This window comes from Aulonocara sp. 'chitande type north' Nkhata Bay, linkage group LG3 (genome assembly GCF_057382095.1).
Source record: "Aulonocara sp. 'chitande type north' Nkhata Bay isolate Kocher_YH1m ecotype deep benthic linkage group LG3, A_spYH_male_GT1.1, whole genome shotgun sequence".
In the NCBI taxonomy this organism is placed as follows: Eukaryota; Metazoa; Chordata; class Actinopteri; order Cichliformes; family Cichlidae; genus Aulonocara; species Aulonocara sp. 'chitande type north' Nkhata Bay.
In genome coordinates, this window is record NC_141346.1 from 22,064,927 (window position 1) to 22,209,105 (window position 144,179).

Sequence of the window (144,179 nt, forward strand, 5' to 3'; positions counted from 1 at the left end):
GTTTCTGATCCTAACTCCACGAGCATTTCTTAGTCCTCGGTAGACGATGGGGTGAACAACAGCCAAGTATCTCTCCACACAGGTCAGGATATGGAAAAAAGAACTTCCGTAGAAAGGGGTGAAAGACACAAGTGATCCTATTTGTTGCACTTGATAGCAATTAGTGGATGAGCCATAAATAAATGCAATGAAGCCCAAGACCCCAGTCAGCTCCATAACAGCCATGTGGTAGGTGAAGATGTCAGAGTGGCTTGCTGTCTTAAAGGAGCACTGCTGCTTCCATCGTTGGTGACCCAGGTAGAGGACAAGGATGGAGAGAGGGATGAGAAGTGTGAACCTCAATGTAACACTGGCAATGTACATGTAAGGGGTTACTGTAGTGCACAGGTTGTTCAAAAGACCACTGGAGTTGGACGAGGAGTTAGTTGACATCTCTCGTGTATATAATGTTACCTTTAGAGCAAAAAACAAACAAACAAACATAAATAATGATTATAATGATAAAGAAGAAAATAAGTAAAAGGAAAGAGTGGATGGCTTATCTAACATAGAGTATGACCTTCAAAAGGTTACGCCTTTTTACCTTTTTGAATTATTCTTAATCAATAAATGTAAAAATGGAATAAAAACATACTGGAAACTAATGCTTGCTTCTTTGTCTGAATGTAACAAATTTCAAACTGGTGCAGTTTTATTTTACATATATATTTTTTTATAAAAAGAAAAGAAATGTTCTAAATAAAAACAATGTTCTGGCTTTAGGATTAAATTAGTGTTTAAGTCAGATAATATTTGGCTTCATTTAGTTCACATTTCAACTGAGTGTGAAGGTAAAATTATAAAATTTCTGTTAGATTTTACACTGAATGTCCCAGCTGCACCAAGTTCCACAAATTTAAACTTGTTTTGTATTTTTGCATTTCAAACCAAACCACCTAAGGTGACAACATATCACAACTATGACAATTAAAAACATACATACTTTTCATCAGTGGAAAAGCATACGCAGAATATGTCCTTTGTCATTCAAGGCACTAGTTAATTTTTCATTGTCATATGTAATCCTAACTTTAATTACCAAAAAAAGTGCTAACATTTATAGCCAAAATTTAAATAACAAATACAAATTCTAACATTCATAAACCATACGCACCTGGTTGATGGATTTGTTTTTAATTCGACGTCTCAAAACTCTTGTCTGTTGTTCACTGATGCTTCTGCTTGGATTGATACCCGTCATGTATCACACAGCAGGAGCGTGTGAGGATTTTGCATAATGTAAGAGGATTTTGTAGAACTCTATTACTGTACACTACAGCAGGCAAATTATCCTTCATTATCTGTGTGAGAGTGCAGCATTGCTACGGGAGACATCTGCAGTTTCTAACTACATATTTTTATGTAGCAAAAACATTTACCCAAAAATGCAGTATAACAACACAAACATAGTTTTTGTACTTAGTAAATAAAAGCACCCAGGTAATGAGATAAGCAAACAAGCACAGTTTCAGGAAGTACAAAAACTGAAAAATAACTGAGAATTGGTAATAAAGTATAATTACATATCCTAAGTCAACCAATTTGTATTTTGAAAATTGAGCACCATTTCCAAATTTCACTATCAGTGGGCATCCCTCACTGAACCATCCATTACATTTGTCACAATTCAAATAACCTTCAATTTAAGCACTGCCACTATGACTCTTTGTATTGTGTGTGTGTTTGTGTGTGTGTGTAAAGCCAGTAAACACAATCAAGGACATTTGTATAATTATAATAAACATGAAAGTCAATAATTGAAATGACCACCTTCAGTCTTTAAAAGATCCTAAACTCACTTATAATAATAATGGATTGGATTTATATAGCGCTTTTCAAGGCACCCAAAGCGCTTTACAATTCCACTATTCATTCACTCTCACATTCACACACTGGTGGAGGCAGCTACGGTTGTAGCCACAGCTGCCCTGGGACAGACTGACAGAAGCGAGGCTGCCATATCGCGCCATCGGCCCCTCTGGCCAACACCAGTAGGCAAGTAGGGTAAAGTGTCTTGCCCAAGGACACAACGACCAGGACAGAGAGCCCAGGGATCGAACCGGCGACCTTCCGGTTACAGATGCGATTCCCAACCCCCTGAGCCACGGTCGCCTCATTGTATACAAGTTTTCTAATAAATTCTTTAAGGAAAAACTCTCCAGGCTTCCTGAAAGACGTTCAAAGTTCTTCTTTGGATGCTGGCTGCCTTTTATTCTGTTCTGTGTAACGATCATCCCAGCCTGCTTCAATAATGTTGAGGTTTATGCTCAGGGTAGGCCAATCCATGACTGATAGTGTTCCATTGTGTGTTTTTTGTGATTCACTGGGAGCCAAACAGTACTATCTTATATAGCATCTTACACCTCACAATGTTGTGATTGCATTCTTCTCTTCAACGCTCGGCAAATATTACTCATGAAGAATGATTAGTGGTTACTGTAGTTCGAATTTTAATGATCATGAGTCATTGTCAGGCTAATGGCTCATTAGGCTATGATACCAGTTTTGGTCATTTTGCAACTGTGCTGTTTATAAGGCTAAGGGAACCTGCAGTCTTAAAATGGGATATCTTCTTAGTTCGCATTTGGTTTGTTTTCTATGTTCTATTCTGAAAAAAAATATGGGTTTACGAGATTTGAAAATCATTTCATTGTTTTTTCTTTTGTTTTTTTTTTACAATTTACACAGTGCCCCAGATTATAGTTGGAAAAAACATGTTATCCAGAGATATTTGCAGAAATAAAGCCTGTTTATAATGCTGTTATTGTCATGATTCTGGGTTTTGACCCTGCACTTTGACTTTTGAATCATGACAATAACAGCATTATAATGTTTTGAACATTCATTTAATTTATTTGATTTAATGTTACTGTTTGATACAAAGAAATTCTCTTTATTCTGCATTGTGCTGAAAATAAAGGATGACATCTTGTGTTTTGGTGCTTTTATTATCTGGTTGACAACAGAATATACACTGGTCAGGCAGATCAGCTCATTACAGGCAGCTTATACACAATATACTACAAAAGAACAGCCATATATAAGATAGGAGTGCTAAAAAGTACTCTGACATGTGTTTCTTGAACTTTTAAAACAGACAGGGGCATTTATGTACTGTAAATATTTGTCTGAACATAAAACTCATTTATAAATAAATGGATGTTGTTGTACATCTTTTTATTACAGCTGTGGTTGTTTCTGAGCCTCTTAAAAACAATATATTTGTAGATACTAAAAAGTAAGTCTGAGTTCCCCTGGAAGGTCATTCTGCTTGTGAATGCCTAAATATGACCTTAATCATCCTCATTCAGTGGTCTTTTTGCAAAAGGTTAGTATCCCTGCTCTGTGTAGAAACAGTAGTGGTAATACCAGACTGCAGGGCACAGTAAGCCAGACTGCAGACACAACCACAGCACATGCAGTGAGGTTCTGGACTGATTCATTAAGTTGGCTACTGACCAGGATTCCCACAAATCTCAACCACAGCGCTCCCATTATGGCAGTGATTGTGTGGAAAGCCCTCTTCTTTGTTTGGTCCATGCGCTCTCTCTCCTGATCCCCTTTCCCTGGGCCTGGACGAATTAAAATGCAGAGAACCGAGAGACTGCAATAAGTGGCAACACATACGTAGAAAACCAAGAGGCAGCAATGTGTCGTGAAAGCCAGAAATTTGTTGAACAATTTACTAAAACTGAGTGATACAAAACAAAACAGCCAGACACACCCAGTGCTGATGTTTCTGACCCTCACCCCACCCTCCTGTCTCAGACCCAAGTAAGTAATGGGGTGAACAACAGCCAGGTAGCGCTCTATGCAGGTGAGGACGTGAAATAGATTCTGCCCAGGTGAAGAGAAAGCAAATATGTCCTGTCCTACCTGTTTTATCTGTGAATCATTTATCAAAGCACCAACACAATAAAAGAAAGTCCCCAGAATAGCTATCAGCTCTAGTGCAATCACATTATAGGTGAAGACATCAGAGTGGCTCATCATCACTGCTGTGGAACCAGAAAGTTGTTTTCTCCATCGCTGGTAGCCCACGTAGAGAACAAAGATGAAGAGAGGGAGAAGTGAGATGTTGGACACAGAGAAAGCTGTGAAGATCAGATGACTAGTTCTGGATTCTGAGCAGTAAGTCAGTAAATCAGCAAATAAATTGGAGATGTTGAAGGAGGTGTTGGTGGACATACTGCCTGAAAGTAAAAAAAAAACAAACAAGACAGGATAAATGGAGGGGCTGAGCTCAAGAACATCAAACAATGGAAATAAGTCAGTTTAAGTTACAGAAGTATGTATGTCTATATGTGACCAAAGGGCAAGACCAATACTTCTTCATCCCCAAATCTTTAAGGAAGTCAATTAATTGAGGGTTTCTTATCATCACTCTGGAATGATGATAAGAAAAAAATAGTTGAATTGTTTCAAGTAATTCACAAAGTCTAAAGCAGCTGATTTTGTTTGTTTTTAAACCCAATTCTAAATATAATCAGCAACTGCTGGAAATACCAAAGTCTAACAAGGTCTAACATATACATGTACCACAGAAGTCATTAAACAGCACTCACCATGCAAATAGTCTTCAGTGAATGTTTGTTTGATTCTTCAACCTAACTAGCTGCTGTTCGTAGACATTTGGGCAATACTTTAATGGTTGCGTGCTGAGGCTGAATGCATTTTTTAACATGTTCAAGTGACAGATGGCAGAAATGAAAGGCTTTTGCATATTGCACTTGTCCTGATTTTGTATGTTGTATTCAGTAGGCAAATTTTCTTTTTGCACCTTTCAGTTTAACATGGGGCCTGGCATAGGTAATTAAAGCGTCAATGAAGTTAAAATGTGTTTCTAGATAAGAATCATGACACTTACAGCGAAAATGTGGACAAGTCATAAAACCTTTTTATTTTAATACATTTGAATGTTGATTACATGGATGCTATTTCAATGCCCAATTGAACACTGGGATTAAAATAAATTTAGATCAATCTTCCAATAACCTTTGCTACATAGCTACAGTATTTATCCTGCATTTTAAAAGATGTTTGCATTCACAAAGCAACGAGAAACACCAAAGGGATGTGTGACCATGACGATGAGCTTTTCTGATCAGTGAGAAAAAAAAACATGTTTTAAATGAAAAATCTTGGTGCCACACAAAGGGGAGTTGTCCGAGATTTTTAGTAGCATGTGAACTTTGAAAACATTGCAGCATATTTGTTTAATAACATGAAAGAGAATGAAAAATTTGTATCCACAGGAAGCTTCTTGAAAGCAAGAAATACAACATTTGTGAAGTTGTACGATGGGATTTTCATATTGCTTTGTATGTGTGAGTGGAAAAAGTTACTCACAAAGATCTTTGTGCACATATAGTAAATCACACGATTTACTATACATAGTAAAACTTAATCTAGGTTTATCATATCAGTGACATTTGTAGATTTTTTTAGATTAATTTCAGTCCATGGCTCAGATTTTCTGTCTTGTTGCAGGTAGTAATGCAGGTTATTTTGCAATGGCTGCAGAGAAAAAGCAATATGAAGGTAAACTTTGACAACAATACAATACATGCTTTAACTCCATACCTTTATGACAAGATGAATGTTTTACACAATAAATAAACTTAGAGTAAATGTAACTATTTTTCAGTGGAAACTTATTGGTACTGATTGTGGTGAAGAAAAGTAAGAAATCAAATGCTTCTGTAAATTCAAATAGCATAAGAGACCTACATGCAGATCTGCATCTACAAACCAGTTGCTACTATTTATAAGCAGACATCCGATATTGGTGATGACATGACATAGCTGCTCACATCAAGCAGAATGTGATTCCAAAGCTAAGTTCATCAAATGCTTACTCAAAGATCCTTTTTTGAAGATTATATTTGATCAGTGATTCTAAGCCTTCTAAATGACCTCATTCACCTATACACAGTCTGACTGAGGACACACACAGGTGTTCGGATTTGAATAAGCAGCAGGTTTAGTTTGTTGAATTTGAATCCTGTCAGATAATGACACAAAACATAAAGAGATTTTTATCAGATCTGTTTATAAAAATATCTTCTTTAAGAATTTAGACTGTCTATAAATCTGTAGAAATAAGCCACGTCAGTTTATGTCAGTATCATTAAGTCTGGAATGGTGCCTGTTGCATTAGTTTAATATTTAATATAATGTCACACCAACAGGGGAAAATGCCATGTGTGAAATTTATAGTTAGGTCTAAATATTTCTAAACACTGACATAATTTCCCACAGCTCAGAAACAAGCATTTCACTACATGTTGTGCTCTGTATAATTGTGTATGTGACAAGTAAAGGTTGTTTGTTTCTTTGTTGTTTGTTTGCTTGTAATTCTTGCTTTACTACTTATAGTTGTACTTCAAGTATTTAAACACACATACAGGTGGATTGCTTGCATTGCTTCGCCATTAACAAGAAATTTAATGGTATTTTGAAGTTCTGGCCTGTGCCAATAAATTAAGATCAGCATGTTCCACACAGATGATTAATCTTTACTAATGGATCTATAACTCTGTAGTTGATTTTTCCCACCTGGAGAAACACTTATGTGCCCAATAGTACATTACATATACAAACACTGGGTGCATTGCATATGTACAATCACATGCAGATGCAATATTTGGACTACATGCCCACCCAACTCATTGACTTTAAAGGCACAGAAGAGGACATATCAAGAAGCAACATTTCATTAGTTTATCATTGCTAAAATGTACATGTTCGTGTGGAAGACAGCTAAATTTACAATCCTAACTGGACTATGTGCACAAGATGAAATATATGATGTGAATGTCAATACCATCGTTCCCTCGAAGCTGGACAGGAAACTGCAGGATCTAGGATTGAGCAGCTCTCTCTGCAGCTGGATCCTTAACTTCCTGTCTGACAAACACCAAGTGGTCAGACTGGGCAGCATCACCTCATCCGCCGTCATAATGAACACTGGTGCTCCACAGGGGTGTGTACTGAGCACTCTCCTGTACTCACGCTACATCTACGACTGCACGGCCACTAGCAACTCCAACATCGTTGTGAAGTATGCGGACGACACTACAGTGGTGGGTCTTATCACCAATGGTGATGAGACGGCCTACAGGGAGGAGGTCAGCACCCTGACCCACTGGTGCCGAGACAACCAACCTACCCTCAACGTCGCAAGGACAAAGGAGTTGATAGTGGACTTCCGGAGGTGCAGAGAAGTACACACCCCCATCACCATCGACGGAGCTGCTGTGGAGAGAGTGAGCAGCTTCCGGTTCCTTGGTGTACATCTGTCGGAGGATCTTACATGGCCAGGACACATAAACAAAACAGTGAAGAAGGCGCAGCAGCGCCTCTTCTTGCTCAGGAGACTGATAAGATTTGGCATGAGCCCCCGCATCCTCAGGACCTTCTATCACTGTGTCATTGAGAGCATCCTCACTGGATGCATCACCACCTGGTATGGCAACAGCACCGCCTACAACTGCAAAGCTCTCCAGAGAGTGGTGAGGTGAGCTTCCCTCCCTCCAAGACATCTACAGGTAGCAGTGCCTGAGGAAAGCGGGAAGGATCATCAAGGACTCCAGTCACCCCAGCCATAAACTGTTCAAACTACTTCCATCAGGAAGGAGGTTCTGCAGCATCCGGTCCTGTACCAGCAGACTGAGAGACAGCTTTTTCCATCAGGCCATCAGACTGTTGAACACTACATAGACCCATGTGATGTGACAATAAAAGTGATTTGATTTTGATCAGTGGCCATCACACTTATATCTGGAGCCTGAAAAATGTACATTCATACATGGCATGACATATTGCATTTCATGGAAGTGACAAATTTTGTTTATAAGTTGCCTTTTTAATGTGTGTTTTTATAGATTTTAATTTTTTAAAGATGTTTCTGTGATGTACTAAATGTATTTATTTGTTTGGCATTGTGCTGCAATGAAAAACTTACAATAATTCAATAATATAGATTAACTTGGACAATGTCGATGAAACATTTTGCACCCAAAAGGCAGAGGATGATGCTTATGATCGCACAAAAAGTTGGACTTCTGGACATGCTACAGGGAGGTAGAAGTTACCGTATTTTCCAGATTATAGGGCGCACTAAGCGAAACAAAACAGTCAGATGAGTCGAACTTTACTCAGCTCATTCTTCTTGCTTCCTCTACTTCCATTGATTCATTAATGTTGAATTGTCTGGCAGCTGCTCTATTCCCATGTTCTTTATGTCTGTCTCCACGTCGGTTGAGTGTGAAGTGCATATGAGAGCATGAGGGTGGGAATGGATGTTTGTGTCTGTGTGTGCCTGTATGTCTGTGTCTATATGTCAGGTTGGGTATCAGTCGCCACCTCTCTGGGGACATCTCGGGCCCTCCAAGGTTTGGAGGCCTATCTCCCCCACCCACCATCACTACCCCTGCCGGTGGCGGACTCCCTCAGGTGTCGGTGCGTTGGTGGTTCTTTGTATCTGGGGGTGGGCGTCCAGGTACACACCGGCTCACTCCTTGGCGGCCGCTTATTTGGGGCTCGCTCGGGCCACTTCGGAGGTGGGGTGCCCCCGGCCTCTCGGCCTGGGGCTCGGTCACTCAGGCACAGCTGGCTGCCGGCGGAGCTCACGGGCGCGTCACTGCAACTCCCCCTGGCTTCTGCTCCGCGGCTGCTGAGTGAGCCCTCATCTGGGATTCTCCTTAGCTCTTACTGGGACAGTGGCGCGGCTGCCCCTCTGTTGGTCTTCCTTGGTCTCTTGTGTTCTGGGGGCCTCTGGATGTCTGGAGTTTTGATCTCCTCCATACCTGCTTCATGCCCTGGAGGACGGGGCTGTGGCTCCCCACACCCTCTAGCAGATCGTTACATGGAGAAACCTTTGGAATGCAAGCATGCTGATCCACACAGGTGTGCACAGAGGTGTACACACGGGTATTCACAGACGCGGACTACAGCTTTCTTGGCTGCTGCCTCAAAGCACATTGTGCGCTGTCTATCTTGCGTGCTGCACAATATCGTTTATTATTTAGTAACTATTGATATCTACTGCTAGCTAGTTTATTGTGATGGTGCTTTTTTTTTCTCTTATTATGTTGCTCTTTGTTGTTTGCTTTCTCCTCTGCTTTTTTTTTCTCCATACAGGTGACCCAGGAGTTTTTTTTTTTTTTGTTTGTTTGTTTTTTTTCCTCTCTTCCCCCCCTTCTCACTGTCTCTTCTCCCCTTTGGTTTTCTTTTTCTCTCTCCCTCTCTTTCTTTCATTCTTTCCCCCTGTCCTATCCCACAGTCATATCTGTCCCGTTTGTAGCAACTGAAAATAAAATAAATTCATAATTATAATAAAGGTCAATATGGCAAGGCCATGATGATCCACTTGGTAAAATAAATCCGCTTGGCATCTTTCTTGGCCTCAAGACAACAATTCTGATGGCTAAAGATCCAAACGGGACAAAAAAAAAAAAAAAAAAAAAAAATGAATACCACCTTTTTAAACGGTAACTGTAACGGAATACAGTTACTCATATTTTGTATTTTAAATACGTAACGGCGGTACATGTATTCCGTTACTCCCCAACACTGCTCCTACTGCACAGCTCACCACTGTCACTGCCATTTTCATATGTCCAGCCCCAGGCTCAGCTGGTTCCCTTTCATGCCTGCTTTGCTCATGCAATAACAGAGTTCTTGTCTTGGGACACTATCATATGATTTCTTCAGACACACAAAGATTGCAACACCTTCTGACCTTCTCTATACTTCTCCATCAACACTCTCAAGGAAATCATTGTATTGATAATGTTTTTCTTAGCATGGAGAGATGGTGATTGTCACCTCTGTTCTCAACCTCTTAACGTAGTATTTAGATTATGATGATTGTAGATTTGTCAGATTACAACCATATTGAAATCAAATAGTGACTGATATTGAAGAATGTGGATTTTCATGTGAGAATGACCTGATGAGAAATCTAATTCAAGTGAAGGTAGACTCTCAGAAATAGAGGTACGAGAGAATAACATTTTTGTACCTATAGGTACATTTTTTTAAAATGTTCCCTTAAAAGTACAATACTGGTCTTTAAAAGTCCAGAAATGCCCCTTTAAAGGTTCAATTTGAAATAAAGTACAAATCTGTACCATTTTGACCTGTACTGCAGTGGCAGAATGTGGTAATGGGTCAGCATGGGAAAATCTGGATGGGCCTGGTTAATTGTAAAATTCATATGAGATGTGAGTGTGCTCATAAAAGCTACATGTTATAATCAAATCTGTTGGTCCTCTCCTCTGTACGTAAATTATCCTATGATGCAAAGAATATCTGTAACCTACCTTTGTGTAAGTTATGTTAAATTATATTTTAAAAAAAACCACACACACAATGACATGCAGGCACAACCAAATGATGTTAAAAAAAACTGGTCCATTTCCATTTTATTAAGTTCCAGTTATAATTTTTTAATGTTTTAAATCTTTCAAAAACGTGAAATCATTTTACTGTTATGTTTGGACTTTACTTTTTTGCTTTAACTACATCCTAGAATTGTTCATTAATTGTGAGGTTTTTATGGAATTTGCAACATCAAGTTAAACCGAGGTTCTTTGGAAGTTAAAATGTCAAGCAGATTTTTATGTTACGGTGACTACATTTTGTAAGTTACAAATATAGTTCGCCAAGACAGCATAACGGTTTCTAAACAACTGCGCATTAATACCACAATGTTGTATTTTCATGTGTCAAGTTTGCAACGCGCATTAATCCCAAAGGCCGAAAAGGCAGCAGTGATGAGTGCTCCGCCTCCGCGCTGACTAGCGTTGACACAGAAAATGACTCTCAGGGGGTTATCCACGGAGGAGCTCCTTAAAAGGTTGATGGAAGAAGGCATTGATATGTCAGACGACGAGGCGCAAAGATTTAGAGGTAAGTCGGGTGTGATTTTGTGTTTTTATAAAAATTACAACGTGTAATTTTACAGTAGAGTTAGCAAAAGTCCGAAGAGCTAGATTTAACATGGGCGAAAGCTAGCAGTTAGCTAAGTTTTAAACAAAGAAAGGTACAAATGTGGACTATTTAGACTGTTGGTGGAATGTTCAACGTCTGTCTGCCCGCCGTATTCGAGTGTTTTATCAATAAATAGTGTCGAACCGTGTACAAAAATGTAAAAAAAATCAATAATTTCTCAAAACATGCTAGTATGTAAATATAGCTATTAACAAAATCGTTTTCTAAGCAAAATTTATCCCATCTAACTTGTTTCCCGCTCAAAGGGATTTTAAACAATGGAAGGTACACATTTGTACCATTCCACCTACTTAGTGGGATTTTCGAATATGAGAGCTGTAAGCTCTGTGCAGGGACACGTACACTTACTTACATTTTTATATTACCAGTTAATTTATATTAACAATTAATCAAGAGAATTAATTGTAACTTCCTTTTGGGGAATATAGACAGATTCACAATGATAGCTTATTGTTATTATTATGTTATTAAGTTTGGGAGAGATGTGGCTGTTCACGCCCATTTTAAAAAAATTAAAATCAACTTTAGCTACATTGATTTGACATTGGTCTACAACATACTATTTACGGTAATAACAATATGATTAGAAGAATTGAAGAACAGAAAAGCCCCCAGGAAAGGATAAGAGTAATCAGTGCACTGTGGGTTGTCTTTCTTATGTTTGAAACAGGTACCCAACCCACTCAGACTACATCCAGGTCATCAAAGCCCTGATTGTGAAGTACCCTTTAAGAGATGTACACGGAAATGGTTATGTGAGTACCTCTCCTTTTTTGTTTCTTTTATAGATTATATTAATATAAAGTAAGCATAATTAACTACTTATATACATTTGAAACAACTAGGACACCTGGCACAGCCAACTCAAGAGAAAGTTCAAAGCAGAACGGGCTCCCCTAATCAGCAACGAAGAAGTGAACCGGGTTAAAGAAAAGTTTGGACGCACGCAGAAACATCGGACCACAGAGGAATCCAGCAGCTCCTGTCTGAAGAGACTGAAGCCCTCTCTCGTAAGTCCTCACACCCTCAGCCTTTAAGAGCTAAGGTAACATATGTAGTCTTATTATGTTCACTGTAAAGCTAAAAGTAAACATTAATTGAAAGAAACATGTTAACAGATAACATTAACATAGAAAAAGGAACTTCACAGTTGATTTAACAAAAGTCAGCTCAACTTGCAATTCCTATTCAACATTTTTGCATTTTTTTCAAAGCATTTGGTGTACAAATTACCGCATTTCGAGTAACATTAACTTATCAGATTTTACTTATGATAATACTGATATCTGTTTTGACAAAGGATTCGTGCTTTGTGGGGGAAGATGCAGCCTCCGTTGATGCTCATATCAAGGTGCTAAATGATCAGCACAAGAAGCTACATCCTGACACAGCACTGGTGAAAGACCGCATGACAAAAACCTTTGCATGGAGACGTCGAGAGGTAGCTGAAGGAATGTGTACTGTGGACCTATTAAAGAGATATCCATTCCTGGGGACATCTGCAGGGGTAAGAATTGTTAAGATGATTGGGGAAACAGCTAATGATTTTTTGTCTCTAAATCTGATTATTATTTTCTGTACTAACTGATTAATCAATCTGTTCATTATCTTTAGAATTTTTGTTCACGGGTTAAAGCACTTTACATTTATCTCCAGTCTGTGTCTTTAAACATGTCAAAAATTTAAATCCTCAATGTAAAATGTCATTCTTTTGTCTATTCTGCTCTTTTCATTTCCAGTTGTGTTATGAGGTTGATTTAATGCATCCCTGCCAAGACAACATCTGTCGCTGCTTTAGCGAAAACTTCACTGCTGTTCTTCAAAATGTTCTTCAAATGACCAAGGATTTGCCACTGAAGAAGGTCTCGCTGGATGAGGCCTACATCTCAGCATTCTCCACCTTCTTCATGTTCAACATGACCTACCCCCTGCATACTTCAAGAAAACACTTGTCTTTCTTCAGAACTGCATTGTCAACATAGGAGACCAGGGAGACAAACCCCTGCCAGTAAGTGTCACCAGGGTACTTAACCAACTCTATTAAATATGCCCCCACTCCACAAATGTTCAAAATGTTCAAAAAGGGCATTTACTCTGAGGAAGTTGATTATACATGTTGGGTTAGTACACGCACATGAGCCTCATTTCAGCATCACTTGTGGAATAAATGACTGCCAGGCAGCTTTTTCCAAGTATCACTCTTTTCGACGCCATGTGTATCGCAAACACAAACCCTCTGTTTTGAATAGCCTTGAGGTAGTTGAAGATGGATTTGAAAACCATGCACACAAAGAGGTTGAAGACCCACACACACACAGTTCAGACGAGACGCACACAGTTCAGCAGCCCACACCACCTAGTATGGACAGTTTGCTTGATAATTTAGGAGATCATTTATTTAGCTTTATTCTCAAATGTACTGAAAAAAATAACCTTCCACACTCTGTTCAGCAAGACATCGTTGATGATCTTAGTTTTCTTTTGTGTTTTTTTAAAGAAAACTACGACTCGTTTATTCGTTATCATTTGGATAAACATGGTTTCCGCCTCAGTGATTGTCCAGAACTTGAGCAGGTTTTGTCTACTTCAGATTTTTTCCAGAAAGCATGTGATTCAATTCGTTCACCATTTATGATAAAAGAACACTGCAAATCAAAAATGAACATGACAGAACCTATCAGTTACACAGTAAGAGACCATTCTGGTGTGAAAATTGGTAGTTATTCGTATGTTCCAATCCTACAGGTATTAAACAAATACTGTCAGGTGGAGGATGTGTGGGAACAAATTGTTCTGGATAACCACAGAAATCAAGATGATGATGTTTTGACTGATTACAAAGATGGCATGTATTTTAAAGACCACTCATTTTTCAAAGACCATCCTCAAGCTCTAAGACTTCATTTTTATGAAGATGAATTTGAAATTGTGAACCCACTTGGTGCAAAACGAATTAAATACAAAATCTGTGCATTTTATTATACTATAGGAAACATAAGTGGAAAACATCGCTCAAAGTTGAGTCACATTCATTTAGCCTTACTGGTTCGCCATTCACATTTAAAAGAGTGTGGGCTTGAAACTATACTTCAGCCCTTGATAACTGACTTGAAGATGCTGTCCACAGAGGGTTTCACTATCTGTGTCGATGAAGTAGAGCACACAGTTCATGCTGCTCTTGCTACCATTTCATGCGACAACCTTTCTGCTCATATGATTGGGCGTTTCTCAATGTCTTTCAATACAGGCAGAATATGCCGATTTTGTATGGCATCGCACTCGGAGATACAACAGCACTTTTGTGAGGACCATTTTGTTATTAGAACAACCAAAGTACATGAGTACCACATAAACTGTGTGGAAAACAACCCAGAGAGTGCTGCTTTGTACGGTGTGTATGGTAACTGTACATTTGATGCACTGCCTTATTTTGATGTGACCCAGTCTCTTCCCCCAGATGTAATGCACGACTTGCTGGAGGGGGTTATTCCTTTGGTAATGAACTTGGTTATTTGTAAAGCTCACAGGGAAAAGCACATCACCATATATGAAATCAATGATGAGCTGAAAAATGTGAAGTTTGGGAGGAATGACAAGCCGAACAGACCAGTGCCACTGACGGAAAAGATGCTTCGAAATTCTAACATAGTTGGATCAGCCAGTCAAAAATGGTGCCTTTTCAGGCTCTTGCCTTTTTTAATGGCTCCCCATGTTCCACCTGGCACTCCATATTGGCATGTGTTCTTATTATGTTCAGAAATCGTAGATCGTGTAATGGCTACAAATGTGAGAAAAGATGAGCTTGCTCATTTAAACCTGCTTATTCAAGAATTTCTTGAAATGACTACAAAAGTCTTTGGAAATGTTTTAACACCCAAGTGTCACTACCTTATTCACTACCCAAGGCTGATTTTGATGTATGGTCCTCTTCGCCCTTTATGGTGTATGAGATATGAAAGCAAGCATCAATATTTCAAAAATATAGCGAGTAAATGCAAAAACTTTGTAAACATCACTGCAACTCTTAGCAATCGTCATCAAATGAAACAGTGCTGGGAGTTTTCTTCAGGTAGGTTGCTTGTTGACTTTGAACATTCACTCAGCACAAGTGTCAGTGTGCCATTTTCATCTCTGCCAGGTGACTTACAGAATGCTCTGGAAATGAACAAAAGTTTTACAGATGTGCATTTTCAGGATAAAGTGCTTCAGCATGTGTCTGCTATATCTGTCAGCAGTGTCAAATATGAACTTGAGGATGTTTTTGTAGTTGGCCATGTACACACTGAAGCCATACCTATATTCTTTAAAATCAAGTATATTTTGAATGTTGATACTTGTTGGGTATTGTGTGGGAAAATGTTACTTCCTCGCACTTATGAATGTCATTTCCATGCTTACCAAGTGGCAGTTGACAATGACTGGATCCTGTTCAATCCAGGAAATGAATTAGATTTTCAAGCTCTAGACACCTATTTAGTTGATGATAGACTGTTTGTGTCCTTGAGGTATTCTGTGTGACGTGATTGCAAGAACATTTTCCACTTTGTCTATATATATGACATATATATATTCTGGCTTGATGAAGTAGAGCAAAACATTTGTGTGGACAGTTTTTTAAATACATGACATCTCTGTGATCCGTCAAAACATTGTGTTCAGGTGTTTAATGTCTTTATGTGATTGTTTACTTTTTTTAAATGAATGTATTTTTCTTAACATGTCCTATGGCAATGTATGAATGTAATCAAGGATGTATTCCTGTGGTTGTTTAAATGCTTTGATGTGATTCTATTATCGAAAATAAATGGTTAAATAACCAAATATTTTGGACTATTGGGGGTACATTTTTGTCTCTTTAGGTACGAAATAGGTTGTCGCTGGGGGGGTACCCTCATAGGTACCCTATTGTACCCTTTTCAAGGGAACATTTCTGTACTATAGTTTGAAGGTACATTTATGTCTTAGGAAAGTACATGATTGTACTTCAGATGGTACAACTTTATAAGGTACAAAAATGTACCAAGCCTAAAGGGTACAGAAATGTCCTTCAAAAAGGAACACCCCCAGCGACAAGCATTTGTACCCTTTTTGGTACACTTTGGTACCCCTATTTCTGAGAGTGTATATAATATGAGTGAACCATGAAATGGTTCGTGTTAGTTTTATTATTTATTACCACCACCAAGTAAACTCCTTAGTTTTATGTAAAACTTAAAACGAAGTCTGCTTTTGTTCAGTGAAACACTAGGAATGAACCATTACTTCATCTAAAGATTATAGACAACTATCACCACTTGGGGTCACAACTGTTCTAAAAATGTGTTGACACTGACCTGGTGCTGAGTTATGAATAGGTGAATAGGACATTGTTTTTCATAAAAAATGGAAAAACCTTGCTGTGAATCTCACGGTAATACTACAGACAAGGAAAAAAGAAGGGCCAGGAATATTTTTTTTTTCAGGGAGATCAAAAGCCCCATAAACAGGCGACTGTGTCTTCACTTCATGTATGTGACATAAAATTAATGATTCCTGGCGAGTAATTGGCCTAATTTGAATGGGCCAATAGGTGGACGTTATACCTGAAAGACAAGAGAAACAGAAGAGCAACATTGCCACTTATTGTGACATACAACACATAACATATTTAATCTGTTACATGTACAAGGTGTCCTGCATAGCTATCAGCCCAGCCAAAAGCCCAGCAGCTAATTATAGTCTATGTTCTCCAGACAATCAGTCACACGAGCGTCTGTTATGTGACTGTGAAATAGTAAGCAGCAACATGGCTGCAGCACCTGGATGCAATGGAAGGTAAAATATGCATTTCTGCCTTTGTTTCTTTGGAAAGAATAGTTTAAGAAGCAAATCTAACAAAATTGCAAAGTCATACAGAGTGTTATAAGGTCAAAGTCTAGTTGAGCAACTAGTTGTTTTTGTCACTTCCACAGACATTATCTCACTTGTGTGACTAGGCAAGATAAATCACTTATTCCCCAAAACCATGGGTCAGAGTCAGGTTCTTCCTGAGACAGTTCCTTAACACAGCAATGTGTTTAAGGAACTTTTGAAAGGGAGTATGCACTTGGAGCAAATCGACTACTGAACTTTCAAACATGATTTTACTTTTGTTAGACAGTCGTGAGACCACATTCACAACTGCCTGACAAAACTCATTTCCTGCTCTCTGCGTGTGCATCTAGAGTCTCACTCATCATAGTGAAACCATTGAAATGATTTGAGAAACAAAACAAAAACACTGTGAGGTTAATTAATAATAACCTAATATCTCAGTCAGTTTTGCTGTGCTCTTACACTGTTTGTAAAGACAGAAGAGGAAGGACAATCTATCTATCTGTATGTATAACTATTATAAGAGCATAAATGTCAGATCACTTGAAATCAACAAGCCTCTTATGTGCTTTTATTCATGTAGAAACATTTACTCATTTGACTGACATAACAAAACAGCCAAGCATGAATCACTTGACAGTGACAAATTGGCTAGGTGTCATTTTCATCAATAAAGTGAAACTTGGCATCAGGTCAGCAATCATCCATCAGGTCAACAGTCCCTGAATCCCCACCTGTTCATAGTCAGTAAGAAACACACACTGTAGAACCACGTGTAAATTTTCCAAATGGTTACCTTGATTTGAATTGACCACATACCAGTCTTTGTTTCCAGGGAATTTGAATCCTGTCAAACAACAACATGAGTCACTCTCAATAATGACCTACCTAACCACTGCATCATGATCTGATTGAACATAATATGAATACATTTTTAATGGCACAATGGAAACCTGGGGCGTGCAAAGTTCCTGTCCTGCAAACGGTAGGATGTGTCTTTGTTTGCCAACAAAAAGATTAGACATTGTGTAATGAAGTTTAATAAATCCTATATTGCTGTTTGGATGGTTGTTTTTGCCTGCATCTTGACCTGTCCTTAATAAACAAAATACTAAAAACACTGTTGCTCTGATGCATCCAGTTGTGTCTGTGAATAGTTCATTAAAAGTTATTTGACAAAAAAAAAAGTAACTTTACAGACTAGGTGAATGGACTGATTCTTTATATTGATTTTTCCTCTCCTGGAACACACAAATCAATTAATACAACATCCGTGATTCACATGCGCAGATAAGTGCTTTCCATCTAACATTCACAGTTGGGGTTAGTATCTTGTGCAAGACAGACAGATCAACTGGGAGTTGAACAACCAACCTTGCTATCAGTTGATGCACTGCTGTTCCTCCTGAGCTACAGCCACTCCAACGTCTGAAAGAGGGTGAATGAGGCTTGTAGTAAAGAAGTGCTTTGAGTTTTTAATTTGTGAAGAAAAGTGCTCTATAAACAATAGTCAGTTTATCCTTTTACATAATTTCATTTTTGGAAGTGCAATCAGACCTATTGTGATTCACTTGACAAATAGCACAGTAGCCATAGTTACACTTGGCTGAAAACACTAAAAATGCAAAATAACAATTTGCTTATTATTTTATTCTTAACAGCCAGTATAATAAACACACTATGTAAACATTCCAGTGAAAGCTAGTACTTGCTTCCAGGTTATTTGAATCCTGTTAAACAACAACAATACGTTCCACTAGCAGTGAGACTCATTAGCAGCTGACCCTGTGCTCCAACCTACCAATTGACGCATAGTGTGAAACTACAATTTGCATTCCACACTTAAGACCATAGGTTAATGCAAACTCAATCATTTGTTTGACTGCAAACAACAAGGCACCGTTGTGCAGGAGTCCACCTTTTCACCACACTTAGACATAAAAACATTTATGTCGATTTTTATGTTAATGAAGACAAATTGGTGATTTTGGATTTCCAGGAGATTTAAATCAAACACCACAAAAGACAAGGTGGGGGTCATTTAGCTTCATAAAGTATTTCAGTTAATATTTGTACTTTTCCATTATGGTAACTGAACTATGTGCTAATTTTCCACAGACTATTATCTGAAGCTGGCGATACTAAAATGTTTAGCATTGGCCTACAGAGCATTTCAGACAATATTTTCTTTGAACTGTCTTCATTTCTTTTGTGAACTACGAAGGTGGACATAAAATGTTCTTCTGTTCATTACTGTCACAACTGCAGGAGTTGTTTAGCATTTTTTTCTTTGAACTGACATTAAATGGGAATGTCAATGTCAAACAAACAAAAGAAGTGCTAAAAAACAGTTCATTACTGTCACAGCAGCAGGAGTGAACTGTAACATCTATATCTAAACACAAAGAAAGACATAAATGGGATTTTTGTTGAAGTATTGTGGCCTCACTTCTTGTTTATTTCTCAGGGCAGAAGAAGCTGAGCTCAAAGCTACAAGAAGCATGTCAGACAACACTTCTTCGTTTACCTTTGACTGCTATAGCTCAAGTGCATCGTATATTGTCACCACCTTCTTTGTCACCAAGACGTTTATCATTCTCCCAATCTCCATCATCGTCTTGTACCTGGGGTACCAACGATGGCAGCGGCAGCAGCGTTCCTTTGCAGCAACAAGTCACTCTGACATATTTACCTATAATGTCACCATAGTTGAGCTAATATTTGTATTGGGGGCCACACTTGTCATATTTGGCTGGTGGTCTAATAACTTTGTGGCGGTTTTCATGGGTATGTCTGCAATCACTATCAGCTACCCTGGAGAGATGTTCTTTAACACTGTGACATGTGTGGAGCGTTACTTGGCTGTAGTTCACCCCATCACCTATCTGGGGCTGAAACAATCAGGTGGTGTCAGGATCAGAAATATCTGCATTGGGTTTGTCTGGTTGTTGTGCTTTGGGTGCGTTGGTCTAGCAGTTTCCTACTACCCTAATGTCCCATATATTCCATATTTCTGTATGATTCTGGTCTCCTTAGTTATAGCGTCTTTCTGTAGCTTCTCTGTTCTCTGTGTTCTCGTTCGTCCAGGGCCAGGGGAAATGGGAGGAGACAGGCAGCAGATGAATCGGTCAAAACAGAAAGCTTTCCGTACCATCACAGCCATAATGGCAGCTCTCCTTATGTCTTGCCTAGGAACACTTTTTACAGTTGCTCTGGGTACCACAAATCTGCTGAGTGATATAGACAGGTGTGCGATTCTAATGTTTTCATCCTGGGTTTCTCTGCCCGTCAGCCTGATTTTGCCTCTGCTGTTTTTACACAGAGCAGGAAAACTCTCACTTTGCCTTTTCAGCAATAAGTAAATGCGGCTATCCATGTAAATATTATTTTCTACTTGTACATTTATTTTCGGTGCAATTTTCATCACCTGTTATGTCATCAAATCTTTATTGTATTTGTATTGTAATTTTTGCATTGCTGTGAATACACACAATTAGACTCGACACCTCACCACTGTCGTGCCATTTTCATATGTCAGCCCCAGGCTCAGCTAGTTCCCTTTCACGCCTGACTTGCTCATGCAATAACAGAGTTCTTGTCTTGGGACACTATCATATGATTTCTTTAGACACACAAAGGAAGATTGCAACACCTTCTGACCTTCTCTATACTTCTCCATCAACACTCTCAAGGAAATCATTGTATTGATAATGTTTTTCTTAGCATGGAGAGATGGTGATTGTCACCTCTGTTCTCAACCTCTTAACGTAGTATTTAGATTATGATGATTGTAGTCTTGTCAGATTACAACTATATTTAAATCAAATAGTGGTTGATGTTGAAGAATGTGGATTTTCATGTGAGAATGACCTGCTGAGAAATCTGCTTCAAGTGAAAGTAAAATGAGTGAACCATGAAGTGAAGTATAGAATTAAAAACATGTTATTTTAAAGTACAACATAGAAAAGAAGAACATGTATCAATGTGGTTTTAAAGTTTAGAGTTAAAATTTTGTTTTCAATCATATATGCAAAAAACATCAGTGTATGTGTGGCTGGACATCGAGTAATTGTAAGTTCACGATATGAATTGGATGTCCAGACAGGGGGAGGCAAAGGGAAAATGAGTATAAAAGAGGGTGCCAAGGAACATTCAGGGTTACTTGCTCTAGTTCTTGCAAGTTGCAGAAAAAAAATATGAACATGATACCCAGGGAGTCTATAGTTAGACATTATAGCAAGTAACGCCAGAGGAGCAGCCTTTGCCCCAAACCTTTCTGTTAGCTCATTTTTGACATGTTAGAAAATTAATTCAGAAAAATTTGGATATTCATGTTTTCCTGCTGCATCGGTGGGAAGTCATGCACATTTCTCTTCTGCAAACTCTCTCCTCCCAGATATTCGAACAAAATCAGCATTAAGTCAGAATCGGGTAATTAGATAAGAATAATTAGAGTGATCTGATCACATTTGGACACAAAAAAAGTAACCAGAACTGAACAATACTATGATTTCTCTGTACCTTCAGGGAAAACTGCTGTCTAGATGGTAAACACAGAGGCACATTAAAATGAGAACAGGTGGATACTTCATTTAACAAACTGCAGAGAATTATAAAAAGAGAGAGAGAGAAGAGAGACTTATTGGAAAATTTTTAAAATGCTAATTCATGTTAATGCTCAGTTGATCTTTAAATTGTTAATTGATAAGCCTGAAATAATAACCCTGTTATAGGGCAGGGATAGCTCAGTAGGTAGAGTGGTGGCCCCATGATTGGAAGGTCGGGGGTTCGATTCCCCTTAACAGCTACCCTGAGGTACCCCTGAGCAAGGTACTGTCCCTACACACTGCTCCCTGGGCGCCCAATGGCTGCCCACTGCTTCACTGAGTGAATAGGTTAAAAGCAGAGAGGAATTTTCCCAACAGGGATCAATAAAGTATACTTTCTTTCTTATTTATAAAAACATTTATAAATAACAGTTTAACAGTTTAACATATTAAAAAATATTTCAAGGTTTTGTTTTTGTTTTTCTTTGTTGTACTACAAATCACTGATATTAGTATCACACCCACAATGGCGATCCAAGAAACAGATAACCTCACATGTGCACGTTACAAGTCAGAATTGCTGCTGTTTCAAACAAACATTTTCAGTGCTATAAATCAGCGGTCCCCAACCTTTTTTGCGCCACGGACTGGTTTATGCCCCACAATATTTTCACGGACCGTCCTATAAGGTGTCGTGGATAAATACAACAAAATAAAACTAGTACCGGTACTGAAAAAAAGAAGATTTATTCATAACACATGTGAAAAGACCCAGGAAAACCGAGTTAACAATAAAAAACAATAACAAAACAACGCTAAAAAACGATAAAAACCCTGAAAACCATACATTTCACACCCCAGCCTCAACTCTCGCCACCCTGAACCAAACGACTCATGGACCGGTACTGGTCCATGGCCCGGGGATTGGGGACCTCTGCTATAAATCACACACTTTAACAGCTTGGTTCCAATGATTTAAAAAAACAAAACACACACACTTCTTAATTGCCCCGTGGGTTTAAATAAAGTATTGTGCATTTAAATTGAAAGTATTAAATAGTGTTAGCTCTGCCTTGAAATGTCAATATAAACTTATGTAACTGCAAAGAAAACACTATAGAGTAGTGCTACTAGTACTACAGGTTGCACAGTTGGGACTTTTTCTTTAAAAGAAGGGATTCAATGAGCCCCTTCTCAAGATTTCTGGACAGAATTGGACAGACATGGACTAAAATTATCATAAAACATAACTTTAAATAGGATAATTTTATTAAGAATTGTAAAAAATGTCTGACGTGATTTCAGACAACCGATAACAAAAATGCAACATAACCCAGTATTTACTGTTCTGGAAACAGGGTGAATACTATTTAACAACATTTAGAACTGTAAGTAAAAACCTTTTAGAAACAGCTTCTTCTTTTTGACATTTGACATACCTTATCCCAAAATGGTTATATATAACTTCAGTAAAACTGTTTGGCCTAGAGTACATATTTGACATTTCAGAGCTCATTTCGATCTTGATTTCTAGCCAACTCCTCGTGTGCAGCGTTGTTGATGTTTTTAGCTGCTCTAATAGCTGATTTCATAGATGTCTCAATCCAAGCATGAGGGAAAGCTGTGTGCTCCCCAGCAAAGTGGACCCTGCCTTCACTTCTGAAGAGCTCCTTTGCGTACTCTATGTGTTGGTATGGCGCGAAGAAAGCAAAGCCACCCAAGCTGTATGGATCAATGCCCCACCTTTTCACCACCACCCCAATGCAGAGGTCCCACACCTGCTCACCATGAATCTTCGCTAAATCTCTCAATGCTAGCTCTTTAAGGTCTTCATCGGTCGCACCTTGTAAAAACTGGGCGTCATCAGCCCAGGTGTAGGAAGCCAAGAGGACACCAATTGTTTGATTTCTTGGGAAACTGTGGCTGGGGTAGTAGATGTAACGAGAGGGCCGGTCTGTGATACTCTTTCCTCCATGGATGCCATCGTCCACCCAGAACTTCCTCTTGAAGGTGAGGATGATTTTAGTGGAGCATTCATAGTGGACAGCCCTCAATGCCTCCATTTTCTGGGTGGAGAGAGGTGGGTTGAAATCCAGGAAGAGGGCAGCTTTGGCTGTGGTTGTTACTAAGACGGCATCGCCAGTAATGTATGTCAAAGCTGACTCGCCCTTTCTTCTATATGACACAGTTACACCCTCATTTGACTGGCTGATGAATTTGACTTTGGAGTTGAAGAGGATGGGGCCATTAATGAAAGAGAGAAAAGCTTTGGGGAGGAGATCTGTCCCACCAGTTATTTCATCATACCTTAAAAAACAAACAAACACAAAAACACGAATGTCAGCCTGAGCTTTTGTACAGAATCAGTGCAAAGACCTTAGGACCATGCAGTGGTGACATAAACAGTTGAATTTAAGAGGAAATTAGTTAGTAGTCAGCATTTAGGAATAGGGGAACATTTCACTGCCTAGACGTGTAAGTAAATTATATTTACCATCACATTTCTTCGTTATTTACTTACTTTGATGTTACCCTATTCATGTTCAATTTTACAGCTGTAGTATTTTGTGGTGGGTGTATGACAGAGACATGGTTATAACCTCATATTTGTTTCCAGCTTGTTTGTTTTTAGTCTCAAATGTTACATATACAGCAAACTGGTTGCTTCCTTTGTGATTAAATGTTACAACATTAAACTAAGCGAGTAGGTGATATGATATATATATATATATATATAATTTTCAACAGGAATTATGAGAGATTCCCTAAGAATTTGCTTATAAGTAAATCCAATCAAGGAAATCCAACTACAACGTTGTACTGGGTCAGGATTGTGAACAAAACAAAAACAAAAATAAGATTTGATTATTCTTTCTTTGCATTGTTCATGACTACCATCACTTCCTTTTTAATAATAATCTTACGTTGTGCTATCGCTGACATCATTCTCGACGTAGAGCATCTCAGTCAGAGCCAGATGCATCATGCTCTGTTCATTCAGTAACTCTGCAATCATAACCACTGCCTCTGGACTTAAACCACCTTCCTCTTTCAGGTACTCCTAGAAAAAAAGAAGGTTGTACATGGTCTTTTAGTAAATTTATTTTGTTTACATTGTCCAATGAAGATCTAATATCATAACAGGCACTATTTCAGGAATATGATTCTGCACTTTACCTTTACTGAATAATGGTCATATTTCTTAAATGCAGCTTTGCATCCATGGGCTTTAATTTCGTCTCTCACCTTGAAAGAAAAGATACATACACAAGTTATTTCCAGTGGTTCTGTATGCAAAGTCATTTAGTATTGCAATATTAATAACACGTCATCCAATAGAGTCGTTACAGGAATGGAGTCTGTTCCAGTTGAGTCTTGGTAAAACACTGGTACACCATTAGGAGCCTACAACACCTATAATTTTATTAAATATTTAATACCTACAAACATGAAGACAAAGCATTGCCCATTTGAATCTTAAAAAACTCAACAGCTCACATGCTAAGATTTGCATTTAATTGGTCCTTGAAAAGTGTCAATATGGTACATTTTCTTTGGCTTCTTGTGCATTTTAAACTTTAAGTAACTTAAAAAAAATCTTATGAGCTTTTTTGCCTTTATTTGAGAGTGTGAAGTGACAAGAAATTGTTAACTTTAATTTTCAGTAACAGTGGGATAACCATGTGGAGTATGTGTCTGCATGAATAAGTCAACACTTGCATTTAAGGCTTAGAGTCCATGGAGTGCATAAATGCATTAAATTAATATTTTATAGGACAACTGCTGAATCTGTTGTATTTTTAATAGACAGCTCTGCTATGGTATCACTCTGTATAAAAAGTGCCATGAATTCCTCCTACATCTTTACCTACCTTCTGCAAAGCCTGCCACAACAGGTCGTCAGCTGATTTCCCCCTCTCCCTCTCTGGCAGTTTATAATTCAGGATGTCGGGGTTTGCTGTCACTGCGTATGTCCTCGTCCTGTTCCGTTCATTAACCAAGTAAAAAGTGTTGGAGTCATACATGATGAATGGATTCAGCTTGAGCCCCATTTCTTTGATGTACCAGCGGATGATCCTGTTAAAGCATGAGGTCATTCGCTTGTTAATGTTTATAATGCAGTACAAAAACTGGTCCTTTGAGAGCAAAACTTGACAATGTTTGACATTCTTTTACTCACTGGTGGTTACTCGGTATCCTCATTGCACCCAAATCAGCATACCAGCCATTTTCTTCATCCCTGTAGGTCTCCACCCTTCCTCCCACACGAGGACTAGCTTCTATGATGGTTACCTTAATCAAACAGTTCAAGAGAAAAAGCAATAAACAAAAATATTGTGGAAAATATATACTTTTGCTGTTCTATCTTGGAACATCTAGAAACATACCATATTGTTATAAATCCAGAGAATTAGACACTTGTAATGATCCAGGAGTGTTGTACATAAGCCATTAGGACTTTATTTATAATGAGTTTAAATGAAAGCTAAAAAAATATGAGAAAGGTTGATAGGTAATTGTGTTTGTTCTTGTCTGCAATCACTCTCAAATCACATTGTGATCTCAGAAGAATCTTAAAAATGCCTCATCCATGCCATTTCACTACTGTGCACCTTTTGTTTTTTACAGAAACATGAAGTCCAAAGACGTTTGTGTCAAATTCAGACATGAAATTACTTCTACTAGGGCCCAAAACACAACTTATGTGATTGATAAAGTGTGTATGATTGTTAGCAGGCTCTTAAAAAATATATTTAAAGAGAATATTTACAATAACTTTTTACCAGAGCCTTTCGGACCACTGCAAGACCGGACAAAATTGAAAATATTTGAAATAGGAGATATAAGAATTCATTGTCTCAAGAAAATATCACAAACTAACTCCTTATCCTTCTGGATCCAGAATCTCATAGTGTGAAGTGGACCATTCTTGGGATTTTAGAAATCATCTATGTTTTGGGGTTGGAAATGATTTTCATATAAAAGAAAATTGCACTGACTGGATACAATAATTAGGCATGAATAAAAAATGTGTTAAATGTTTTGTCCTTTTAAAAGTAAGGAAAGATTTTATATTTTAAACACTTTTAAATATAAAATGATATCATTGGAACAGATGTATTCTACTTACTTACTTGCAACATTTTTTTTAACCTGCAGATGGCAGTGTTTGCATTCACTGGATGGAAAACAAACAACATAACTAGCATACACATATTTAAATCTTGCATGTACCTTGTGTCCTGCACCTTCCAATAGCTTGGCAGCCGTCAGCCCAGCGATCCCAGCCCCAACAATAATAACGTGATGAGACTTCTTGATCTGAGGAAGGCCAGTCTGCACTGTGTCCATGAGCCGATAATTATCGTCATCCTCCAGACATTTAGCCAGCTCTTCATTCATGCTGGCAACAGTAGCAGTGGGATACAAAGCCAACAGCAGCACACTGATGGCAAATGAATGGACTGAAGATAAAAAGAGATTTTAAAACATTTATGTTATGAATAACATATAACATACATATTATATTACATTACATATTACATAATCCATATAAGTTAATTTAAGTTTGTGGAGTTATAATTTCAGTTACTAATAACTTTGAGCCATAATAAATGATGAATGTGCAAAAAACTTATTAAAATTAAAAACTTAAAGTATTTCTATTTCCCAATTCTCAAATTGCATAGAACAATATTCTTGTATGAATCGGTGTGACTAGGTGAATGAGGTAAATCCAGTAAAAAGCTTTAAGTACTCAGGTAGAGTAAAAAAGCACTATATAAGAACCACTCCATTTACCATTTTGATAGTCATATTGACTTCCTGGGATTATAGAATGTCAACACCAAGTGTTTCAGGACAGCACGTGGTACGCACATTTTAATGATGATCACAAACTCAACAAAGAACAGCAAACTATGCAAGAAGAGCTCTGGAGCTCGGAATCATTACACATAAAAAAAAAACAAACAAACATTACAAGAGTTTTTACATTTTCAAGACCAAAATTAAAGATTGCACCAGAATTACTCACAAAATTTCCACTTGGCAAATTGTGGCTTCATCTCACTTTGCTCAATGGTTTTCCTTATGCCTTTGGCAGCAAGTAAAGAACAAGACGAAAAACAGAATTAGAATGAGAAATAGAAACTGGGATCTCGATACAGTACCTTTCATCTTCATATTTGTGAATTTCAAAAAGAGGAAGCATTTATATCCCAAAATTTTACCACAGCAGCTGTAGTTTTACTTTCACTTCTGCCAGTGCTTTGTAATACCGCTGATTTTTTTATTCTATTATCAGAGAAAATTCATTAACACTATTTACAAAGAAATGTTGTGTTCTCTTTTCTTTCTAAGGACAGGAGAACACAACTATTCATATCCTATATGATATCCATCAACATAAACCCACATACATGCTCAAATCCTGAAAGAACAGACGGGAGTGCAGCAGATAACTCTAACCCTTGGAAAAATTCCTCAAATACTTTTACTTTTCTAACTGCTTTATTGTTTTTTTTATCTATCTATACAAACTGATACATTTGGTGCTGCATTTATCTAATCCCTATAAACATTTTGTTTTACTTTGTAATAAAAAAGTCTAGAAAGTCATTTGTAGTCATCTTTTAAAAAGCATAAAAAATATGAAAAACCTGCACACATATAATACAAGTATTATTTTTACCAAACAGAAATAAAACTATATTACCGTTTAAAAGAACTTGCTAATCCGATGTAACTCGTGTCTCCTCCTTGTCGTTCACTTCAGTTCACTCCTGTTTATACTACTCACCTGACTGCCCCATCCTAAAGGACAGGCTTGCCCCGCCTCTTTTGAAAATGAGGCTTCAGTTTTGGTTTCAGTTTTTCCCTGTCTCGTGCGGTCAGATGATATACATCCACTGTTTGGGTCCTATGATGAGAAAAATGTAACTTCCTTTAAATCTTTTATCATTCTGTCATTTGCTAAACAAACGTCTTTCCAGAAGTCACGTGTTTTCAGTGGCACCACATGCAGGACGTATATCTTTGAGCAGGTTTGATTATTACAAAGAAAAAAATGAGACTATAGACATTAACTTTGTATAACATTGCCACTTTATTGTGTGAAAATGCTACATCACAAAAAGTCTTTGATACAGATGCAGTTTTTAATAATATATCTCTATCACCACTAATTTACCAAGGCCTTTTATATGAAAAGTGAGTAGTACAGCACAAAAAAGAGATCAATTAACAAAAGGATAAAAAGCTGTAAACTCTGAAACAAAAATATTTAGTATTGTTACTTAGCTAATTCATGGAAAAGATTGGTTTGTAATAAGTAGATAAGTGGTTTAAGGATCCTTCTTTTGAAGATTGTTGAAGACTAAATATGTCAGACCCTAGAGTTCATCTCTTTTTCGACATTTAGCTGACTCTGAATTCAGCAGCACAGCTCTGTTAATGTTTTTAGCTGCCCTTACTGCAGATTTCATGGACGTCTCAATCCAAGCATGAGGGAAGGCTGTGTGTTCACCAGCAAAGTGGACACTGCCTTCACTTTTAAAGAGCTCCTTAGCATACTCTAAGTGTTGGTAGGGTGTGAACAGAGCGAAGGCACCAAGGCTGTAAGGATCCATGCTCCACTTTTTCACCACCACCCCAGTGCAGAAATCCCAGACCTGCTCACCATGAATCTTTGCCAAATCGCTCAGAGCCAGCTCTTTGAGGGCTTCATCACTTGCACCTAGGAAGAGTAGTGAATCATCACCCCAGGTGTAGGAAGCCAGGAGGACACCGATGGTCTTATTTTTTTGGAAACTGTGGCCTGGATAGTAGATAAAACGAGTAGGCCCGTCTGTGATGCTCTTTCCTCCTCGGATACCGTCGTTCTCCCAGAACTTGTTGTTAAAGGTGAGGAGGATTTTAGTGGAGCTGTCATAATGGACAGCCCTCAGTGCCTCCATCTTTTTGGGGGACAGAGGTGGGATGAAATCCATAAATAGAGCTGCTTTTGTTGTGGTTGTTACTAGGACAACATCAGCCTGAAGATCAGTAAGAGAGGACTGTTGTCTGGTTTGGTATGATACAATGACTCCTTTGTGTGAGTGACTGATACGCTTGACTCTAGAGTTCAGGAGAATAGGGATATCAAGGACAGTAAGGAAAGCTTTGGGGAGAAGATCAGACCCACCAACAACTTCAAAGTACCTATAAAAAAAGAGCCATAAAAATAACATTTTATTATTATTGCAGTTAATATCTGTAGAAAATTATTTACATGTACAGTTTCTACAATTCCATTTTTAGGTTCTAATGAACTGCTCAGAGCAGGCAGAAGCAAACTGTATTGCGTGTGTGTGGCTGTTGGATCACATTAAATGTTTGCATCTCTTCTGCTGCATGTTCGAACAAGTTCAGTCATCACAATGTTATGGTATCGTGCTTCGTGATGATAAGTGCTCCATACCTTGCGGCAAAGGTAAGGCCCTCATGATAAACATAGTGAAGCGCTTACGTAAAAAAAGCAGGATATATCAAAACAAGTCGTGCCAAATGACTGTTTAACTGCTCCGTGTTTTCTGGATGTTACCATTGTTTATTGATATGCTTGCATGCACTGAAAACTCATAGATACTTTTTTATATTCTACATAAAGACATGAAAAATTGCAGTTGCTGTTTGCAAACACATAACATATATTTTATATTTGAAGCCTTTGCTGCTATATTAAATGGCTCAAATGATTAAAAAGCACATTTAAGCTATTATATATTATTACATTAGTTTTTTCTTGGATTAATCATGTGTGTGACGGTCTCTTTTTGTGACCAAATGGTAGAGAAGCACTCTTAATTTTGTTTAAGCTCTACTTGGGTGATAATAAAGACATTTTAATTATGTTTTTGCACATAAATGTAAACATGAAGAAGGTTTGAGGAGTTGTCAGGCCCTACTTGGTGCTGTCACTGATGTCAGTTTGGTCATAGATCATCTCACTAAGTGCAGTGTACATAAGACTCTGTTCGTTGAGCAGCTCTCCAATCATTCTCAACGCTTCGGGGCTCAGATCTCCTTCTTCTTTCAGGTACTCCTATTTGCAACAAACATTTACATTTTGTGAACTAAGGATGTACATTAATATCATCTGATTAAATGTTTTTGCTAGTTTTACTTGCACTGACACACATTTGTGCTGTAACAATTACAACCACCTCTTTCATGGTGAAAAAGTAAAATGACGTAAGTAATTTTTTATTAAAATAAATATTTACTAATGTGTTTTTACTAGTTTATGTTATCCATATACCCTTATTTGTAATAAAATGTGGTAATCATTTAAATGTTTAACATTTAGAAATGCCAATGCAAGTACTCTGATTCTTCAGAATGTATCCTCATGATTCACTTAGTCAACAAGGACTGTTCTCATTTTACCATTCATTATCTCATTATGATTTATACCTTCACGGAATAATGGTCATATTTTTTCAGTGCAGCCCAGCAGCCATGAGCCTCCACCTCATCCTTTACCTACCAAAAAAGGAGAAAGAACAGTTGTTTATATGGAAAAAGTCCAGAACCTTACTTATTGCATTGATTCTTTTTGCAATGAGCAGTCAGAAATGTCCATATTAGTCTACAATATACTTTCATGACTGAAGGAGCAGATGCAGTTGGTGAAATCAATTTTAATTTCTTGCTTTGACTTTTCAGAATATCTTCAGTCAAAGCATTTGTCATGTTACATAGTGTTGAGTAGACAATGTTTAAATGCATTTGAGTGTGCTTAATTTAGTTTAACTGCTTTAATGATTTGAACAGTTTAAAATTCAAGGAAACATACATGTTGCAGTCATCACAAAAAACTCTAAGATTCGCTTTTTTGTGCTAGTGGTCAGAGTTATATGGTCAATAATGATCTTTGAGAAAATGGAACAAAAGGGTTCCATTTTTGCAAAAGTTGTAAATTGAATAACTGGAGGAATTAGCTACTGTATGTTTCTCCATCCAACTCTTTTATGCCAGAGACATTTGACTCGCTTCCTTTTTTCTCACCTTCTGTAAAGCTTGCTGAAGGAGTTCATCTGCTGACTTCCCTTTCTCACTTGGCCACACATTGTACCCAAGAACATCAGGATTTGCTTGTGCTGCAAATGTTCTTTTCCGCTTTCCATTAACATGGTAAAAGGTATTAGGGTTATCCATGATGAAGTCATTCAATTTGACCCCTAGGTCATCAGCAAACCATTGCACAATTCTGTAGAAAGACAAAGTCAGTGGTAGCAGAGTTAGATATATATGATCCCAGATGTTAAAGATAAGGAAAACACATGTTTGCGAGGTTTTCCTTTTGATTTAATGCACGCCTTCAGTGGATTTAATCTGTATAGTTAAAACTTACCGGTGAAAACTTGGGATCCTCATGGCCCCCAGTTCAGCATACCACCCATCTTTTTCATTTCTGTAGGTTTCAACCCGTCCACCAACGCGACCACTTGCTTCTACAATAGTTACCTTGACAACCACATGATTTAGAATTAGAAACACAATAGTACCACTAGAATAATGAGTGCAATGCAAATGTTTATCCATCATAACAGATGGACTTTAAGATGAATTGTTATGGTTGTTATGCATATGTTTTATCGGTTAAGTATATGTTTACACATTTGTGTAACAGATGAAATTCCTGGTTAGTTTTCAGAAGGAGTAACAAACCCTTTGGAAAATAACAAGCAAATGAATGATAAAAACAGCCAAACACTTGTGGAGAAAAAAGGATGGTGTTGTGGTGTTTAGGAAATATCAGTATTAATGGTATTTAGGAAATATTAATAACAATATTGTTACTGCTTCTGCTGGTACAGCTATTGTTAATGTCTTGATGCATGCTCACACATGTATGTAAATCTCAAAAGGTTGATTCTGTTTATAAGATTGGGCAAACCTGAAGTCAGCTGAGACTGAAGAAGTCACTTGGATGAGTGATGAAATGTTTCTTCCACTGAAAATGCTACGTCCAGATGAACAGAATCAACCTTTTGGGAACTATTGTTAATGTTTTTGCTGCTTGTTATGTGTCATTGCTTTCATTATATTAATCATACTGATAATGCAGTCATCTTTGTAGCCTCTATTCTAAATACACTTGCTAATGTTTGTTTTATTATTTACCATTTATTTACCATTAAATATTTACCATTACCATTTACCATACCACAAGTTTTTTCAAAAAGGTCTCAAAGACTTCAGAGTCAGACCTGTTACAGATCGTCAACTTTTCTTTAATGTCAGGTGTGTTTCCAGAATCACTAAAAACTGCTGTAATAAAACCCATACTGAAAAAGGACAATCTTGACAAGACACAAATGAACAACTACAGGCCGATCTCAAATCTCCCATTTTTAAGTAAGATCATTAAAAAAGCAGTTTCTCAACAGCTCAATTAGTTCTTAAAACAGAATAACTGCTACGATGCCTTCCAGTCAGGTTTTAGACAGAACCACAGCACTGAAACCGCTCTGACCAAAGTGTTTAATGACATATGTCTGAATACAGACAGTGGAAAAATGTCAGTCTTAGTTTTACTGGATCTCAGTGCAGCATTTGATACAGTTGACCACAACATATTACTCAAACAACTGGAGAACTGGACAGGTCTTTCAGGAACTGTACTAAACTGGTTCAAAACATACTTAGAAAACAGGAAATACTTTGTATCAATACGTAACTTCATATCTGAGCAGACAAGTATCACATGTGGAGTTCCCCAAGATTCCATCTTGGGACCCCCTCTGTTTAACATTTACATGCTCCCACTGGCACAGATTATAAAGAACAACAAAATAAACTATCACAGATATGCAGATGACACACAAATATATATCACACTGTCACCAGGAGACCTAGACCTAAACTTAGAAAAACACATTAAGACAATAACAAAATCAGTTTACTATCACCTCAAGAATATTTCAAGGAAAAAAGATCTGACGTCTCAACAGGACCTGGAAAAACTAGTCCATGCATTCATCTTTAGTAGGCTTGATTACTGTAACAGCATCTTTACAGGTCTACCTAAAAAATCAGTCAGACAACTACAGCTCATTCAGAACTCTGCTGCTCGAGTCCTCACTAAGACCAAAAAAGTGGACCACATTAGTCCAGCTCTAAGGTCTTTACGCTGGCTGCCTGTCCGTCAGAGGATAGTGTTGGGTCTAAACTCAGACCCCGCTGTATCCAGGACTTATTTCCGTGAAAGAAAAACAAGGCAACAGCGATCGATCGATTTACTTGCAAGGGAGGCCTCGTCGGTATCTCAGCTCATTACGAATGACCCCGACGATGGCCTCCTCTCGGTGCCTTTTTTTGAAAAAGCTCCCACAATAAACAACAGTTTACAACAGGTACCTCCCCTCGTAACTAGGGATGGGTACCGGTATCCAGTGACATTATGGCACCGGTTCTGACATAAACGGTAGTAACCATACCGAAAAGCAGCGCACATTTTGGTGCTTTTTTTTCCTTAAATGTCATACACTTTGGATTCTAGCCAATCATATTACCTTTGTGAGCGTAGTAGGCAGGCCCAGGTACATATGTTCTTTTAGAGCAGAGCTACAGATTAAAAATGCCCAAGGCGAAGTGGTCAAAAGTCTGGCTGTACTTCACAGCAAAAGATGCAAACTGAGCAGCCTGCAACAAGGCACACACTTTGCAAACCTGTAGCTACAATCCACTGCACAGCACTCATTTTGCAGAACTGTAAACAAAACTCACTGCTTTACACTCAATTTCCAAATGATCAACGCACTGCTAGGAGAGGAGGACGAGGAGGGGGGAGAGGAGGACGAGGAGGGGGAGAGGAAGGGTAAGAAGAGTAAGAAATAGAATTGCTGATTACATCAGAGCTACAATAGTGGACCATGTAATCAACCGTGGAATGACCCTGAGGGAAGCTGGCCAACGGGTCCAGCCTAACTCGAGCCGCTACACTGTAGCAAGCATCATAAGAACATTTTGAATTGAGAATCAGTTAGTACAGTCACTTTGCACTTTGCCAATATGGCGATTGCAAATAATTAATAAATAAATAAATAAATAATAAATAATAATAATAATAAAATAAATAATACTTGTAAATAAACACTTGTGTTTGTTTTGATGTGTGTGAATAAACACAAGTACTTGAAGTTTGGATCCCTCTGTGCTTACGGATCTATGACAAAAGTTTGAGCTCAAACTGACATGGCCTACCTTGTGCACAGTGTTGTGATATTTTGATACCATGGTAGCATTTACAGGATATTGTTTTGTAGTGATATTATACAGGAGAACTGTTACTCAATAAGGCCCATTTACTAGTTGTTTTTCTCTTTCTCTGTGACCCAAGAATTAATGTGTAAGACTCACAGGCTGGTACCTCAAGGTCGAAAACACCACAGAGATCACTTCCTTACTCCCATCCTCCCTTCTTTATCTCCTAGAAAAGAGCTTGTTAAAGGCCACGTGGTTTGTTTCAGAATTCACTAATGAAAGAACTCTGTATTCTATGTCTAGGAGTGTATTTTGCTGGGATGATCATAAATTGTAACTGAAGAGATAAACTACACAAAGGATACTTCTTTGCTCACAAGGCAGGAAGACGTTTCCTTATTTGGTCTGTACCGGTTTGAACTGAGAACCTGCTGACACACGAACCTTTTTTTCCTCTATATAAGCTGTTTTGTACTAAATAAACCTTTGAGTTGGTTTGGGAAGGCAACCTGAAGCAGTCTGTGTTTCCTTGTTCTCCCAAGCTACTCCCGGCGCTGTAACTAACCCGCTGAACGGCATACCTGAGTGTTACTTTGAATAATTAGGAATCTTATAAGGAAAGGACAAAACTCTGCTTATCGGTGCTCACGCCTTGGAGGGAAACCGGGACGGAGATTTTCTCTTCAATTTGGTGTCAAGAAGTGGGATCGCTGACGAAGGTAAATATGCGTCTTTCATATTTATATAAAGACCGTATTATACCTCTCTCAGTGATCACCCATAAAAACGGGATATGCTGATGCAAGTTTCACTTAGTGATCCAGAGAGATACACTGACGACTTCTTTAGTCCCCGAATAAGGTAAATTAAAAGCAGAAAGACACAGGAAGTTGCCTGTTGTATTGCGAGAAGTTGCTCGTTAAGTGAGAAGTTGCTCACCCAAACAAAAATTGCTAGCAATAAATTTAAAGTAACCTCAGCTGTGCCACAGCAAAATACTAACATAAATCCTTCAAAGCTTGTAAACCCCTCTGGAAATCACTGAACATGGGTCAGAATAATTCAAAGACCACAGACAGGTCCGAGAAAAAATCGAAATCAACTGTAAAACCAAAAAAAAATAAAATAAAATATAAAGTTTCAAATAACGGCTCAGTACGCCTCCCACTTCCGGTCACGTGCAACTCACGTCCGCGAATCGGTGAAGACTTCCATGATTACGTAACCAGAACATGCGGAAGTACTTACGTGACTGACTTTGTTTACAACTTAAAAACTGTAAGTTCAATGCATTCTAATTTATTTCCGGAGCCCTATCCCGAACGATTATCGCCAGAAAACAGGTCAGTAAAACCGAAGGCCAGTGCAGATACTACCACGAAAGCTAAAAGTGTTAAGATAATGTTGAATTTTGATGTTGAAGGCTCAGAGGAAAGTGAAAAAAATGATGTATGCAGGATCACCTGCTCCAGCGCAGCAGGGAGATTTCAGAAGGAAAGATAAGAGTAGAGATGTGTGTTTTTATTGTGGAAAAATAGGACACTGGTTTCGTGAGTATCGATTTGCAGTCTCCGGCAAAGCACGCACGCCTCGACCACAGAACGCAGTACAAGTTCCGGCCACTAGGTGTCAGCGGAGCTCTTCCAGTCAAGGTAACTGGCAACAACGGGAAGCACGCAATACTGGCTCCACATCTAAGCAGCCTTACAATCCACAAGGTAGACAAGCTAGAGGTGCAAATTTAGCTCAGTTTTCCAGCAGCCGCAGACACCCAGAGCAAAAATGAATTTGTGTATTTAATTTAACACAAAGTGTGAAATGTTTGCTGACACTGATAACAGCTTATGTTTTCTCTGCCCTTTGCATCGACATGATGGAGAAGGAACAGACTCTGTGTCAGCTGGACGCCTCAGCAGAGAATGAACTCAACACCTTTTTGTCTGGTATTCCACGACACACAATGTGCCAAAGACGTGTTCAAAAACCACTGCCAGGTAATCCCATATCTGGGAGCCACACTTTTGTTTCTCTCACACTGTTCAACAACATGATAACTGCTCACACAAGTGAAGGTCAAACAGTGGTTTTGTCACATAACTCAGACATAGGTTACGATAACTAAACCATGTCGACACATAGATCTACCTTATACCTTATATTGGCTTTATACCTAATCACGCACAGCTCATGAAAAACAACAAGCCAGTATATGTCAAGCAATGTCCCATTTCCACCGAAAAAGCCACAGCTCTAGATGTCATCATAGGAGATTTATTGACTACAGGAGTAACAAAGCCCACACTCCTGTCAATTCTGTGCCAAAGCCTAACAAACCTGGCGTATGGCGTTTCACACAAAATTTAAGGCAAATTAATGCAGTCATTATGCCTTCCTGTCGTTCCAGACTTCGCAGGATATTGACATACATTTCCATCCACATTTTACTGTGGTGGATTTGTGTTCCGCCTTTTTCTCAGTACCTGTGCATGAAGACACAGCCGTTATTTGCATTTACACATAGAAATAAGCAGTACACTTGGACTCGTTTGCCCTAAGGCATGATGGACAGCTCTGCTGCTTTCTCAATGGTGGTCCGTGCTACCCTGGACAGCTTTACTCCTCCTGAGGGCTGCACCCTGATCCAGTATGTGGATGACCTCCTCCTCTGTGCTCCGAGTGAGGAACTATGTCAAACTGCTACACACATGCTTCTCCAGCACCTCCAACAGACTGGCCACAAAGCATCGGCAAAGAAAATGCAGTACTGTCAGACTTCTGTTCAATATTTGGGATTCACATTGTCTCACGGAAAACGTTCCATGACTGCAGACAGGGTCAAAGCTGTGACCTCCGTCCCTCGGCCCACTACACAGAAGGAAATGCTGTCCTTCTTAGGCATGGTGAACTATTGCAGACAGTGGATACCAGACTGTTCTTTTCATGACCACATTCTGCGTGACTGTTGTGAACCTGCACAGATGTACTGGCCCAAGAGCATGGCAGTGGCTACCGTCCAGTAGCCTTCTATTCAAGGTGCTGTCCGTGGTTGTTCAGGAATGCCGGCCTGCCTGAGGGCAGTAGCAGCTTACTCTATCATGATAAGGGACTGCGAGAAGCTCACACTCTCACATGACACTATTCTACACACCAATCACCAGGTCACGACCATTCTAGCAAACATAACTACACAACATATGCAAATCTCACTATAAAAGCAAGCAGCACACCTGATTCGCCAGCACATTTATTGATCCTATGCTGTGTTCTTCTGACCGACAGGATGGCTCAGACAGGCTTGATGTTCATGACTGCATGACGCGTATACAGGAATCCACAGCACCACATCCAGATTTAGAGCAAACACTTATTTCAGACTCAGCCACGGTTTATGTGGACGGGTCCTGTTCAAGGCCAAATGACAACTCATTTCTTTGTGGCTATTCAGTGGTGACATTGCCTGACATCATACTAGAGGCTCACTCATTACCATTTCACTCAGCACAAAAAGCAGAGCTCATGGCTTTAATACGTGCCTGTGAGCTACATTTGGATAAGCATGTGACAATTTACACAGACAGCCGCTATGCGTTTGGCGTTGTACATGACTTTGGCACATTGTGGAGACAAAGAGGATCTGGATCTGCTGATGGAAAACCGATTGCTAATTCTGATCTTGTGCAAAGACTTTTGCAGGCTATACAGCTGCCATCGGCCATTGCAGTTGTGAAAACGAAAGGACACAGTACAGCTGACACAGACGAAGCAACAGGTAATGCCCTAGCAGACGTGACAGCCAAGGCTGCAGCTGCATCACAGCTCCCACCTCCACAGGAAGTATTATCTGTGCCCGTACAGCTGCCACTTGTTACACTCCCAGACTATTTAGACACAAATGTTGATTTAAAATTCATACAAGAACAGGCCTCTGCATGTGATTACACCTATTGGGAGAATAATGACTGTACCTTAGATGACAAGGATGGCCTATACAAAATCTTGAGGGTTTGATTGCCCTCCCATCTTCCCTGCTGCCAGTCCTTGTCCGACATTTTCACGGTGAGTCATGTCGGACAAAGAGGGGTAATAGGGGCAATAAAATCAAGATCAAGATTTGTAAAATCAAGATTTATTTGTAAAATCAAGATTTGTAATTGAGAAAACATTGCATGCAGTAAAAAGCATATTAGCAACTTGTTTAACATGTGCACGAACTAATGTAGGAAAACCAAAAGCAGAACATCAGCATTTACCACAACCAGATTTTCCATTTCATACATTACAAATTGATTTTACACACATGCCAGCGCAAGGAAGCATCAAGTACTTACTGGTAATAGTGGATCAATTTAGTAAATGAGTAGAAGCTTATCCAACCTCAAAAGAAACTGCAGAAGTAGTCTATCAAAAGTTGAGCAATGAAATAATACCCAGATTTGGAATACCTCACCAAATTAACAGTGATAGAGGACCTTCATTCACATCAGAAGTAATTCAAAAGTGTGCTAAAACTTTAATGACCTGGATCAAATTACTTCCTCAAGTCCTCTGTCAGATTAGAATGACTCCATCTGCAGTAACCAAATTATCTCCATTTGAAATAAGACTATTTCCAACACCATGGTCAGCTTCCAGAGGGGCACCGCTATTAGAAGGTGATGTAAATATTGCATTGTCCGACTATGTCCACAATCTGGTAGAAACACTGAATAATAACTATCAGAAAGTTTGTCTCTCCCAGCCTCTCCCCTCCACAGTTCCACCAGTGGAGACCAGGAGATGCGGTGTTGGAGAAGTCACTAAAACCAAGGACACTCTGGGAGGCCGCGCGTTTTCCAGCCCCCAGGCTGTACTGGCAGTGACGAAGAACCAGCATCCTCACAGACGGACAACCTCAGTGGATTCATGCCAGCAGGGTTAAGACCAGCCCAATCGGACCATCTCAGGCGTCGGATCAAGTAGACGACATCTCCGGCGGGCCAGCGCCCGGATCCAATGTACATACACACACGCAATTACTGATTAACACACAACGCCTGAAAGAGCCAAGACTCAGAGCTCTTTGATCCTTCACGTGAACAAGAACAAGGTACTCAACATCCAGCAGGAACAGAAAGCCGAGAGTACCACATGATGTCTAATCTGATAAAGCTAGACTCATTCCATCCTGATAATGGAGAAAATGAAATGCCCATTGTCATCATACGACGCTTATACAATGTCTCTCGAACCTGGGACCAGGCCAGGAGACGACTGAAGAACTGTGTTTTTTCTTATATATTTTCTTATATATTTAGGTTATTTATCATATCTATCGCATTAACTTTAGGATTTTTCTTTGCTATTTTGTTACGTTCCCTAAAATTAGTAAATGGCAACATAGACGCCACTAATAAACCATTTTATGCACCCCCGAGAGCAGGAGCTAACGCCTGGTATGAAAATGCCAGAATAGCCGCTCGTGACTTAGGAAACAGTAACTGTTATGTCTGTTCAAAAGGTAACCCAGAACAGGTTATAGTAGGATACCCCATATCCGGTTTCCCCCTCACTGAGGGACTAGAGAAAATCGGCGGAGATAATGCTCTCCTTAAAGACACTTTACAGTTGACTCTGAGCCCTCTCGACTGCCTACTTAGACACACACACACACCAACTAACCCTGAGACTCCATTAGGCGAATTATTGAAGTTATCTAATGACACCGCAGGGACCTGCGCCCCAATGAAACGCCCTAAGAATAGGTTAAAACCCTCACTGCCCTTAGGACAGATCCCTCTCCATTTTAACACTAGTATGATATGTCTGCGCAGACTAAAGTTAACTGGCCCAGACACCCATATAGATTATACAAAGGATAACTATACATTTTTCTCTGACTCCCCAGGTGCACGCTGTAATGAGACATGGCTAGCTGTCTCTGTGGCTGAAGTTTTATCATATCTGGAGGAACATACACACAGTTCAAGTTCGAGCGGAGAATCGATCATTGTTCCCCCAGAAGGTGTCTTAAATGATACTGACTGGGGGGAGTTAGTTAAATCACACATGGTCACGCGCCTAACTAGAGCAATCCCTAACGGTTATTGGTTGTGCAACAATACTCTTAGATTAGCTCTACCTGTTAATTGGACCGGTACCTGTGGTCTAGTAACCGTTGATGTATGCTGTACATTCATTCCCAATAATACCGCCCCTAATGGTTCATTCACACAAGCTATGAATAGACTTGAAGCATTGCAGATAGAACTAATTGCCAATACAGGCCACGGTCAGTGGCTAGATAAGTGGCTACAGGACATGTTTGGAAAATGGAAGGAACTAATTGTAGCCTTTGTAACCTTGCAGCATGTTTTCGATGATTATTGTCTGTTGTGTGATACCATGTATACGCTCTCAGGATTTTTTGATATTAAGCTTGCTCGAAGGACCAGTTACATTTATGACTTGTTTTATGTTTATGATTTGTCTTTATATTATGTTATTACGTTCTGTCTTTATACTATGTTATCATTTCATGATAAAAGGGGGGAACTGTTGTGATATTTTGATACCATGGTAGCATTTACAGGATATTGTTTTGTAGTGATATTATACAGGAGAACTGTTACTCAATAAGGCCCATTTACTAGTTGTTTTTCTCTTTCTCTGTGACCCAAGAATTAATGTGTAAGACTCACAGGCTGGTACCTCAAGGTCGAAAACACCACAGAGACGAGACCACTTCCTTACTCCCATCCTCCCTTCTTTATCTCCTAGAAAAGAGCTTGTTAAAGGCCAGGTGGTTTGTTTCAGAATTCACTAATGAAAGAACTCTGTATTCTATGTCTAGGAGTGTATTTTGCTGGGATGATCATAAATTGTAACTGAAGAGATAAACTACACAAAGGATACTTCTTTGCTCACAAGGCAGGAAGACGTTTCCTTATTTGGTCTGTACCGGTTTGAACTGAGAACCTGCTGACACACGAACCTTTTTTTCCTCTATATAAGCTGTTTTGTACTAAATAAACCTTTGAGTTGGTTTGGGAAGGCAACCTGAAGCAGTCTGTGTTTCCTTGTTCTCCCAAGCTACTCCCGGCGCTGTAACTAACCCGCTGAACGGCATACCTGAGTGTTACTTTGAATAATTAGGAATCTTATAAGGAAAGGACAAAACTCTGCTTATCGGTGCTCACGCCTTGGAGGGAAACCGGGACGGAGATTTTCTCTTCACACAGAGAAAGCAAAAGCCAGATATGGAGATGACTTTTACACACATTTCTACACTCCTCTCTGTGTGCGTGACTTCCTAATCACAACGGTTTCTAACAACATCCTGGTAGTCTCCCCCACACCCAATGTATGGTTTACCATAGATAACAAAGTGAAGCCATACAAAGGGCGGGAAGCTTACCAAACATCAAACAGACCTTCACAAGGATGTGCTTGTGATAAAACACTACAGCCCCCACTCAGAACCTCGAGAATCTGGGGAGGGGGACAAAATAATTCCTTTCATCACAGAGTTAAAACAATGTAGAGATGGTAAGCATAAAAATGACAAACATTTAACAATTCACTTTAACAGATAGACTTTAAAGTTCTGATGCTGGTCTATAAAGCTCTGAATGGTTTAGGACCAAAATATACCAGTGACCTCCTGACCCAGTATGAACCATCCAGATCCCTCAGGTCATCTGGATCCGGTTTTTTATCAGTTCCCAGATTCAGAACCATAAAGCTGCATTCAGCCTTTATGCTCCATATATCTGGAACAAACTCCCAGAAAGCCTCATATCAGCTGAAACACTCAGTTTATTCAAATCCAGGTTGAAGACTCACCTATTCTCAGCTGCATTTGAATAAAACATCAAATCCACTCTTTTAAGCTTAAATTTCAAAACTTACATTTTAACTACTGATTTTATCTACTGTTTTTTAATCAATTCTAATCATGCTTTTTATTTGTTTTAGTTTTTAATGTCTCTGTAAAGCACTTTGAATCACCTTGTTGTTGAATTGTGCTATATAAGTAAACTTGCCTTGCCTTACCATTTATCTTTTATTGATCTACTTTATTTGTACTACAACTACCAAGTTTTGTGCAAAGCTTAAAAACATGGGCTGCTTTTTTTGCTCCTCCTGAGTGGAACATTAGCAACTAATGAACTATTACTTTATCCAAAAAAATAGAAAAAGAGATTTGGAGAATTGAAGTGCCCAATGTTATATTAAGGCTTTGACACTGATGGTGGTCGTCAGCCATGGATGGTTATTGTGAATATGGTTTTTGATGAAAACCTTTGCTGTGAATCTCATGGAAATAGTACAGAAAAAAGAAAATGGGGAAGTAAAGAATCATGATACCAATTCATGATACCAAAATCCCCATAAAGGTGATGAAGGTGTTTTTTTTAAAATGTCATAATTTTACACTGTTAGAAAAACGTAACTTATGTGGGATTTGCACTTTTTTTTGTTTTCTTACAGGTTGTAAATCTTCAGAAATCTCTTTGATTTGACAGCTAACATTGCATTTAGATTGTCATTATATTATATTATTCTTATTATCAGGATATATGTGTGATACATGTACCTTGTGTCCTGCATCTTGCAGTAACTTGGCAGCTGTCAACCCAGCCATTCCAGCTCCAACAATAACAACATGATGAGATGTATTTATGTGTGGAAGACCAGCCTTTGCTGTCAGCAGCAGTTCATTATAGTCTTTGTCCTCTAGACAATCAGCCAGATGTTCCTTCAGCCTGGCAGCTGCTGTGTGACTGTGGTACACAGTGAACAGTAACACAGTGACAGCACCTGGAAACACAGTGAAAGGTCAAATATTTCTTTCCTTCTTTTAAAACAAGAGGAAAGACATTTTTTAAGCAACAGACAAAATTGCTAAATACTATTGAATCAAAGTCTAGTTGAGTAACTATTTGATTGCATCACAGACATTGTCTCATTATGTCAGTAGGCTAGAATAACCATTTTTTAACCCCAAAAGAATGGGTAAGGTTCCTCCTGTCACAGTGTCACATGTGTTTTATGGAAAGTCCAGAAAATGACTTCTGCTGAAGTAATAATGGAGTGATTAATGTGAATGAAACCCAGAAAAAAACAGAAGTAGAATACTTTTCAATCATTGCCGCAGACAGGAATGTGTTTGAGGAACTGAAGAAGGGAATGTGCACGTTCAGCAGATTGAGTATTGTACTTTCCAACATATACTTTACAAGACAGATACCGGGATTCACAACTGCCTAACAGAACAGGTTTCTTGCTGTTGAGCAGCCACAGCCTCAGTCAGGTAAGCGATCACAATGAATTCAAATGAAATGAAGCAATAAAGGAAAAAAAATGTGAGGTTAATTTAGTACTCACCTAAGTTCCATTGGACTTTATCCATCTTAGTTATTGTTGCTATGTTCTTACGCTATTTGAAAAGACAGAAGAGGAAGAGAAAAACACAATGAAAGCTTGTAGCACTACTTTCAGTCTTGGAAAGTACTGAGTTCTCTTTCAAATGAAATAAATCATTCCCCCACCTAATCCCCTGCTTTCCCCTGAAACAATGCATAATAGCTTCAATATCTGAATTTGATTTAAACAAATGTCATTTATCTATTTATCTGTCACAGTCCTCAAGTGTGTCGCGACAATTTTCCTCCCGCCACTTTGTTTTCTCTCGCTCTTCCTTTTCATCAGTGTGCTTGCTGCTGTGTGTGGGTGTGTCTACATACCTTACAGGGGCAGGATCCTGCTGGGATATCAGCCCTATCCTGGATGCACCTGGTTCAGTCAAGCACTTGTGCTCTAACTGCGGAGTGTGCGTCACTTGGTGGAGATGAGAGATTCTTTTCAGGAGAAGCAGAGGACTCTGATTCATGGGACCTCCCTTCTGTTGAATTTCTAAATAATGGACTTTTTAACTGACAACCTCAGAAAGATTTTGTAAATAGCACATCACACTTACACTGTAAATAAACTCACTAAACTAAACTTGCATCTTTGAGTCATGAATTTGAGTCAGATGATTCAGATGACTCTATGTATCAAGTAAGTATACTAAATTCTTACCTGTTAGGAGCATAAACATTACATGCACAGCTGGAGTCACTTGAGGTGAACAAGCATCTTATGCAGTGTTGGTCAAGTTACTTGATAAAAGTAATCAGTAACTAATTACTGATTACTTCCCCAAAAAAGTAATCCCGTTACTTTACTGATTACTTATTTTCAAAATTAATTAATTACTTAGTTACTTAGTTACTTAGTTACTTTTTAAAAACACGATTTACAACATGAACAGGTGATAAAGTGATAGATCTCTCAGCCCAATTCTACTTTTTCTACATAACCCATCATACAAAATGTAATCAAATGGAAAAGTCTCTTTTTTTAACTTGTTTTATTAGTTTTAATCTTTTAACTTTATGCATCAAGCAAAAATTTAATTATATGCAACATTCTCTGACTTGAATAAATTAGTTTAACATTTAAACCTATTTTCTGCACATTCCAGCACAAAAATTTAAATATTTTTTGTGTTTACACTCACTCTTTCAAATAGATGCAAGTAAAACACAGCAAAAAATAAATAAAGTCAAAGACTAGCGGTCCTTTTGCTCTATTTTCACCTGTAAAGCAGGACTAGGGTAGGCGGAGGTTTACCCTGGTGCAGGTGTGCCGCGGTCAGTTGAAGAATCCACGAGTGTCTCTGTGAGTTTCCCATTACATCGTTGCACACTCGGTGCTTGCTTGGAAGTTTAGGGTTTTTTTTCGCTGTAAAAAGAAGTTTTCTTCCCACGCACGATGGACGCTAATGTTTTTGTCACTTTTTATGGAATCAAACTCAAAGTAAGGTCAGTACTTCCACGCTTTAAACGCTGCACGCTCATACTCTCTCCCGCACTCGATATATGATCCATTGTTGATCTGCACACAGCTGTTGTCGCTAATGGCGCACTCGCTTACGTCATTGTCGTGAGACATTCTCGCAAAAAATCACGGTTTTAGTAATGGCGTAACGCAGCGTTCCTACGGGAAAGTAACGGTAATCTAATTACCGTTTTTGCAATAGTAATCCCTTATTTTACTCATTATTTGAAAAAAGTAATCAGATTACAGTAACGCATTACAAGTAACCCGTTACTGCCCATCTCTGCTCTTATGTGCTTTCATTCATCTGGAAACGTTTACCTATTTGATTGCACAACTGACACAAATCAGTTGGGCTTGACAAACTGGTTAGATCAAGTCATCGAGTAAACAATCATCCATCAGATCAACGGTCATTTAAAGTCAAAAGAACTGTGCCACAAATGGAGTGAAAGTAAAACAAACCTATATTTCTTTGATTGTTTAATCCAGGATTTTATGTACTATATGGTTGTCATTCACTGTGACACATGTGCTGTGGTTTCCAGATGAAGGCATGACAAGTATATTTTTATATATCTTTATTTCTGCGCCATTTTGTAATTTCCAGTGGAATTTTCAAATTTTCTTTCATGGTGAGATTTGAAGGCAAACTTACAAAATAAAATTTTTTAAAAATATATCACCCAAATAAAATTAAAAAAAAAATAGAAACTGCTCCACAAAAAAGGGCATCAGGTTGCAATAAAAAGTAGAGGATGCATAAAACAGAGGACTAAACTTTATTACCATATGAAAAAGGCATTTGGTTAATGCAGGACACATTACCTACTCACTATACTTATAAACAAGACTAAATAGTGGGCGTGTTTCACCTGAACTTTGATATAAAGCTTATAAGGTTCAAGGTTCTTTATTTGTCACATGCATAGTTAAACAAGTATAACACACAGTGAAATGTAACCTGAAAAATTAGCCAAAACTAATTGGCCAAAACTGGTTGCAATCCACAGTTGTTTCATTCGGGCAGTGTGCTTATTGAAATTTATGGCCTGAACTCCACTCCATTCCTAAATCATGCACCAACACCAAAATGTATTTTAGCTGATGGAGGACATGTTTTTTTAAATATCAAACAAAAGTTAGCCTCTACAGTGTGGTGGTGTAAGCACTTTTATGTTCTTACATCGTACATGTACCAAATACATACCAGATGATCTTACTTTCCGAACCTACTAACTGTGACAACAGTGCTTTCTGAGCTGTGTTAGCTCTCGAACACACACGGTATGGGTGAAAATAAAAATGGGTTCTTTACCTCTGAATCAGTCCTGGCCCTCTAAAAGCTCAATCAGGAGAAATATTAGCAGTCACACTTTGCAGGTATTGCACAGGGAACAAAGATTAGAAGTGTCACATCTCATTATTAACTCCTCAAGTGAGTACATAATGCAGATGAACTGTTATGATCAGTAGGAGAGTGATTTAATGGAAAAACAACTAGGCAAAAGTCACTAATAATAAATTTTGATAACATATACTGTGCTAACCTGGGATGGTGACGTGCCACTTAGATGCAATTTCCTATACCAGGGTGCAATTTTGTTCTGCTTATTCAATTCAGGGTCAACTTATCCAGTTGTCATAGGGCAAAAAGCAGAGGGTAGTCCATACAGGCTGTCATCTTGCCATATAGAGCAAACACTCAATGAAGAATTGTTAATTAACATAACTTTATGTGTGGAGAAAGACTGCAGAGGGAGGTCATCCAGACATGGGAAAAAACATGTAAAAGCCATACAAACAGACTCAGCCAGGATTTGAACCCAGGACCCAAGTGCTACACACCATGAGAATTCTTGGGGTTTCGAGGGTTTCGATATCTTACGCATGTGAAAACGAAAAACTCTGAAACTATCATTTTAGGTTGTGTGTGGTTGGTGTGGATGGTTAAGGATCACAGGATCTTCCATAAAACCATTTTTTCACTTCCATTTTCAATATCACTAAAATAGTTATGCACTGATGTAAATTTTTCTTCTGACAGGTTTCATTGGTGATCAAGCTAGGATTTTTATTTTTAACTCTGCCAAAAGCAAAAACTACAATATGCAAGTTTTTGATACAATTAACAAAGACACACCTTTATACACAGGTAACACAGGTAATCATGAAGCCATTGTTGTACACTACACAACTATATAAATGACAGATCAATCAAAATCACTGATTTGCAGTGACTTAATACATTAATTCTTATAATATATATTAATATATTTTCTTTAGCTGTTGAGTAGTCCTTTATATTTAGGCATGTCATGTGCAGATGCCTTATGAGAAGCTGCTTCTGTCTTTGCTGAAACCCACAGAACAAAACCCACTGTGAGACCAGCCATTTTCATGTCTTACGTCTGAGAAACAGGATATAAAACACTCACATGCTGACACGACACCTTCATCTGTAAGGGCACATCTGAAAAAAAAAATCATGATCTAAGCAGTTGGTGCAAGTAGGATTTTTTTTTGCCATCTACCCTTTTTGTACAGACCAAATGACCCACAGTGCTTTCATTAAAATGTCAATCTGTTGAATCAAGTTTTACTTTCTCTTTCCCAGCTGCTAAACCTCAACTATATCTTGTTCACACTATCTTTTGCTTCTTTTATATGCCACTACACCCCATTAATCTACAACACTGAAACCACAGACAAGTTCAGTGAGTTACTTAGATACCTGGAATAACATCATAACGTTATATAACGGGATTCATGTGGATGGTACTTTGACACCTACCAATTATGTTAACACTGCAGACTATGCACAAGGCATTGCTAATAGGGAAACAGCCAAGCATACAAGAGGTTTCTGCCTTACTAGAGCGCAAAACAGGTTGATGAAACACAAAGAGCCCAAGGTGTTCACCCACCCTCCAAGCTCTGCAGAAAACCACTGTGGAAAATACTTAATTCATTGAAGCATCAATCTCCAATGTACACAATCTAAAGGATCCTCTGCTGACATGTGGCAGCCACCACACCATAGAAGTTCCTTGTTCAGGCCCCAGTGGGTGTGACCTGATCATCTTAGTTATAGTTAGATCATGTGACCCTGAATCATCCCTTAGTTATGTTGCAATAGGTGTAGGCTGCAGGGGAACTCCCATGATGCCTTGTGTTTCTTCATCAGTGAACATTTTCACTCACTATGTATTAATAGACCTCTCTGCATTCAATCATGTCTGTTATTAATCTCTGTCTCTCTTCCACAGCATGTCTTTATTCTGTTTTCCTTCTCTCACCTCAACCGGTCACAGCAGATGGCCGCCCCTCCCTGAGCCTGGTTCTGCCGGAGGTTTCTTCCTGTTAAAAGGGTGTTTTTCCTTCCCACTGTCACCAAAGTTCCTGCTCATAGGGCGTCATATGATTGATGTTTTTTTTTCTGTATGTATTATTGTCTACCTTCCAATATAAAGTGCCACGTCTTAATACCTCTACTCATTATCAAGAACAGCACACTAGCAGACACTGTAACGTCCTGGAGAAGCCACAAAAAGACACAATTTAACTTACATTTGGAACTCAAGGTTTGGCATCTATTCTCTGTTTTCTTCCTGTAGGTTGAGGCATATCCATCCATCTTCATCCGCTTTATCCAAGGCCGGGTCGCGGGGGCAGCAGCCTAAGCAGAGAGGCCCAGACAGGGAGGAAGAAACGCTCCTTCTTGCATCTAGGATGCAGCAGTCTGTCACTGAAGAAGCTCTGCAGTCCAGCAACAAACTATTCAAACAGCTGTGTAAGTATCTACAAACTTGGTCAGCCAGACACCCACAGATGCAGGAGTTTTAAAGAGAAGTCTGCAGATGATGTGGCATTTTCCTCTTGCGCTGAAGAATTTCAGTAATTCTTCTCATCATCTGCAGCAATGTCAGTGGTAAACACTAGATGGCAGCATAGGAGAAGCTTCTTCACTCTGTGACGATCTGTGGTCATCAACTGAACAGCATGATGTTGATGTTTTATTTCTTCCTCAAACACATATTTTGAGTTAAAGTTTATGAATGGATAATAAAATTCTTCTAGCACAAACTGGCTTTATTTTGTTATAGGTGCAAATCCAGAAGAAAGCAGAGTTGTACTCATGTTCATAAAACATTATAATCAAACATTAAGTTTGAAGTACTGTACTTCTACTGTACAATATAAAGCATCCTGAGGCAACTTTTGTTGTCATTTGGTGCTATATAAATAAGATTGAATTGAAGTAAGTACAACCTGTTGACATACAACATGCTCTAAAATTTTAAAATTTCCTGTTTCAGAACAGTAAACCGATTATTTTATGCTCACGGAAATCATTCACGGCAGCATGGTGACACGGTCATTAGCACTGTTGCTGCACAACAACAAGGTCCTGAGTTCAGTTCCAACATCAGGCCGGGGTCTCCTCCCGCCATCCAAAGACATGGAGCTTGTGGGGATAGGTTAATTGGAAAATCCAAATTGCCACTCTGTCAGTCTGCCTCAGGGCAGCTGTGGCTACAACTGTAGCTGCCTTCACCAGTGTGTGAATGTGAGAGTGAATGAATAATGGTATTGTAAAGCTTTGAGGGCCCTGAAAAGTGCTACATAAATGCAATCCATTATTATTATTATTATTATTATTATTACTAGGTGTGAATGTGAGTGCGAATGGTTGTCTGTCCCTGTGTGTTGGCCCTGGCGACCCGCCTCTCGCCCTATGACAGCTTGGATAGGCTCCAGCTCCCCCCGCGACCCTGAAAAGGAGAAGTGGAAGCGAATGGATGGATGAAATCATTCACACATCCTGACTTCTTCACTTTTCTTGTTAAGCATGTGCACACAAATGTTTCTGTCCCATCATGCTTTGCAGGAATGTCATTTTTTCAGTATAAGCAGTCTAAAAAAAGTACCCTGTGGGTTTTACTTTAGTGGAACCAGGTACAGTCACAGTACATCAAAGTAGTGCATGACTTCAGAGACTGTCGTGGTCCTGAGTCTGGTGACTCAGGGTTTTGTGTTTCTTTAATATGATCTTGTTTATTCTGATTATGTTCTCCATTAAGATTTAACATCTGTTAGGTTTCTGTTCTGTGCCTGTCCTGGTCTCTCTTCTCTGTGTTCCCTCTGTCTGTCTATGATGTCATTATGTCTGCTCGTGAGTCTGTGTCTGTTTACTTCTGTGTCACGTCTGGGTCTCTGTGTCTGTCGTGTACTTCCTGTTTTACTTTGTAGGTCTGTGCCTTATGTTAGTGCATTCAGCTATGTGCTCTCCCTGTCTCGTCAGTGTGATCAGCGTCAGCCGTGTCTTCCAGCTGTTTCCTCGTTGCTCTGTTCACCTCTTGTATTATTTAGTGTCTGCATCTTCCCCTGCTGGTTGTTCCATCATACCCTCACTTTCACTGTGTGTTCTGTTTGCCAGCCTGTTTAGTTTGTTCTGTGTTCCCAGTTTAGTTAGTTGTTTTTTTTTGTTTTGTTCAGTTTCTTTCCAGCAGTAAAGCTGAGCATTTTGAGTTACTTCTGCCTCCGTGAGTCCTGCGTTTTAGGTCCTATCTTCCTGCCTGCCTGCACACATTCATGACATTAACCTTGGAAAACAAAACTCTTAATAATAATAATTATAATTTCCACATTTTTAGACTGTGCATCACTGTTTCAGTGATGCATTTTCTTTTTCTTACTTCCAACAACTAAGTTACATATGGTCTGTATGTCTTTCAGTTTCATATTGTTTTGTGATATTTGGCTGACAAAATGAAGTTTAAAAATTTTTTCTCTGACATAAAATGCACTTTTGGACATCCTGTATTTTACACACACATTTCAATTATCTACTACTTCTTTAAATGCACACATTATAAATGTAATTGAATTTATTTAATTACTTCCCTCTTTGTATATTGAGATTCATATCACTAAACATGATAGAAACATATTATTTTTAGATTTAGATAAGACACAGGAGGACAGACGCTTTTTATCACCTTTAAAAATCACCTTTAAACCTTATTTTTAGGAAGTAGTTTGGTGGTATTTAGGCTTGTTTCCTGTTCATCTTTCACATCGACTGCAAAGGTTCCACTCAATATTACCCCACTCTACCCTTTAGATTTTTGTTTTTTCTGTCGCATGCAAATCATGGCATGGAGGCATCACCAGGGCTCAGCTGGTGAAATGTTACAGCATGTACCATTTACAGCAAGGTGCAGCACAGTACAAACAAACAAATGTGGAAAGTCAACTCCATTCATTTGTACTTTATTTACAGCATGGTACACGCTTACACTTATGCTAGTACGTACGGTAGTAGACCGTGAGTACTACATTTCAGTTAGACACCTGCTCATTATACCAGTTCACAATTTTATTTCTCTGCTGACCACAAACAAGGTGTGTAGGCTTAAAAGTCATGTGGCATTTCATATTAGCAGCCGAGTTCTCCTTATAAGCATTCAGCAGCTCTTTTTCATGAACAGCATTTATAAACATGTAAAAGAACAAGGCAAATGGAAAAATTTAGTTTTACTTTCAATCCCTAAATAACATTTGTTAACTTTTGTTAGCATAGAAAGTTATAAGTACTCTCAGCTGTGTGGGTCAGACTGCACCTAACTGAACCTATGCAAGATGTAACAATTTAAAGACATGCACAGTATACCTATCTAAAATAACCTGTCTTTCTTCATTGTTTTCACTCAGACATAAGCAGACATCAGCGTGCCGTTTAACGATTTAACGATCCTCCTACTGTTAGCTCTTTCTCTCTGCAACCTGCAAAGCACACAGGAAGTAGAGAACATATAGAAGACCTTCTGGCTATTTAAAAAAAAAAAGCATAGAAATTCATTGCAGTGGTTCATGTTAAAGCTTCAAATACTGACATCATCCAACAGTTTCCAAATGAGACTGAGGCGGAGTATAAGAGAGCCCGCCACGAACTGCAGAAGTCCATCAGAGCAGCAAAGAGGCCCCACTCGTAAAAACTTGATGGCTATTACCTCAACAACAACACGTGCAGCATGTGGCAGGGAATTCAAACAAAGGGGAACCTTTGGGAACAAAGGGCGCACTGACAGAGGCGAGGCTGCCAGACACTGGCGCCACCAGGCCCTCTGACCACCACCAGTAGGCAACGGGTGAAGTGTCTTGCCCAAGGACACAACGACCGAGACTGTCCAAGCCGGGGATCAAACCGGTAACCTTCTGATTATGAGGCGAACTCCCAACTTTTGAGCCACGATCACCCCATAATAAATGTGGCGTTATAAGTTGTTGCCCTTCTAAATCATTTGCTGTAATAAGTTTTGTTCATTTATGAAATGCAATTATGAAAAACATAATGTATCAAATTTAAAACAGTTACCGTATTTCCCGGACTACAAAGCGCACCTGAATATTAGCCGCACAAGCTAAAATCAGGGGAAAATCCTGTTTTGTACATACATTAGCCGCACCTGACTAAAAGCCGCAGGTGTTTCAATGTTGACTTATCATATGTAAGAGAATATGCACAAAGCAAATTGTCAGGAAAGAGATGGCTGTTTGGAGACACACCCCTTTTATTAATATTTTGAAAAATAAGTTATGGGTACATATTTGCACAACTTTTTAGGTATATGTACAAGTAGCGGTAATTACAAGTACGAAACATGTGCTGTGCTTCATAAACGAGTAACAAATGTAGTACATAACAATAACCTACAGCACACCAGAAAAATAGATTCAGACTACCTTTTAGGCTCAGGTGGATGGATGGATGTTTTCACACTTTTCCACGCTGTCAGATTCCACCGGTGGAGTTGAGCATAACTTGCTTTTCGCAAGTTTATTGCTGCACACCATCCACGACTCCCGCTGAACGCGTAGCGCTACTTTGAAGTTTGTTTTTCGTGCTACTTGTACGGCACTATGTTGCCTGGCGGATGGACATGTGACCAACATACCACTCTTGAACACCGATACTGTGTGTCTGATCACATGCCCTTCCGCCAGGCAACGTAGTGCCGTACAACAGCGGAACAAACAAAACAAATCGTCTTACGATATGACAAAAATCAGGGACAATCCATAGAAAAGCCGCACCTGACTAAAAGCCGCAGGGTTCAAAGCTTGTGGAAAAAGTAGCGGCTTATAGCCCGACAATTACGGTATGTGTCCTGTTTGCTACTGTTGGTTTATATATTTTAAATATCCCACTCACGTGCAAACACACTGCTTGAGCTGTCAAGTAGCTGACCATGTGACCACCAGTTAAAAATAAATCTGAGGTGCACAATGCCACATAGCATTTTCATTATGCAAAACACCTTGAGCTCCTATATGTTGAACTGAAGGTGGTCAGCTGCATACATTTTTGTCTCTGGGTTTCAAGTGTGGTTATTGTCAGAGATGTTAAAAAGGAAGCTGGTTACGTGTGTCTTTCTGTCTGTGAGAACATCTTCAGCTGCTGAAACACAGTGTAACAATGACTAAATAATGACAAGACTTTCGAAAATGCTCCAAAACCTCAGATATATTTAAGTCTTACTCACTAATTTCTGTCTGTAGCACTTAAGTGATGGACTCCTCAACACATTTTCTTTTTCTTTGATTATTATTATTATTTTTATTCCACTAGCCTTTTAAGCAGCTAGGGATGTTATATTTTCAATATGTTCACATTTTAGGTAGAATACCTTTCATCATTCTAGGTTTTGTGATCGGTGTAATCATCACCTGATGAAAATTGTTTCCTCAGCTTCACTAGCACACATCAAGAACAATCTCAAAGTGCAGAGAGTGTAAAAAAAAAAGCACTTGTGACGTTATGTATTATGTAAATATTTTGTAAGTATTATGAGGTTACTGTGTTGCATACCAATCAATATGATCCAATTTGTAATGTTTCTGCTCCTAGAACTTCTTCGGTAATTTCATGACAGCAACATGTAATATTTATTCACAACCCCAACTATAAAAATTATATTATGACATTATCATTTTAAGTAGTAACCACCTAAGAACAGACTAAAATTACAGACTGAAAACATTGTAGCATGGGCATGTATTAATTAGTTTTCAGAATATGCTAAAGAGATGTGCAAGTCTGCATTTCTCCTCTGGATTGACATTGGAAAGGACAGGGAAACTAGTGCTTATTATTATTATTTGTTTTAAAGGCTAAAAAAAAGTTCCATAATGACATACCGCATGGTTTTAAATTGTCGATAAAATATGTGATCCCATAATATACAATGTGACCTAGAATGTGACCCCATAAACGACTTCCCTAAACCGGCTGGTCTGGGACTCCAGCAGTTCATCTAAACAAAAGGCACTTAGACTAAAACAGATATACTTGTGTTTGCTATACCATAAAACAATAAAAGAAGGTACAACCTCTTCTTGTGACCCCAGGATGTGAGTGTGTATGTGTGTATGCCAGAAGGCATACACACATACATTCTTTCTTCCCCCCTTTCTCATCGTCTCTTCTCCCCTCTGTTTTTCTTTCTCTCCCTCTCTTTCTTTCATTCTTTCTCCCTGTCCTATCCCCCAGTCAAGTCTGTCCCGTTAAATAAAATAAAATAAATACATAATTATAATAAAGGTCAATCAAGTGGACCAATATGGCAAGGCCATGATGATCCACTTGGTAAAATAAATCCGCTTGGCATCTTTCTTGGCCTTAAGACAACAATTCTGATGGCTATAGATCCAAACGGGACACCAAAAAAAACAAAAAAACAGTCAAATTCCGTGCATCCCTTCCTTCTTTAAATGTAAGTTTCCAAGTAAGAAATGAATCCCTGTATGTGCACTGCTGGTTCTGTTGTGCTGGCTCCATCGTTTAACTGACCATCATTAACAGAATGCTGGAACCCCTTATTGTGTGTTTTGTTTGGGTGTTGCAATGCGTTTAATTACACATTTAGAACGGGGGCAGAGAGGGGATAGCCTAACATATCAGAATCAGAATCAGAATCAGAATACTTTATTCATCCCGAAGGAAATTAGGGTTACAGCAGGCAGCACGCTAATGGCGCATGCGCACTCACAAAGGAACCTTCTGACCGGTATGAAACCGGAAAAGGCGCCATGTAATCCATTTATTTCAACAAAGTATCTATGTTTGGTCACTGTAACTAAATAAAGCTACTCATATTTTGTATTTTAAATGTGTTTATTTGTAGCATACTGGCATATACATGGTGGAAGTGGAAGAGATGTTTTTTAACATGAAAAACACAAATTTCCGTAATGTCTAAATTTCAAGAGTTAATGTTTTTAAAATGTGGAATGTTAATCCTTTGCATATTTATGTTTTTTTGCTATGACTTAAATATGCTTGATAAATTAGTACCTTGTTACAATCCATATTGCAGTTCATCATGAAATGTAATGAAGCTTTGTAACTTTAAAAGAAAACTTGAAGCCACAGAGTTGTGTTTACTTCCCTGGTTTGTGGGGGGGAAGTGATTAAATGATGGCTCAATTTTATCCTTATATTTATTCTTGGCTTATCAAGTATAAGCTTAATATAAATAATTAAAGTAAAGCACAAAAGAGCTGAGCATCACCTCTCAGCATCTTAATCATATCCTCTTCACACTTCTCAAGGCACACAGTCTGACCTAAAAACAATTGGTTAGTTTTCTTTGACTTTAGTGAACAGTTTCTGCTGACAAGCCACAACTTATTCAGTCTGTGCACTAGACCACACTGCACACAGAGTCATGCCCAGTAAACTTGTAGGTATAGGTGTATTTCACTGCTCTGTTTTAGAAAATAAAGAAATGTGACACATTTACATTAGTGGTTGACCACAGTGAGTGCCTGCTGTTGAAAAGAAATGAGCTGCATCCGCTTTTTTCTTTTGAGAAGCATTCATGCACAAGCAAAAAGAGCAGAAGCAACAACAGGCTTAATTTTAACTTCTACATAAGAGACAGAAGTGTTTGTCAGCATGCGAACTTTGTGAGTACTTATGATCAGCCCCATCTGGCAGCCAGCTATTTCTGAATATACACAAGACATGACATTTTACACACTGACATTCACACCAAGCCCAGCAGATGATGTACAGCTTGTTCAATTGCGATAAATGTCTTCACTTTCACTCAGATGTGATTTTGTCTTTGTCTTTTTTTTGAGACCTTTCAAATATACAAGAAGTACAGAACAAAAAATGTGCTTATTTTTTTTAAAGCATAGAAAAATGCTATTGTTCATATTACAGTTCTTCTTGATTACTTAAACACCCAAAACAGTAAAAACAAATACATTTAATATTTACGACCCATCACATATTACATTTTATCTGAATGCAACACATAAGGAATCATAGTAAAAGGCCCTAGAACATAACATGTCGTCATCTAGTGATGAGATACAGCCATAATCAAATCAAATCAAATCAAATCAAAATTTATTTATATAGCACATATTAAAAACAACAGTGTTGACCATAGTGCTTCACAGTCAATAAAAACATGAGACAGTTAAAACAAGCAATAAAAGAGGACAACAACAATAGGTAACAACGCAACAAGCTAAAACAGCCAACTAGACAGAATCAAAAGCCAAAGTAAAAAAATAAGTTTTAAGACGTAATTTAAAAGACTGGATAGACTCGGCAGTGCGAATATGAACGGGGAGGTTATTCCAGAGTCTGGGTGCCACGGATGCAAAGGCCCGGTCGCCTCTCGACTTCATTCGAGTCCTAGGTTGTGCTAGGAGCCTGTGGTTTGACGATCTAAGTGCTCTGTTGGGATTGTATGAATGGAGTAAATCAGAAAGATAACTGGGCGCTAAATTATTCAAAATATTAAAAGTGAACAGAAGAATTTTAAAATCTATACGATATTTAACAGGGAGCCAATGTAATTTGGCTAAGATTGGAGTTATGTGTTCATGAATTCTCGTACCTGTTAAAAGACGCGCAGCTGCATTTTGAATTAACTGGAGTCGGCAAAGAGAGGAGTGTTGGAGGCCCGAGTAGAGGGAGTTACAGTAGTCCAATCTGGATGTAATAAATGCGTGGATAAGCTTTTCAAGGTCCTTTAAAGGAAGGAACGGCTTTGCTTTGGAAATCTGACGCAACTGGTAAAAGCTGTTTTTTACCACAGTGGACACCTGTTTCTCGAGTTTAAAAGAGCCATCCAGGAACACTCCGAGGTTTCTTACAGTGGACGAAAGATGGCTAGCGAGAGGGCCTAGGGCATCAGCTAACTGGTCTAGTGGAGTGTGGCTACCAAAGAATATGATTTCGGTCTTATTCTCGTTCAATGTAAGGAAATTATATGATAACCAAATTTTAACTTCATGCAAACAGTTGAACAGAGGTTGCAAAGAAGCAGTCACATCGGATTTCAAAGGTAAATAAATCTGGATATCATCAGCATAACAGTGAAAGGAGATGTTGTATTTACTAAAAATTAATCCCAAGGGCAACATGTACAACGAGAAAAGAGCAACAACAATAATGAGAGGGCAGACAACGGCAGTAACATCAGTGATGATAAAGACTATTTGCTATTCACTGTATTCATTAGGTCTAATTTGAAATCTTGGTAAAGTCTGACAATCGGAAGAAAACAATGTCACTCTTACATCAGAATATTTTTTTTCTGCAGTTTGATCTTAATGACATAAATATTAGCTGCTCCAAACAGCTTCTTGATTTTTATCCTACATTTCATTGACATAGCTAGTTAAGTTTTAGCGTTGCTTTCCTAGCATAAAAGATATGAGGAATAAAAAAAAAAATTATACTTCACAAATATATGTATTTTTCTCAAAACTGAGATATGTAAAAAGTTTTTGGCTATTTTTCTTTTGAGCCTCTGCACTTTGCAAAGCAACAAGTTACTTTGCATGTTGTAATTGATCACAAAACATGACAAAGCTTTGTAACTTTATAAAATGACTTGTAAAGTGACAAAGTTTTTGTGGATTAAAAAACAGAAAAAGGGAAGTCACTCTTTTTTAGCCATCTTTTAAGAAGCAGCTCGATAAGGTTTATTCTGACCATTCTGACATTAGGGAACTGATATATAGCCTATCAAGTATGTTGTCTAAAAACAGTTAGAAATGAGCTGAGCACCACCTCTCAGCATCTAAATCCAATTTAGATGCTGAAATAACAGCGTTACACTTATTCAGCTTCTGAGTTCTGCTTTCACAAAGTCTCACAAAAAACATGTAAAATAAGACAAAATCAGCTTATTTTGGGTGACTCAACTGAACAGCTACTGTGACAGCATGAGATAAGCCACAACTTATTCATCTATATAACTTTTTACGTGTAGACATTCTGAGGATAAAACTGTGCAGTTATATTTCACTGCTTGCCACAAATGTGGTTCATCTGTTTTGAAAAACAAAGTGACACATTTACATTAGTGGTGAAAAGAAATGAGCTGCAGCAGCTTTTTTCTTTTGAGAAGCATTCATGCACAAGCAAAAAGAGCAGAAGCAACAAGTGCTTTAAATCCAACTTCTACATAACAGACAGAAGCATTTGTTAGCATGTGAACTTTATGAGTACTTATGATCAGCCACATCTGGCAGCCAGTTGTTTTTGAATATACACAAGACATGACATTTTACACAATGACATTCAGATCAAACCCAGCAGATGATGTACAGCTTGTACAATTGCAAAAAAAAAAAATGTGATAAATGTGGATTACTTCATTGACTTCACTTTCACTCAGATGTGATTTTGTCTTCAGTCAGCTCTCTTTCTGCGACCTGTCAGATGTACAAGAAGTAAAGAACTAAAACAGTATTTTTTAAAGGGGGATTCATATTTCACACCAACATTAACTTCACAGGACATCAGCAAAACAACCATGAACCATTAGTTATCTTAATATTATAGTTTGTATTTAATATTTACCACCACAGATTAAATATTATTTGAATGCAATACATAAATCAAAGTTGCTCTCACCCTTGAGTTTAGTCTCATCCGGCCGTACGGTGGTGTAAATGGCTCTAGAAGATAACATGTCATCATCTAACGGAGAGATACAGCCAGAGTGAGAGGACTGACAGCCACAGTAACATCAGTGATGATAAACACTATTTTCTATTCACTGAATTCATTATATCTAATTTAAAATCTTAGGAAAGTCTGACAATCAGTGGAAAAAAAATGTCACTCTTACATTAGCCCATTATTTTTCTGCAGTTTCATCTTAATGACATAAACATCAGCTGCTCTAAACAGCTTTTTGATTTACACCTAATAGCTTGGTAGCATAGCTAGTTAAACTTTAGCATGGTTTTACTTTTCCTAATATAGCTTTTATTTAATATTTAAAACCCATCATATTTAAATACAGCACAGTCTCATTCAGGCTTAGGGTGTAGTAAATGATGACAGAAGACAATATGAGCAGGAGTGAGAGGACAGTTATCCACAGTAACATTAGTTACAATGAATAGTATTTGCTATTCACTTTATTCTGGTAGTTTTATTTTGATGACAAGCTGTTCTGATGAACTTCTTGATTTTTAAAATACAGTGGTACCTCGAGTTGCATTCCAAAAATAATCCGAGACAGGTATAATCCTCGTTATAGCGAGGGACCACTGTAAAACAGAACAGCTTTATTGCCATTGTAAATCAGAGGTCTCGAAGTCCTCGAGGTCCGGTGTCCTGAAACTTTTCCATGTGTTGCTGTTGCAACACACCTGAATAAAATTAGTAGGTTATTAGCAAACGTATAGAACTTGATTGCATGCTGAAGTGGTAACCACTAACCCTATTCTAGTAAATTTAATTAAATGTAAGTGTTTGGAAAAATGTACATACTTTTTTACATACTTTTAAATTTAAGTACTTTAATTGCACCGTGTTCATTCACTCATGAGCTGCTATACAATTAATCCAATGGCTACCTCAGCATACGGACAAGTTCTATAGAACTTGGGACACATGGGAAAGTTTCAGTTTCAGCCCTGAAGGACTGGATAGCGAGACAAAAGAACCATACAATTAAAAGTGTCAACACACTAGGTTAAAAAACATCATTTGTTTCACATTAGTTACATGCGATTAATATTCCCAAAAAAGATTATTATGCATGATATATTTTGACATCTGCATGTTGACTAATAACAACTAGAGATGGACCGATCCGATATTATGTATCGGTACCAGTCTGATACTGACTTTAATTACTGGATCGGAGTGAAATAGAAAATGTAATCCGATTCATTAAATATCAAAAAAGCATCTCACAAAACTTGCGACACGGCATAACTCGGCTCATAACCGTAGCACATCGGAGCAGCATGCGTCACGTGATAGAGCAGCTGTGGCGTGCAAGACGGTCGGGTCTGGTTGAGCATTTGGAGCCTGGCTACCAACCCGGCATTTCATCTCCGAGAAAGTTATCCCAGAAAGAAGTAAAGCAAGTGAGTAAGTTCATCTCTGAATGTTTGTAAAGCATTCCCGCGTTAAGCTTAACAACCGATATATGGAGCGACTCCCTCTCCTGCTGCTACTTCAATCATGAAACTGATCAATGATCAGCTGATCGTCTCTCTTGTTTGGTTTTGGCCCACTTTGCACCAGAAAGAGGAAACCAGCGGCTGAAAAACAGCAGCACGTTTAAGCTTGATAAGCTGTTGCTATTTAATATTACTTTCTACACCAGGATCTTTTTCTGTGCAGCTGACGGCTGATAACTGTGCAGAGGCGGATCTAGCAAAGTTTAGCCAGGGGGGCCGATAGGGCATGAACAGGGAAAAGGGGGCACAAAGACATACTTTTCTTTCTTATTCTCATTTAAAATGTCTAGCTTTTAATAAATAATTATCTGAATCTTACAACCAAAATTTTAATCTGATGTAAAATGTATAGAAGTCCATTACTGTATATAGTAACTATTAAGTCTAATATACCCTAGTAAGCTATAGTACTTTTTCCTTTGGGAAGGTACCATCTGTGCAGTCTGCAATTCTGTTGAAGAAAGATGTTAAATCTATTTAATTATTCTTGAAAACAAATGTATCTCTGTGCATTTTTTTTTCCACACTGCATCGAATTAAAGTTGATTACATTGATTTAGCATCATGAGGTGGAGGGTGGTTCCCCCTTTTTTATATGCTGGGAGTTTGCAACCCTGTTAGTTAGGTTGCTTAATATTTCCGCTAAGTACTCTTTAAAATACCAGAATATGGAGGATGGAGTAGGTTTAAGTTTATTAGATTGATCAGTATTGCTGAACTATGAAATATTTTGGGTGCAGTGTATTTTTTGCATGCAGGTATAACAGAATAGCTTTAGTGTTTTGTTTTAAATTTGAGTATGAACGTATACAATATGCAGCAAGATATTAAAAAAACTGTTTTATTGATTAAAAAACACACTATATCGGATTCATATCGGTATCGGCAGATATCCAAATTTATGATATCGGTATCAGACATAAAAAGTGGTATCGTGCCATCTCTAATGACAACTAGTGTTAATTTAATTGACCAGTCTTGCTTGCATAGTAAGGTTAGACTCAGAAACAATACAGCAGAGTGGGAGGTAGATCTAGCTCTCATGCTCCCTGTTTCTCATGAAAATGTGACAAAATCTTAAGAGCAGATATCAACACTGAAAAAAGCTGCCGAGGGACTAAAATCACAGACCAAACAATAACATAACAAGGAATGTCCTAGTGTATATAATCTACTAAAGGACTGTGTTTCTACTTTGGATTTCTGTGATGCTGTAGATTTAAAGTTCATGTTTTTTTTTTTTATTCTTAAAGAGATGTTGGCTTTCTTGACCTGTTTGTGCAGAAGAGGGAGACTGGGAGGAGGCAGTAGAATTTTTGGCACCTGCTTATGAAAAAGACAAAATAAACAAAAAAAAAAGTTATTTGATGACAGCCACCAGGAATCATTGAGCATGCTTATTGTTATAAAATAAAAGTTCATGTTTTGATGAGCCAACTGTCAGCATACTTGTTTTCAAAGAAGTTTCTTCTGAGTGACTTCTGATGGTTTGTTGATGTTTATTACATTGAAACAGTCCTGCCAGTATGAGCAGAATGACCACCAATAAAACACCCAAACCAATGCACAGCCCCAGGTAGCTCTCTACGTAATGCACTGTAGGATGACCTGCAAGAAAGATAATTGCACTGTGTATTAGAAATAATTAAAATGATGTTGTAATTTACTCTAAATATTTTTATATTTATTTCATGTAAACACTCAGATAAATCCCATTCAATACAATTATGTACACCCAATGTTTAAAAAAAGGTGTTGTTGAAAAAACGGCCACATTTGGACTACACATAGCCTGTGCACAGAAGTCTGATGGACGTCAACACCAGACATTCAGTAGAGATTGAATAAAAAGTCCTTGCGTTATGTTACAAAACAACCTCTTCAGTGGACCAAAACTGAACGTCCAAAAAATGAAAAATAGATCATCACTCTGACATCGCTTTGCGCAATGGCTATGTTCATCATAGACCATATACTGTTTCCCACTTACACACTTTTTAATGAAATGTTAAAATTTATTTAGTTAGAAAATATTGATGCATCTTACCTTCAACACTAAGCCAGCTCTCTGGTGATTCTCCAGCATCAGCAATACTACATTTGTAGAGTCCTTCATCAGATTTGGATACAGTGGGAATCATTATGTTTCCTGATGAGCTGCTCCCAGTGGAGACGCCATTTTTATAGAATTTTGCAGTGTAGTTGGAGTTTGCATCGTTTTTTCTACAATGCAAGGTCACATTTTCTCCCTCCATCACAGGTTGGACAGGAATCTCCAGGATCACATGACTCTCTAAATCTAGATGGCAGAAGATATGACAGTTACCCACATGGAACAGGTATATCTAAATCTTATAAAGTTTTTATCTATCTTGTGTGAAACGTGTATGAAAAGCATATAAGAGTGAAAACAGATATAAGATCCCTTGAAAAATTATATAAATGTTTTGACTTAAACAATATATGAAAGGAATGAGAAAGTGGACACCTTCATGAGTAAATCATGTCTTATATGATTCACTATATGAAGCAAGCCAAATCTGATGCAAGTCTTTTATACCTTTTTTCTATTTCTTTTCAATATGGGTAACTTGTGTAAAATGTGATTTTTGTTAAAATTATACAAACATAGAAATCATTAATTATGACAGATGATAGCTCACAAGGTTTGCTCAAGTTGCAGTAAATATATGTTATTAAGTTATTATATTTAGCATATATGTTATTTTATTATGATTGTGATGCATTTTATCAAGAAAAAACATACCTTACAGCCAATGAAAACTACAGTACCAAATATGACACTATGCATTGCTGTAAGTGATGTACTAAACAGAAAAAATGGTGAATAGACTAAATATGTTAACACATAATTGCTTTTCTATGTACATACCAGTTACAGTGATGTTGACAGAGTTGCTTTTTTGTATTCCTCCATGTTCACACCAGTATTCTCCACTGTCTGTTGATGGATATGCATTAATAATTTTGCAAGGTCCAGTCGATGTTTCCCAGGTTGAAGCACATGTTCTAACACCTCCATTTATCTTTTTCATCACTCTCCATCCAGTCAGCCCATTTAGCCGTTCACAGCTGATAGTGATGGGCTCTGTTTGAAAGAACTGCTGCCTGTTTGGAACAACTTGAGGAAAACCTGAATCTGAGACAGAAAGTCAAATAAGTTTTCAAAGCATGTAAGCTTTCAAATTATAAAGATTTATACAAGCATATTTACTGTAATAGTGAATATACATATGCATGTGGTTATTTGAGAAGTGTTTTACAGGTTTATGTTGTAGCTAAACCTCTAAAACTGGAGAATAACAACTGCAGAAGTTTCAGAAACTTTGTATTGTTAAGAGATATATCAAAACTATTACACACACTATTATACACTTAAAAATACAAGCCCCCCCCCCCCCCAATATTTAAAAACTTACTATGTGTTTGAGAATCATCAGCTACTGTAACCAACAGCAACAGAACATTCAGCACTGAAAAGATTGAGAATGACAGTTTTAATATTTAACATGTTTTTAATGTTTTTGCAGTAATAAGTCCTTTGCATTTGTTAGTGAGTTACAAATATCCAAAATGAATACATGCAAATATATGGGTGCATTTTGTACATATTAATTTCCCTTGCGTACATTTCCTCTGTTACAGACTTAATATCTTTTTTATAAAAAGACAAGGTCAGTACTCACAGAGTCTGATGGTGGCAAATCTGACCTCCATGTCATCTTACTGCTGACTGCGTGAGTGTTAGACTGAACTGAAGATATATTTTTTGTAAGAACCTCCTCTTCCTGTGTTTCTGTGGTGACTGAGGCCCAACAGGGTTCGACTTCAGTCACTATGATTTCTTTTATGCCCTTTTTAATTGAATTGAATGTTTTATTAATTCTAAACTAGATACATACATACATACATATATGTATTGATATATATATATATAATGATAGGGAAGGCTTAGCCTTTCAGGCCACTTATACCAACCGTCCCTGGCATGTAAGCTCATTTGGCCATCTGCTCTTTTTTGTACAGAGCAAATGATTGTTTAAAATGTCAATCGGTTTCTTAAATCAAGTTTTATTGTTTCTTTTCGAGCTGCTAAAACTAAACTAAATCTTGTTTACACTGTCTTTTTTTATACCACTACATGCCAATAGTTCCCAAAACTGAAAGGATGGATAAGTTGTCACGGCCCATGGCTCAGCATCCAGGGAGCCGTGGGAGGCTGCGGTGGCCACACCCTCGGGCTGGGCCGCCTCCAAACCACCTGCGTCCCATCTGAGGCAATCACCGGAGGAGTACTTTAGCCAACTCTGACGGCTTCTCTTCGCCAGTCCGTAAGTTTCCTCCCAGTGTGACCAGCGTTCGGCATGGAAGCCTGTGACCTGCCTGTCCTCCTGCCTGCCTCCCTGGCTGCCTCCCTCCCTACGATTCTCTTGACGGGCACCTCTCCCCTCCAATCTCCACGGTCCTGCTCTACCTGTAAGCCTCGGCGATTTATGAAGTCTAGCTGTTTCTCTCCTGGCAACCTGCGTGCTGTTAACTGTGTCTCACCTTTTGTTGCAGTTTCCCCACGATCCCGATTATGGCGCTCCTGAGCTCCACACTCTTCGTTCCCCCTTTCTTATAGAAAAAAAGAAGAACAACATATTGCTTTCTTTACCTGCACACCTTTGTGGTCTTGCTACCTAATTCTGCTGTGCAAGGAACTGTACAATGACAATAAAAAAGGTTCATGGTAATTCTGGTGAATAGGAGTAGATGTTAAGTTTGTTTAATTTGAGCAATGGCTCTTAAAATAAAATTTCTTAAAATACAGATCTCTCAAGGCTTATCTTCACTGTAATGACTGCAGAGTACAAACTTTACTAACTGCATAAGTATGTACAAACCTGCTCAGCCGGACACCCACAGATGCTGGAGTTTTAAAAATAAGTCTGCAGACGATGTGGCATTTTCCTCTTGCGCTGAAGAATTTCAGTAATTCTTCTCATCATCTGCAGCAATGTCAGTGGTAAACACTAGATGGCAGCATAAAAGAAACCTCGTCACTATGTGATGATCCGTGGTCATCAACTGAACAGCGCAATTTTTTCTTCCTCAAACACATATTCTGACTTAAAGCCACTTTGTTTAGAATGGTATTGGTCGTTCATATGTGGATCTTTGTGACTTAAACATAAACTTTGTTTATGAAGGGATAATAAAATTATTCTAGCAAAAACTGGATTTATTTTATTACAGGTGCATATCCAGACCAAAGCAGCATTGCAGTCTGCTCATAAAACATTTATAATCAAATGCTAAGTTTGAAGTTAGTGCAACTAATTTAAATGAAGTCATCAAGTGAGTACACAATGCAGATGAACTGTTATGATCAGTAGGAGAGAGATTTAATGGAAAAACGACTAGGCAAAAGTCTCCAATGACTTATAATAACATATACTGTGGTAACTCTGGATGGTGACGTGCCACTGAGATGCAATTTCCTATACCAGGGTGCAATGTTGTTCTGCTTATCCAATTTATGGTCAAATTATCCAGTTGTCATAGGGCAAAAAAGCAGGGGGTAGTCCATACAGGCTGTCATCTTGCTGTAGAGCAAACACTCAATGAAAAATTGTTAAAGAAAGCACTGTGCGTAATTTAGTCTGCACAAAAATGGTAAAAAAAATCCTACTTGCACCAACTGGTTAGATCATGATTTTTTTTTTTTCAGATGTGCCCTTACAGATGAAGGTGTCGTGTCAGCATGTGATTGTTTTATATCCTGTTTCTCAGACATAAGACATGAAAATGGCTGGTCTCACAGTGGGTTTTGTTCTGTGGGTTTCAGCAAAGACAGAAGCAGCTTCTCATAAGGCATCTGCACATGACATGCCTAAATATAAAGGACTACTCAACAGCTAAAGCTTGGAGCAAAGGAGTTTGCAAAAATATATTAATTCACTGCAAATCTGTGATTATGATTGATCTGTCATTTATATAGTTGTGTAGTGTACAACAATGGCTTCATGAGTACCTGTGTTACCTGTGAATAAATTTGTGTGTATTTATAGTATCAAAAACTTGCATACTGCAGTTTTGAATGTTTTTGTTTTTGGCAGAAGGAGAGTTAAAAATATAAAGAAAGAAAAATTAAATCAATACATAAAGCTCTGTAAATTATCTGGTGAATCTAAAAATTTTACTAATTGATATTACATGGAGCAGTGGGTGGTGTGAGGTGTTGGTATTAAGCCTGTTTTGGGCTAAACACAATGGCTGTTTCACTGGATCAACCTTACCAAGAGAAAAACAGAAAAAATGATGTTGAAAATGGATTTGGAAAAAAAAAATGGTTTTATGGAAGATGTTGTGATCCTTAACCATCCAGTGGATGGTTTTTCGTTTTCACATGTGTAAGATATCGAAACCCTCAAAATCTCAACAGAAGGAGTTTTTAGTTTCTCAGCTTTAAGTTTAAGTTCAAGTTTAATTACTTTAAATTACTAGTCTTATTTGGAGTATTTTTTATCAGTTAAAAATTCTCATGGTGTGTAGCACTTGGGTCCTGGGTTCAAATCCTGGCTGGGTCTTTTTGTATGGCTTTTACATGTTTTTCCCATGTCTGCATGACCTCCCTCTGCAGTCTTGCTCCATGCATGAAACTGTCTTACTTAAAATGTCAATCAGTTTGTTGAATCAAGTTTTATTTTCTCTTTCCCAGCTGCTAAACCTGAACTAAATCTTGTTCACATTATCTTTTGTTTCCACTACACCCCGTTGATCTACAACACTGAAAGCAGTTCAGTGAGTTACTTAGATACCTGGAATAACATCATAACGTCCTTCTAGGAAACCTTGGATTATGGTATTCATTTGAATGGTACTTTGACACCTACCAATTATTTTAACACTGCAGACTATGCATAAAACATTGCTAAAAGGGTGTGGCGGAGGTGTGGTCCCTGGCGTAGCTGCAGGGGAGGGGTGGAGCGGTGAGCTCATGGGGGTGGTACCGGGAGGCAGGTGAGCTACAGGTGGTGGCGATTGTGTCATGAGTGCTTAAAGAGAAGTCTGCAGATAATGTGGCATTTTCCTGTTGTGCTGAACAATTTCGGTAATTCTCCTCATCATCTGCAGCAATGTCAGTGGTAAACACTAGATGGCAGCATAGGAGAAGCTTCTTCACTCTGTGACGATCTGTGGTCATCAACTGAACAGCATGATGTTGTTTTATTTCTTCCTCAAACACATATTTTGAGTTAAAGTTTATGAATGGATAATAAAATTCTTCTAGCACAAACTGGCTTTATTTTGTTATAGGTGCAAATCCAGAAGAAAGCAGAGTTGTACTCATGTTCATAAAACATTATAATCAAACATTACGTTTGAAGTACTGTACTTCTACTGTACAATATAAAGCGGACTATATAAATAAAATTGAATTGAATTGAATTGAAGTAAGTACAACCTGTTTAGATACAACATGCTCTGAAGTTTTACAATTTTCTGTATCAGAACAGTAAACCGATTATTTTATGCTCACTGAAATCATCCACACATCCTGACTTCTTCACTTTTCTTGTTAAGCATGTGCACACAAATGTTTCTGTCCCATCATGCTTTGCAGGAATGTCATTTTTTCAGTATAAGCAGTCTAAAAAAAGTACCCTGTGGGTTTTACTTTAGTGGAACCAGGTAGAGTCTCAGTACATCAAAGTAGTCCATGACTTCAGAGACAGCTCAAACTTCATACCAGGATACTTCGTTATGCGTCCATGCTGGTGTGCAGGGCCTCAATAGGGGATGTATGGTGAGGCTCTTGATATCTCTCTCTATATACTTTTTAACTGTCGTGGTCCTGAGTCTGGTGACTCAGGGTTTTGTGTTTCTTTAATATGATCTTGTTTATTCTGATTATGTTCTCCATTAAGATTTAACATCTGTTAGGTTTCTGTTCTGTGCCTGTCCTGGTCTCTCTTCTCTGTGTTCCCTCTGTCTGTCTATGATGTCATTATGTCTGCTCGTGAGTCTGTGTCTGTTTAGTTCTGTGTCACGTCTGGGTCTCTGTGTCTGTCGTGTACTTCCTGTTTTACTTTGTAGGTCTGTGCCTTATGTTAGTGCATTCAGCTATGTGCTCTCCCTGGCTGTATCCCAATTCAGGGTCTGCAGCCTTAAAGGCCGCATTTTAAGGCCGATTACGTCACAGTGGCACTCCGAAGGCTGTCCCAATTCAAAGGCTGCTCGAAATGCGGCGCTCAAATGCGTCCTTCATTTCCCTGAATTTTAACGCTGTGGCAGTGTAGACTTCGTGGCCCAACATATCCCACAATTCATAGCGCGGCAGTCGGTGTGGATAATTTTGCCGCAGACGGCAGAAGCGGAGCAGCCGAAGAGTAAACTGTGAAAAGTAAGTACTGAATATTATTTCACTTATTTATGTGCAAATGTTTAATAATGAGGAACAATAAAACATTACTGTTGGCCACATGTCGGCAAAGTTATGTGACATTAGCGATGTTTGTACGCTCAGCTTTTACTTGCCTTTAAAGCCTTTAAAATATAATAATACAATAGTCGACCTTAATCTTACAGAGAATATGATGATTTTGTGGATAATTAAAGTCAGTCATTTATCCACAAACACAACAAGCTGAAAGTCAGTGATGCTGCTCGGTTTGCAGTCCTGAATATCACGGCACAAGCAGGATTCACTGCACTGTTAATGTTAGCTATGTTATATTGCTGCCTCTGTTCGGTGGTGTCGAGCCAAACGGACTTTAACGTGTGTTTGAACGAGCTGACGGTTCACTCGTTAAGCTGAAAGAAAGATGCTTTAATCACAGGAGCCACACATGTGTCCACTGTACCATCTGGGAACTCTTCTTGTTTCGTAATAACACAAACACTAAATCCTCCTATTTGTAGCAGTGTAAACACCTGAGACTGTCACCTGTCTGTCCTGCACTCTCTCTCTGTTTCTTTCTCTCTGATTGTGTAATAAAAGTATGAACATGTGTTTATAAGTTACACTTGTGTTTGAATCCTGCAGCTTATCACACATTTGATTTCCATGTGTGACATCTGCAAGTGTCCAGAGTGAGGACAGACTGAGGGACACACTGCTGCACATCATCTGCTTGGAGTCATTTTTGACCAGGATATGTCCTTCAATGCACATATTAAACAAATATGTAAGACTGCGTTCTTCTATTTGCACAACATCTGTAAAATGAGAAATATCCTGTCTCAGAGTGACGCTGAAAAACTAGTTCATGCATTTATTACTTCCAGGCTGGACTACTGTAATTCATTATTATCAGGATGTCCAAAAACTCACTGAAAAGCCTTCAGCTAATCCAAAATGCTGCAGCAAGAGTCCTGACAGGGACTAGAAAGAGAGAGCATATTTCTCCTGTTTTGGCTTCCTGTTAAATCCAGAAGTGAATTCAAATCCTGCTCCTCACATACAAGGTCTTAAATAATCAGGTCCCATCTTATCTTAATGACCTTGTAGTACCATATCACCCTATTAGAGCGCTTCGCTCTCGCTCTGCAGGCCTACTTGTTGTTCCTAGAGTATTTAAAAGTAGAATGGGAGGGAGAGCCTTCAGTTTTCAGGCCCCTCTTCTGTGGAACCAGCTTCCAGTTTGGATTCGGGAGACAGACACTATCTCTACTTTTAAGATTAGGCTTAAAACTTTCCTTTTTGCTAAAGCATATAGTTAGGGCTGGACCAGGTGACCCTGAATCCTCCCTTAGTTATGCTGCAATAGACGTAGGATGCCGGGGGATTCCCATGATGCATTGAGTTTTTCCTTTCCAGTCACCTTTCTCACTCACTATGTATTAATAGACCTCTCTGCATTGAATCATATCTGTTATTAACCTCTGTCTCTCTTCCACATCATTCCAGTGTTTTCAGTGTGGGAGAAAGTACTCAGGGCCTTCAAGTTACACACTATGAAAGGCAACAACAAGTTTAATGTTCAGAAACCTAAAGTATGTATCAGCAGCAGAATGGACCTAAAACTAAATGTTTGTTTCAGTTCTATGAAGCTTTGAGTATTTTGGATCAGTAGCACTGCTGTGTTTGTTGCATCATATTGCTGTAATTGTTTATATGCTTTAAATATTCTGAGGTAAGTTGATCTATAGTGTTACATCATACTGTATACTTTCTGCCCAGTTTGATCCATTTAACAGACGTCAGCCTGTTTAAGGCTCTGATATCTATTCTGTATGACTTAAAGCAGTTATGACATGGTCTGATTTTCTCACCCAATAAAGGAATATTTCATATATCAGTCTACTCTTCATTCTATCAGAAACAATTATCACAGCTCGTACATTTTCTTTTTACACATATATGTAAGCATTGAGCCAAATTTAGTAATGCCAACATACTGAAGGAACAACATTTGTCTCTTATATATGATACACCTATATATGCACTGTCAAAGATACTTGTCTTTGAGTGAAGATTTTGAGGTGATAAGACATATAAATAGCTGCAAATTGAATCTTTACTGAAGCAAAGTATTTGACACAGAGTTCACTCACATGTGCTGTACCAGTGTACCTGCACATGTGATGTGACAATAGAAGTGATTTGATTTGAGAGTTCAAACTCACTGCTGTAATAACTAATAATGATTAATATAATAATTATAATATTGGCCATATCATATTTACACTGACTTTAGTCTCATGAACAACATTAACTATTTGTTATTTACTAGTACAGAAATGAAGCCCAAAAATCATGTTTTACAGTCCTGTAGTCTCAGCCTCAGATACTTATTAAATCACACAAAGCTCATGTAGAAACAAACAAACAAAATATATTCTCCTTCATTTCTTTCAACCACACGTTTCCCGCTATCATGGTTGGTTGGCAACCTGGGCAGCGCGACGGAGGCTAGACCGTCCCATTTCACAAGCCTCACACTTCCGGCCTTAGCGGTCTTTGAGTATGCGGCCCTTGAGGACCATTGAGGCTGCGTACTAAGGCTGCAGACCCTGAATTGGGATACAGCCCCTGTCTCGTCAGTGTACTCAGCGTCAGCCGTGTTTCCCAGCTGTTTCCTCGTTGCTCTGTTCACCTCTTGTATTATTTAGTGTCTGCATCTTCCCCTGCTGGTTGTTCCATCATACCCTCACTTTCACTGTGTGTTCTGTTTGCCAGCCTGTTTAGTTTGTTCTGTGTTCCCAGTTTAGTTAGTTGTTTTTTTTGTTTTGTTCAGTTTCTTTCCAGCAGTAAAGCTGAGCATTTTGAGTTACTTCTGCCTCCGTGAGTCCTGCATTTTAGGTCCTATCTTCCTGCCTGCCTGCACACATTCATGACATTAACCTTGGAAAACAGAACTTATGTCTTGATAATAATTATAATTTCCACATTTTTAGAATGTGCATTACTGTTTCAGTGATGCATTTTCTTTACTTACTTCCAACAACTAAGTTACATATGGTCTCTATGTCTTTCAGTTTCATATTGCTTTGTGATATTTGGCTGACAACATGAAGTTTAAAATTTTTTTCTCTGACATAAAATACACTTTTGGACATCATGTATTTTACACACACATTTCTTTAAATGCACACATTATAAATGTAATTGAATTTACTTAATTACTTCCCTCTTTGCATATTGAGATTCATATCACTAAACATGATAGAAACATATTATTTTTAAATTTAGATAAGACACAGGAGGACAGACGCTTTTTATCACCTTTAAAAATCACCTTTAAACCTTATTTTTAGGAAGTAGTTTGGTGGTATTTAGGCTTGTTTCCTGTTCATCTTTCACTACTATGGAAGAAATATAGTATCATCAGAATTCAAGTATTTTTAGACATTGAATTTATGACACTGAATTTTTATCCTCCAAATTTCCCTGCAAAAATATTCACCTGCAAAAATTCACGTGCAAAAAATTCACCTGCAAAAATTCACCTGAAAAAAATTCACCTGCAAAAATTCACCTGCAAAAATTCAACTGCAAAAGTGATGAACTTTAATGACCCAAGCCAGAGCAATCAGCACCAGATCGAGTCGAGTGGCTCTCAGCCAATTAAATTACGCTGTTTGATCACATGACACCGTTAGCCAGCAGTGTGTCTCCTAAAAGAGAGCTGTTTAAAGGTGAGTGATTAAGTTTTTCTCCTAAATAGAGATCATTACAGAACGCCTAGTCCTACTTAAAATCCCATTTATTTATTTTTTATCATCTACTGGAACTAAGGAAAACGTTTGACTAACTCAAAGACAATTTCCACGCCTCCCCTGCCTGACTGCAGAGGCAGTTTTGAATTTAGGAGCAGCAAGACGGAAGCGGCAAACCCTGGCGATTCTCCGGTAAGTATATGGTTATTTATCTTCAAGTTTGTCTTTTGAAACGTTAATGTTATTAAAATCTGTTGCTCACGTATAAAGTACACAGACGGTGTCTTTGCTCAACTCGTCTGAGGCGTGTCTCACTAAGCGCTACATGCTAGCATCCTGCTAACCGAGCTACCCTTTACATGCTGTGCTTTAGAAAATAGGATACTCGTTAAAAAAATACTCCGCAGATATTGATAGATAGACGAACACTGCAAATATAATGTTGGAAACGAGAACGGCCTTTGGTGAAGGGGTAAAATACACCATGAATAAAGCCATAGAGTGAATGGCTGCCATGGTTGCAGAACGGCCTGATTTAATGACAAGAATGGGGAAGAGTGAGGTGAAGTGAACCACAGCCACAAAACACGGTCAGACAAGGCGGCAAAAGGGCAGTGATCTGTCCGTCAGTATGAAGTTGGTGTGTGCTTTGGTGAACAAAAACTCCAGACTGGTAGCAGGAAGATGGGAGACTCGTGTTTCACTGGAATAGTGGTGAATTAAAACATCCTTTGTTGGGGACATTTCGGTGTAAATGCATCCATACAGGTGAGACAGAGGCAGACCAGACAGTGAAGAAAACAAGGCAAACATTAGAAATATTAAAACGGAAATATAGGATTAATATAACATACAATTTGGGAAAATGTAAGGAACGCAATGTAAATGATATTGTAAAGTCATTAAAACAGCATACTCTGATTAAAAGAAACATGTAATTGGGTAGGATAATAATGTTAAAAAAACATGTACAAGATGGGTATGTATACTTGTAGCCAGAATTTAACAACTATAAAGTTGTAGCATGCCAGTACCTTACCCCATCCATTATATCCCCACTTTCAGAAAAGGATATGGTCAATATCTTTACAAATACTATCTAAACTTAAACTGGATATTCCCTCTGCTTCTTCTGCTTCTCGTATACACCCTCAGGGTTTGTGATCAGCTAGCGGCTGATATGATCATTAATCCTGTAAAATAATATTTTCGGTTTATGAATCTGTTAGCATGGATTTCTTAATCAGTTTCCACTGTTAGCAGAAGTTGTGCATGCAGTTTTGGTGTGCTGCTCTCCAAGACTACAAGCTGCGTTAAAGTTGGAAGTAACTGCCCGATGTTCCACTGTTGAAGATCAGCTGTGCCCATTTGTTGCACATTGTGGGTATGGAGAAGTTGAGGCCCTTGCAGGCTACCCACAATTTCCCCAAACTGAGCGATTATACATCTTGCTTCCATATTTGTATCTTGTGTCACTAAAAATACATTTTATTTTGGTTTTATACATTGATTAATGACCTGCAGAATCTCCTTATCATATTAAGTGATTCATAATTGTCACTTTATGCTTTCTCCATCTTGAAAGTGATGACATCCTTGCATTACATCCTTTAGGTTCATTTTCTGCAGGCAGGTTTCTGACAGAACAGGCAGATTTGCACTATAACCTGCAGCAATGGACACATAAAGAAATGAAAAATTACATGTATGTGCTAACTTTCTAAACACTGCTACATTAATGATTAAGTAGATAAAACATTTATGTCAGCCTTGGCTCATAGTTCATTTAAAGACAAGAACTTTGTGTGTGTTTCAGGTCCTGCACTCTCAAAGACTGAATGAACCAGCATTGCAGCCATGGGTCACTGTGAGCATCACAGGGAAGGTTGAAGCCGCCCACTGCAGCTGTAAGGCCGGAGTCACGGAGACCTGCACCCACGTCACTGCTCTTCTGTTTAATGTAGAAGCAACAGTGTTGATCCGTGGCACAAGGACTGTTACAGATGAACCTGCATACTGGGTTTTGCTGGGTAATATGACCAAGATACAGTCAGTGGTTGGCCATAGCATAGACTTCTCCTCTTCAGCTGCCCAAAAAAAGGCTCTTGATCAAAACATAAACAGACCATCTGTAGTGACAGGTAAAAGGAGCAGTCCTCAAAAAAGAAATCCCACCTGCTACTGTGGAGGAGTTGTCACTGCTATAATGCCATCATGTTTTATCTAGGGGTCTAGATTTATGTCTATAGTGCACTGCCGTGTAAATAATTTGCATTTACTGAATGAGTATCACTGTTCAAAAATTGAATAAAGAAACAAACTAATTTTTGCCTTTTTATTTTATTAAAACCACTTTATAGAACATCACATCAGTTACAATGTAGAATCCATGTCACTGGAGAATTTTGATTCAATAAACAGTAAAAAGGTGAGCTGTGAAGACCAAGGACAAGTGCAGTTCACAGGTTTTCTATCCAAGGAATCCCAGAAGATTGCATGGTGTCATTGCCCAACAGTTGTTTGCAGGACATATGGACTCAACCTCAACAATCCCTCACACTGAGCAGCATGAAGTGACAGTGCAGAGGAAAAACTCCCCTTTAACAAGAAGAAACCTCCAGCAGAACCAGAACCCGGTTGAGTACCAGCAGCCATCTGGGTTTGGAGGAGAGAGACAGAGACACAGAACTACCAAAAGTATAATTTTTTTATGTGATTGACTGTTGTTGTAATTCAAGCCCTGAGTGTAGAGCAGGTAAGATATAAAGTTGCATCCTAAATTCCATGCTCATGCAGAGTGTTTAGTTTATGACTTTTTCACCTGGTCATTTCTTAATGAACAGATGGTCTTTTAGGGTTGACCAAGCTGGTACCTTGACTCTGTTCTCTGCAAGATGTTGCAAAAAACAAAATCATATGGAGACAATATTGGACACAAAAAATATATAACAATTTAGTTAAATGTAGCATTAACTCATAAGTCTTGCTAAAGTAAACCTTGTATTCTGATTCATCACAGCAGCAGTTAAGTTGGATGATGTCAGCAACTGCAGCAAGTGTCTTGCTGACTGAATAATTTCATCTTGCATAATCTGAAACAAAGACAGAAACAATTTATAAATTAACGTTCGATAAAATCTAAAAATTAATCATTTATTAGATACCAATATGAATATGTCTACCATAAAACTTGTGTGGAGTGAAGTTACATTCAATCAAGATGGTCTGGCATGCTACAACTTTGTAGTTGTTAAATTCTGGCTACAAGTATACATTGTGTTCTGGGGGCCTCTGGATGTCTGGAGTTTTGATCTCCTCCATACCTGCTTGATACCATAAAGGACGGGGCTGTGGCTCCCCACACTCCCTAGCAGATCATTACATGGAGAAACCTTTGGAATGCAAGCATGCTGATCCACACAGGTATGCACACAGGTGTACACATGGGTATTCACAGACGCGGACTACAGCTTTCTTGGCTGCTGCCTCAAAGCACACTGTGCGCTGTCTATCTTGCGTGTTGCACAATATCGTTTATTATTTAGTAACTATTGATATCTATGGCTAGCTAGTTTATTGTGATGGTGCTTTTTTTTTTCTATTATTATGTTGCTCTTTGTTGTTTGCTGTCTCCTCTGTTTTTTTCTCCATACAGGTGACCCAGGAGTTGTTTTTTTTTGTTTGTTTGTTTTTCTCTCTTCCCCCCCTTCTCACCGTCTCTTCCCCCCTTTGGTTTTCTTTCTTTCTCTCCCCCTCTTTCTTTCATTCTTTCCCCCTGTCCTATCCCACAGTCATGTCTGTCCCGTTTGCAACTGAAAATAAAATAAATTCATAATTATAATAAAGGTCAATCAAATGGACCAATATGGCAAGGCCATGATGATCCACTTGGTAAAATAAATCCGCTTGGCATCTTTCTTGGCCTCAAGACAACAATTCTGATGGCTGAAGATCCAAACGGGACAAAAAAAAAAAAAAAAAAAAAGTATACATACCCATCTTGTACATGTTTTTTTAACATTATTATCCTACCCAATTACATGTTTCTTTTAATCAGAGTATGCTGTTTTAATGACTTTACAATATCATTTACATTGCGTTCCTTACATTTTCCCAAATTGTATGTTATATTAATCCTATATTTCCGTTTTAATATTTCTAATGTTTGCCTTGTTTTCTTCACTGTCTGGTCTGCCTCTGTCTCACCTGTATGGATGCATTTACACCGAAATGTCCCCAACAAAGGATGTTTTAATTCACCACTATTCCAGTGAAACACGAGTCTCCCATCTTCCTGCTACCAGTCTGGAGTTTTTGTTCACCAAAGCACACACCAACTTCATACTGACGGACAGATCACTGCCCTTTTGCCGCCTTGTCTGACCGTGTTTTGTGGCTGTGGTTCACTTCACCTCACTCTTCCCCATTCTTGTCATTAAATCAGGCCGTTCTGCAACCATGGCAGCCAAGTCACTCTATGGCTTTATTCATGGTGTATTTTACCACTTCACCAAAGGCCGTTTTCGTTTACAACATTATATTTGCAGTGTTCGTCTATCTATCAATATCTGCGGAGTATTTTTTTAACGAGTATCCTATTTTCTAAAGCCCAGCATGTAAAGGGTAGCTCGGTTAGCAGGATGCTAGCATGTAGCGCTTAGTGAGACACGCCTCAGACGAGTTGAGCAAAGACACCGTCTGTGTACTTTATACGTGAGCAACAGATTTTAATAACATTAACGTTTCAAAAGACAAACTTGAAGATAAAAAAACAATATACTTACCGGAGAATCGCCAGGGTTTGCCGCTTCCATCTTGCTGCTCCTAAATTCAAAACTGCCTCTGCAGTCAGGCAGGGGAGGCGTGGAAATTGTCTTTGAGTTAGTCAAACGTTTTCCTTAGTTCCAGTAGATGATAAAAAATAAATAAATGGGATTTTAAGTAGGACTAGGCGTTCTGTAATGATCTCTATTTAGGAGAAAAACTTAATCACTCACCTTTAAACAGCTCTCTTTTAGGAGACACACTGCTGGCTAACGGTGTCATGTGATCAAACAGCGTAATTTAATTGGCTGAGAGCCACTCGACTCAATCTGGTGCTGATTGCTCTGGCTTGGGTCATTAAAGTTCATCACTTTTGCAGTTGAATTTTTGCAGGTGAATTTTTGCAGGTGAATTTTTTTCAGGTGAATTTTTTGCACGTGAATTTTTGCAGGTGAATTTTTGCAGGTGAATATTTTTGCAGGGAAATTTGGAGGATAAAAATTCAGTGTCATAAATTCAATGTCTAAAAATACTTGAATTCTGATGATACTATATTTCTTCCATAACTTCCTTCCATGGACTCTTGTTGAGCCGCAAATCTTAAAATTTGTTCAAACTTTGCTCAGGTTAGAAGGAGTTGATTTCTGTGTCCAGATGCCAATTAAAATCTAAAACTCAAAGATCACAGGAGAAGAGCAGAGTTCTTTGCCAGTTGGTTTATTGAACGGTCAAGTCCTGTCACGGTCCAGCAGATCTGCCAGAGAAAAATTCTGCTATTGTGTTTTCTCTCTTTCCCCTCTCCCCCTCTCACTCTCTCTCTGTCGCCTGGGCGGAGTTCAATGTGGGCTCCCGCCTATGGCCTACATACCTTAGAGATGAGTAACACCTGCGTCTTATTAAGCGGCTTCTACGTAAGGGAAGAAGCGAGACAGCTCTTCGCTGGATCGTTGCTTGGCCTGTGTCAGTGAAATCCTGGCTAGGACACTGCTAATCTAGTTCCCTTGGTTTTTCTGCTTGTGTTAACATGTCGTTTCCTTGTGTACAGACACCCTAGATCTGCCCTTGTTCCTTACAGAGATTGTGGTGCGAGAGAGGAGTGAAAGACTGATGAGACACCAGAACAGACAGATGAGGAGTAAGGGTGTTCCCCTGCTTTCCCCTGTGGATTCCCTGGAGCCCTGATCCCTGCACCCTTGTATATAGCACTTTGTCACTGTCGCACATTTCACCTGGTGTTTGTGAATAACCCCTCTGTTCTTCCTTTGAACAAACAAGTCCTGCGTTTGAGTCCTTCCTGTTACCGTAACAAGTTCAGCAAAACATAGGAAAAGCAAAAAAGTTCCCCTATGGTGCTCACCGTGAGACATGCAGATCAAAAACCAACACAAACAGACAAATAACAAAATCCATCTGGGGTGCATCTGACCCATCTTTGTTAGTGTCAGTGACCCCTGCTTCTGCTGGTGGGTATTTTTCCATTGTAATATGTAATATTAATTACATATTAATATGTAATATGTTTTCAATACTTTCCCCCAATCAGCTGTCAATTTGCACAAAACTACAAATATCAAACATATTGCAAAGAGAAAACAATTAATCCTTCTGACAGCTTTGTCAGGTTAGCAGCCAGTGGTGAGTGGTGACGCTTCACATTTGATAAATATTGTCATGCTATTTATCAGGCTCACCATCCATCCAGCTCACCGTCTGCTCAGACACAAAAGCTGTACGTACAGTCTAAGACACAACAGAGTGGACAGCATCATCACACACAGAACAAGGTTTTTCAACAGCTCTTCACCGCAACTGTCAGACTGATGGCAAAACAAAACAAAAAACAACTGAAAACCTAAAGTAACACAGCACTACCTCACCCACTTCGAATGTACAACAGGATTAAATCACTGACTAATGTGCAATATCATGTGTGCCAATACTAGAAAGTGTATTACCACCCTCTCTGTGCACTGTTTTTGTATATAGTAAATACTATGATTGCTCCATTCTTTGTTTTATTTCTATTTTCCTTTTTATTTTGTTGATTTGTCGTTATCCTGTAAAAAATGTAACTGACCCTGAGAGCTCTGCACAAGAATTCCCGTGTGGATGGACTGTTGGTCCTTTGCACAAATGGCAAATAAAAATCTTGAAATTTGAACTAAAACACTAGTTTTTTAAAGGATAAAAAAGAAAAACTGCTATTGTTCGTAATACATACCAATACTAACATCACAGGGCAGTTATGGGAAGTTCTCCAACAGGCATGGGAAAAACTTTCCAAGGAATATTTTGATGTTTTTGTAGAAAGAATGTTTTATGTTTTTTATGTTTTTTCAGGTGTTATAGCTACCAAATGTGGCTACTTCGATGATAAATTTCTGTCTATAATTTTGTTTTTAACTCCAATTGCTTATTTGTACTATATTTTCATTTAAGAGTGCAACGAGACAGTAAACTGGATCTTTTTCAATTTAAAAATGAAAAATTAGGGAACAGTATTGTGTATAGTTTTTCTGTACTCACTCAGTGTCATCATGCAGAACATCAAACATCACATGGGAGGAATGTAATCCTGTTTTACACACAGTAGAGTTAATCAGTCACCACACTACACTATCCAAAAGCAGCTTCCCTGTGATCTTCGTGAAACATACATGTCTGGTGAAGTCACGTGACTGATTTTTGTTATTGTGAATGGATGAAAATGAATGATCAAGCGTTAATAGAGATAACATGACACAATACAGTTTTAACCTCAGCCCTGAGATTCATTTTAAATGAAAAAATTAAAATATTTTCTCTTTTAAATTATAGCAGGTAGCCGGCTTTGCAAAGTGACATAACGACCATCTTGTGGAGGAAATGATGATTCCTTATTGTCTGGTTGTTTACTTCTAACTAAAATACTTTGTGGGTTAGTGGTTAACATCTTAAAGTTTGAAATATGATATAATTGCTAGAAAACATTTATTCTTTTTGAAAATGTAGAATTTATACATCGACAAACATTTGACATACTTGCTGTTCGTAGCATTTTCAGTGGGAGAAAGCTCCAGCCGATCCAGGAGAGAAGGACAACTGCTGACTAAGTGAAAACCTGTAGTGATCCCATATGTGTCAGGAGTACCGGAACAGCTGAGACACATTTTTCTAAACACCGTGTCTCTGTGGCTTTTAAACCCCAAAGCACACTGCGCCAAAATCGTGGACAGGGAGGAACGCTAGCTTGAGCGCAGAGTCAAGGAGGCCATTTACATGAAAAGGGAAAGACCATCTCTGAATCGAGGAGGGTTCCTAAGGGTACATCGCCATCTTGCAATGCTGTGATTGCAGCCATTCCCCAACTCTCTGTGAATGGTACTCATGGCCATTGGTCAGTGGTTGTTGTTCAATGGTCATGAGAATTTGCATAATTAAGATTAAGGAACTGACCTCCCAGCCCATTATTCCTTCAGTGGGCTGGTTTCAGTCATTATGCAAATGTACTGTTTATAAGATTTGGGGAAACCTGCAGTCAGCTGGTTTTATTTTTCCTACATCTGGCTTTTTTTTTTTTTTTCAAATTGATTAAACATGTATTTTGCAATTTATTTAGATTTTTCAAGGGAAAAAATACAACCGATGACATGTCTTAAAAACTCAAAACAAAGAAACGGTTTGTATCAAAAATGACACAAAGGGGTTAATGCATTAGCTTTGCAAGAACAAGAACTTTATTAATAAAATATATGTGGGGTATTTTGTGGCAATATATTTATAAACCTTTTTCTCATACTGTACATATACTGAAAGCAAAAGTCATGTTACATACATTTATTTTAGAATTATATTCCCCCAAATTCAATATTCCATATAAGACAAGTCTTGTGTTGACAACATTATTCAGAAACACCATTTTTACCATAAATGAACATTGTGTTGATGGCTTATGACATTATAGCTTCATGTTTAAGCTAGATTTGTCACATTGTGTTGCCACAGACGCCACAGTGAATATATTTTTAAAAATTGCAACAGCACTCTCATACCTGCAATGCGGTTTATGGTTCAATTTTAACACACTGCTACATTTTAAATTAGAAGTGATGATGTGAGGTTGGTCGAGGTCATTTTTATTTCATGCAAACTGATAACGTTTCATCAATTATAAATTAACACAATCACTCTTTATATAAAAGTAAGTAGCCTGTACAACCTAAAACATTAAAATCATGTTAATAACCTGATAAATATTCATTGCCTTCTGTCTAAATGTAACTCTTTTCACAGTTCTTTTCCATAGCTCTCATAGCTTCAGTAACATTAAAACTGGAGACTAGTATATCCTTCATTTGTGACTTTGGATTATACAGTAGAAGTGATCCAAATCCTCTTCTTCCTCTGCTACCTGCACAAACTGTTTCCATTCAGCTGGCTACTGCCGATTCAGTTTTAAATACAAATTACATTTCAAAATACACATTTGTTATTTTAAATGAAAGCTGAATCATTCTGGGAATTACACTTGCAACAACAAATAATTTATAAATGGTAAATGGCTTCACTAGTCCCTAAGGACCCCAAAGCGCTTTGCACATCCATTCACACATCCATTCACACAACAATTCACACGAATTCGCACACTGGTGATGGCAGCTACATTGTAGTCACAGCCACCCTGGGGCGCACTGACAGGGGCGAGGCTGCCGGACACTGGCGCCTCTGACCACCACCAGTAGGCAATGGGTGAAGTGTCTTGCCCAAGGACACAACGACTATAAATTGTTGCCCTTGTAAATAATTTACTGTAATAAGTTTTGTTCAGTTATGAAATGCAATTATGAAAAACATAATGTATCAAATTTAAAACAGTTATGTGTCCTGTTTGCTACTGTTGGTTTATATATTTTAAATATCCCACTCACGTGCAAACACACTGCTTGAGCTGTCAAGTAGCTGACCATGTGACCACCAGTTAAAAATAAATCTGAGGTGCACAATGCCACATAGCATTTTCATTATGCAAGTGTGGTTATTGTCAGAGATGTTAAAAAGGAAGCTGGTTACGTGTGTCTTTCTGTCTGTGAGAACATCTTCAGCTGCGGAAACACAGTGTAACAATGACTAAATAATGACAAGACTTTCGAAAATGCTGCAAAACCTCAGATATATTTAAGTCTTACTCACTAATTTCTGTCTGTAGCACTTAAGTGATGGACTCCTCAACACATTTTCTTTTTCTTTGATTATTATTATTATTTTTATTCCACTAGCCTTTTAAGCAGCTAGGGATGTTATATTTTCAATATGTTCACATTTTAGGCAAAATACATACATACGAAATACATTTCATCATTGTTGGTTTTGTGATCAGGGTAATATGTCTGTGAAGGTTCTCAGGCATCCTTCACAGACATATTACCTGGGCAGGGTAATCATCACCTGATGAAAATTGTTTTCTCAGCTTCACTAGCACGCATGAAAAACAATCTCAAAGTGCAGAGAGTGTAAAAAAAAAAAGCACTTGTGACGTTATGTATTATGTAAATATTTTGTAAGTATTATGAGGTTACTGTGTTGCGTACCAATCAATATGATCCAATTTGTAATGTTTCTGCTCCTAGAACTTCTTCGGTAATTTCATGACAGCAACATGTAATATTTATTCACAACCCCAACTATAAAAATTATATTATGACATTATCATTTTAAGTAGTAACCACCTAAGAACAGACTAAAATTACAGACTGAAAACATTGTAGCATGGGCATGTATTAATTAGTTTTCAGAATATGCTAAAGAGATGTGTAAGTCTGCATTTCCCCTCTGGATTGACATTGGAAAGGACAGGGAAACTAGTGCTTATTATTATTATTTGTTTTAAAAGGTAAAATAAAGTTCCGTAATGACAAACCACGTAGTCTTAAATTGTTGATAAAACGTATCTCCAACAGCTAGACAGCTCTTTAGTGATTTTTTTTTTTTTTTTGTCTTTGAGATGTTACATTTTTCAAGCCCTTCACCAGACTTGGAAACTATGAGGCTCTAGCTTTAGCTTCCTTTTGTAGCTCTATTTTAGTCCAAAAATAAGTGCAATAGTGGCCGAACCTTTCAAGTTATCTTGAGATAATATTTAAACTATTATATTTTTGTTAGAAATACATAAATATACATTTTTAACTACTTTCTATGTGTTTGAGTCACTGAATTCAGCTACTGCAACCATCATCTACAGCACATCAATCACTGTAAGGATTAAAGATGACAGCTTTTTAAATTATATTTTCCTCATCATAAGTGTTGAGTCCTGTAACTCACCAACAGGTTTTGGTCTTCCTGAGAGAGAGAAGGGTGGTCTGTGTTTAAAAAAAACATCTATTTTGTAAAGTATATAATCTGGCAACACTGCCTAGTAAGTTTCTTCTTTATATAGTGTTTTACTAATATACTATTAATAATACTAGTTGTATACTGTAAGTTTACTATGTAAGTTTTGACAGTGGTAGCTACATGATGTGAATCAACACTTAGTCTGCTAAACTAGTTGTTACTCTACAAAAGGTAAAAGGCAAAATGTATTTTTTTTCTGTTGTCATTTAAATCTGTCACTGGTGGTTACTTTGGTTAGCCATAGGTGTATGTGTGACCATGCATACAGCCGAGGCCAACGCCATAGCATATGTCCGTATCATGATGGGCGCAACATTTGACTGAATTCTTATCGAAGTAGAGGTGTGTTTCCCCTAGACTGTGTTCGGTGAGTTAACTAAGCACTGAGTTCTAAATAGGTGAATCGCAAGTTCCGGGTCCAAACTACTCTGCATTTATTAAGGCTGTTGTGTTTTTAAATTGTTTTAATGCTTTATATCTTGTTCTATGTAATCTGAACAAGCCCCTAAAACAGTCAGTGATCACTGTCAGCCTCTCTCTTTTATCGAGTGGAAAAAAGTTAGCATTCATCCTCCAGATTCACTGTGTTTATGTTAACATATAACATATGCTAACATAGCTGCGTAGCTAGCCACCACAGAGCACATCATTATATACAAGCTAGCCCAACTTCAGTAACCCTACAAACATCACTGTTGTTCAGTTGTCTGTCTTCATTTATGTCGTTAGTGAAAGCAGAGCTGTACGTTTTAATTTTTGCTGTGGATGTTAAGCTGTGGATTTTTGGCTTCACACGTGGTTCGTGCACGTCGAAGCTCAGTTTGCGCTTCATGCCGTTTCAGCCGCCGACACGAAATACCATCATGCAGTGGCCTCACTGGATCTGCTGTCCACCCACCGTGTGATGACTCTCCTCCGGGATCCCCCCACCCAAGGGAAATAGACCGCTTTCATAAATAAAGAAAATTGAATTGAATTGAAAAAGCCAGCCCAAGGGTAATGTCTCTTAATTACAAACCTGTGCCGTGAAACAAATGTGAATTAGACTGTAGTTTCAGTTGTGCCTCTTCTTATGTTTTATTATGCATTCATACATGAGTGTAGTTTTGAGAGTTCATAATACATATAAGACTTTGGACTGTTGCGTTGTTGAACATTAAAATATTTTGTCATTTCCTTGATTCTGTAATATTTACCAAGTTGATAAGTTAAAGTTTAACATAATAAGCAGATTTGCAAAAAACAATTGCATTTTAGAAGGGCATGGCTTAAAATTATTGTAATTTGGAAGACTTTATATATTTATTGACCACTTTATTTAATATGCCTTTACAAATCTTTATAATGGTTCTCAAAGTCGGTAATCAGGCCCCACTGCTCTGCTTGTTTCCCAGCTATTAATACACTACACTCTGTTGATTGCCTGGTGTGTTCAGTCTTGCAGAATTAGAAGACTCCATTGTAGAGTGAGGAAAACAGTGAATTGGTATGTTTTAGCTTCTGATTCACTAAATGTGCCTTGTCCAGGTAATGAACATGCTACATTTTCTTTTGTTACTGACGTTGTTTGTGGAGGGATTGTAATGAAATACATTATTGTTTTGCCCACTCATTCATAATTCAATGGCTGCTGTAATGTTTGATTTATGTTCTATGACACAGAAGTGCATTACTTGGAAAATGTCTTGCATTGTTTGTTTTTTCTTATTTTTGCAGAAAAGTTACTCAATATTACCAGAAAATCTAAATTAACATTAGGTTGCTTAAACGTAACTATGCTTTTAGATCTCAAAGTAAATAATACTGGTTGGTTTAACCAGCTGAGTTAGCCAAAGCTGAAAAATAATAGCTGGATTTACTTAATAATATACAACGCTTATTACTTAAAAGCTGATTGTAAATTGTTGCAACAAATTTTTAAAATTGAGCTGACAAAACATTTTTTAGAGTGTGAGATGATATAATAATCATGTATACAATAATTAAAACAAAATTTAAACATAACTATGTAGCCTGTGTTAACTTTTATCCTTTTGATCCACTGAGTTATGAAAAACAGATACATATATAAATGATTATTGCTTTACTAATGCACTTACCTAACAATATTTCCATTTATTCACTGTAAAATTTAATTAGTTCCCAGAACTACAAAAAACAAAAAAACAAAACTATGCAAACTCATTGCCTCAAACAAAATTGAGTAACGCTTACTTGAGATGACAGTTAGGCAACTTTTTCTTTGCAAGTATGCAGTATTAAGAATAACTTGATGTTTCAGACTGGTCAATACTAATTGTTTACCCACTGACAAACACTCAAAGTTCTACTAAATTAGAAACAATTTGTGATTCAAAAAGAATAATTAACAACACTTCTTGTAATTGTGTTAAAATCAGTCCAACTTTCATTTTCAAATGCAAAAAAGTATATCAGCCAACATACTGGACACTGTTCTGCTGAACAACAAAAAATTATATTGTTACAATCTTACAGTGAAACAAAGTCTCATATTTAATTATTCTGAAACTAAGCTTAGGCTTTACACAACTTTGTTTTGCAAGTTACATTACTTACATAATCAAAATAAAATATACTTATTGTTCTGTCACAAGTGCAGTCTCTGGTTTAAACAAGACATTTGTTTTGCATTCAAACACAGAAGCTGGTATGTTGTAATATTTTAAGAATGGATTGTTTCCAGTCCTGGTATTAATGCCGGAATGACTGTCATGGGTTTAGGCGATCCAAATGTAAGCGCAGAAGAAAGTCTTTAACTTCCCTTAAGTACAGTGGCACTGAATGTGAGTTGGAGATCCAATGAGCTGTAACCTGCAGGTGACCATTTTCACTTACCACACCATCTGTGATGGAGGACTCATCTCTCCTGGTGCCCTGCAAGCAAATAATCATATTTTGGCGTGTTGGGGGAGCAGCTAGTTATTTCCCATCATGCCTTGGGACATGTTCTTGTTTTACTGTTTACGGTTACATGACTTTTAACTGTTCTCTTAACTGTTCTGCTTATACTGCGTTACAAAGTCACTGACAGTTAATCATAATGAATACAAAGTTTTATTTGGCTATCTGTCATTCAGTCAGTGTTTTCTTCTGCTTGTACATGATCCCTGAAAAAGAAATTAATAGAATGAAATGAAATGGAGGGATTTGTGTGTACCAGGGATCCCAGGGTCTATGATGTCTTTCAGGCTGCCCCGAACTGATTCTGGTAAGCCATCAGGAAGGGAAAGTGGTGGTAAACCCACATGTGTATAGTGCAGGTGGAGTGCTGCTGATGCCCAACTAAGGATATTGTCAGGGGGTGGGAGGAATACTTGAGGCCCTCCTAAAGTTCAATGATCTGTCTTCTATAGAGCACAGTATGGAAATAAGGTAGATGACTCATCCACTCTGGGGTGAGGTCACACAGGCAGTACACAAATCCTTGATGGCAGAGCCTTTGGTCTGGATTAGACTCGCACAGTGTTCCTGAATGCTCTGTAGAGGCGTGTCAACCAAGACAGCTCTACAACATCCAATGTTCCATGGAAATCGGGCGGTACCTCTGGATTGGCAGATCAGGCCAGGCTGCTGGAAAAGAGAATTAGTCCATTAATTGAATCTCAGATACAAGAGGAACAATGCAGTTTTCATCCCAATCGCAGAACATTGGACCAGCTCTTTACCCTTTAGAGGATATGTGAGTGTGCATGAAGGTTAGCCCAACTAGTCTACATATGCTTTGTGAACTTGGAGAAGCCATTCGACTGTGTCGCTTGTAGTTTTCTGTAGGAGGTGCTTCAGTCTGGGTTTTCTGGCCCGTTACAGTACGAGACATTCGGTCCTTATAAAACCATTGCAAAAGCTTGGACCACATTGTCAGCAATAAGTTGAACTCATTCCCAGTGGGTGGTGGATTCCTCTGGGACTAGACCTTGTCAGTGATTCTGTGTATATTTTTAAGGACAGAATTTTGAGGCCTAAACAAATGGCAGAAGACTTCGACTTGGTTGGTCTCAGGATCTCGCATTTGATTTTTGCAGATACAGTGGTCCCTCTCTAAAACATGGCTCGCCTATCGTGGCTGTTTCGTGGATTTTTTTTTAGTGCAATTTTGCATGCCCTATTTTTTTATTTTATTTTTAAAGCGCATTGTGTTCTGCGTCCTGATTGGCTGTAAACCATGGTCAATCAATCTCCTCTGTGCCGTGTCTCCTGTACAGAACAGAATGCGTGAAATTTACATAAAACTTCAATTGTTAGAAGTGTGACTCTGAAGTGCACAACTGTATGTTTGTAAGTTTTCTGCCCAACAAAAATAATATCGACTAAATTTTTTGCACAGTCAAAGGCACCTGTGGTAGCCCTAAAAGGCAGAGGAGGATGCTAACCATCGCACAAAAAGTTGGACTTCTGGGACACCGGATTATAAGGCGCATTAAGCGAAACAAAACAGTCAGATAAGTCAAATCTCACTCAACTCATTCTTCTTGCTTTCTTTACTTCCATACCATTGAGTCTGCCACCTGGCTGTAGCTCAGGTGGCAGAGCAGGTCAGCCACTAATCAGAAGGTCGGTGGTTCGATCCCAGGCTGTCTCCTGGCTGCATGTTAGTATCTGGCTTGCGCAAGATACTAACCCCGTGTTTGCCTACTGGTGGTGGTCAGAGGGCCCGGTGGCGCCAGTGTCCGGCAGCCTCGCCTCTGTCAGTGTGCCCCAGGGCAGCTGCCAGTGTGTGAATGAATGGGTGAATGACTGAATGTAGTGTGAAGCGCTTTGGGGTTCTTAAGGACTAGAAAAAGCGCTATACAAATGCAGGCCATTTACCATTCATTATGTTGAATTCTCTCGCAGCTGCTCTATTCCCATGTTCTGGACCTGAAAACAGGGTTTTGTCTTTGGTTTCATTCTGTAATACTGGACTTATTTTTCTACGGAGGTCTGACATGTGAGTGTGTTTAAACAAGGGAGAAAATTTTCAATTGTCTGTCTGAGAAAAGTGTATGAAGTGTGTAGTGAGGGGTTTTACAGCTTATAGCCTTAAAATACAATAATAATTAAAATAATAATAATTAAAAAATAAAGCTTGCTACTTGGCCACGCAGATTTCACCTATCGCGGGTTATTTTTAAAACTCCCGCGATAAATGAGGGACCACTGTAATGTGGTTCTGTTGGCTTCATCATGTGGTCATCTCCAGTTCGTGCTGGAGTAGTTAGCAGCCAAGTGTGAAGCAGCGGGAATTATAATCAGACATCCAATGAGTTTAAGTATCTTTTGGTTCATGAGTGAGGGAAGAGGAGAGCGGGAGATTGGTAGACTGAGACAAATTGGTGCTGTGACTGCAGCTTTGTAGTGAAAAGAGAGCTGAGTGTAAAAGTGAAGCTCTCGATTTGCTGCTCACTCTACACCCCACCTTTGGTGATGAGTTCTGGGTAGTGACCAAAAGAGCAAGATCACGGATACACGAGCTTTCATGGAAGGGTGGTTGGCTTCTTCCAAGTTAGGATAAGGACTTAAATCATCCAGGATTGGCTCAGAGTAGAGCCACTACTCCTTCATATTGAAAGGAGCCAGTTCAAGTGGATGAGGCATCTGACAAGGATGCCTCTTGTGGAGGTGTCCTGACATGCCCCACCCAGAGGACGCTCTGGGGCAGAACCAGGAGAGACTGTATTATCTGTCACTAGTCTGAGAATGCCTTGGTGTTCCCATGGTCAAGCTAGAGAAGGTGGCTTGGTAGAAGGAGGTCTGGGCTTCTCTGATTAGGCTGCTGCTCTTACAAAAAGTTTCCTGAATAAAGTGTAACAAAATAAAATAATCAGACATCTACAAAAACTCACATTAGCTTATATAACTTTTCAGGAGCATTTGTAGAAAAATGTTTTTCAAACAGTTAAGATCTGCATGCTGGTTCAAAATGTAAAAATAATTGTCTTTCTCTTCTTTAAGTTGAGAAAGACAGGAACGACACAGGAAATCTTTCCTGCCTGTGGCCATCTCCCTGTACCACAGCACTTTACAGGAAGGGCCAGAGTCGTCTCTATTTTTTGAGGCGACTGAGGTCCTTCAACATCTGCCAGAAAATGCTGAGGATTTTCTATGAGTCTGTGGTGGCCAGTGCGATCCTCTATGCTGTTGCATGCTGGGGGAGCAGGCTGAGGGTCGCAGATGCCAACAGACTTAATAAACTGATCCGTAAGGCCAGCAATGTTGTGGGGATGGAGCTGGACTCCCTCAAGGTGGTGTCGGAGAGGCGGATGCTGTCCAAGATAAAGACAATGTTGGATAACACCTCCCACCCACTCCATGACATGTTGGTCAGTCACAGGAGCACGTTCAGTGAGAGACTGAGATTACTGAAAAGCACCACTGAACGACACAGGAAATCATTCCTGCCTGTGGCCATCTCCCTGTACAACGCATCCACTTAACACACTGTTTGCTGCTACAACTACACATGTTTCTTTTCCAAATATTTATTTATAAGTGACTTATGTATGTATGTATGTATATATATGTATATATTGTACTATTCTTAGTTAGCGTATTGTCTGTCTTGTCTTAATGTTGGTTTAAAATGGAGCACTGTAACAAAAAATAATTTCCCCCAGGGATCAATAAAGTATTCTGATTCTGAATTAAGTTCTAAAGACAAGTCAGTGACATACTGGAAACATCCACTAGGGAACTGCCCTAGTGAATTATAGCTTTCACCCTCAAATTAAAAGTTGTGCCTTAATTTTTAACTTACCAGTTTATTGTTTCTACAAATTACACTTCATGATGTCTAGTCACAACGCATTAATTTTTTTTATTAATTATTGTTTGTTTGTTTTTTGTGTGTTGATAATGTAATAACTAGAATTTAGATTGCATTGGCTTGATCTAGCATTCATATGTTTGATTTTGTTATTTTAGATTTATACACAAATGTATAAAATGATTCAGTTTTCTGTCAAATTTATTAACGATTTAGATAGACAAACTGTTTCACACCAGAGAGCATTCAAGCAACATGTGAAAAAGCAAAGGTTCAAATGCAGTCTTCCATTTTATATATGCCATTATTTATAAAATGACCATCTTACATAATTAGTAAAGACTTTGCTAGCTTAGATGGTGTAACATTGTTGTTGAGGGATTCATGTTGTCATTTTTATCTGTGCATTTCTAGGTCTGATTCTAAAATGCTTATGAACACTTGTATTCTCTCAGAAGACACTCTCCGACAATCTTAAAAGGAACAAACATTAAAACATGTTCTACAAAACCATTTTCTGGTTTTCACATTAGAGCAGTCTGATCATCAGGATTAACAGAAACTATAACTGAGAGGAGATGTGATTTAATGTTTAGTTCTATGTACAGTGGTCCCTCGCTATAACGTGTTTCACCTCTCGCGGCCTTGCTGTTTCGCAAATTTTTTGTGTGCAATTTCCAACAAAAACTATGTCGATGAAACCTTTTGCACCCAAAAGGCAGAGGAAGATGCTGACCATTGCACAAAAAAGTTGGACTTCGGGAAAGACTAAAGGAAGGTCAAAGCCGCAGTATTTTTCGGACCATAAGGCACACCGAATTATAAGGTGCATTAAACGAACCAAAACAGTCAGATAAGTAAAACTGTACTCAACTCATTGTTCTTGCTTCCTCTACTTCTGTACCATTGATTCATTGATGTTGAATTCTCTGGCAGCTGCTCTATTCCCATGTTCTGGACCTGAAAACAGGGTTTGATCTTTGGTTTCATTCTATAATACTGGACTTATTTTTCTACAAAGGTTTGAACTTTGAGAGTTTTTAAACAAGAGGAAAAAGTGTGAAAATGTTCATGCCTTTGTAAGAAAAGTGTACAGCCTTACAACATCTATAATAATTGTAAAAAATAAAGTTGAATTGCATATGGTGTCTGTGGAGACAATGAAAAAAGTGTTAATCATTGTTGTTGGTTGGTTATGAACATTGACAATTATGAGGTAGATATCAATAAAGTTTTCCCTAAAGTAACTAATTAAGCAGTAAAACAGAAATTTTGTCAAAAAAAGTTAGTTGTGGATGTACTAGCACTGTGTCAAGGTTATTAACGAAGGATGTCTGTTATAACTGAACAGTTAAAATGTAAATGTAAAATTTATAAAACTTTATTTTTCTGTTTGAGTACCTCTAATGACAGTTTATGTTTCCAATATCGTGGCAGTCCCACCGACAGAAGACAAGTCACCAACAAACACATGAGACCAAGGGAGCGCAGCACAATAAGTCCGGTGGGTTGAGAAAGCCCATGTCCTTGAAATGAAATGTGATTCTTATTCAACAGTTGAATCAAATATATTTTCATTTACAATATTCTAAAGGTTACGTAAACCACATTAACAATTAAAACCAGCTAGGAAAAAACAACAGTCAATATCACATTAAAAAAATATGTTTTTCTTTACAAAATCTGACTTTAGAAAGCCTTGAGTCTCAAAATGCTACAGTTGTAGGTATTATCAGGTGTCTGATAATTAGTTTCAGCTAAAACAAAATTAAAACAAAAGTATCACAGGTATAGCGCACCTTTGATGTTAAGCCAGCTCTCTGGTGAGTCTCCAGTATCGACAATACTACATTTGTAGAGTCCTCCATCAGATTTGGATACAGTCGGAATCATTATGTTTCCTGATGAGCTGCTCCCAATGGAGATGCTATTTTTATAGAATTTTGCAGTGTAGTTGGAGGTTGAATCCTTTTTTCTACAATGCAAGGCCACATTTTCTCCCTCGATCACAGGATAGACAGGACTTTCCAGAATTACATGACCCTCTAAATTTAAATGGCAGGAAATACGACAGTTATTTTGTCTGTAAAAGTGTTTTCTGTTTAAATTATACATACATATATATACATACATATATATATATATGTGTGTGTGTGTGTGTTATTTTATTAAGGTTACGATGCATTTTCTGAAGAAAAATTATCACTTACTGCCAATGAAAACCTAGAATACAAATGGACTAAATAAGTTTTTTTATGTGCATACCAGTTACAGTGATGTTGACAGAGTTGCTTTTTTGTATTTCTCCATGTTCACACCAGTATTCTCCACTGTCTGTTGATGTATATGCATTAATAATATTGCAAGGTCCAGTGGGTGTTTTCCAGAATGAAGCACATCTTCTAACATCTCCTTTTGTCTTTTTCATCACTCTCCATCCAGTCAGCCCATTTAGCCCTTCACAGCTGATAGTGATAGGCTCTGTTTGAAAGAACTGCTGTCTGTTCGGAACAACTTGAGGAAAACCTGAATCTGAGACACAAAATCCAATAAAGACTCATTTTTCAATTTGAACAAAATAGTCTTAAACTTAAGGTTAATGCACATGTGCGCCTTCTTATTGTTGTTGTTTTTTACTTTTTCAGACAAAGACAAAAGTATACACATTAAGCATGTAAGCTTTCAAATGATAAACATTTATGCATATATATATTTACTGTTATGGTAAATATAGATATGCAACTGTTTCAGAGGTTTATGTAGTATCTCTATTTTTATCTAGAAAATAATAACTGCAGTAATTTACAATAATTTCAGATTGTTAACAGATATATTAAATCTATTACACACACTATTATACAAACATGCAGCCACACACCTAAAAATCCACACAAATTTTTTTTAAAAGAAACTTACAGTATGTTTGAGAATCACTGTATTCGACTACCATAACCAACAGAGTCAGAACATTCCTCACTGAAAAGATTGAGAATGACAGTTTTAATGTTTAACATGTTTTCATTTTTTCTCCATCAGTAGTAATAGGTCCTATGCATTTATTAGTGAGCAGTTACAAATGTGCAAAATGAATACATTGAAATATATGGGTGCATTTTGGATATATTAATTTCCCTTGTGTTCATTTTCTCTGTTGCTGACTCAATATCTTTTTTTTTTATAAACAGACAAGGTCAGTACTCACAGAGTCTGATGGTGGGAAATCTGACCTCCATGTTGCCTTGCTGCTGACTGTGTGAGTGTCAGACTGAACTGAAGATATATATTTTTTGTCAGAACTTCCTCTTCCTCTGTTTCTGTGGTGACTGAGGCCCAACAGGGTTCCACTTCAGTCACAAGTGGTAGCGTCTCTCTGCAGCCTACTATTTGTTTTAGCCCTTTCTCACACACACACACACACACACACACACACACACACACACACACACACACACACACATATATATATATATATATATATATATATATATATATATATATATATATATATATATATATATATACATATAAGAATATATATATATAAAAGAATATAAAAGAATAGACAGGAATATATAAGAATATAAAAGAATACATTTAAAAAAAGAAATGAAATCAATATTTATATCAATACACACACACACACACATATACATATATATATACATATATATATATACATATATATATATATATGTGTGTGTGTGTATTGATATAAATATTGATTTCATTTCTTTTTTTGTGGTGCCCAAATTTCTGCACCTGCCTGATTTTGTTGAAACAATTATTGGACACTTTCTGTAAATCCAATAAACTTCATTTCACTTCTCAAATATCACTGTGTGTGTGTCTCCTTTATCATATCAAAACTGACATTTTTTTTATTGTAACAACCAACGATTTATACAGGAAAATCATGATTATTAACAAGGTTGCCCAAACTTTTGCATCCCACTGTATATATATATATATGGTGCATGGAGGCCAAGATAAAGGTAGCATCAGAGCTATTGAAGCTGCAGAAAGTTGCACAAGTAAAGACTCACTTGAAGAGACACACCAGAGAGACAAAGGGCAGGAGAATAAACCAGCTGGTCTCCACAGAACCATCCAAGGTGTACTCTCAGTGGCAAGGGGGCAACATGAGGACAGCATCACCAAGGCTGGAGACGGCCTGGAAGAGCATATAGGAGAAGGATGCAACCCATAACAGCAATGTTCAGTAGCTAGGATGGCTTTTCTATGAAGATGAATAGTAGATGAATACAACACTGAAATCACAGACAAGTTCAGTGAGTTACTTAGATCCCTGGAATAACATCATAACATTCTTGTGACATCTACCAATTATGTGAACACGGCAGACTATGCACAAGGCATTGCCAACCATGCAAGAGATTTCCCCCATATCATATTGCAAAACTGCTTGATGAAGCACAACAAAGCACCGAAGGTGTTCACCGACCCTTCAAGCACTGCAGAAATCCACTGTGGAAAACACTTAATGCACTGAAGCCCCACTGCGTAATGCACAGAACCCAAATGATCCTGATAACTCCTGGTGGCACACACCATAGAAGTCCCCTGTTTAGGCCCCAGTGGGTTTGACCTGATGGACACCCTCTAGAAACATGTTAACTGATGTATCACCTTTGTTTACTTTAACATCCATTTAAGCAGGAAGGTAGGCCAGTTGAGTGAGTATATACCAGTCTTTATTGGGCAACTTGACATTTTGGTAAGCAACAGTTTCAGTGTAATGCAAATTAAGAGTGTGAGCAGACCTCCCCCGTACAATCATTCTCTCACTGCTATTGATTATGTTGCTGCCATTTCCTGTGCAATATTTTGGCAGATTTGCAACTTCCATCCCTATCTTCAATGACCATAGCCCTTCCAGCCTTATTTATTATTTATTATATGTACACATGCCCTTGTACACCCACACAATGCTTCCTGTAACTCACAAATTGTGTATATAGTGTTCTTATATTGTTCTTCCTTTTTTGTATATTGTTTTCTTTATTTGTGCACCTCTGTGGTGCTACCTAATTTTGCTGTGTAAGCAAATGTTCAATAACAATTCAAAAGTTCAAAGTTCTAATGTAATTATGATAATTCTGATGAATAAGAGTAAATCCTAAGTTTTGCAAAAGCTTAAGTTTTGCCAGATTTGCAGAGTAACTTTACCAACAGCTACATGAGTATGTACAAACTTGCTCACTCAGGCACCCACAGACGGTGGAGTTTTAAGAAGTCTGCAGTTGTTGTGGCATTTTCTGGTTGCACTAAACAATTTGTTCATTCTCCTCATCACCTGCAGCAATATCAGCAGTAAACACTAGATGGCAGCATAGGAGAAGCTTCTTCACTATGGTCTGTGGTCATCAACTGAACTGGAATTTTTATTTGTTAATTACCCACTCAAACACATATTTTGAGCTAAAACCACTTTGTTTATGAATGGATAATACAATTCTTCTAGCACAAACTGGATTTATTTTATTATAGGTGCAAATCCAGAACAAAGCAGAGTTGCACTCCTGTTAATACAACGTTTATAATCAAACATTAAGTTTGAAGTAACTACAACATTCTTAAATACAACTTTTTATTTTATGCTCACTGAAATCATTCACAGACCCTGACTTGTTCAGTTTTCTTTTTAAGCATGTGCACACAAATGTTTCTATCCCATCATGCTTTGCAGGAATGTCTGTTTTTAGTATAAGCAGTCTTAAAAAAGTCCCCTGAGGGTTGTACTTTAGTGGAGCCAGGTACAGTGTCAGTACATCAAAGTAGTCCATGTCTTCAGAGACAGCTCAAACTTGATATCGTGATACTCAGCTATGCCTTTATGCTGGTATGCAGGGCCTCAATAGGGGATGTATGGTGAGGCTCTTAATATACCTCTCTATCTCTCCTTGTAGCTGGCACTTATATACTTTTTGACCTCAGAAAACAGAACTTATGTCTAAATAATAATTATAATATCCACATTTTAAGATTGAATTCATTATTTTGATTTGATTTGATATACCTTTATTAGTCCCACAAGGCGAAATTTCATAATTTCATAAGGCTGCTGACCTATTGCACGCAATGGCGGCGCCATCTTACCCTCCAACCATACATATATGACACAAAACATCACATGGGGAAGACAGGTCAGAGAGGTATAACAATGGAAAATGCACCACATGAGGAAAGAGAAGGAGAACAAAATAACTCCCCCCAGACTGAGCTCCAACAGGGAGATCAGTTTGAGAACAGAAAAAAACACCTCTGCACATAGCACACGAAAAAACTCTTAATACACCAAAGAAACACATGACAAGCAACAGGGGTGGGTAAAGGGTGAGAGACAGCCGATTTAGACAGTACATCCGGGCCTGCAGCCTGTGCGCTGGTCTCCTTGATCCACCGTCAGCATCGGAAGGGAATAAGCGTCGAAGGCGTTTGGAAAGGGAGGGGGGATGAGTGTGTGCATATCAGTGTATATGTATGTGTGTGCGTGTCCAGAGTTCAGCTGAGACAGTGTCCTTCGCCCTGCTAGGCTAAGTAAACAGTCTTCCAGCCAACCCAGGTGGCCTTGCATGGAATGGGAAGAACAGTCTAAACACAGTTGTTATCAGGGTGTTTTGTTCAGCTCCAGCCTTGAGGCCGCAGCTGGCGCCAAGAGGGTATCTGCATGAAGTGATGGTGCTTTTTACTTTAGTTCGAACAGCTCATATGAATTTCAAAGCTGTTCTAACAGTCCAACACTGGTCTCTCAATCTCCCGTTGGAGAGCCGTGAGCTTTCTATGATGTTATCCAAACTTACGTTCCGTGATGTTGTCGTTCTTTTTGCTCAAAGAGCAGGTTCTGAGAACTCACGACCGCAGTGCACTTCCCCAAGATGTGATCGAATTTGCGCTCAAAGGTGTTATTCGAGCTAGCCCCTCCAGATGTAATCCAGTTTTTCACTCAGAGGTCTTGTTCTGAGTATTCACGGCAGCCGTGCGTTCTCCAAGATCTTCCCCGTGCTGCACTCAATGAGCCCATTTTGAGAAACTCACGCCTCGTCCCATCATTTCAATCCCAGCGGGCAGCCTTGTGGGGGTTTGAACAGCTGGTTCCGCTTCCTTCATTCTTCGATAAGTCTGGGCCAAGCCAGCTCCGATCAGCAAGAACCCTGTTATCACGGTTCCGAATAGGTAGATATCTTCAGCAGTCAGGCTCACCAAAGCCCAGACTTCTCGTTGAGAAGGGGTGTCAATTGCATTCAGAGACCAGTTGATCAAATCCATAATTCCTCTTTTAGGTTTTAGAGAACAGACTGTGAGAGAGTGTTCCAGGGAAAAGTAATACAAAAAACACGAGACTAGACAAGGACATAAGAGGCTAAGCAGGGAAGCTACGGGAGAGGAGGAGGAGGAGAGGAGAAAAGTGCGACCGCCTTCATCAAGAGCAAGAGCAGAGATTATTTTCTTTACTTACTTTCAACACACTAAGGCACATATTACATACTGTCTTTCGGGTTCACATAGTTGTGTGATATTTGGCTTAAAGTTTCATAAAACAGTTTATTCTGTCCCCTGCGTGCGTGGTTCTGGTACACGAAGTGACAGATAGCTAAACATATGCAGGCACTGAAAGTGTTGAATGATGAGTCAGACGTGAAATAAAGTTGAGGGCTGTTTACTTGTTTGTCTTCACCAATGTATATCTTACAGTGCTTTCCCAGAACTTGTGAAACTACAAAAAAGAAATATGCTCAACAAAAATAAAGAATTATGCATTTGCATAATGTACATATAGGCATGTATATACAAATACTTTTGATTTTACCTCTATATTTCACCTTTAAAATATGTTTTTCTTGCCTTGTTTGATATCATTATTTTCAGCACAACCTCAAATATCTGAAATTTGAGTTATTTTTTCATTTTAGTATACTATATTAGCACAGTTGACCTAAATTCAGACAAAGAATTCAAAATCCGAGTAGAAAACAGTTATATTTCTTACTGTAAAACCCACAAACATGTTTAATGAATCATTTTCACAACTTGAAATGCAAATAGAAATTGTACATTTCTAAAAATTATGCACAAGTTTTGCAAACAACAAAGTTATATGGTACTATTTACCTAAAAATGCAGCCAAGGCCTCAGACGTTTTTTATATAACCATTTAAGTCTATTTACAGAACGATCAGGTGTGCTGCATCAAATAAGAAGGCACACAAATTATTTGTGCCAGTCCAGAAAAATAGTTTGTGTTCAGTATAAGACAGAGGAGAACACCACAGGCCTAAACCCTGCAGGTCTGACAGCAGGAGGTGCATCAGTCCAGTTTTCCATGTGGGAACAGCGTTTACACTGGAATCTGCCTTTGACGGCTTTTTTTGGAGAAAATGTGAAATTCAGCAGTATAACTGACACACAATACAAAACAATAACTGCACAACACACTAACTATAGCCTCCAAACACGCTAAACGTCACTAATGTCTCACATATGAAAACTCGCTCTCTCTGTGTTTCGCTGGCCTTCTTTCCTTTGCGGGTGTCACTCCTAAAAACTTCCCCCTCTCCCTAAATCATTTTTTTTGATTGGCTGACATGGTAAACTCACACCAATAGGGAAGGGGTGTTTTTTCTTTTTCTTTTTTCACTCGCCGGCGGAGACAGTGTTGCCAACTTAGCGAGTTTTCAGACCCCTTAGCAACTTTTTTTCTAAAGAAAGTAGCTAAAAAAAGATGTGAAAGCGCGTATCACTTTTACTCTCAACAAGCAGCGGGTGTTGTAACGCAGTCAGTTCTTCTTTTACTCTTATGCTGTTTTGTGGATCACAAGGTTTAAAACTACTTATAAACACACACACACACAAAGTAACTCCACCAGAGCGCCTATTTCGGGTCACTTGCCGGTCCAAGCCTGGGTAAAGGAGCAGGGTTGGAATTGTTACATTAAAAAAAACCAATAATTGCTAAAAGAAATTTAATTTGTAGTTCTAAATAAACTCTAAATGCATTTAGGACGTTTTTTACTCACTTTATGTCTCTTCCACGATGTTATTTCTCTCTCAAACAACATAGGTTACAATTAGATTAGCATGATCAATTATGCAAATTAGGCGATGATGTCATTTAGCGACTTCTCGCGACTTTTAGGACAACCAATAGCGATTTTCCTTACTGAGTTGGCAACACTGGGCGGAGAGTGTTTGCTAGAGCTGTTGGTAGAAAACGCCATTTTTACCGTTCTTCCCGCTGTAAACACCATTGTTTTGGTCAGAAAAAAGCATTGTGTGTATTTTTTATCATAACTCTGGTTTTACATGGCCCATCGACACAATTCAAAAACTGGTATATAGTTTAAAGTCTGCACTTTCGACCCAAGTTGAAATGGGGACTCTGACTTACTGCATCTTGCAGCTGTGTTGTCTTAAATTGGTCATGTGATTTTGACGCGCTGGTGCGTCCGGCGACCCCAGAGGGTTAAACTTCACCTAAACAATCTGCAGATTTCATTACAATTTAATAAAATATCATCTTGTCTTTATTTTTAGTTAGCACATATCTTAAACACTTAAAGCTGTAAGCTAATGATAGTTATATAAGAGCACATGCTGCTGGTGCAATAAGCTGTATGTCCAATGGATGCATGATCTGATTAGTCGACTAATCGCGGAAATAATCGGTGACTAGTTGACTATCAAAATAATCGTTCGTGGCAGCCCTATCACGAAGTCATGTTTACTTGTCTGGTTTGTGGATGGAAGTGATAAAATGAAGGCTCAATTTTATCCATATATTGATTATTGGGTTATCAATTGTAAGCTTACTATAAATAATTAAAGTCAAGCATAAAGAGATGAGCATCATCTATCAGCATCTTAATCATATCCTCTTCTTACTTCTGAAGACACAGTCTGACCTAAAAAAAATTGACTCATCTCCTTTGACTTTACTGAACAGTTTAAACCCTTTAAAGCCGGTTTCACGTAACTATTTTTAAATCCCTGTAGAACTGGAACCACGTAAGATAGCGCAATAATTTTCTTTGCATATAAAACCAGAGGAGTTGCACTTACATCTTATGCCATCAGCTTGACCTAGGTCATGGTTTCCTTCCACATATAGCTTTGCAAAAATTGCATAAAATGCGCATCAAGAAAAAAACATAATATTCCAGAAACACACTTTGCCGATCGGATCACCCTTGCTACATTGAAATAGATATCAGTGCGAACTATCACATCCGCCATTACCTGCCGTCATTTTTGCGGAAAATTTAGTTTTTTAGTTGTAGACTTTATAAGCCTATACAGTGGAACCCCAACTTACGAATACCCAATTTAATGAAAAATTCAACATACATTCTGACCTAAAAACAATCTCTTATTTTCTTTGACTTCAGTGAACAGTTTCTGCTGACAAGCCACTAGTTACTCAGACTGTGCTCTAGACCACACTTCACATAGAGACATGCCCAGTAAACTTGGCAGGTGTACTTCACAGCTCTGTTTTGGAAAACAAAGCAATGCAACACATTTACATCAGCCATTGACCACAGTCAGTTCCTGCTGTGTAGAAGAACTGAGATGCAGCAGCTCTTTTCTTTTGAACGGCGTTCAGCAAAAAGATTACAAGAAACAAATAGTTTCATTTAGAATCCTACATAACAGACAGCATGTGAACTTTATTGGTACTTTACACATTCGTTATAAACTGTGACACAGATACCTGTGACAAACAGATACAGGCTGCGAGACAAAGACAGAGATCAATTTCATGTTAGGAGTGATAACAAATATATCAAAGCTAAATGTTTTAATCTGTTTTCTGTAACTCTTCTGAATAGCTGCTGCTGCAGTATGACATCAGCCACAGCTTATGTAGCCTGTGCACTATATAAGATTTTATGTAGAGACATGCTCAGTACCAAATTGTGCAGTTATACATACTTCACTGCTTACCATAAATTTGGTTCATCTGTTTCAGAAAACAAAGCAATGCGACACATATACATTTATGGTTGACCACAGTGAGTACCTGCTGTTTAAAAGGAAAGAGCTTCAGCAGCTGTTTGTTTTTTTATAACGCCATTCATGCACAAGCAAAAAGAGCAGAAGCAACAAGTGTTTTAAATTAAACATGTAAATAACAGACAGAAGTTTTTGTTAGCATGTGAACTTTATAAGTACATCAGCCACATTTGACAGCTAGCTATTTCTGAATATACATTGGACATTACATTGTACACACTGACATTCACACCAAACCCAGCAGATGATATACAACTTGTTAAATTGCAATAATATGTGATGAATTTGGATTACTTCATCAACTTCACTTTCACTCAGATGTGATTTTGTCTTCAGTCAGCTCTCTTTTTGTGACCTGTGAGATACACAATTAGTTGTTCATATTACACACCAATGTTAACGTCACAGGGCAGCTACTAAACAACCATGAACCTTTTGCCATTAACCATTATATATGTTTTGTATTTAATATTTACCACACATCACATATTACAGATTATCTGAATGCAACAGTCAAAGATTTATTAATCAAAGTTAATCTCACCTTTGAGTTCAGTCTCACCCGGGCGTAAGGTGGTGTAAATGGCTTTAGAATATAATGTGTCATCATCTAATGGAGAGATACAGCCGGAGTGAGAGGACAGATGACCACAGCAACATCAGTGATGATGAACAATATTTGCTATTCACTGTAATTTTTAGGTCTAATTTAAAATCTTAGGAAAATCTGACAATCAGAAGAAAATAATGTCACTCTTACATCAGAATATTATTTTTCTGCAGTTTCATCTTATTTATTTGTCATATTTACATAAATCTTCGACTGGTAGCAGTGTGACTCTGAAGTGAGGGGTTTTATAGCCTTAAAACATCTATAATAATTGTAAAAAATAAATTTGGCTACTTTGCGGATCTCACCTATAGCAGATTATTTTTGGAACTTAACTCACGCGATAAACAAGGGAACACTAAATAACAGAATTAAAACTGTCAATGCCATCAGTGTGCACTGGGGAAAAAAAGTCTAAAATGTCATTAATAATAATTTAAAAAATTAAGACGTTCAAGCGATAGACACATACATTTTGTCCTGTTGTATTGCACCCATCCCTAATTGAACATACTCAAGTTATTGAGTATTAAAGCACTTTCTCTATATGATAATAATCTCAAAGTGAAGATAGGTAAATGAAAGAGAAATAGCAAAACTGAAATGATAATGAAAATGTTTTGTTGTTGTTTTTTGGTCAATAAGTTGAAAAAGCTTTAAATTGAATCTTACTAAAATAACCAAACTTAACACATATATTACTTAGATCTTACGACTCTGAAGGTTTTTATCTCTATCAGTTACTACAAATATTATCATGTTGCGGGCTAACATTAGGGGAAGGGAACATTATTTACTAAAGGGCTGTGTTTCAGATTTCCATGATCCTGCAGATTTGAAGTAAATGGTTTTTATTCTTAAACAGATGTTGGCCCTCCTCACCTGTTTGTGCAGAAGAGGGATGGCCACCAGAAATCACTAAGCAATCTTATTGTTATAAAATAAAAGTTCATCTTTTGATGTCAGCATACCTGGTGTCAAAGACATTTCTTTCGTGTGACTTCTGATGGTTTGTTGATGTTTATGATGTTGAAACAGTCCTGCCAGTATGAGCAGAATAACCACCAATAAAAGACTTAAACCAGTGCAGAGCACCAGATAGAACTTGAAGTAAGGCACTGTAGGATGACCTGCCAGAAAGATAATTGCACTGTGTATTAGAAATTATTAAAGAGATGTTGTCAATCTTTCAGTCAAGTTTCCTGTAGACTCCTGGTGAAACATACAGCAGAAATGATGTTGTAATTTAATCTAAATATTTATATATTTATTTCATGTAAAAACGCAAACAAATCCTATTCAGTACAATTATGTACACCCAATATGATTTAGTCCTCTTTGGGAAGGTGCACACTGTTCCAGATAATTTTCCAAAGATTTGGCTGAGCTGCAGATGATAACTGGAGATGCATACAAAGGTGTAAACAAATCTAAATAAAACTTAACCTAAGCTAATAAAAAAGACAAAACAGGGACTACAGAAGGGGTATAAAAGCAATTTTAAAAAAAGATGTTGCAGAAAAGATGTCTACAACGACCACATTTGGACTACAAATAGCCTATGCACAGAAGTCCTATGGATGTCAACACCAGATGTTTAGTAGATGTCGAAAAAAAGATCTTGCCTTGTGTTACAAAACAACTTCTTAGTGGACAAAAACTGGATGTCCAAAAATGACAAATGAAAGTACCACTCTGATGTCACTTTGCACAGTGGATATGTTCATGTTTATCTATCTATATATATATTTGTATTTATATATATCAGTGTTCGGGAGTAACGGAATACATGTACCGCCGTTACGTATTTAAAATACAAAATATGAGTAACTGTATTCCGTTACAGTTACCGTTTAAAAAGGTGATATTCAGAATACAGTTACTTTGTTGAAATAAATGGATTACACAACGTCATTTCCTGTTTAATATGTTAGGCTATGCCCTATCCTGGTAATTCCATGCCGGTGGAAACCCAAACAAAACACTTTAAGAGGCTCTAATGTCTGTGTTTCAATCTTGCGGCCCATGTCAGCTCTACTTGCGGCGTTATGTGTCTGTGAGCGCGAGGGAGGGAGAAAAAGGAGAGTCGAAGTTTGCGAGTTATCACCAACCAGAAACCGGAAATGGAAGCATCTAAATATGATAATAACCACTGCAGCCAAAAAGAGTGCCCAAGTGCCTAGTTGTAAGTAAGCTATTAAGACTCGATTGTACACTGTGTTCGTATTTTCCTCCTGTTTTCCACCCTTTCAACGCCTCTCTCTGTCTCTCGCTAGCAAAGTTGACGCAGACAACAAAGTAAAGCTAGTTTTCAGCTACAAGCCTGACACAGAACCCGAAGTTTTAGCCAGAGTTCCCTTTACTACAGTTCAGAGCCGCTAACCTGTTTTAAATACGCGCAGAATAGTTTTCTATACGAGATCGCAGCAAAAAGTGCAGCCTTACCGAATGTCCACCTACTGTTACACATTTTATATTAAGATTTTAAATAGTTACTGTATGTGATAAACCAAACAGATTTGATGGACTAAATATATAGTAATATGTAATATAACGCATATTTTTTCCCATGTACATACCAGATACAGTGATGTTGACAGAGTTGCTTTTTTGTATTTCTCCATGTTCACACCAGTATTCTCCACTGTCAGTTGAAGGATATGCATTACAAATATTGCAAGATCCAATCAATGTTTCCCAGGTTGAAGCACATATTCTAATATCTCCATTTATCTTTTTCATCACTCTCCATCCAGTCCGCCCATTTAGCCCTTCACAGCTGATAGTGATAGATTCTCCTTGAAAGAACTGCTGCCTGTTTGGAAGAACTTGAGGAAAACCTAAATCTGAGACACAAAATCCAATAAAGACTCTTTTTTTTTAAATTGAATCTCTTCTATTTAAAAAATAACAATTTTAAAGACAAGGTTCTTGCACATGTGCTTCTTTTTATTATTGTTTTTAGTTTTTTTTGACAAACACCAATATATACACATTAAGCACTAAAGCTTTCAAATGATATCGATTTATACATAAACAGTTAAAAGTGGCTTCAGTTAATTTCAAAATAATAATTTCAACAAAATAGTAAATAAACATATGCAAGTGGTTATTTCAGAAGTGTTTTAGAGCTGTATTATAGCTCTATTTTAGCTGGAAAATAACAACTGCAGTAGTTTCAGAAACGTAATATTGTTAAAAGATATATAAAATTTATTACACACCTACACACACACACACAGTTAAAAATACGCAAAAAAGACTTAAACTTACTATATGCTTGAGAATCACTGGATTCAGCTACTATAACCAGCAGCAACAGAACATTCATCACTGAACAGATTGAGAATAACAGTTTTAATATTTAACATATTTTTTGTCAATCATTAGTAATAAGTCCTATGCATTTATTAGTGAGCATTTTCACATGTCCAAAATGAGTACATGCAAATATGTGGGTGCATTTTGGATATATTAATTTCCCTTGCATGCACTTTCTCTGTCGCAGACTCAATATCTTTTTTTATAAACAGACAAGGTCAGTACTCACAGAGTCTGATGGTGGGAAATCTGACCTCCATGTTGTCTTGGTGCTGAGTGCATGAGCATCAGACTGAACTGAGGATATATATTCTCTTGTAAGAACTTCCTCTTCCTGTGGTGACTGAGGCCCAACAGGGTTCCATTTCAGTCACATGTGATTGCATCTTCCTGTAGCCTGCTTTATGCCATTGTATTTATTGAATTTCATGTTTTATCAATTATATATAATCGGGGTGCAACAATACATGTATCGGCATTGAACCGTTCGACACAGTGCTTTCGGTTCGGTACACATATGTATCAACAATACAACTTTTTTTTAATTTATTGTATCAACTTTTCTTCTGACAAGGCTGTCTGTGTTGAGAGCTCAGTGGATCTGCGTTCGACTTATCCACCTAGGCTGCACTGTCGAGCAGTGTTGCCAACTTAGCGACTTTGTCGCTATATTTAGCGAGTTTTCAGACCCCCTTGGCGACTTTTTTTCTAAAAGTCGACTAGCGACAAATCTGGCGACTTTTTCTGGTGTTATTGGAGACTTATTTATGACGACTTTTTGACGTGAAAGCGCGTATCGCTCTTACTCTCAACAAGCAGTGGCGCTGCCGTGGGCACTTCGCCCGTGCCAAAGCGCTCAGAGGCGGAGGATAGTCCTCCCCCAGCTGCAATCAGGGCAGGAGATGTGCACACCTATGTGTTCAAACTGCAAATGAACCACGCATGAGCGAAGCCGCTGCTCCCGCACTGACTGTAACGCAGTCAGTTCTTCTTTTACTGTTGTTGCTGTTTTGTGGATCACAAGGTTTAAAACTACTTATAAACACACACACACACAAAGTAACTCCACCAGAGTGCCTATTTCGGGTCACTTTTACCGGTCCGGGCCCGGATAAAGGAGCAGGGTTGGAATTATGACATTAAAAAACAATAATTGCTAAAATAAATTTAATTTGTAGTTCTAAATAAATTCTAACTGCATTTAGAACATTTTTGACTCACTTTATGTCTCTTCCACGATGTTATTTCTCTCTCCAACAACGTAGGTTACAATTACATTAGCATGACCAATTATGCAAATTAGGCGATGATGTCATTTAGCTACTTCTAGCGACTTTTAGGACAACCAATAGCGATTTTCCTTACTGAGGAATTGGCAACACTGCTGTCGAGCGCAGATCCACTGAGGGCAGCGCAAGCTAGCGAGACAGATAGTGCCTGAATTTCCAGCTCTTTTTAGAGAACCGGCTCTTTCGGCTTGTTTTATTGCTTTAATTAATTTATTATTAACAATAATATAAAATTATGCACAAAATGAATTACTAATGGAAAAAAGTGGTTATATTTATATATGTGTTACGGCCCTAGCTGGGCCTCCTGATACTGCCCTTGTGTGGGCGTGGTGTTTTTCTCCGCCTCCTCCTCTCTTACTCCTACCCCCTCTCTCTCTCTCACTCTCCTCTCTCCCCAGGACACAGCTGCTTCTGATTAGCCTCGTTTGCCACCTGACTCCAGTCAGCAATCACCTCTCTGAGGTCATATAAGCTGGGGATGAGCTGTGAGCAGGGTGGGGTGTCGCTGCTTGGTGTGTAGGTAGCCTGCCTGAAGTGTGGAGTTGTGGAAATAGCAGAGCTGCTTTACGTGAGTAGTGTGGGCTTGTGGGCCTTGGCAGCAGTAAAGCCAGCTGCTGTTAGTGACAGGGTGAGCTTGTGGGCCCCTGGAAGTACCTCCTCGTGGTGTGGAGTTTTTGTTTGGTTGTTGTGTTCTTTGTTGTTGCAACCTTTTTTCCCTTTTTCCAAGTGTTATTGGTAAAACGGCGTTGCCGGCTCTTTATGTTAGGATGCTCTATAATAAAGACTCTTTTATTTACTAAGAACACCTGTCTGTTTTCCTTTCATTCTGTTTGTGTGTTTGTGTGTGCAGGGGGCCTAGCAAAAAATGTTTGGGAACCACTGATCTAATTGAACATACGCAATACAACAATTTATAGACATGCACACTATACCTATCTAAAGTACCCCGTGTTACTTTTTCACTCGTGAAAACAAGTAACACGTGAGTGTGCTGTTTAACGCTCCTCCTTCATTAACTCTTTCTCTCTGCACCCTGCAAAGCACACAGGAAGTACAGAACAAATATAAATACAAGACCTTATGACTAAATCAAAAAGAATAGAAATGGATTGCAGTGGTGCTGTGTTAAAGTGTTAAATTGCAGTGTTAAAGCTTCAAATACAGAAATCACCCAGCAGTTACTGAGTAAGTGTGTTTTGGGTTAATCTTGTTTATTTAATAGCAGCATTGTTCCATATATACAGCTCACATGATTAGAAGCTCTTAATGTACTCTTAGTTAAAGAGCACTGGCATGTCGCAGCATGTTTTTACAGAGCTGACCGGCATTCGGGTGATTTAGTTTTATGGACTTGAACTTCGATGTCTACAACCAGTGTTTCCAACGTAACACAAAACAATTTAATCACAACAGCACTGACTTTCACAGAAAGAAGGGGAGGCACTTTAATCAATGGTGTTCTGTATATAAGGGTTGGATTAGTGCAAGAGCTGTTACTGGTGGAGCAGTTTAAGAGCACTGTGCCTGAAATCAATTCACATATGTATACAGTGGCTTGCAAAAGTATTCGGCCCCTTGAACTTTTCCACATTTTGTCACATTATAGCCACAAACATGAATCAATTTTATTGGAATTCCACGTGAAAGACCAACACAAAGTGGTTCACACGTGAGAAGTGGAACAAAAATCATACATGATTCCAAACACTTTTTACAAATAAATAACTGCAAAGTGGGGTGTGCGTAATTATTCAGCTCCCTGAGTAAATACTTTGCAGAACCACCTTTTGCTGCAATTGCAGCTGCCAGTCTTTTAGGGTATGTCTCTACCAGCTTTGCACATCTAGAGACTGAAATTCTTGATCATTCAGGATGCTTCGCAGCAGACACCAAGACTGCCACATCCGTGCAGTAGGAGGATAGTTGCTATAATCTATGCTTTTGTCTCACTATATAATGTTGTGCAGCACACTTGAGTTTTGTCCTTTTTATGAAGCATGCTGCCGATTCACACAGAGGTCACCAGCACTGTGTAAACTTATAATTTCAACTGCCAATGCAAACAAAATCTTTTTTTAAATGACAGATCTTTCTCCTGAGATTTCTTCCAAAAAAGTCTGAAGCTTAAATCTCCAACCTGATTGCCTCAATCAGCTTCAGGTGAGGGAGGCTGTAGGCCCTGCCCATGCGTGGATACCAGGGAGGTCCAGACCTTCAATGGAATTTTACAGCCACACACCCAGACCATGACACTTATGTGTGTTTAATTGATTTTCTTTTATTCTGTGTTCCCTTCCTCCTTTTTCAATTTCTTGTATTTAGTCTATGCATGTTTGTGTGTCTCCATATGAAGTCTGTTTACTTTTTTGTCCGTGTCAAGCTCTTGTGTTGTAGTCAGTCTGGGTTTCCTGTTTTATTTATCCATCATTCCATTCAGCTGTGTTCAGGTGTTTTCTCTCATCCCTGAGCTCATTTGTGCATTTAAGTTTTCAGTTTTCCTTTGTTCATCGACGCATTGTGATCTGTCCTAACCCAGGCTGTGTGCTCTCTCCTAGTATTAGTGTTCTTAGTTTCTATCAGTTGATGGCTGAGTTTTGTGCTTCAGCAAGCTGCTATTTACATTTAGTCTGCATTTGGTTCTTCCCTCTAGAACCACACAGCGCTTCCATGTGTCAGGTGTAAGGGAGCAGATGCTGTTGGCCCCTACCCACCACCCACCCTTACATGCATCGTAACCAGACATTTCTATGTTTAATTTAAAAGCAGATCCTGACGACACAATCGTTGTTTTGGATAACTAAACTAAAAAAACGAAACTAAAAAATACAAAATAGCTTTGTGTCTCTCTCTCTCTCTCTCTCTCTCTCTCTCTCTCTCTCTCTCTCTCTCACACACACACACACACACACACACACACACACACACACACATATATATATATATATATATATATATATATATATATATATATATATATATATATATATATATATGTTGTATATATGTATATATTGGGTATTCACATCTTTTGGGGACATCTAGTTGGTATTATGCATTCCCTAGTCCCTTACCTTAAAGTTAACCAAAACCAAATTCTAACCCAGTCACTAAAACCACATTTTGAGTCTCAAAAATGCCTTCAAACTTAGCCGAAGAAAAGGTTTACAGTTCAACATACTCCATGTTTTATTGTCTTGGGTTGTATAGAATTAACATGTTCATGTGGCATTTGAAAATTTTCCTTGTTCCTGTATGCATATTAAGTTAATTGGTGATTCTCGCTCTGTGTTTTAGCTTCATTGAACACAGAGAGAAAGAAAATCAGTAAAATAAATGCCTGGCTTCTTAGACAGATGTTCATCAAGCGATTTTCTTCTGAATCTCTTCTATTTTGTTTTAAAGAAACAAAATAAAATATTCTCCTATGATGAAATTTAGTCAAAATGCACGTCTTGTTAAATGTATATAGTATAAATTTAAAGCAGAAAAATATAGAAATACCAGGCAACACATTGTAAAATGACTGCAATGATAAAAACAACCCATGTTTTATTTGTTGTGTCACTCTGTCCTTCGCTGATGGAAAAAAAGGAGATACACTGAGAATGTAAACTGAACACAACACAACAGTTCGTACATGTGATTTTTAGCAAGAAATATATTAAAGAAAAACTCACCCTGGCTTCTTAGACAGTTGTTCATATCTTCTCACTTGTTTCTCTGACAGTTTCATCTAAATCTCTTTCATTTCTTTGTTGCTCTCTCAAGTCTTTAAAAATGTGTTCCTTGTGTTTTTCCAGCTTTCCCTTTCTTTCTGTCATTTTGATTATAATCATATCTATTTCCTTCATTAGTTTTTCTGTCATCTTTAATAATAATAATAATAATGGATTGGATTTATATAGCGCTTTTCAAGGCACCCAAAGCACTTTACAATGCCACTATTCATTCACTCTTGCATTCACACACTAGTGGAGGGAAGCTACGGTTGTAGCCACAGCTGCCCTGGGGCAGACTGACAGAAGCGAGGCTGCCATATCGCGCCACCGGCCCCTCTGGCCAACACCAGTAGGCGGTAGGGTAAAGTGTCTTGCCCAAGGACACAACGACCAGGACATAGAGCCCAGGGATCGAACCGGATCTTTAACAGTTCTCCATGTACTTCCGTTCTCTTTTCCAGGTTAATTTTTTTTTATCTCCACGTCTATGCATTTTTTTCTCTTTGTTAAGTATTGGGTTTTCTTTCTCCAACTTTTCCGTGATCTCTTTCATCTCTGTCTTGTCCTCCTGCAGTAGTGTGAAGAGTTTTTTTTCTCTGGTTCTTCAGAAACATCTTCTGCTCCATCAGTTTTTTAATGGTTTCTTGGACATGTTCTAAGTCCTCCACATTGTTCTGCAACTCATTTTTAAGTATTTTCTTTTCATCACATTCTCTCTGTAATTTCTCCTCCATCTCTGTTTGATGTAGTTCATTTTCATCTTCATCATGTATCTTGATTTCCATGTGAATAAAAATGGATGAAAAATGTTTTTAATATCACTCAGAACTAAAATAAACACTTGCTTTCTACAATAAACATTTTTTTTCAAAAATTTCACATTTGCAGGGGGAAATGAAATCATAAACAACATCACAAAAAAGGTAAATAATTCCTACTGAAACAAAATAATGTCAATGAAACCTAATAAATATCAGGTAGACATAAATACTGTGTTTTTAAGAAACATTTTAAACTAAAACACTAAAAAAAAAAAATAGATTATGTTGGTACCAAGGGTAGGGAAAGATTTAGTAATCAGTACCTTTGGCAGAGCTATTTAAAGTTCCAAATTACTGCATCTATGAATTTAATGATTATCTGCATTTGTCAGAAAAGTTTGATAAAGATAGAACTTACTGGTTTTCTTTTGTCCACATTTCCATATTAATAATACCGTTGTAACAATCAATATTAAACAGCTACACTGATAGTAATCTGAACAGCAGGATTACACTGGACCAAGAAGAAATCAGCTGAAAGTACAAAGCACACAGAATATACTGTCTATAACTAAGAAATAATTAGAATCACTCATGAACACAGGCATGTATTTTTTCTACCTGATACATGGATATGTGCTTCTTCAGTCTGGTTGATGTTCTTCTGTTGGACTCTGCAGGTGAGACTGTAGGTCTGTCTCTTGTTCACAGTCAGAGTGCTGCTGACAGTATAGAGGCCATCAGAACCTTTGGCACTGTTTGTAGATTCAGCTGTGATTTGTTTTCCCTGACTGTTCAGCCAAAACACCCGAGGCTCTGGATACCAGCCGTTAGATTTGCATTTAAAGAAGATTTCATTTTTGACTTTGGATATCTCCATGACTACAGAAGAAACAGAACCTACAAAGAAAATTTGGGAAAAAGTTACTTGGAATGCAAAGTTCAGAATTAAAACATTTTTCAATTATTTTAATGGTTAATATCAGCCCAAATTTCTTCTAGATCAGCCCCTGTACCCTGTGGTCACACCAAATATTCAAGCTTTTAGTTGAAATGGTAGGGTGATCTAATTTTTAAACAAACACTAACATGTTTTTTTAAAGTTCCACTGTGGTTTTCCTATTTAATCCTGTTACATGTTTAAATGTCCATCTAGTCAAGCCAAGTGACCTATGAAATGTCTCTAACTCTAAATAGCCCTGTAGATGATCCACTTCCCAGTAGAATAGCCCTCTTGTCACAAGAACCCTTCTGTTATTTGTCAATAAGCTCATCCTTTGATGCTTTCTTTCTTTCTTTCTTTCTTTCTTTCTTTCTTTCTTTCTTTCTTTCTTTCTTTCTTTCTTTCTTTCTTTCTTTCTTTCTTTCTTTCGTTTTGTTTTGTTTTGTTTTGTTTTGTTTTTTTATTTCTTTCTTTTAAGAGCAAATGGGGTTAATGTCAACTTACCAATAACAAGCTCCATGCCAGATTTTGCACCAATTTCAGGAACAAGGCAGCTGTATGTTCCTGCATCAGAGACTTGTACTTTGGAGAGTTTCAATGAAATGTCACCGCATTTCAGTTTGTTGACAGACAGTGATGTTCTTCTGGAGTATAAAGTATTCTGAGTCACGAGCTCCGCATCGTCCCGCTTTAAATGGACAAATCTTGGTTTAAGGTCACGTCTAGACCATTCCACAGTCAAGTCAACAGCATCCCTAGCTGGTTCTAGCTGGCATGGTAAAATGATGTCATCCCCTGTCATTGCAACCAATGGTTGAGTTGGACCAATCATCTGAGACCGACCTGTGGATAAAGTATAATAAACCAATAATATAATTACACTTCATTTGGGTAATTGGGGTAATTGGGGTGTGTACTGAGCCCTCTCCTGTACTCACTCTACACCTAAGACTGCACAGCCACTAACAACTCCAACATCATTGTGAAGTTTGCGGACGACACTACAGTGGTGGGTCTTATCACCAACGGCGATGAGACGGCCTACAGGGAGGAGGTCAGCGCCCTGACCCACTGGTGTCAAGACAACCATCTCACCCTCAACGTCGCAAAGACAAAGGAGTTGATAGTGGCCTTCCGGAGGTGCAGAGAAGTACACACCCCCATCACCATCAACGGCGCTGCTGTGGAGAGAGTGAGCAGCTTCCGGTTCCTTGGTGTACATCTGGCTGAGGATCTTACGTGGTCAGTACACACAAACAAAACAGTGAAGAAGGCGCAGCAGCACCTCTTCTTTCTCAGGAGACTGAAAAGATTCGGCATGAGCCCCCGCATCCTCAGGACCTTCTATCACTGTGCCATTGAGAGCATCCTCACTGGATGCATCACCACCTGGTATGGCAACAGCACCGCCTACAACTGCAAAGCTCTCCAGCGAGTAGTGCGGTGCTCTGAACAGATAATTGGAGGTGAGCTTCCCTCCCTCCAAGACATCTACAGGAAGCGGTGCCTGAGGAAAGCGGGGAGGATCATCAAGGACTCCAGTCACCCCAGCCATAAACTGTTCAGACTGCTTCCATCAGGAAGGAGGTTCTGCAGCATCCGGTCCCGTACCAGCAGACTGAGAGACAGCTTCTTCCATCAGGCCATCAGACTGCTGAACACTTCATAGACACCTCAGCTTCACTACTGGAACTTTAACATTATGCACTACATACCGTACAGTAATACCACTGTTTTGCACATGTCTCACTCTGTATATTTTATTTTATTTATTTTAAATATTCTACTTATTGTTTACTCTATTTAATTTGTAAAATATATGTATACACACACACACACACACACACACACACGTAGAAAAATATTTAGTATACACATCCAGAAATGCATATACTATTATATATTGTACATATATTTATTAGTTTCAGATGTAGCCATTCTTGTATTTTGCTTGTTTACATTATTGTATTTTGCACAACTCTGTTGCTTGTGAAGCTCGCACACAAGAATTTCACTCACATGTGCTGTACCAATGTACCTGCACATGTATGTGACAATAAAAGTGATTTGATTTGATTTGATTTAATTTTTCTTCGACTACAATTTCTCAGATGGTGTTTTCTTTATAGCTTTCTTCCAGTTGTCTTCCAACACTCCCAAAACATATACACAAAAACTCTCACCACATTTCCATTGCATTCATTGTTCAATTTTACTGTACAACTTACCTCCATAATGCCATGTTAGAAGAAGGATGACACCATGAAGCAAAACTAAAACAACTTTGTCTTTCATTCTTGATTTCTGCGTAGTAAAACGAATATATATATATATATATATATATATATATATATATATATATATTCAAAAAAATAGGAAGGAACTAAGTCTAAATAGTACAGACACTCAGTGATCAGATGAGCGATTATGTTTAAACAAAATCACTTAATATTTAATCAAATCCTAAATAAAGTATAGTAGGCTACATTAGACCTTTGCGGTGTTTTTAAAAATGAGAAGAACGAGGTGAAAAAAGGCACATACCTTTGACGTTGCGTGACGAACTCTGTATTCCTCATCCACACATAGTCTTAAAAAAACCTGAATTTTCGGTGGTTCGGCGCGCCGTTTACGTGTGGACGAAAAGGGGCCCAAACGCATAGAAACAGCTGCGTTTTCAAAAATACACTTGTAGGTGTGGACGTAGCGTAAAAGAGTTAGTAGTTTATTTTATTACTACCTTTAATTTATTGCAGATTAGTTGTATTTGCTTAACCCTTGTATGGTGTTCGGGTCTGTGAGACCCGTTTTCAGTTTTTCTCGAAAGAAAAATTAAACAATTAATTATTTTTTCAACCTGAAATTCATTGGCTTTGGCTTATTTTCTGTGAAGAACATAAATCCGAACTAATTTTCAATGACCTCATACTGTACCTCCCCCCACGCATTTACATTACATACAAGGTGTTCGGGTCCACTGGACCCAGGTCTAATAAAAGTGTTGAAAGTGTAGGTCCTGTGTTCCCACACTCTGTCTTCCTCCTTTCTGGTGCTGCTGATAGTGTTTTCTTCCCCTCCTGCTCCCGCACAGTTGCAGCATTGTTGAAAATTCAACTATCAACACCGTCTGCTCTGACATTCCCACACAATTTACCCTCTTTCTTGAGGGATCCAAATTTTATTTTCTCATACCCTGTCCCTCCTGCAAATTAGGGGCATAATACTATAAATAAGACTTTGCCAGTGTGGTTCTTTATCACAACTGATCAAGATGGCAAAAGATTATCTGCTGCGAGGGCCATCCAATTCATTTTGGAAGAGAGAGGGGCTTCGGATGATGATGTTGAGAAAGAGGTTTCAGAATATTTCACATTTCTGAAAATTCAGAGTCTGACAGTGACTTTGAAGAAGAGGATGAGGTTGAGCACCATTTAGTAACAAAACGAAGACGAGTACCCCATCTGCTGCCAGCTCCAGGACCAGAACAAGCCCACCAGACAGCAAGTGAAGAAATATGGATGTCAATAACTGGTGAAACTGAATGGTCTTCTTGCCCAAGAAATGAGCCACCCTGCAGAGCTGTTACTGTGATAAGCCAGGGCCAACACGGCTGACAGTTACTCATGTGCAGGACATCAAGTCTTCATTTGAGCTTTTCATCCCAGATTCCATCCAGAAAATTATTCTGGATTGCAGTAATCTAGAAGGAAGGTGTGTTTTTGGAGAGAGGTGGAAGGAGATGAACCAAATTCATCTAAGAACCCCAAAGGCCTACTTTGGGGTTTTTATCCTTGCAGGAGTTTTCAGGTCCAAAGGGGAATCCACAGAATCCCTGTGGGATGCAGAAACCGGCAAGAACCTTTCCGTGCATCGATGTCTCTGGAAAACTTCCACAAAATTTCCAGGATTATCCGTTTTGATAACCGAGACGACAGACCAGCTTGACGGCAGAGAGACAAGCTAGCTGCCATCAGGACAGTGTGGGATAAGTGTGTGCACCACCTCCCCCTGTTTTACATCCCTGGGCCTAATGTCACCATTGATGAGCAGCTGATCCCATTTAGTTGTGAAACATATTGTTTCACGTGTAAATGTGTTGTGTCTTTCCACTCACTCCACTTGATTATAACTGATTTATTTTTTTATAACATTTTATAAAACAAAAAAAGAGAAGCACATTAATTCATAAATGTGATCTAACAAAGGTAAAGGGAAAAAATTAACCATGTTTGCTGTTCATGTTTTGTAATTGGGATGAAGTAAACATCTGTTGAGTAATTTAACATAAAATTGTTTGATAGTGTTAATTTGGAAAGCCAAAACTCTAGCGGGTCCACCAGACCCATGAACACTGGCTGAGTAACAAAAATATGAACACCACACAAGGGTTAATTGCTTACTAAATGTTTGAGGTGTGAAATAAACCGCAATGTGGCTGGAGGATATGTTTGTGCGCGCTGGGGGCCTAGCAAAAAACGTTTGGGAACCACTGATCTAATTGAACATACGCAAGACAACAATTTATAGACATGCACACTATACCTATCTAAAGTAACCCGTGTTACTTTTTCTCTCATGAAAACAAGTAACACGTGAGTGTGCTGTTTAACGCAAACATGAATCAATTTTATTGGAATTCCACGTGAAAGACCAACACAAAGTGGTGTACACGTGAGAAGTGGAACGAAAATCATACATGATTCCGAACATTTTTTACAAATAGATAACTGCAAACCACTGTGTGTGTAGTGAGACCTCTTATGTCATTTGATACGGCCAAATGGATTTGGACTCACTAAAAAAGTGAAATGAGTAATGGGTCCAGAGGTGGGCCCATTTTACAAAAACTCTTTAAATGCTTGTAACTTCATTGCCATTTGAGCCGGACAGAAAATACAAATGTTTCCTGAAAGACCAGAGTTGTTTTAGTTATTATTTCACAAAATATAAAATAAATACATTAGGCCTTGCATAACCTTAGTCCATGTAGGGTTAGGCCACTTTACAGGGCATCTAAAATATAACACAGACATCATAACAATCAGATGATCAGGATAATGGCTTATCACCACTCTAAGATGATCAGTAGTGAAACAGGCTGTCCATCTCTGAACTGCTGCCTATTTGCTTCTGGTCCTTCAGATGAGCAGCAGGATCATGGGTGGTGGACTGGATTTGCAGCAGTTTCTCAGTTTTTACGGTTCCAGGCAATTTCTCTTGATGCAAAGTACAATCTTACTGGTGTATCCATAACCATGGCTTACTGCACACAAAGAGATGGAATTAGTTATAACATATACGCAGTTGTGGTGCCTACAGCCCTACAGAAGAGGAACTAGCATCTTTAAGTGACAGGCGATTTCAAATGCAGCGTTTCTATCAGCCCAGCAAACACACAAACTGTTTTTGTTTTTGTGGGTTTTTTTTTTGAATGTCCTAATGAGGAGCTACTTTTTACTTTATTATTTTTAATACATTTCCAAGCCTGTACTTTCAGTAAAATAACTTCAGTAAAATAAATTGCCAACGTTAAAAGTACTTTTTGAAAAGTACTAATGTATTGAAATCTGTATTAACTGTCCACTCTTTGGTATTCATCACATATTATCTCCAATATAACACCACTGCCTCAGTCTTACCTCTTGTAATACAGAATAAAAAGCATCATCTGGCACAAGTTGATAGACATGTGACGAAGTTCTTCTTGCAGTGGACTTTTCTGGTTCTGTTTTGACAACAGAATTAAATCAGTCGATAGAACCAATTTCTACTCAATAAAACACTCATATTGCCTTACATTATTATAAGTTAATTGATAATGTATTTAATAGTGGTTGATCTGAATACAAATGGCTTTTAACAAGTCATAACAAGTCTCACCTTCATTTACTTCAGCGTACTCCTGTTCTACGAGGTAGTAACAGGGTCCAGAAGACAATCCATCTTCATCTAAAGGAGACATAGAGTGAGAGTAAAGTGAGGATATCAATATGTTGAAAACAATGAAGAAAATCTGTATTTTTGGTTAATTACGTCAAATTTGACATTTTAGAAATGCCTAATATACATATAAGGCAATATCTGCAGTTTTATACATTTTTATGCTACATTGTTTTTGTCTTTTCGAAATGAGTAAGATGATTGAGTATTGATTATATCATGTTCCTATTCTTGTTTTGTTTAATTTAGATTATTCTAAACAGAATACAAAATTTCACTGTATGCCACTTTTAGTTTTGAGCTATACAAAGCAAATTCACACCTCTCACTCTAGATGCGCGTCTAAAATACATGCCTGAACTGTATTAGCACTGTGGTTTTTATTTGAAGCACAAGTTCAGGAAACTCATGTTCTCACCACCGCCTACACATTTAGCAATAACAGATACACATCACAAGAAAGGGTAAGGCAATACCAGACAAACAAGTCTTGTTTGACTTCATAAATCAAATTTGGAATAAAAGTTATATCAACTTAAATTCTGTTAGTGTAAACTTAACAATAAGTTATTTTTTAACAAGAGATAACTATAATTTACATGACATTACCTGTTTTTTTCCTGTTTTTATTTACAGTAGCGTATGTTGCTCTGCTTGCATTAGGTGCACTGGCCTCTGTGATTAAAAAAACAACAACATAAAACATCACAACAGTCTTGAGACAAAATAGTCTAAACAGAGTTTTTTTTTTATGTCAGGACATTTAGCTTCTGTTTTTCACAATTAAAAATCTTATAATGTATATTACTTTAACCAAGTATTTATTTCATGTTGGTCAAAAGGACACAAGTTTTTATTTATTATTACAATAACAAATAAGAGCACATCCTAATAAATAGTTCTTGTCTTTTTCTGTGTGGTGCCTGTTAATGTTTGGTTTAAAGGACTTTATAGGTTCCAAAAGAGAGTAAGTTAAATTATTTTTGCATAGTTAAGTCTTTTGCAGGATGCCATACACATGGGTAATTAAACAGTGTTTGTGTTCTGACCTGTTTGACGCTCTGTTGAATCTGAAGTACGCACCTTAGTTGACAGATAGAGCAGTGCTATAGCACAAGGAAGAAAAACAACGTCACCAGTGAACAACATGGAAAAAATAAAGGTATTTTTAAAACTTTAGACAACAACAGTGCAATGAAAAAGTTATGAGCCACTGCTATTTCTTTGTATTTTGCTAAAAGAATTTGGAAACAGTTGAGGCAATTTACTTAAATGTGTAAAAACATACATGGAAATGTTGCGTAAAAGACAAAAAAAGAGTGTGTTTAAAAGTCGACATTTAGTATAAGCACCTTTATTCTTGAACACAGTCTAAAGTTTCTTAGGAAAGCTTCTTTGTAATTTATTTAAGTAGTCTTCAGAAATAGTTCTGAAGACTAACTGAAGAGACAGATTAATCGTTCAGGTCTTTGTTGGATCTGATCATGATTCTTCAGGACATGACTTTCAAGTACTTTCCATTTGCCATTGATCTGGACTTTTCCAAAGTACTGTATGCCTTTTGAGAATTTGAAAACAGCAAAACAATGAGCACAAAATTCTACATGAAATGTAATGTTTGTTATTTTCTTTACCTCTGTCCCAGTAATCTTTCCCAAAGCGACGCAGTGCCCCCACCACCAACACAACACTCAATAAAACAGTGACAATAATCCAAGGTGTGGCAGGATGGCTTTCATTTTCGGAACTATCTGTAAATATATTTAAATATATTTGTAAATATGAATAAAGTTGTTTAATTGATCTTTTGAAAAAATTGAAAAAAAAAGCAAAAAAAAAAAGGTCAAACAGGAAGATGAAAATCAGTCAGAGGGTATGTGAAAGTTTAGTACACCTGTTCCATTTCCATAAAGTGTACCTTTAATACTGCACACTGGAAATTCCACAGTATTTCAAAAAGCTACAGATTTGAATGACAGCAATCAAATGTATCTATGGGATTTATTTTAAAACTTTGTTGTTTCTCACCTGTGTTCTGACCTGTGACATTCAGCCAGCTCACTGGTGACTCTCCAGCTCCTGAAATGCTGCATTTGTAACGTCCTTCATGAGAATATAAAACTCTGCCGATGGTCATGTATCCTGTGGAGCTCTTCCTGATGAGGATTCCATCTTTGTAGAAATCAGCTGTGAAGTTGGAGGAAGTTGTCTTGTTTCTGCAGCTCAGAGTCACAGCTTCTCCCTCCATCACAGGAACAGCAGGACTCTCCAGGATCACAGGACCAGCTGAAAACCAACATGTATAAATCTATTCAATGATGTGTTTGATTATGACAACGTAATGCTTACTAAATGGAAACTTACCAGTAACAGTGATGTTGATAATGTTGCTTTTCTCCCCTCCTCCAGTCTCACATATGAACTCTCCACCTTCTTCTGTATAAACATTTTTTATAGAGCAGGACAATCCTGTTGCTGTTTTCTCATTAGTGTAGCCGCATGATTTCATTTTCCCTCTCAGCTTATGTACAATATTAGAATGAGAGACGCCCTCACAGTAAAAAGTTACTGACTCATATTCAAAGAACTGTGATCTGTTTGGAACAACACGAAGAAAAACTGCACCTGAGATAAGGAAAAGGAGAAATTCAGTTCAGTTTTATTGTTTAATAAAAATGTTGTCAAACTATACAGAACAAAATAACAACAGATAAAAATTACGGCAAATATGTATCAAATTTACATTGATTGAATATACATGAGGGATGAACACATGTCCTACATCTAATTTCTAAATTATCTACTTCTCCATCAAACAATTGCAACAAAAAAAAAACTGATATCAGTGAGCAGGTAGCTGGGACTCACCAACGCTGTCATCATGTGCACACAGCAGGATCTTGACAGTTATCACTGAAGAGAATTAAAGAACTATCTATTAAAATAAATACTTTATTATGATCTTAATAATTACTGACATTTTAACAGCATCAGTACCTTTAACCTTTATATTGCTTAGTTCTATTGTGGATGTAAGACCGTACTCACACAGCTTGATGCAGGCAGCTCTGAACACCATGATGTCGTGCTGCAGACTGAATACTAAAGTGTGAAAACTGAGAGCAGGGGCGTCTTCCTGTTAGTCTTCCTGTTCCTAAAGCAGTTTTACTACCACTACCACTACTACTTTCTACTATTTCTTTTACAACTCAATGCTAATTAATGTAATCATTTAACTTTACTAAAGTCGTTTCCACAGTAACCAAGTTGATCTCGTGTCAGTTTATTTATTTATTTTTTTTAATTTTTTTCTCTTCTGCCTGTCCCATTTGGTTCTTTAGCCATCAGAATTGTTGTCTGAAGACCAACAAGGATACCCAATGGATTTACTTTGCCAAATGGATCATCGTGGCATTGCCGTATTGGTCCATTTGATCTCGTGTCAGTTTAAGCTTCAGTGTTTCAGTTTCCTATCTGTGGGTGGAGCATTTTTCAGTCTCTGAAAAATGTTAGCCGTTCAACAAATGTGTAAAAGCACTTCAGAGAAATAGGAGAGTTAACACTGCTGAAGATAAAGTGATATTCATGTACAGAATTCAGACTGGTGGTTAGACACAGCATAATGGATTCCTATCGGTGATAGGGATTAGGCAAGAAACCCCTGGTGGTTGTGGTGGTGGTGGTGGAGCCCGAGTGACATAGGAGGGGTGGTGATGGGGAGGAGGTGGGTTACACAAAGGTGTCTGCAAGAGAAAGTCTTAGGTGTAAAGGAGTAAAAAAAGTGCCAAGTAAAGACCGATTGGCCAGCTAGATGATTTGAACCAGACCAGTGATGTTACAGTCACATTCCACTTTAGATATACTTTATAGTCTTTAGTGATACAGTACAGTAGTGATACAATCAGGAGTCCTATTTTAAAATGTCTTTTTCAAAAATTAACCAAGCAGTTTCAAAACACATGAACCAAAGCAAGGCAAGGCATTTAGGCACTGTTTTCAGTGCCTAAATATGATCGATATATTATTGAAGAGGAAATAATACTCCGAAAACAACCACACAACCAGGTAAAAAGCAGAAAGACAAAATTAGGGAAGCACATCAGAGAAAAGTTACCACAACACAGCTACAGAGATGTTTCTGCAAAAATAAAGGGGAAGACTGCGCTATGTACACTGAGGAACTGAATGGAGGTGTAAGTAATCTCCAAACACAGAGACAAGACGGATAAAACTCATGCTAAACACGACAAATATGATACAGACTACACAAAAATACTCAGTCTGAGGCAGGATCAAAACTCCATATTGCTAGACCTGAAAACCAGTAAATCAGCCTTTGTGTCACAAAGTGTAGTGTAGTGTGAAAGGTGGACCCAAATGCAGATGAAACAAAACTTGACTTGAATAACCAAAAATGAGTCATTTATTGAGGCTGGAAAAATAACTGCAAACAAAAGGCAAAAGGCAAGACTAACAATAAACTAAACCGGGTGAGTTAAATTAAATAAAAACCTAAAACAGGAACATGGACCTGACATGAGAAAATGTGACATGAACCCTTGGCCTGGAAACACAGGACTTAAACACACAGAAGGTGATTAGGGGGAATGGGAACACATGGGGTAACAGCTGACTGACATGAGTCTAATGACAGGGAAGTGAAACTAAATACAGTGAACAAAGAACACACAACTCCTTAGAAATCCATCCATCCATCCATCTTCATCCGCTTTATCCGGGGCCGGGTCGCGGGGGCAGCAGCCTAAGCAAAGAGGCCCAGACCTCCCTCTCCCCAGCCACCTCCTCCAGCTTATCCGGGGGAATACCAAGGCGTTCCCAGGCCAGCCGAGAGATATAATCTCTCCAGCGTGTCCTGGGTCTGCCCCGGGGCCTTAGAAATAAAACAGGAAACACTGAAACTAGACATGAAAACAGATCTTAACAGACCTAACACGTGATGAACGATACAAGAACCCAAACACAGAAACCAAGGACACAATAAATAATGACTGCCTTTAACCTCAACTAAAAGCTAAATAGGAATGACGCATGAACTAAACACAATTGAGACAAATACCAAATGTACTCAGAGCACTAGGTCAGAGACCCAACCTGTGATACTTTGCAGTAACATCGGTTAACAACTGTAAAACTCTGATCCCTGCGATTCATTATCCAGCAGTCATTTCATTCAGTTTTTTTCTTATCACAAATAAAGTTTTTCTTTATTATTTCAAATATATTTATTTCAACTACATAAAACGCAAAGAGACCTTAAACCCAACACGTGATAGGAGAAATACACATTTCAATAAAGAGAAAATAACCACATAATCTATGAATGTAGAAATAACAATGCTGTGGTTGGGTTGCACATCTCATACATGCACACGTTTGAGATCAGCAAGTTAGAGGTGAGGCGTGAGATTGGACTGACACATGGTTTTAAGTTGGGAGAAAATAAGGTCAGGTTGAGAGATGAGGTCAGGCAGGAGTTTCGGTAGATTATGACTTTCACAAACCACAGTGTGATCGGCAGTAAGAGTAGAGCTGATGTTTATCACGTATGTTCAAAGTGACAAAAAGGAGTATAAAAAGGTATTTGTAGAAACAACAGATCAACCAGTTCATTTCTTGAGACAGTCACTATTACCAGCAAAATGAATGAATCAGTAAGTTATTCATTAACTACAAGAAGTATGATGGGATAATTGGTTTTATTGCTCTATTTTTCACAATTGCTTGGACTATTATCCGCTTCATGGCAATTACACTAACACATAGGTGAACACGAGTTAGTTGGTCTAGCTTTGACTTTCTATCAGTGAAGAACAGCAGCAGAACCACAATCACAACTATGAAAAGAGTCTGTAAGATGAGGTGACAGCTGTGCTCTGAGGCATGATCTCACTCAATGTGTCTGCAGAGATTATTTATCATGTATAAAGGACACGGGCAGATTTAAATGTGTTTTTCTGATCAAAATATATTAAACATATTGTTTTTAAATTATGTAATAATATTGGATGTGTTAAGTCTGCCCCCTGCAGTATATCAACCAGCATTACAACACTGGCAGTTTGACTTTGAGTTGATTTCAATATTTCTTCAATGGAGGTTTTACTTAGTACAGTGTTAACAGCTCTTAATGGCAGAGAAAGCTGAGTCTTTAACTCATCTGATTCAGGTACAGCCTCAGGCTGGCATTGAGGGCTTCACCATATAGAGTATCGTAACTTGTAGCATACTGGAACATACATGGTGTCACGGCGGGGTGCGCCGATGTGTGCGGAAACAGGACCCAAAAGCAGATGATGACGAGGAATAGTAATGATTAACAGAAAAGTGAACCTTTATTGCGATGACGGCAGGAAATGAACCAAGAGACCAAAGCAAACAGGCAAAACACTAAGAAACAAAACACTAAAGGTACTAAGACCAAAAACTATAACTATGACCGAGGTGGAAAAATAAACAGGCTATGAGTATGACTCTGGTGAGAATAAACAGACGAACTGACAATGGCATGAAGAAAACAGAAGGCTTAAATACACACATGAGGTGATCAGGGGAAGTGGAGACACATGAGGAAACAGCTGACTGACATGAATCTAATGACAGGACCAGGAGGAGTGAAACTAAATACAATGACCAAAGAACACATGACACTGTCAGAATAAAACAGGAAACACTAAAACTAGACATGACAATACAAACTTAACATACCAAATACGTGATGAATAATGCAAGAACTCAAACAGAAAACCCAGGAACAATAACTGCCTAAACTAAAGGCAAATAGGAAATAACACAAAACTAACAACATCTCAAAAAATGAGAACAATACAACGAAAGCTCAAAGTGCTGGGTCGGAGACCCAGCCTGTGACAGAGCCCCCCCCTTAAGGGCGGATTCCAGACGCCCTAAAACCTCGAAAAACAAAACCAAAAACAACCCACCAAGGGCGGGCGGTGGGGGTCCAGGACGGAGGGCCAGAAACAAGGCCAAAAACAAAACCAAAAACAAAACGTCCATCAAAATCACAGGAGCGCAGGGAACAGTTCATGACTCCTCAGGGGGCCGACCCGGAGGGTGACGGTCCAGAAAATCATAGTTCATGTGATCAGGGGGCCGGCCCGGAGGCCGACGGCACAGAAGTCCATGGTCGAACAGTTCCGGGGGCCGTCCGTGCGGACGGCAACGGTGGCGACATGGAAACCGTTCAGGGGGCCGACCGTGCGGACGGCAACGGTGGCGACATGGAAACCGTTCAGGGGGCCGACCGTGCGGACGGCAACGGCGTAGAAACAGTTCAGGCGGACCAGGCGTAGCAGAAGCACAGGCAGAGGACGGACCAGGCGACGGACCAGGCGAGGCTGAAGACTGAGGCTGCGGCTGACGAGGCACAGGCTGGAGCTGCGGCTGACGAGGCACAGGCTGGAGCTGCGGCTGACGAGGCACAGGCTGGAGCTGCGGCTGACGAGGCACAGGCTGGAGCTGGTCCTGGCGTAGCAGAGGCAAAACCAGGTGACAGTGAGGCAGCCACAGGTGGTGAAGCAGAAGGTGGCCAGACGGGCTCCTCAGGCCCTCCAGCTGACGAAGCATGAGGCTGAACGGGCTCCTCGGGCCCGCCAGCAGACGTGGCGTGAGGCTGGACATGGCGAGGCTGATGTGGTTCTCCTGAACCTTCAGCAGACGAAACATGAAGCTGGCTGGGTTCTCCCGAACCTCCAGCAGACGAGACATGAAGCTGGCTGGGTTCTCCCGAACCTCCAGCAGGCGAGACATGAAGCTGGCTGGGTTCTCCCGAACCTCCAGCAGGCGAGACATGAAGCTGGCTGGGTTCTCCCGAACCTCCAGCAGACGAGACATGAGGCTGGCTGGGTTCTCCCGAACCTCCAGCAGATGAAGCATGAAGCTGGCTGGGTTCTCCTGAACCTCCAGCGGACGAAGCATGAAGCTGGCTGGGTTCTCCTGAACCTCCAGCAAATGAAGCATGAAGCTGGCTGGGTTCTCCTGAACCTCCAGCAGACGAAACATGAGGCCGGACGGGCTCCCCGGGCCCTCCGGCTGACACTGAAATTGGCTGCACCAGCTTTACCTCCGTCTCTGGCTCCAGACCGGCCTGGATAGCAGTCCCACAGCAGCTTAGCTGAGCCTGATGGCTAGCTTTTCCAGGGCAAACAGTCTCTGTATAGCCGGGCTCATTAACCGGAAAAGTAGTGTCAATTTCAACAACTTCCTGAGAGAAAACATGAGGAGCCAAAATGTAATCACTCACTTGCGTTTGTGATACGGAGCGTCGGTGGCGCGCACGCCGCTTTTTCTTAGGAGTGGAAGACGGCGGAGCGATGGGTGGAAGTCCCTGGTAACTCCGAGGTCCCCCGAGAGCCAGTCGAGTTCCCCGGAAAGAGTGCTCGTGCTCCGGAATGAGCCACGGCTTCCACCGGAGCTCCTCCTCCAAGAGAGCGCAGAATATAGACTGGCGCTCGTCGTCGTCCAAGTCTATGGTGTGCGGCGCTTCCTCGCACTGAACTGTGACAGGAGTATGGCGAGACTGTGATGAGGGCGTGGAAACTGGTGAGCTGAGAGGTGGTGACGCTGCGGCGAATCTCAGCGAACCGACACGAACACACTCAGGTTCCGGAGGCAGCAATGGAGATGACTGATTGTGGGGTTGTTGTGACTGGTGGGTGCTGGAAGCCATTTCCTGACTCGACAGTCCCTGGGCCTGCAGCATCTCCTTTATCCTCGTAAAGGCATCAACGATGGCAGGTGAGTCCGGGAGCTGGAGAAGGCGGGGATCCCTCTCCATAATAGCTTCAGCAGCGTTGATCATTACTAGCTTGCTCTTCAAATCGGGCGCCGTAAAGAAGCGGTCGAAGATCGCTTGGATCCGAGCAGTCTCCTCCAGACACTCGGTGAGAGCAGAATCCGCTGGGTCCATGACTGGTCAGTTCGTTCTGTCACGGCGGGGTGCGCCGATGTGTGCGGAAACAGGACCCAAAAGCAGATGATGACGAGGAATAGTAATGATTAACAGAAAAGTGAACCTTTATTGCGATGACGGCAGGAAATGAACCAAGAGACCAAAGCAAACAGGCAAAACACTAAGAAACAAAACACTGAACTGACAAAACACTAAGAAACAAAACACTAAAGGTACTAAGACCAAAAACTATAACTATGACCGAGGTGGAAAAATAAACAGGCTATGACTATGACTCTGGTGAGAATAAACAGACGAACTGACAATGGCATGAAGAAAACAGAAGGCTTAAATACACACATGAGGTGATCAGGGGAAGTGGAGACACATGAGGAAACAGCTGACTGACATGAATCTAATGACAGGACCAGGAGGAGTGAAACTAAATACAATGACCAAAGAACACATGACACTGTCAGAATAAAACAGGAAACACTAAAACTAGACATGACAATACAAACTTAACATACCAAATATGTGATGAATAATGCAAGAACTCAAACAGAAAACCCAGGAACAATAACTGCCTAAACTAAAGGCAAATAGGAAATAACACAAAACTAACAACATCTCAAAAAATGAGAACAATACAACGAAAGCTCAAAGTGCTGGGTCGGAGACCCAGCCTGTGACACATGGTGGAATTAGAAGGGATGTTTTTTGTAACATGAACAACACACATTTCTGTAATGTCTAAATTCCAAGAGATAATTGATTTAAAAAAGTAATGGTAATACTTTGCATACTGATATGACTTAAATATTTTAAATATGCTTGATAAATTATCCATATTGCAGTTCACCATGAAACATGATGAAGCTTTGTATCTTTTAAGAAGACTTATAAAGTCACAAGACTCTATTTACTTCCCTGCTTTGTGGATGTTTTTTTAAAGAAGACAGAAAGATTAAATAAAGGCTAATTTTTATCCTTCTTAGTAGTAGTAGCTCAGAAAGTGACCTTTTGAGGCCCATCATATATACTACAAACAATTAAGGTCAAGCAGAAACAAGCTGAGCTCCACCTCAGCATCACATCCTCTTCTCACTTCTGCTTTTACAAAGTCTGACAAATAAAACAAACAAAAAAAAAACCCAGCTTATTTTCTTTACTTTACTGAACAGCTGCTGCTACAACATGAAATAACCCACCAGATATTTAGTCTGTGCACTAGACCACAATTCACATAGAGACATGCCCAGTAAACGTTGCAGGTGTATTTCACTGCTTACCACAAATTTGGTTCATCTGTTTTGGAAAACAAAGCAATGCAACACATTTACATTAGCGGTTACCACGGTGACAACCTGCTGTCTAGAAGAAATGAGCTGCAGTTGCTCTTTTCTTTTAAACAACATTCACACACAAGCAAAAAGAACACAAGAAACAAGTGGTTTAATTTTAACTTCTACATAAGAGCCAGATACATTTGTTACTATGTGAACTTTATCTGTTCTTATAACCATGTGAGTCTGACAGCTGTTTCTAGCTGAAGACACACATAACAGTTTGTTGACTTTCACACCAAACGCATCAGATGATGTACAGCTTGTTCAATTGCACTATTAATAATACGTGATAAATGTCTTCACTTTCACTCAGATGTTATTTTGTCTTCATTCCGCTCTTTTTTTGAGACCTGTCAAGAAGTACAGAACAAAAAAAATATTTATGTATCTATTTTCTTTAAAGGACAGAAAAAAAATGCTGTTGTTAGTATTAACTTTACACCAATATTAACTTCACAGGGCCGCTACTAAACAAGCATTAACATTTTGTCATGGACTATTAGTGTTCTTAGCATTGCTAGAATTTGGGCGACCGTGGCTCAGGGGATTGGGAAGCTCATCTGTAACCGGACGGTTGCCGGTTTGATCCCCCTGCTCTCTCTGTCCTGGTCGTTGTGTCCTTGGGCAAGACACTTTACCCTATCGCCTACTGGTGTTGGCCAGAGGGGCCGATGGCGCGATATGGCAGCCTCGCTTCTGTCAGTCTGCCCCAGGGCAGCTGTGGCTACAACTGTAGCTGCCTCCACCAGTGTATGAATGTGAGGGTGAATGAATAGTGGAATTGTAAAGCGCGTTGGGTGCCTAGAAAAGCGCTATTTAATTTAATATTTACCACACATCACATATTACATGTTATCTGAATCCAACACATAAGGAATGATTAATAACGGTTAATCTTACCTTTGAGTTCAGTCTCATTCGGATGTAAGGTGTAATAAATGGTTCAAATTCAAATTCAAATTCAAATTTTATTTGTCACGTACACAGTCATACACAGTACGATATGTAGTGAAATGCTTGGACAACTGCTCGTGACCTAAAGAAAACAAAAAAGGAAAAGGCTATGAATAAGATAGGAAATAAATATGAAAAATTAAAAAGGGTAAATTTAACTAGGAAGGAATAAAATATAAATTATGGTTAAAAATGAAATAACTGTACAACACAAATTAGAATGAAGGGTAAATTTAACTGGGAAGAATAAGATAAAATATATAAATTAAAGTTGAAAATAAAATAACTGTACAACAAAATACACAATATAGAACTATATAAGAATGTATGAAGAAATCTAAATATAAATAAATATATACACAATAACAGCAGCTGTACAAGTATTAACTGGAAATGAAGAATATAGTGACCAGTGTTGTGCAAAAACAATGTCCAGAAAGTCCAGTGTGTGTGTAAGAACCATATGTGTGGGTCAGTACTGTGTGGTGGTGTGATTGAGAGACCGTATCGCCTGCGGGAAGAAGCTCCTCCTCAGTCTCTCTGTGTTGGTCTTCAGGGAGCGGAATCGCTTTCCTGACCTCAGCAGAGAGAACAGTCTGTTGTTGGGATGGCTGAGGTCCTTCACGATCTTCCTGGCCTTGGTCCAGCACCGCCTGCTGTAGATTGAGTGCAGGTCAGGGAGCTCGGAGCGGATGGTGCGCTCAGCTGACCGCACAACCCTCTGTAGAGCTCGTCTGTCCTGCATGGTGCTGTTCCCGAACCAGGTTAAGATGTTTCCCGTCAGGATGCTCTCTATGGTGCACGAGTAAAAGTTCCTGAGCACCTTGGAGGGCAGTTGGAAGTCTCTCAAGCGTCTGAGGTGGTAGAGACGCTGACGGGCCTTTTTCACCACGGTGTTGATGTGACAGGACCATGACAGGTCCTGCGTGATGTGAACTCCGAGGTATTTGAAGCTGTCCACTCTCTCCACTGGGCACTCGTTGATGACGGGGGTCTGGTAGTTCCTCTCCTGCTTAGTGCTGAAGTCCACTATCAGCTCCTTTGTCTTACTGACGTTTAGAAGGAGGTTGTTCCTCTGGCACCAGTTCTCCAGATTCCTAATCTCCTTCAGGTAGGCCGTCTCGTTGTTATCAGAGATCAGGCCCACCACGACGGTGTCGTCAGCAAACTTGATGATGGTGGTGGAGCTGGTAGTGGCCACACAGTCATATGTGTACAAAGAGTACAGCAGGGGGCTCAGAACACACCCCTGGGGGGCTCCAGTGCTGAGAGTGGTGGAGGCTGAGACATGTCCGCCCATCCTTACTGCCTGTGGTCTGCCAGTTAGGAAGTTGGAGATCCACAGACACATAGATGAGCTGAGTCCCAGATGCTCCAGCTTGGTGGTGAGTGTGGAGGGAATTATGGTGTTAGAATATAACGTGTCATCATCTAAAGGAGGGATGCAGCCAGAGTGAGAGGACAGACAACCACAGTAACATCAGTGATAACACTATTTTCTATTCACTTAATTCATTTGAAATCTTAGGAAAATCTGGTAATGATAAGAAAATAATATCACCTTTTTTTCAGATACTAATAAGGCACCACTAAAACGACAATGCACTATAATCTTTAACCAAGTATGGGGCTTCATCTTGATACAAACAGTATCATCTGCTTTGAACAATTTCTTAAATATCTGCACTACATTTCATTAATCTAACTACTGAAGCTTTAATGTTGCTTTGCTAGCATCACAGAGTTAATTACAACACGCAAAAGCGGATTTGTGTGTGTGTGTGTGTGTGTGTGTTTTTTACTGTTTTAAAATGCATTAGAAAAATGTATTCCTTTCCTGCAAAAATAAAATTAATTAAATAAGAGAAATAATAGCATACAAAAAAGAGAAGTCACTGAGTAGCCATAGTTTATTTCTTGATTTAAGTTATTTAGCTCAGCAGTTCCAGACCTTTTTTTCCCCACGGACCGGTTTAATGTCAGACAGTATTTTCACAGACCAGCCTTTGCCGATAAATACAACAAAATAAAATGATATGGCCAAGACAAAAACTGTGGAATTTTGTAAATATAATAGTAAACACGAATTCACTGTGTAACTGTGTAACTTTCTTAGCAGCGTCATCCTGAAATGTGCCAACAATATTGAGAGTAACATCCTCCTCTGTGCCCCTTAATGCTCTCTGGTCACTATTGTAACACGTAAATATTTCTTTCAAAGACCCAGTGAAACCTAGTTATCTGATTCTGAATGATAAAAACCCTGAAACCTATACATTTCACACCTGAGCCTCCACTCCCGAGGCCCAGTGCCAAGCGACTCACATGCCAGTACCGATCCGTGGCCTGGGGTTTGGGGACCACTGATTTAGCTTACAGCAATTACCTTTCTTCTTAAACTTTGAAAAAAAAATTACAGCATTGCCAAAATTTCCTTGTGAAATTTGTCTCATAATAGGTAATATTGTGTTTCTATTTCCAAGTTTAATAACAATTAATAGGAAATATTGGCACAACATTCATGTTCTGACTTGTCGACAGACAGAGTAATGCTGCAGCACAGGAGTTCCATTTAAAAATACTTGTGGTGCAATGATTTAATAAAGCATGATGAGAACGCAATGAACACAAAGATGTGCAAAAAATATTACTTTGTACTTTCTTTTACCTCTGTCCCACGAATCGTTGCCAAGGTACACTCCAAATGTCAGCACCACAGCGCTCAAGAAAGCAATGGCAATAAGCCAAGGTGTGTCCTCAGAAGAGAAAAGGTTCGGCTCTTTGGTATGATCTGGATTAAATGTTGTATCTAAAAAAATTCAAAGGGAAGAGAAAGCTAAAATACATCTTGCACATGCATTAAAAAACTGTCTTTGATATTGTGTAATTGTGATTAACTTATATCAGTCAGTACAACAACAAAAAATTGCATACTACTTAAACCTACTGGACTGTATTTTTTTTTTATGAAAGAAACAAAAGACTAAATAAAATAAACAAACAAAACAAAAGAAAAACTGCATCACAACTCCTCTGATCATTAAGAAATGGACAAAGAACCTGTTTCCCACTTTTTTTTTCTTGCATTGTTTGCTCCTCCAAATTGGAAAATGAAGTTCATATACGAATATAGCTGGCACTCACCAACTCTCTGACCTTGAACCCCCAGTAGTAACATAATCGTCATCACTGAAGAGATAAAAAAGCTGCAGATTTATGACGGGACTTACAGCTAACAGTAACGCATCTCAAAACTGTCAGAAAAAAATCAGAAAAATGCAGTTCTTTCACTTCTCACAAAAAAATGGCACATTTCCTTTTTAACTTTGATTAAAAATTATTATTTATTTTTGTATAATTTTATGTTGTTATTCTTTAAATATGAAAAATACTTACAGAGTTTGGTGCCGAAAGCTTTGACTTCCATTGTTTTGCTGTTGTTTCACTGCTAACTGAAGACTGAAGTGTTACAGCAGTGAGCACAGGTGTCTTACTGCTGCTTAAACAGTTTTAATATCAAATATTTTTAAAACTTCACACAATTAAACAAAGTAGTTTTACAAAATTAGCTTCCACTGAGTCTGATTTGCTTTTGTGACAAGTCAGTCCTCAGTGATTAAGTTCACTATCAGTGGGTGGAACAAGTAACCACTTATGTCTAACGCTGCATTTGACGCAACTAGCAGGCTGGTTCATGTTTTCTGTTGTTAGTTTGAAGTTTATCATGTTAATACAGTACAACTGATGGTAGTGTCATCAAAGAAGTACAAGACACACTTAAATATTTATTTTGTCCATAGTTTACGGTCCATAGACTATACAGAGTGTAAACTATACCGAATTCTTATTTAATGAGATACTTCAATGAGATATATGCCTAAATGTACTTATTTTGTTGTCATGTGACCAGCTTACAAGGTGTTTGCATTGTGGAATTTTTTAAGAGAATATCCACTTTGACCTTTTAAGTCTGATTTGTGTGGAAAGTATTAATATCATTATTATTATTATCATTATTATTGTGACCTTTGACCCATTTAGCATGACCTATTTTTTATTAAAATAGCAATAGATTTAAAAATGTAGTTTAATGTAGGGATGGACCGATCCGATATTACATATCGGTATTGGCACAACACCATTAATGAGCACATGTGAATGAAAGTACAATACTTCAGATTCTTTTGCTGGTTTTTCACACCAAAGACCAAAGAATCAAGTTTTATGAATACTTGTAATGGTGTCTAGGGTAGATTCAAGTCGTTGAGTAAGTGTTATGTGAAAACAGCAAATCATGCATTTCTTAAATTTAAAAAATTGCATAAATATCAGGATTATTATATAGGCCACATATGTAGTTTTATAACTTGTTTTCTTTGAATTTTGTATTTTGCAAGAGTTGCTGTGATATCTGCCCTTTGCAACAGGGGGTGCTGCAGCACCTTTACTTCACTGTGCCTTGCTCTGATGTGTCATCGACATGGTCCTCTACCTCTAAAACATCACACAATTTTGACAACGTAATTTTAACAAACTCTGTAGTTTAGTTCTTTTTTTTTATATGGAAATGGAGACAAAGCTCTCAGAGTCTGATGCAGAAAGCTTAACAGTCTCAACAGTCTCTTCCTGTGTAGGTTTATCTTGGCGCTGAAGCAATACTTAATATCCAAAAATAGCTTCAGGGTTCATTTCTCTATCAGAGGGTAAAAAGACACAGTTTAATTTTGATGCATTTTAATAAACCAATATTAGTTTATTACCACTAAGCCCAGAGTAAAGATCTGGATGGTGGGAAAGTCATTATTATTATCAACGTCAGGGCACAACTTCATTACAAGCAACTCTTGAGTTAAAGAGAAATTTAACTTTTGAGTAAGTCCTAACTACTAAAAATTTAAATTCTTGTTAACAAGTAATATAGCCACACAACTGTAACGAATGCCTGTACACTTATCAGTTTTAAAGCTTAACTTGAAGATAAGAACAACAAGGATACACAACTGGTTATGGAGATGTAAGTATATCAAAAAAGGCACAAATTCAAACCAATACTTCAGAGTTGGCTGTAATTTAGACATTTTTTTACACACTAAATAAACATGTTTACATGTGTACTTGTTTTACAGCTTTGCCCAGATATACTACAAATAGTACATATTATTGACACAATACAAATGCAAGAAAAAGTATTCAGTACTTTTCAAAAGGATTAGTTTAACAGACTGTGAATACTGAATAGTAACATTATAAATATGAATAAGAAGTGAGCATGAATAAATAAAAAAATACACAAGGTGGCAGAATGAAATGTTTCAGCTCAATTAAACTAACATGTTTGTCCAAGCACACCCAAGTAATAAATTGGTCAGAGCATGCTTACCTTACATCCGTAAACAGCTCAGCTCTGAAGAGTCAGTGAATGTGATGAGAGAATCTGTTTAATCACACAAAGCTAGAGATTGAAGTGAGCTGTAATCTTTGGACTAGAATTTCTGACTTTGTGTGAAAGACTGGAAACTCAGTTACGAGTCATTACATGATGCAGTTGTAATACTGCTGCCATTAAAAAGGGAAAACACAAAAGGAAATGATAAACACTTCTTCAGGGTATCACACGTGACAGTCAGCCAGCTCTCTGGTGATTCAGCTCCTGCTGCACTTGTAAAGTCCTTTATCTGCCTTCAAAACTCTATGAATGATCATGCTTCCTGTGAAGACATTCTGAATTTCGGTTGTCTTTTGCACTGTAAATAAACACACTGTCTTCATTCAAAGAGTCTCCTGCTCCTGTATCTGCAATTCTGACATCAGGTCCTTTATTCAGGTAGAAATTTGCCTTTGTGTATGCTAAATCTGAGTCTCATTGTCCTTATTATAGTCTCATCAACACTTACTTGGCTAGCGACTTCAGCTTTTACACAATCTGGCCAAACAAGTGTTGTAAGTTAGCTCATTTCCTTTTTTTCTCAAACACCTAAAACAAGCTACAGTACTGTGATTTGAATACATTCATGGTCTCTGGCTCTAGGAACTACATATAGCCAATGTTGGGAAGGTTATTTTTAAAATATAATCCACTACAGATTACAGAATACATGTCCCAAAATGTATTTTGTAATGTATTCCGTTATGTAACATATTCTGAATACTTTGGATTACTTAATATATTATCTAGCTTTTTAAAACTAAGTGACTGTACTATTGCTGTGTGATTTATTACTATTGCTGAAGGGTACTCGCAAAACAAATACCAACTAAATTTTTAAATCTTATTATAAAATGAGTAACAGTAGGGTGGACATCATGTAAGGCTGCACTTATTGCAGCGATCTCATATAGAAAACTATTCTGCGCATATATAAAACAGGTCTGCGGCTCCGAACCGTAGTAAAGGGACCTCTGGCTAATATGTCGGGTTCGTGTTGGGCTCGTAGCCGAAAACTAGCTTTACTTTGTTGTCTGGGTCACACGGCAGTAAATGTTACTATAGATAAAGTAATGCCATCCTGAGATCAGATTGAAAAAATAGTAATGATAAAAATACTGAATGTCTTAATCTTTATAAAAAACAGAGGAAAGGTAATGAGATAAAAATATAACAAAAATAATAAAATATAAAAAACCATCAAATTTCTTTGAAATTATATCAACAAAACAATACCTCATTGTGCCTAAATATGGTTAAAAGTTAATAGAAACTTTTCTCGTTAACCTCTTAGCAATGTCTTCAGAAAACCAGAGTATATGGCAGTAATACAGTTTGACTATGTAGAGGCTTAAACAAATGAGCTCTTCATGCAACACACAACGAGACGACCACATGGAAAACATCATTTCAATGTGGCTGCTTTATTAGGTACAAACAAACAACCTGAAAAGTTTGTTATATCATTTAGTAACATTACTGCATGCTGTATTATCATGACATTTGATGCTCACCTGGTCTTGCTCCACAATCGGTGTTCCCCTTATTCTCATGCAAAGCTCTGTAGTGCCTGAGCATGGATGAGGTGTTGTTATATCCCAGCTCCCTGGCACAGAGCAAACACTTCACCTTGTACAAAAGTAAAGCCGCTTAACATAAATTGTATTGCACCATCAGTATCATGAAAATACATCTTCTGTAGAAATTTACATACCTTGTTGGGAGGAATAAGATCAAAATGTTCCCACACAGGGGAGGACATCCTCCTCTTCTTAGCTGGCTCCATTCTCTCCTGACTTTCTCTCCTCACTCTCATAAACCTCCAAACTGTCTCCAAACCGCAACTCTCCATCAAACACCCACATTTTGAATGAAGTCTGAGGGGTTTATATTGCTGTCATATCTCGCGGCAAAGTTCGAACCGCTTCATGAACCAGTCACGTGGTACAGCCGGGCAGCGAGGCTTCGGACATCATCATTTTCAGCTCCTCCCATAAATGAAGAAAGGCCTCGATACGCGCATCGCGGACGCCCCCTCCATTACTCGACACAAGCTTCGAAGTCTCGATACAGAACGTCACATCACTACTATACACTGGCTGCAGGTTTTAAACTGTTAGACACACTAGGTTATGCAGTTGATGCCACTTTTGTATGTTTTCACTAACCTTTTCTAGTAGCTAGATAGGCCTTTTGTTTTGCATTTTTGTTTCAGTTAGGCCCTGGAAGCTATCGACCTCTTTTTGTTTTATTAATTTCTTTGATTTGGCTCAACCACCCAGTCCTCCTCCCCCACCTTTTGTTTGTTAAGTTTGACGATCAAGGCAAGCAACCAATAAATCCTGCCTGATTCTTAACTGTCCTGTTGTCTCCTCCTTCATCGTGGCTCAAAAGTTGGGAGTTCGCCTTGTAATCGGAAGGTTGCAGGTTCGAGCCCCGGCTTGGACAGTCTCGGTTGTTGTGTCCTTGGGCAAGACACTTCACCTGTTGCCTACTGGTGGTGGTCAGAGGGCCCGGTGGCGCCAGTGTCCGGCAGCCTCACCTCTGTCAGTGCGCCCCAGGGTGACTGTGGCTACAATGTAGCTGCCATCACCAGTGTGTGAATGTGTGTGTGAATGGGTGGATGACTGGATGTGTAAAGCGCTTTGGGGTCCTTAGGGACTAGTAAAGCGCTATATAAATACAGGCCATTTACCATTTCATTGATTGTGGTTGTCCGGTGTTGCTGTCTCCTTCCTACCTTTGCCTCCACCATGATGGTGGGTGGTGGTGGGGGGGACGTAACACCTGGTAATGAACTAATCATTTTATTCAGGTGTATTGACTCAGGGTGATATCTAAAACCTGCAAGACACCGGCCCTCGAGGCCTTGAATTTGACAGCACTGCCACTGCCTTAATGAATACTTTAACCTCCTAAGACCTGAACTCTGCCATCGCATGCATTTTTAATTTCTCTCTGATATTTGGGCTGATTGACACCTGATAAATGTAAATACAAAGAATTTTTTTTAATCTAATTTTTGTTTCTGAGAAAAATGAGATCCACATGTGAGCATATTTGTTTAAAATTTCAATAGAACAGTGGCAGTATGATGTCCTCGTAAGTGGATATCAGGCCCTTGTAGAGCAAAATGCAGTATTTTGGTCTAGACAACCCAAAATGTGATGTCCACATCTGTGGACCCCAGGTCCCATGAGGTTAAGTTTAGGTTACTCACACCTTAATTAATAAACATGAAGAAAAGGCTTCACAAGGGTGGAATGGACTCAGTTGAATTTAGAATCAAAGTCACAAGTTGAATTGCAATCACACCAGGTGAAATTATACAGAGTGCACGGGACTGGAGTTTCCAGGAATCCAGGGATGGAAGGAAAACGGATCCAAAACACACTCCACACTCCACACATCCACTTTAATAATCCTTTTCAGCACTCACGCTAACATCCTTTTCACACCTCACTGCCATACTCAGGGGAACAGATCAGGAAACAGGGACGGGTCAAGGAATTTCTATACTAGGAAACGCAGTAAGAACAGACTGGAACTTCACATGGAAAACAGAGGTTAATAGAGCTGTACTGACTAGAGTTACTCAACAATCCAGCAAAGAAGCATTCTGAGCCATCATCTTAATTAAATAGCAGCTCAGGCAGATTCCCAGCAGGTGAGTGATTACAACAGGTGCATGGGCCAAGGGCGGGAGCCCAGCTGAGCTCAGGTCAGGCAGATAGGAGACACAGGAGAGTTAGGAGAGAGAGAGAAAAACAAAAACAACATGTGGCCTGAAACTAGTTAACATGGAATGTATTGTTTTTAAGTACTTTTCTTAACTTCATCTGTATAGGTGTTCCATGCACTAACTCCTGTGACTGTAATGCTGTAATATTTTACATTAGTCCTTACTAAAGGCTACCTGAACATAAGGATTCCTCTCAGGTCATGAGTATTTGGTCTTATTTGGAACAGGTTCTGAATGTTGTGGGGCAAAAATGTGTTTGACGCTTTATACGTTGTGTGTGCAGTTCTGAGGTCAACCAAATCCTTAATTTTAAGAACATTAAATTTAATAAAAAGTGGATTTGATGGTTCTCTTGAAGTGGTTTTATTTATGATCCTTATTGCTCTCTTTTGCAGAATGTGTATTGGATGGCTGTGTCTTTTATAGGTGTTCCCCCTCACATCCACACAATATATCGTGTATTGTCTAATTCAATGTTCTTTATTGTCCGTTTACTATTGGTAGAATGTCATGAATACTTTGAAACCCGAATTTATTTGTATTTATTACGTATTATTTGAATTCAGCACATAAGGTATAACTGTCTCCAGTCTTACCAACTACATTGCAGAATAGAAGGGATTTTCTGCTATGGGCTGGTTTATACCTGGTGACGGGATCTTTCTGCTTTGATAACTGAAATAAATTAGTTGGTAGCCCAGTTTTTTATGTAATAAAATGCTTATTCACCTTAGATTGTTACACATTGCTAGGTGATGTCTGCTGTTGGTTTGCTGGCAATGCCACCATTAAATAGCTCTTAATCACAATGAGTCTCACCTTGTGGCTGAGTATGTGGGCTAAGCTGTAGTAAATGGGTTTAGAAGTCAGAAGACAATATTCATCTGCTAGAGAAAAACAGTGGGAGTGAAAGGATAGACAACGACAGAAATATTGGTGGTGAGACTTTAAAAAAAAAAAGAAGAAGATGCTTCAGAATTACAATCTATGTGGTTTTCCTTTGAGCTGTAAGTTCAGTAAGGTCAAATTATCATAATAGTATAAAAACATATAAACATAACCCCCATTCGGCACTTTTTTTTCTGCTTGCAACTTCATATAAATAATTTCCTACCCTTGTTAATAAAATCTCATCCTGCCATCCTGTTTTGTTTTGTTTTTTCTCACAGCAGCAGATGTTGATATACCTGTATTCAGTCTGCTGGCCTTTATGGACAGGGAAACTCAAAACAAGAAAAACTTTAAAACATGTATAAAGTTCTCAAATATCGATACTTTTCGAATACTGGTGACGCCCGTATAATGTAATTCATCCACAATGCTTGGAGTTATTTAAAGAAAAGTAACCATTATTCTGGAATTGTATTTATTTATTACAACTTTTTAAACTCAAGGAGGAGATGCAAATCCCTTTGATGTTGCATCCGCTAAATAAAACATGTGGAGTTATCTACTGTAATGACTCCTTGTGACAAGGGAGCTTTATTACATATTTTATTATTACATCTTCTAAATCTAAAGCCACATATTTCTGAGATAAAATAATAAAAGACCCTAACCCTAAAACAAAGCTTTTTTGTTCTTTTTTCTTTTTTTACAATATATTTTACAAGGGGTACTGTAACAGCTGCCTTTTGTGACAGGGGGTGCTGCCGCACTTGTATTTCACATGGCCTTTCTCTCAGGCGTCACCAAATGATTAATTTGCATGCAATATTGGAATCACATTTCAACAACGTTAGTCATATAAATGTTTAATCTTAAACTCTATTGTCAGTGATGCTTACAGAATTAAAATCACTGGCTCATTTTTGCTGCTGAAAGAAAACATAGCATTTAAAAAATGTATATTTTCTGTGTTTTCTATCAAACCAAACTAATGCTGCATTAAATACACCTTGTAATGTAATGTTCCCCATGTTCACATTCTGCCTGTGATGCATTGACATTATAAACAGTCTTATTACCACGAACCCTACAAGTAAACAGTTTTACACATATTTACTCCTTTTTGTTTTGACCAAGATATACTACAGATAATTGATATTTTTAAAGGATACAAATGACAGGAAATGTATACAAATATATTCCCAGCTATGGTGTGGGTACTTTAGAGATGTTTAACAGAGTTATGTTGGAATTTTACAGACATTTACATTTTTTCAAACTCCACAGGATGCATCTGCTTATAGAAATCTAAAGTTACAGCCGTCGAAGTAATCAGTAATGTATGAATGATAAAATCAATGGTTTATATTTTGGTTTATGGTTTTTGTATATGGTTTATATAATGGTTTGTATTTTCCATTTATGGTATTTATCATCATTTCTCTGATTTTCCTACAGCGAGGGAGTCCCACCAGCAGCAGCAGAGCTGCCATTGCTATGCACGACGAGATGCATGTTGGCTGTAGGCTGTGAGAAGGAATCTTTCTGAGTCGCTTTGACTCAGAAAGATTCTTTGACTATGACTGCAGAGATGATATAAAGAAACTATTGGATGTGCTCACATTTGGTAACGCTTTAATATATAAATCATCATTATTGTTTATCACTGGCAAATTCAAGAACTGACAATTGACCTGAAACTGCAGTTCCTCTAATGTCCACATGAGGCTGTCTCCACTGTCTCCCTGGCTGTGACCCAATCCAGCGACTGCACGCTTCGTAGTACGCGCACTTCACGGACTACGTATGACGGGTACTACGAAGTACGAGAAGTGCGGAAGAAAGAGGCTCGTGAAATGGGACGGCCTACCCTTCCAAATTTTCACCACCAGCTTTACCTTCCCATATCACTCCTCCCGATCAGCAAAATGGATACAGACCACGTCCTTGCGTGTGTCATCTCTCTGCTAATTGAAGAGATCCAACAACTCACCTGTCACCGACAGTAACTAATTACTGATTACTTCCCCCCAAAAAGTAATCCCGTTACTTATTTTCAAAAGTAATTAATTATTTAGTTACTTAGTTACTTTTTAAAAACACGATTTACAACCTGAATAGGTGATAAAGTGATAGAGCTTTCAGCCCAATTCTACTTTTTCTGCATAATCCATCATACAAAATGTAATCAAATGGAAAGGTCCCTTTTTTTTAACTTGTTTTATCAGTTTTAATCTTTTAACTTTAATCATCAAGCAAAAATTAAATTATATGCAACATTCTCTGAGTTGAATAAATGAGTTTAACGTTTAAACCTATTTTCTGCACATTCCAGCACATAAAATAAAATTTTTTTTTGTGTTTACACTCAGTCTTTCAAATAAATGGAAGTAGAACACAGCAGAAAATAAATAAAATCAAAGACTCAGCGGTCCTGTTGCTCTATTTTCACCTGTATAGCAGGAGGAGGTTTGCCCTGGTGCAGGTGTGCCACGGTCAGTGGAAGAAGCCGCGAGTTTGTCTGTGAATTTCCCATTAGGTGGTAACGTACTCGGTGCTTGCTCGGAAGTTAAGGGGTTTTTTCGCTGTAAAAAGAAGTTTTCTTCCCACGCAGTGAACAGCGGACACTAACAGCGGTCACTTTTTACGGAATCAAACTCAAAGTAAGGTCAGTACTTCCACGCTTTAAACGCTGCACTCTCATACTCTCTCCCACACTCCATATATTATCCATTGTTGATCTGCACACAGCTTTTGCCGCGAATGTCGCACTCGCTTACGTCATTGTCATGAGACACTCTCGCAACAAATCGCGGTTTTAGTAGCGCAGTAACACAGCGTGCTTACGGGAAAGTTCGTAACTCCGTTGCATCACTGTGATGTAATCGTCCCACAAATGTGGCCTTAGAAGGATGCAGCCCATGAATTTGGACATCCTATTGTGTAAAACTAATGGCATAGGGAGAGGAAATTCTGCTGAAATAAATCATATAGTCACTGACCTTATTTAGCCTCTCAAAATATAATCTACTGTAACCTATTGAGGCCAAGCCCACAGGAGTTGAGCACTTCCTTCCTCACTCAGCTCCTGACTTCTGCTTTTCACACAGTCTGACCAAACAAAAGTAGAAATTCACATAATTTCTTTGGCTTTATTGAAGAGAAATTGCAGAATGAAATAAGACACCACTTATTTGTTTCGGTACTAGACCACACTTAAAGTCAGTTAAAGTCATTCTCAGTATCAAACATGGCAGTTATATTTGATTGCTGACCACAAACTCAGTGCATCTGTTTTGGAAGAAAGTAATGTGACACTTATTAGATTAGAGGTTGACCTCAGTGAAAAGCTGCAAAAGCTCTTTCCGTGTAACAGCATTCATACATGTCTAAAAACAGAAAGAAGATCAAACAAGTTGGCTAAGCTTCAACGTCTGTATTTCAGGCAGGTGCCTTTGCTTGTGTTCAAACTTTAATATATACTTATAACCAAATAGGAATGGCAAATAGTTGTATCTGACTAATTAAAGAAAAGCTATAACTGTCCATACACTTGTTACCATACCAGTTGACAATAACAAAAACAATATATGATAAAACCAGGTTACTTCTTTGTTTTCGCTCTCACTCAGAGGTGATGATGTCTTCAGACAGCTCTCTCACTCTGAAAACCTGTAAGACACACAAAAGAAGAGTAGAAGATAAAACAGAATAGAAAAAGTTAACAATAGTTTAATAATAAAGTAGTAATAAGATAAGCTAAGACAATTTTTTTGTCAATGTAAAGTCATAATTAGCACAATAGCACAAAGATATTGGAAGGTATAGTAGCGCAACAACGCAGAAACAAAAACATAACAATGTTCTAAGTATTACCACCCAATTCCCAAAGTAGTAACCACTTAATGTCCAATTAATATCATAGTACAGTGGAGGTATACTACATCAAAAATGCTTCTTCATCTTGTAATGAAGAAGGACAGTGGGGGTGATGGGAATAATAACCACATCAACATTGGTGATGATGGTCTCTGTCTGTTATTCAATCTGTTTCTTAGGCTTGATTTAAAATTTTAGGAAAATCTGATATTGAGGGCTACAAAAAATCATTCCT

The 144,179-nt window shown here is 38.4% G+C and overlaps 8 protein-coding genes, 1 long non-coding RNA gene and 1 pseudogene across 10 annotated transcripts in view; 2 read left to right on the top strand and 8 right to left on the bottom strand.

The window, feature by feature from the left end:
* The window catches only part of LOC147334559 (uncharacterized), a 956-nt gene extending 429 nt beyond the window's left edge, over nucleotides 1-527 (bottom strand). The window contains exon 1 of the mRNA XM_086287368.1: nucleotides 1-527. This exon is cut by the window's left edge and continues 429 nt beyond it. Coding sequence (XP_086143494.1) covers nucleotides 1-483 — 483 coding nt within the window. The 5' untranslated portion in view covers nucleotides 484-527.
* A 2,815-nt stretch (nucleotides 528-3,342) lies between these two features.
* On the bottom strand, nucleotides 3,343-4,227 carry LOC147334560 (uncharacterized). The gene has a single exon (XM_086285942.1). It carries the CDS (start codon nucleotides 4,225-4,227, stop codon nucleotides 3,343-3,345), a length of 885 nt encoding a protein of 294 aa, XP_086142068.1.
* Nucleotides 4,228-10,907: 6,680 nt separating this feature from the next.
* Nucleotides 10,908-15,775, top strand: LOC147334561 (sterile alpha motif domain-containing protein 3-like). Its single transcript, XM_086285943.1, has 6 exons — nucleotides 10,908-10,956; nucleotides 11,304-11,322; nucleotides 11,729-11,813; nucleotides 11,904-12,068; nucleotides 12,359-12,565; nucleotides 12,798-15,775. The coding sequence occupies exons 1-6, from the start codon at nucleotides 10,908-10,910 to the stop codon at nucleotides 13,038-13,040; spliced, it is 768 nt and encodes a 255-aa protein (XP_086142069.1). The 3' UTR covers nucleotides 13,041-15,775.
* LOC147334562 (uncharacterized) lies at nucleotides 14,173-20,273 on the top strand. The gene is made up of 2 exons (XM_086285944.1): nucleotides 14,173-14,729; nucleotides 19,379-20,273. Exons 1-2 carry the CDS (start codon nucleotides 14,173-14,175, stop codon nucleotides 20,271-20,273), a joined length of 1,452 nt encoding a protein of 483 aa, XP_086142070.1.
* A 1,711-nt stretch (nucleotides 20,274-21,984) lies between these two features.
* On the bottom strand, nucleotides 21,985-27,603 carry LOC147334563 (L-amino-acid oxidase-like). Its single transcript, XM_086287369.1, has 7 exons — nucleotides 27,496-27,603; nucleotides 26,694-26,923; nucleotides 25,639-25,751; nucleotides 25,331-25,535; nucleotides 24,636-24,704; nucleotides 24,383-24,519; nucleotides 21,985-23,765 (listed from the first exon to the last, which is right to left on the bottom strand). The coding sequence occupies exons 1-7, from the start codon at nucleotides 27,524-27,526 to the stop codon at nucleotides 22,964-22,966; spliced, it is 1,587 nt and encodes a 528-aa protein (XP_086143495.1). The 5' UTR covers nucleotides 27,527-27,603; the 3' UTR covers nucleotides 21,985-22,963.
* Nucleotides 27,604-28,589: 986 nt separating this feature from the next.
* LOC147334564 (L-amino-acid oxidase-like) lies at nucleotides 28,590-44,439 on the bottom strand. Its single transcript, XM_086273149.1, has 8 exons — nucleotides 44,240-44,439; nucleotides 44,076-44,127; nucleotides 43,285-43,508; nucleotides 31,855-31,967; nucleotides 31,509-31,710; nucleotides 30,915-30,983; nucleotides 30,407-30,543; nucleotides 28,590-29,660 (listed from the first exon to the last, which is right to left on the bottom strand). Exons 2-8 carry the CDS (start codon nucleotides 44,098-44,100, stop codon nucleotides 28,853-28,855), a joined length of 1,578 nt encoding a protein of 525 aa, XP_086129275.1. The 5' UTR covers nucleotides 44,101-44,127; nucleotides 44,240-44,439; the 3' UTR covers nucleotides 28,590-28,852.
* Nucleotides 44,440-59,301: 14,862 nt separating this feature from the next.
* Nucleotides 59,302-94,394, bottom strand: LOC147334565 (high affinity immunoglobulin gamma Fc receptor I-like). The gene is made up of 8 exons (XM_086285945.1): nucleotides 94,364-94,394; nucleotides 94,078-94,137; nucleotides 93,427-93,693; nucleotides 92,961-93,206; nucleotides 63,988-64,254; nucleotides 62,544-62,702; nucleotides 59,527-59,592; nucleotides 59,302-59,324 (listed from the first exon to the last, which is right to left on the bottom strand). Exons 1-8 carry the CDS (start codon nucleotides 94,392-94,394, stop codon nucleotides 59,302-59,304), a joined length of 1,119 nt encoding a protein of 372 aa, XP_086142071.1.
* LOC147334566 (uncharacterized) lies at nucleotides 75,617-78,341 on the bottom strand. 2 transcript variants are annotated; one of them, XR_015128590.1, is made up of 4 exons: nucleotides 78,260-78,341; nucleotides 78,047-78,104; nucleotides 76,260-76,354; nucleotides 75,617-76,149 (listed from the first exon to the last, which is right to left on the bottom strand). It is a non-coding gene; the product is annotated as an uncharacterized LOC147334566 (long non-coding RNA). The 2 variants fall into 2 exon arrangements; XR_015128589.1 differs by having other exon boundaries at nucleotides 78,047-78,159; nucleotides 78,260-78,312.
* Nucleotides 94,395-111,558: 17,164 nt separating the features above from the next.
* Nucleotides 111,559-115,133, bottom strand: LOC147334567 (butyrophilin-like protein 10; annotated as a pseudogene).
* Nucleotides 115,134-143,711: 28,578 nt separating this feature from the next.
* The window catches only part of LOC147334568 (low affinity immunoglobulin gamma Fc region receptor III-B-like), a 2,815-nt gene continuing 2,347 nt past the window's right edge, over nucleotides 143,712-144,179 (bottom strand). Inside the window, exon 6 of the mRNA XM_086285947.1 lies at nucleotides 143,712-143,737. Coding sequence (XP_086142073.1) covers nucleotides 143,712-143,737 — 26 coding nt within the window. The remainder of the gene's footprint in view (nucleotides 143,738-144,179) is intronic.

Bases quoted from the DNA above. Each gene is read 5' to 3' on its own strand.
- LOC147334563 (XM_086287369.1), bottom strand. From the start codon at position 27,526: ATGAAGCCACAATTTGCCAAGTGGAAATTTT. The intron at 26,924-27,495 runs GTGAGTAATTCT...TTTTATCTTCAG, and splicing joins ATTTGCCAAGTGGAAATTTT to TCCATTCATTTGCCATCAGT. The intron at 23,766-24,382 runs GTAAGATTATTA...TTGTTTTTTAAG, and splicing joins GATGTCAGCGATAGCACAAC to GTATGATGAAATAACTGGTG.
- LOC147334562 (XM_086285944.1), top strand. From the start codon at position 14,173: ATGCTGTCCACAGAGGGTTTCACTATCTGTGTCGATGAAGTAGAGCAC. The intron at 14,730-19,378 runs GTGCCTTTTCAG...TTTATTTCTCAG, and splicing joins GGATCAGCCAGTCAAAAATG to GGCAGAAGAAGCTGAGCTCA.
- LOC147334565 (XM_086285945.1), bottom strand. From the start codon at position 94,394: ATGGAGGTCAGATTTCCCACCATCAGACTCT. The intron at 93,207-93,426 runs GTATGCACATAA...ATTTAAATTTAG, and splicing joins TGTCAACATCACTGTAACTG to AGGGTCATGTAATTCTGGAA. The intron at 59,593-62,543 runs GTATGCTGACAG...TCTCTCCGTTAG, and splicing joins AGAAACTTCTTTGAAAACAA to ATGATGACATGTTATCTTCT.
- LOC147334560 (XM_086285942.1), bottom strand. From the start codon at position 4,227: ATGTCCACCAACACCTCCTTCAACATCTCCAATTTATTTGCTGATTTA.
- LOC147334564 (XM_086273149.1), bottom strand. From the start codon at position 44,100: ATGGATAAAGTCCAATGGAACTTAG. The intron at 31,968-43,284 runs GTACATGTATCA...GTGGTTGTCAAG, and splicing joins TGCAAGATGCAGGACACAAG to GTAACTATTGTAGAAGCAAG. The intron at 31,711-31,854 runs GTAAGTTTTAAC...GTCTTTCTACAG, and splicing joins AGGATCCCAAGTTTTCACCG to AATTGTGCAATGGTTTGCTG.
- LOC147334561 (XM_086285943.1), top strand. From the start codon at position 10,908: ATGGAAGAAGGCATTGATATGTCAGACGACGAGGCGCAAAGATTTAGA. The intron at 11,814-11,903 runs GTGAGTACCTCT...TGAAACAACTAG, and splicing joins ATGTACACGGAAATGGTTAT to GACACCTGGCACAGCCAACT. The intron at 12,566-12,797 runs GTAAGAATTGTT...TTTCATTTCCAG, and splicing joins TCCTGGGGACATCTGCAGGG to TTGTGTTATGAGGTTGATTT.